The 128,467-nt window shown below is 28.4% G+C and overlaps 2 protein-coding genes across 2 annotated transcripts; one reads left to right on the forward strand and one right to left on the reverse strand.

The window, feature by feature from the left end:
- The first annotated feature begins 30,978 nt into the window (after positions 1–30,978).
- On the forward strand, positions 30,979–97,215 carry LOC119676390. Its single transcript, XM_038087627.1, has 17 exons — positions 30,979–31,050; positions 47,657–47,938; positions 52,420–52,718; positions 53,328–53,377; positions 54,009–54,115; positions 60,044–60,121; positions 62,398–62,454; positions 69,681–69,735; positions 72,462–72,619; positions 80,682–80,845; positions 88,334–88,415; positions 89,123–89,326; positions 93,229–93,421; positions 94,373–94,515; positions 94,946–95,193; positions 96,144–96,265; positions 96,387–97,215. The coding sequence occupies exons 1-17, from the start codon at positions 30,979–30,981 to the stop codon at positions 96,821–96,823; spliced, it is 2,751 nt and encodes a 916-aa protein (XP_037943555.1). The 3' UTR covers positions 96,824–97,215.
- Positions 97,216–120,910: 23,695 nt separating this feature from the next.
- Positions 120,911–121,967, reverse strand: LOC119683448. The gene is made up of 2 exons (XM_038097124.1): positions 121,184–121,967; positions 120,911–121,121 (listed from the first exon to the last, which is right to left on the reverse strand). Exons 1-2 carry the CDS (start codon positions 121,924–121,926, stop codon positions 120,977–120,979), a joined length of 888 nt encoding a protein of 295 aa, XP_037953052.1. The 5' UTR covers positions 121,927–121,967; the 3' UTR covers positions 120,911–120,976.
- Between the last annotated feature and the right edge of the window lie 6,500 nt (positions 121,968–128,467).

The following is a 128,467-nucleotide window of genomic DNA, read 5'->3' on the forward strand; positions in this document are numbered from 1 at the left end:
AATAGTTGAAAATATTTGCAAGGAATTGCCACATGAATGCAAAAATAGCACAAATTTCCTATACCAAATGATTATATTTTGCTTTGTGGCAGTAAAGAATTCCTTCTCCATTTCACCGAACAAAAAAAACATTGCTCCTTTTTATATGCTTCCCTCATATGCGACTACGCAATCAAAAGGAGTAGCAAAGAAGTGTTGCCATATTGCAGTAAAATATACCATTCATTTAGTACCTCTAAGAATTTTTCTAATATCTTCTTATTTGACTGTTTTTTTCTTCTCAATCATTTAGTGAAAAAAAAATGAGGACATTTTTATACGAATTTTCATTTATTTGCACAAATTTGCTGCTACTTCCTTTCTACGATATTCAAAATATTGATATTGTTTGCTATACCTATATATATATATATATGGATTTTTTATAATTTTTATATATTTATGCAGTCATGTACTTATGTATTGAAATCCACGTAGATTTTCAAATATTGGTTTTGTTAATATATTTTTATGTAGCGTATATATACATAGCCATATTGTCTATATTTCACTATTAAGGTTATGTGCAGTTGTGAGTAAATTGTGCCACAGATTACATAAGGAAATTGTCATAGAAAATTGAAAATTCACAATTTAAATACGTCAACAAATGCCATTGTGCAGGATATTTCAAGGATTTTACAGAAATATTCCAATTTGCTTATACTTGAACTTTTAAGAAATACGAAATGCTTAGGTATGTCATACGTAAGAAAAAAATAATTTTCACCTGATTTATTTTGAATTAAATCAGTTGATATATATTTTTTAAATAAAAATTTAATTTGTATTAAAACGATTATGTATTTTAATTATGGATTATTTTTAGTTGATTGGAATTTTTAGTATTTTGGAATGAATTACACAATTTGTATCCTAAACTAATTAAATATTTATTTTAATACGGATTTTATGTATCTTCGCCTTCACACTTCATTTAATATTAATATTAAAAATTAAATTTAAATTAAAATATTTTACAGTTGATCAAACAGTAACTTTACATGATATTCCAAAGCAAACACACACATAATTGCACAAAAAAAATTAAATATGTAAGCTGTAATATATTATATAGTACAGGGTGCTATATAAAGTAAGTGACATCTATTATAAATAAATACCAAAGATTTCGTTGACAAAATCGATTATTTTCTTATTTGATATATTAAGATTCTAACACAATTTGCTCTGTGCTCGAGTGAGTGTTTAAAATCTTGTCCAGGATGTTTTTGGGAAATCGATACAAGAATTTTGGTTAACTTCTTAATATCTTCTTCTTATTCTTTCTTCTTTAGTGTAGTAAATGTAGTTCTAATAAGATACAACAATAGCATGAAGAATCGATTTTGACTGTTCATCTTCAGATCGTAGATCGTGCTAATGTTCTTCGATCACTTGGACAGTTTCATTGAAAAACTTTCCGGTTCATCAATATATTAAGTTAATGTATTATATTACTAACTGACAGCCATTAGCATTAATTGACCTTAATTGTTGTGCTTTGTGTGTTTACATAGTTACATAGTTCTTCATTTAGGACATATCTGGAAAGAATATATCATAGATAAGTTAATTCCATTTGTTTGTGAACATCTTATTACTTTTCACACTTCGTTTTCATAGTTCTTCATTCAGGACATATTCTGAGAAGAATATATCACAGATAAGTCAATTGCATTTGTTGATGAATATCTTTTTACTTTTTCCACTCATATAATAACATTGACTCCACATTGGAAATAAATATTTATAGTTAAATTTTGACTCATTACTGAACTTTCACTAGCCCTATAAATGTATTGCATTTACCTTATAAATAGGTATAAATTATAAATAGCTGTTATGTCCTGATCCGTACCTTAACTTTTACTTATAATGATATTATTTCAATAACAAAATGCCTGCACTAACGTCATTTCTTCATATGAATGGTTTAGTGTGTTAGGTTTGAGGAAGCGTTAAAATCGCTAATCATGATAAGATTTTGTCTAATGTTAATTACTAATCCATAATGAGGCGTTTTTATTTGAATTATGTACTGTGAATTACTATTGAAATGAAATTTTAAGCATATATCATTTCTGTAATGTTTTTCTATAATAAATATAATTACACTTTAAATAATAATTTTAATCTCTTCCACTAAATAAATAATCACTCAAATAATTAATTAAAATTCATGCACCTGTTCATCAATGTTATTAATATATAGAAACTGAAATTGATATCGACTTTGGAGGTCACAATAATTTTATTGATATTGTGAATGGTTCTTTGTAAAGAAAGTTCTTCACAGAATTAAGATTTGTCATGTGAACGAGCACCTACGGCCATGTTATACAAACATTCGCCAGACGAATGTGTACGATTGTAAATTTCCTACCTTTACTACTATTTTAGTACGTTTTTTTCTAATTGAATTTAAAACATAATTATTTTTTTGTGGACATGCTTATATATTTACATTGAAAACAAGAACAATTTCAGTATTACTGTGAGCATAACTGTCTACATAACATGGTTTACTTGCATGTTGGTTATTTTAAAACAGTTATATGACTTACTTGAAAGAGAAAAGAGCGTCTTTATCTTTATTATAACAAAAATTTTCATTATAGCTTTGAAATATTAGCAGCATTTATATAGGAAATAGCTATATATATATAGCTATTTATATATATACGGACTGCAAACTAATTAAATAAAATTCGATTATTTCCAAAGACCACTGATGAAGAGTACTTGGCAATACTCGAAACAGCGTTGTATGGTCAGCCAAATTTCAATAAATTAAATAAAAAAATTTTTGTCTGTGCCTTTCTTTGCTATTCGAATCGGTCTAACTTTTAAATAGTTTCTTTCGTCATAAAAAGATACGCCATTATCGGCAAAAAAAATTTACCTTAAAAATATATTTTATTTTTAAAGTAAAATCATTTTTGTTTTTTTTAGGATTTATACTCTTATTTCGAACGTTTGTTTTAGTGTATTTCTATAAGTATTTCAGTAAATTCGCTTTTGCTTTCATTAGGAGGGTTCCTAATATAAAGTAAATTAAAAATTGAAAAACTGAACAAACAGTTCTTTAAATGAAATTTCACATTTCATCCCTCAAAACAACAAAAACACGTTATCGATAATAAATATACTCAAAATAATAGAAATAGAAAACTTAAATAATTTAAATCTATATCATCCCAACTTACATTTTTATACAATAAAACTTTTTGTCCTTGTCCACTACCCTTTGTCTCATAACGCATGCCACTTGCTCCTTGTTATATGTCAACATTAAAATTTGTAACACTGGACATGGCTGACATTTTTTTTTTGTGTTTTCATACCATTCATACACCCTTGTTGTGATGCCACATGTTGCTTAACAGTTGACACTTGACAGGCTCGTATTCTGTATTCTACACGTGTTGTTATGACAGACGCCATTTTGTTATAAATTTGTTAATTTTAAAATTTCATAAAACCCAATGTCACAATTTTTTATAATAAGTTTTGTGTTCTTAAACTAACAATATTTGCCTAACAATACATGTGTACTCTCACCACTTACTTCTAAGCTAAGTGATTCCTTCAACTTCTTGTTTGCATTTGTTACTACTCGTATACGACTCTGTTCTGGTTTGTTTTTAAATTAAGTTATTAGCATAAAATTTTTAATCTCCTAAGTACGACAGTGTCAACAACAAACAACGCAATTGTCAATTCTGTTTTAGTTTACGTCACTTCTTTGCTTTCTGATTTTAATAAAATTGTCGAGAATTCACTTCAATCAGTCCAAAAAGAAAACTTTGTGCTGAAGAGTTAAGGGTTGCTCTGGACTCATCTCAACGTTTTTAACACTTGCCTACGCGTCAACCATAGCCATTTGCCTTTTGACGGCGAGCGAAAGAACTTGGCTTTACAGTGTTGGTAAACATTGCAAGTACAAAGTAAGGGTAGCGTGGCATTTTGATGCGTAAGCCAGAAAGCAAATAATTTCTGCGGCTATATTACCCTCTTCTTCTGCAATGTCAGTGCTTGCTTATTCTAACTTCACCCTTTCGTACGTTTTTTAACGCATTTTTTATTTTTATTGTTGTGCATGTTTTTTGCTTTGCCATTGACTTTAATCAGTTTTTAAAATCTTGTAAATTAGCTTATCTTTATGGTTGCCACTTTATCGCTATTCCCACTTCTTCTACTACTATTTTATTTTTTTTGAAATCGAGTTTTTTCTTGATGAAAGGGTGCCGTTTTGTATAATTTCTTGTGCCGATTTAAATTAAGATAAGCAAATACTTCTACTGATTGGTACTTTTATTATAAGAGCAGCAAAATAATACAGGGCTTTTGTTTTCTAAAATTTGTCTGAGTTTGGGAAAAAGTTCATTCACCTGTATATACTTGTGTGTGTGTGTGTATATAAGCTGAAAGATATTTATTTATTATATAAATAAAATTTAATTGAAAGCCTTTAATTACTATTGCATATGAATATATAAACAAAATTGTAATCCTTTCTTGTTACACTTCCCCCGTAATTGTAGCACAAAAAAACTCATTATTACAATATATTTCAATTTTAATTATTTAATTGTAGTATAGTACTTATATTGATTTTCGTTTTCAATTAAATTTATTTTCTGTAATAAAATAGTAATTAATAATTAGAAAAACATTGATAATAACTTGTTATTAGTTATTTTAACCGCAATAATTAATCGGATTTATGTAAAAACAAATAAATCGTTTGAAATGTGTGTTGAAAAATTCAATTAAAATATTTCATATTATAATTCTAATAGAAGAACTATTATAGAAGTAAAAACAAAAGCCTAATTAAATTTATATGCACATAATTCTGATATTAATAAATGAATATAATTAAACTAATAAAATTTGTGAATCCTAAAGCTGTGAGAAAGCACATTTACTTTCAATAAACTGCAATATTTTACAATATAGTTAAAATTTAATTTAATTTATATATATTATTTAGTGAAATGTGTTTCATAAGTTTAATACTAGTATAATCTATATATATATAAAGTAAATGTGAATAAAGCACAAACATTTTACAAACCACAATTTGATTTTAAATTAACTTTAAATTAAATAAAAATACCAACTAAATTAAAAAAAATAAAGAAATGAAGAATGTGAATTAAATTTTAAATTGAGTTATAGGTGAATGCTTCTAATTAAATAAATATTTTTATCGATGAGATACAGAAAAAAAAAATAAAAAATAAGTGTTGTATAAATATTTAAATTTTTTAATGTATAAATAGAAATATCTCAAAAAAAAGAAATTCCTATATTCATATATCTGCTAAGACCACTGATGAAGAGTACTTAGCAATACTCGAAAAACCATTGAATGGTCAATAAATTAACTTAAATTTTTGTACTTGTCTTTTCAATTCTATTCATTCCCCTCTAACTTTTAAATAGTTTCTTTTCATCAGAAAACACGTCATTTTCGACAAAAAAAATTAGCATTAAGAAGTATCTCAAAGTAAAATAGTTTAACCCATTTCATATAGCAGAAAATAGTTTTTTTTTTTATTAAAAATCTAGTAAAATAACTACTTACAAGCTAAATTCGACTTTATTCACATTTTCAGGCTCTCTCAAGAGTGACAAACTCACTCTACTATTTTAAAACCTTTTTTCTGAACGAATTTTTCTTGTTCTTAAGACAGATTATAGTCATGCAGTCATATAGCAAATAATTACATCCATTTTACATCCTGACTATGTAGGTGTGTTATGCAGACAGTCAAATCACAATTGCCGATTGCATACTTTTACTACTAATTTCCCATGTTTTGATTTTAAAAATATAAAAAATTTATATATATCTTTTTCTTATAGATGCAAGTTTTACTATTTATTAGTCAGCTGTGTTATTATACTGTTTTAACTGATGATACGACATCCTCCAGAAAGCCTGTCACTGTGATTAAATTTTAGTCGAACACCAATCTCAAATTTATATATTATATTATAACAGCAATATTTAATAAGACTGTCTGCATAATACAGTCCTTTGGCAAATAGTTTTTATTGAAGTAAAATCCATTTCTCTGAATTATTTTTACTTTTGAGGTCTGGAAGCAGATAATATTTAGATCCAGGGAACACTGTCGTATAATAGCAACGTTTGATAATATTGTCTGCATAATATAGTCCTTTGGCAAATATTTTTTATTGAAATAAAATCCTTTTCCTCAAATTTTTTTTTTTTGTAAGCAGATAATGTATAAGATGCAGAGAATACTGCCGTAAAATCCTTTTCCCTAAAAAAAAATTTTTTTTTTGAGGTCTGTATGCAGATAATGTATTAGATCCAGAGAATACTGCCGTTACTTTATTTTGTTATTATTATAATCAACTTTTTGTATATATTTAGTCAAAAAAAAACTTTCTTTTTGAGTGCTTTTGCTATTTTTGAAATTCTTTTAGTAAGATTCCTCCAATAAAATGCATAAATAACCCCATATCGTATTCGCTATAGCTAGTTTTTTTTCCAAACGTTAACTTAACAACTATAATTCAAAAAATTTGTTGTAAATTATAAAAATAAATTTAAAAATTTAATAAAAAGAAATAAATAGAATTAAACAAATTAAATATAAGTAAAAAAAATTTAATATGAAGTATCTTTTGCCAACATAAAACAGATTGTTTTAAAAAATATTATTTTTATACTACATATTTAAGTTAAGTTTTTCTTTTAAAGTTCTTGACAATTGTTATTGTTTTTCTGGCTCTTACAAATTTTGGGCAATTTGGTTGTATTCATACTTAACTCAAATGAAACTAATTTTCTGCCAGCTTTAAGCATTTTGTTTTATTGTATATCTCAAAATAACAGACAAACAATTTATGTGAATCTCATTAAATAAAATTATTTCAATGCTAAAGTTTTCATGCTGAAAGCAAAAGCAGAACAATTTGAGGAAATAAATTCAAACTACCAGATAACGTGGAGATCAAACGAGAATTTAATTTGAAACAAAAGGAAGAAAGTTTCGAAATAAGAGAAACAGAAGTAAAAGCATTTTAACAAAGCAAATATTAAATTTAATAAGAACAGAAAATAAATTCAAAATATACTCGTTTATATTATATGTACCCCATTTCAGTAGTTATCCTTCTTAACAAGAGCTTCGGTACAATTCTACAAACAGAGAAATACGTAAAGAATCGCAATTGCGTCAGGACATTACTTACGAGCATTTTAACATTTTATCAATTTCTTTTGCTGTCATTGTTTAAAAAAAAAATAAAACAAAAACTTTCCAAAAATTTAAAAAAAGTACAAAAATCGGTAAATTTTTGTTTTCTTTTAAGTTTAAACAAAAAAAAATTCATTGCAAAAAATTATCAGAATTTATTCCTTGCAACTTTGTCCTTTGTACTTTTTGTTGCATAATTTTAGGGTAAAAGACGGCACCTATTTTGTCCTCTCATATCGTTTGCTTGCTTATTTAGAATTTATTCTAATGTAAAAAATTGTAAATAAAATTTATTATGTTGTATGCACACTGCGGTTATTATTATTTTTACGCTTTTTCCATTGCATTTTATGTACTGCAAATGCATTTGTGATTTACGCCTTGAAGAACTATAAACTTTGTGTAACTGTCAGAAACGTTTACTTTTCATAATTTACTTACAACTCATTATTTTCATTCTATTTATTTCGGTAAAAAGTATTCATTTTTTCATAGGATTGTAAACTTGACTTTAGTTGGTAATTTAGCAACAACTAGCGAGTAAGTCTGGATAGTCTAAATCTGTCAAATCATTTGTAAATATTTTTTGTGTGTTTCTAAATGTTGAGTAAAAAATATTTACAGAATTCTACACCATTAGCTTTCATTAGCATTTTCGCAATAAAAGAAACTTACACGTGAACCATTACCTAACAATGTACCTTCAAAAGTCGATGTACCTTTATGATCATGTCTAATGGCATGACTAAATCACACTCATTCAAAAATATAAAATATTGGTACATCACCGACAGTCAGCCCCAGAACGGATCTATGATTGACTTATTTTTTCATATATATTCATGCTATATTGCCCACATATGTGTTGATTACTGTGTTGTCTCCAAAAATAACTGTGACCTACTATTCTATATTATGCCATTTACCGCTAGTAAACTATTTCTATTTTATTATATTATATAAATTGTGGTACCGAAATGTGTTTTGAAAATATTTCCTTAACAGTCAACTGACCTCAATCTCTTGTGCCTGGCCTAAACTGACCAATTTTCGTTACTATTGCTATATGTCATATGTTATATATATTATCGAATAAAAAAATACTTGACTTTATTATTTTTTAATTTACTTTTCCAAACTTTCAGTTTTGGAATCTTATATTTATTTTATTTTATTTTAATTTAATTTATTTAAGGGAAAACCCTCTCTTGGTGCATCATCTTTAAGAACTTAATTAAAAACTAGCAAAAAAAAACAGATAAATAAGTATACACAATAAATAACAATTTGTTAAATAATAAAACGAAAAATTATAAAAATAACTATATTAAAAATAAAAATCTAGAATTAAGAATTTAGAAAAAATAATTAAATATTGCAAAAAAAATATTAACAAAAATATAAAAAAAACAAAATATAAAAAAATAAAAAAAAAATAATAATAAAAAAACTAATAATAATATTCTGACAAAAAAAAACAGTTACAATTTTTATTAAATTCTCAAGTAGTTATTTTGAAGTCATCATGGGACCTTATATACTACAGTTTTGGAGACTTAAAGTTATAAAATATATAAGCTTTTCCTATAACTTTAACAATGTTGTAGCAGTAGTAATATACTATTTCTCTCTGATTTATAGTGATAACAAAAACTACAATACTCTGTGTCAAGTATGTTATATTTATTCAAGTTTCTCAACATTTTAGTAAATCCGAATCCGATTACTCTATTTAAATGAGTACTGATGAGTTAATGAGTAAAAAGTTAATAAGCTTTTTTATTTGTTGTCAACACTTTTTTTATTAATTTTTAACCCAAAGAAAATTTTATTTTTCCTGCACATACTACACATACTGTCGCTAAGACCGTATGTAGCACTAAAAATCTTGGATTATTAAATAGTCAGACCGTTGATAAAAATCAATTCTTATCCGCAGAAACTTTGGTTTTCTGTCCACTTGACTATTGTTGTAGTTACTAAAACTATATATGGAACTAGAATCCTTGCATTTTCTAATAGTTGATATGTTGATATACAGATGTCTGATTGGTTGGTGATTCATCACCTTAACTCTATTATATCTGTAGAAAGTTTTAAATCACACTTAGAATAACTGAATATGGGGCTTTATAATATAATGGATCTGATGTCTTTGTATCTGCCTGTGTTTATCAAATTTCGCTATATTTTTAGGTTGCTGAGTGTTGGATTATTGTGATTGTCAATTATATTTAACAGTTTCAGTGCACGATCTTTAATATATTTTTCGACTGAATCGACTCTCAGATCTCTGTGGATATCCGCTCCTCTTGTGTACCATGGGGCGTTAACCTGTTTTTTTCTAATAGTCAAACCGTTTATAATACCAACTTTTGGTATAACTAAATCCACATATTTGTAGTGAAACGTTTACTTCCAAGTATAGCTGACAACAAACTTGTCGCTATTATAAATTAAAATTTCTTAAAAAATAATTTAGCATAATTTCTTGAAAATACTTTAATATAAAATGAAATATTTCAACTCTACGTTTTCTTGAGAGCATAAATAGCAATAAGAAAACAACTTTGTCGTCATAACTTTTAATAAATAAATTTATTGTCTTTGAAGTTCGTTGGCTGAAGTTTACCCGTAAATATGGCGGAAAATAATATATTTCATGAGCATAAGTTAAGTAAACGCAAACATAAATAAAAAGTATAATATTTACAGTTTTGCTCAACATGCTCATAAAAGATAGGGTACAAAAAGCTCACACTGCTGACTTTGTATGATATTTTTATATACGAGTACTTTCTGTACAGTTTCTCTTCTTCTTATGGCATACTTAAGAATAAAAATGCGAAATTACAAAAGTTTTGCATATTTTTATCGTTGACATTTTACTTAAATGGGTTTTATTGTTTAAAAAAACACAACAGGGTGGCAAGCTCTCTTAGTTCATAAACGCTACCTTCATAAACGCATAAGCAAAAAGACAAGCAGTTAAAAAGATTTAAATACACTTATAAAATATTTTCATTTTAAGTAAAGTCAAAGACCAAAAATGTTTGCCTCATTATGCGGTAACAAAGCACCCATCAAACATACATTAACAGGCCACAAAATGTGATCGAAAACTTGCCCATATTTGCCTCTGCACAATGTTGCCATTCATCCACAAGTATGCATGGATGCCAACATAATCAACCAAAATTTTGATACACTAAAAGCCATCCTCATACCATTAATATTATTTTACAAATACTCATAGATGGGCTGACAAACAGCCATACATATACGTTGTACCATCGAAAGCTGAACGTTACATTTAACAACAACACTAAATTCATTTGCGTTAATTTCGTCCTGCGGCTTAATGTCCTTTCAGGCACAATTTTTATGTGATGTACATGCATAAAATTTTGCTAGCATAAAATTTCATATGCCAAAAATGCTGTTCATGATCATGGAAATATGAAATTTACATATGTGCGGTTTTATAACTCTTTCTTTCTCTATAAAAGTATATTTACTATATATATATGTAGTTGGTTGGGTATGCAATAGTGTCGTATATATAATCTCATATATGAGTTTGTGCATATAAAAAGTTATTCATATGCTACACACGTACATATTCGCACATAATATGAAAACCTAAAAATGTTCTTGTTTAAAATTTCTGTGCACTCCTCTTATTGGGTACTCATATCTGACCATTACTTACTTCAGGCACTCTGTTGGCCATCCGATTCTCTTTGTTAAGTTATTGTTGTGATTTTTTGTTGCTGTTTCGTTACCGAAATCATTTGTCAAATGGCATTGCTTGTTAAACTTCAATAAGAAGACAAAATAATAATAGAAAAGTAGTAAAAAATATTACCACATTATGACGAACTCAGCTGACAAATGAAATGGCAACACTGCAACATACCGCAACACGTTGTTGCCAGTTGTGGCTCATGCAAAATGAAGGCACTTTGCTTTATATTTTATAGTGGCAACAACATATGCGCGACCATGACTGCTTGTTGTAGTTGTTGTCTTTGTAATGGTAGTGTTGGTAGTGTTGGGTAATGCCTTTACTGCTTGAACTTCGTTCACATCACATCAGGTGCACGACGTTACATTTACATTTTCTGTTAAAATATTTTTCTTTAATTTTATAGCACTTTCATACCGTGCGTGCACGGGTCTTATGCCCCTTGTGTACGCTGGCAAGGGTTAATGAATTTAAATTTCCTTTTTTATATTGTATAATGATGGTATATATAAAATGGAGTAAGTTGTTGCAGAAGCAGGATTGCTTGTAATGGCAGGTAATTTTTTACTAGAAAATATTGCATTAAAATTGGTTTCATTTAATTAATATGAGTTCTGTTCCTGAGATTTATGTGAACTTTAAAATAAAAAACACACATATGGTTTAAGTAAAAAATAACATATGTTTTTAAATTAAGTTTTTAAACCCTTTTAAATAAAACTATAATTTTTTTCACATCTTTTGTGTTATATAGAAAAGAACAATATTCAACCATATTTAAATAAATTTAGAGAGTTATGGATAATGATCCAAAACGAAAATTGTGTCTACATTAACTTTAGATCAACCAAAAATCATTTAAATAGTTTAAAAGAAACAAGATATATTTTCAAAGTATAAAATTTAACGGTTTATTGAGATCGATTGAGTTTTAGGCTTATGAAAAGAACTCCATCATTAAAATAAATCCTCAGTAACATCAGAATGAAGAAAAATAAGAGTTCATTTAGTACTTACTTATAGTAAGCCACAGCGTCGGACGACAAATAGACAATAAGTCTTTTCAGACCCTCTCAATAGTTCTTATGCTAAATCAAAAGTCGAGACTTAAAATGGAACCCGTAAGAACGCCTTTAGTCAACCTAAAGATTTTTATTTTTTTTAATTAAAAAAATTTTGTTATATATGAAAATTTTATCGAATCTACAGGGTGAAAATACAGGTGATCCTGCTTGAACAGACTATTTTATAACAGAATATTGCTTTTGTAAATGCTGACCTTTAAAAGATTTAATTAATAAAATAATTATGGTTATTAGTGTTATATAACAAATTATGTACTTTGCTTATGAGGTACTTATATTAGGATTTCTATTTTAAGAAAAATGTATATATGCAACATATGTCAATAAAAGTAAAACACAGAATGAAAGCTCTGACAGTTCGGTAAAAAAAGGTTCCTCGAAGATTTTGCATCTCTAGCCAACGATGTACACTGACACATAGGGAGTGAAGTAGGAGTTTTCTTCTCATTTTCTCCTCTCCCATGAAAAAGAATGTGACAGGAAGACTGAGGTCCTTTTCTTTATATCTCCTCAACTATTTTTATTAAATATAACTTCTTATTATTGTCATTGTTGTTATTTTAAATTTTTGAAAATAAATTTAAATTGATTTTTGAGGTCCGTTTTCATGTAAGAAACTTAATTCTTGATATAAATTATAATTAATTTAATTATTTTGCTAAACTATATCCTATACGTCTTGACCAATTTTTTTTTTGGTTTTTCATTTTAATACTTTGAATTGAATATCGGTTAAAAATAAAAAGGAAGTGAATATACCTAAAATAACAAATTTTTAAATTACTTTTTCATTTTCTCTATTGAAAAATCTTTACTTTTCAACAAAGTCATAATAAACTATGTTTCCGTTTTCATAAATTGCTTTTCACTGGCAATTTGTTATGGCGCACTCCACTGCACATACACGTGGATCCGTTAATAATACACTAAATGAAAATGTTCACCTTGGCATAAACTTGGCTATCTACAACGGGCTTCCTGAACCGACACATTGCAGCAATTAAAATAAATTATGAAGTGAAAATATACGAAAATTAAGAGATTGTTTTTGCACACGTGAACTATTTTTTCCTCAATTTTGCTTTCTTTTATAACAATATAGTAACTACCTTTGGTTGGCACTTAACAACGTGATGAACAGTGCACAACCGACGAGAATGGTTTAAAAAGGAGGATATCATAAAAGTTATAGGAGACAGTAACTATAAGTGAAATCAATTTGCGAGTTAACCTTAGAGCGCACATGTTACGACATGTATACTTGTGTCCTTAACAATAATTTAACACAAAAAAAAAACCTGCATATATGTACACTTATGTATAGGAGAACACTTAAGCGGAAGGAAACGTCTGATGACTACAGTCGGTGATCATCATTATAAAGAGCTGTAGAATATTTTCATTATCAACGATGTAGTCAGAAGTAACAACAGCAACAAGAGTAACAAGAGTTCATTTTAAAATGGATGGGTTTGAGTTGTTGGTTATAAATGTTTGCCGCTCTGTAGATACTGCAAAAACGTGTGTAACACACTTTGCTGCAGAGATTACATACATAATATACAAGTAAATCCTTTTTATGCCTTTAAATATTTTTTTCGCATATTTTTGGTTTAATAAAAAAAAAACTTTTTTTTTTCTAACTTCCTTTTGATATTCGTATTAGCATCAACAAATCAAGGATTCAGGTCATGTGCATGTGAACTCAATTAAGGAGCACATAACTTACAAACCGGATTACAATCATCAACAACAACAACAACAACAATAATAATAATAACAGCAAAGAAAGTAAACATTCTTTCCGTAACTATTACTTTTTCACTCATTCGTACTATTGACTCCACTGTTGTTGTTGTCGTTGTCCTTGTCATGCAATTTGTATGCAAAAATGTCCTGCTGCCTCGCATGCTGTACCGAAAAAAGTTTGTTTGTTGCTCAACTGCTGCCTGCAGCAGCCAAAAGCACAAACCTAGCATTTAAATGGACTTATAAGGAAAGGAGGGATCCACGTTTCTGCTTTTAGCCCTTTTACCCATTTTTGGGGTCCTTTACTCATAACGAATACCACAAATTTTGGAAAATATTTGACTTTGCATCTTTGCGTACATTTTGAAGTATTTAAAATGCCATACGTTATGTTGACCTTTAAGGGCAAAACAATTTACGGCCATAAATTCCTTTTACGGTACTCCTAAGCAAAATTACTACAGGATATGAAAATGTTTTTTTTTGCTTTGCTTTTGTTTTATGTAATTTGAATAATTAATTCAAAAGAGACAAAAGCAACATATTTTCAACACATAGAAACTGATGCAGCTCCCTCCTATTGTCCTTGCTGTTATCCCTTTCAAAGGAATCCTTAAAGAGTTTAACGCTTAAACTGTTTCTGATATTTGCTTTTTTGGCTCAAAGACAAACAAACTGAAATTAGTAGCTTATCGGTTGCTTTGTATTGACTTTATTGCACTTTTCGAAAAAGTATGTCATAAACATGACTTCCTGCCTCCACTGGCAAATTAATAATGTTGCTTAATTAGAAGTGCTGCGAGCAGGAATGCAGTTTTTCATTAAATACTGAAAGCAAAGCAGTTTGTGGATAAAGAAATTTTCAAAAGCAACTTTGCTGATTTTCTGCTTTATTGCAGTTTTAACTGAATGCCAGCTGCTGAAATAAGGTCAAAACGCTGTGTATATACGAGAGGACAAAGGATTTAACTCTGCTAAGTAAAGTTTTCTTAAACTTTAAAAATGTTTGACATGAATTTTGCATTTATAAATGAAATAATAAGATGAAAAAAGAGCATAATTAAGTTTTTGCAAAGAATTTCAACAGGAGCTGCAACTTGTTTGCTTCTAAAAATACAATACATATTATATATTATTATATAGTATTTTAAATTACCTCAACAAAACAACATATAGATTACTTGAACGCTATGAAAATCCAGCGTTTTTTAGCAAATAACATAAAACACCAGCACAACGTAGTGCGCATATTGAAGCCAGTCACTTTTATGTAGAATACTATTATGATAAATAGAGTCAATTCAAATGGGAATTGGATTTTAATTTTTATAAAATAAATTTTAAAATATTATATATACTTTAATATATTTTACACAAATGGCAGTCAATTTTAGGTAGCATGCTATTATGATAAATAGAGTCACTTCAAATGGGAAAGGAACATGGTTTTTATATATATTAAATAAGTCTTAATAAATTATATATACTTCAATACATTTTATATAAAAGGTACTCTAAATTGGTAAATCCTCTTCTTCTTTGCTTGCTGATATGCAAACATTTAAGTAAACGTGCCTCAAACACTTTTAGTCAATATTCGCAGGAGAAAGAAACAATAATACATTTTCTCTGTGAATGCCCGGCTTTAGCGTCTAGAAATATAGGTTCTTACGAAAATATTTCTGTGATAGTTTATCAGACTGCTCAACGGTGAAGATGAAAGACCTATTAAATTACCTAAACTCAGCGGGATGGATTTAGAGTCTACTCTTTTATACTAGGGTTCTTGCGAGGAATATGGTAACAAAACGGCGAAAATCGCTAATTGAGGTACAATCGGAGTTACCAAATGGCCTGCCACTGCAACCAACCAACCCACCATATCTCAAAATTATATTGACCGTACTACATATATTTAAAATAAATTTCATTGTAATATCTCTACTTATTCAGAAAATATCGAATTTTGTTAGTCTAACTTTATTTTTGTCACACTGTGCAACGCTTAATTCTATATTATAATACAAAAAAAAAATTAAGAAGAAAATAATTAAGTTATGAACAAATTATATCTTAATTTCGTGCTCAAATTCCCATAGTACAATGCATGAATAAGAAAATGTGATATTATTCCTGACGCTCATTTCTAAAACGCTTAATTCCCAAACCTTTTTTACGCATAATGTGTATATTAGTAGTCCTAAAATTATTTACAAAAACTAATAGGCTTACCAACACCACATTATCGAATCTCAGAATGGTTAGAAGGTCCTCGGGTAGGTATGCAGATCTGAAATCAATTATTGCTAAGTCTAGAGAGGGGTTATGAAGAAACCTCGCAGTTAATAGAGAGTAGAAGTGCTCAAGTGCACTGACTCAACATAATAACATAACTTATTATCTCTTCCGTGATATTTTTTTTTATAGTATGTTATGCCATCTCCTAACTTCAATGTATATATCAAATATATAAAACTAACATTTAGGTTTCAATTATTTTATAAGAAATATAATTCTATTTAAAATACAATCTACCAATGTTAACAAAAAACTTTTATATTCACTAATTTACTTTATTTGTTTACAGAAATCTAAAACGTTATTATGATAAAAGAATTTAATCTATAGATTTACTTAAAAAAATGAAGAAAAATATTACTTAAAGCCTAACTACATTTATCTAAAACCGCAAACGAAAGCTGCTTATATGCTAAATCATATTTTCATTTCATTTTCATTTGAAAATATATAAATCATCTTATTTTATGAGTTTTACTCGAATTCTATCATATTAATCCGCTTAAAGCTACCGCCGCCTCGGCCGCCACTGTGAAATCCACCACAAAAACGGAAACAAAGTTTAGGCACGAAAAAACGCTAACAAAATAAAACAACACTTAAGCTATGCGATAAGCATTTAAATAAATTAAACCCTTTTTTACAACTGGATTTGATGTGGTAACGCGACGTCAACAACGCCTCGGCCATTGTTTGGCATTTGTGCTCCGTTCTTCGACAAATCTTTTTATTTTAATATTTTTGTTTTCCAACACAAATAAAGGAACGCATAATAAAAATGAAAATCGCATAAAGATTTGTCGCCAAAGATAAAACATAAAATGAAAGTGTCGAACACACACACACACACACACAAACAAAAGCAAACAAATCAGATCGTATCGCCACACCAACACAACAACGCTTCCATGTCAAGCTTGACTGTGAAGAGTGATGTTTGTCATTCAACGATTTTGAAATGGCACAACAGTCAGCAAAGGATAAACAAAAAAGTGTACAACGGTTAAACACATACATGCACACTTCAATTTACACCACCACGATCCACATACACTTACCAATGGAGATTCAAATGCGTATTTGCTTTTCAGCGCGCCACAAAATATGCAATATATTTTTGCTGTTATGTTTCACAAAGCAAGGACATTACTGCCATTGCTTATGAATACTGTTTGTTGCTCTTATTGTGTGTTTATTGTTGCTGTTCATAGTTTAGTTTACTCATTCAATTTTTTTTTGTATAATTGTTTGCATATAAAACTTCCATGGCCTGTCGGATCTGTGGCTAATTTTAGTTTATGTAGAACCTAAACAATGAAATGACAATCGCGATAAGACTGATTGAAAACTATCACAAGTAAAACTCATCTTAGTAAACCAACTGATACGGAACTTTATGAGTTGACTAAATAAAAAATATGTAGCAAAATGTAAGATTTGCTGATTAATGTAATATAATGTATAATAATATGTTAATTTGTTTATACCACCAAATGGATGACTTGGACGATGTTTAAAAAGAGAATAAGAAGCACTTTCCTTGTTATAAACACAAACATCAATTACTTACCTAAGAAAATTTATTTAGATTTAACAATATTCTCAGTGATACAATTTTTTTCTATTCGAAATAGAATTTTTCGACATAAAATGCTTATGCAAGAAAAAAAATAAATTGTTTAATTATGAGGATGTAGTTTTAAAAAAGCTTCGGTCTATCACAACTCCAGATAAAAATCGTCAATATTTTTTGAGTTAGCTTTCAGCAGTTAGTGTTCAGCGGTTGTCAAACGATATACGAGTATATTGTAAAGTAATAAACTTTAAACTGTACATATATTGTCCTGACTGACAGATTCATTTGGCTTATGCCACTAAAACAGTGTTGCAAAACTAGAACTCTGAAATGGTTAACCGCATACATAATATAATATATTACAGAGTTGATATAGTTTTTTGCTCTTTTCATACTTGTCGAAACGTATATGCTGTAATATATTATACAGTGGGATATAAGTACTTACTCTCTAATAGTTATACTTGATGATGTTATGTAGATTTAAGAGTAAGTATAATTTTTTATACAATTTATATATTTTATATATTTATGTAATCTAAAAATATATATATATATACATACATATATGCTTATCTAAATCTGCTTAGCGAATCAGGTGTCAATTTTTTGGGTACCCAGACATACTGGCATACTCGGAAACGAATAAGCAGACAAACTAGCCAGGAAAGGAGCAACCAGTCCGATGATGGGGTCGGAACCTTGTTGTGGACTAGGATATAGTACGCTCCTTTCTCGCATAAAAGTAAAGGAGAACCAGAATAGTAAGGATTACTGTGATAATATATCAGAATACCAGGATAACAATAAGAGATACCAGGATTGTACGAACCTATCAAAAGAAAAACTAAGAATTAACACAAGCATCCTAACAGAGCACTGTAAACTAAAACACCACCTTACGGATACATACCTACGGATATATAATAAACTATAGATTTTGTGAAGAGAATGAGGAGTCGACCACACATATGCTGTTAGAATGACCTGCGCTAATGCACATACGAAATAGGCTCCGAGGAATGTATATTCTTACGGAAAAGGCTATAAATCTCTGTATAGTAGGTTCTACACTACTTTTTATTGAAGGAAAAGGGCTTAGAGACCTACTCTAAACCGAAAAGGAGGCATAATAGACCCGACGGTCGCAGTGTCACATCTCCTATTATTATTGTTAAGGGATGTGGCACTGCGACCATCAGGTCTATTGTGCCACATCCCCTAGCAATAGTGATAATATATATTTATATGCATTTACTTATATTATATATATATTATCATATATTTCATATATTTCTTGATATAATATTACCTATTTATTGTGCTTTCTAAACTATATTGGAAAGGCATTTTCCACATATAATATAGCATACAAACCACTTTCGTTAATTAAACTAATTAAATCAATTTAATTTTGTTTTTATTTATATCAAACATTTTACCTACTATCTAGGTAATAATCAATCAACCAGAAAGAAAGCTGTTGAATAATATAACAATTATTAAATAGAAATTCTCCTGCTATCACTACGAACACATGTCACTGAATTTGCATTTGATTTGAAACATCATTCAGTTGAGAACATGTAAATACAATTAGGACTTAAATTTAATTAATTTTATCAATTTTGTTTAAATTATTTGCATTTGCAACTAAACAACGAATTTCCATTTTCTACACAAGTGCAATCACAATCGTTTTCAAATTGATTAAAGCTTTCTAATTAGTAAACTGCATATTCTCATATTCATATTCATTTCGGACATAATTGCTAAAATATGCATTTTGCCTAATTGTTTAAATTGCTTAGTTAATTCAAAAATTCAACAATTGTTCGAAAATTTTGTAGTTATTAATTTGTGCAATAATTTAAGCAACTTTTGTGTAATGTTTGCCTCAGGGAAATACCGAAAATTCAAATTTAACAAATTCCAATTTGAAATTTATTTTTGATTAAACATTGAAATGCAATTAATAATTTTTTGGTGATTTTGTTGAAATTATAATTTCAAATATTCTACAAAAAAATATTTCAAAAGTTCATCATTAGATTTTAATAAAATATTTAAGAATTTAATTTAGAACATGAATATTTCATTTAAAATATTTTAGCGATTTTTCATTTCACAATTGTGCATACTTCGAATGACTTTGCAACATTTTTTCTAGGTCAGAGTCGCTCATAGACTCATTCCCGGTTTCCTTCGTACGTTGACACAAAATGTCAACTGAATACAATCTGACGCCAAACTGACTGTCACTTAAACACATTTCATCCAAACACGCCTCACACAGCCAGCCTAAATGTCTGGCAATTTATCTTGCAGTTATTTAACTTTGTATTTATATATTTATTTATATATTATTTTTTGTTTTCAAACATTTTATTTTTATTTTTGTTTTTGTTTTTGGAAAAAAATTTTGAAACATTGCAGTGGAACTATTTTGTTGCATTTTATATGCAATGCTGCAGACAATTTGAGCACTTGTAGCAGAAATCCAGCCGTACATGTCACACAATAATGTCTGCTCCTTGACAAGTGAGTTTACGCCCACTTCCCGGCGTAACACTGGCAATCACAACACCATTTTTTACAGTTTTATTTGACTTTAAAGTTTTAGTGACATAAGCACTACGATGCGGTGCCAGCTGTAGCCACAGCTTCGCATATCTTTTCATGAATTTCTGTATAAACAAATGATGTGCATTTAATTATTACAAAAATGTATTTATTACTAAGTTTAATTAATCTTTTCTAAAAAAAATAAATTATTCAGTTATCAATACTTAGCTATGCAAAAGTATTGCAGTGTCATTGACAACTAAGATAGCGTAGTGTTGTTAAGAAGTGCTTATGTGTAACATATTGCGGTTTCATTCGAGCACTAATATCTAGAAGATTCATATTTGAAAAAAATTTATAATTTTTATATTGGGTATATTAAATGTTATATACCATTTAATACAAGTATCTGATTTTTATAAATAAGATAATTTTTTTTCTGAAAGAACTTCTTACATAGCTTCTGTTTGAGTCTTATGCTATGTTTAAATCTAAACATATCATATGTATCTAATTTTTATATAAATTTTATGTGGTTTTTATATGAAAATTTTGTATGCTACATGTTTGCCTAGTAAAATGCAATAGTCCAGATAAAGTACAAGGTTGGGTTAGTTAAAACCTGTTGCTCCATAATGTAAACGTTATAAGCTGTTTGGGTGGCAAGCCGCTTTGAAATTTTAATAAAGCTAAAATTGCTTTTTAAGGAAAGATTTAGAAGGCTCACTTACCCTAGAAAGTAAGTCCATAGCTCTTTTCATGTAAATCGCACATACAATAAACAGTAACAAAGCAGTTGTAGAGTACTTTCATCATTCATCCTTCTCACAACTGTAGTAACCTTTAGAAATAAAATTCAGTATTTTATTAAATCTTACTAACAGTGATTCTTCAACGAAGACACAATAAGACTTATATAGTTTTAGGATATATCAGACAGATTGTTAGATTTTTCTTGTTTAAAATTGGAATCTTATTCAACACAGTATTAAAAAATTTGTGAAATTTTTTGAAAAAGATAATAAGACATTCAAAATCGCATTGATACGAGTACTACAACACTAACTATGCTTCTATCAGGCTATAGTTGTTTAGGATATATTCATTTATAATTGTATGTTCCTTTCAATTTTAATTATATTACTTGAGGATACTAAGACGAAATAGCAATATTCATACATTTTCCTTATAATTCCTCAACTAGTTTACTAGTAGGAATAGATTATAAGAAAAGTACTTCATAGACAGTATGGCTGATAGCTCATTGATAGACAAAAGAACTGTGTTAAATTACTTGAATATAACAGTATGAGTGCAGTCCTATCTAAAATGTTTTTTTGCAGAAAATATAATTAAATCTTAATATCTGTTCGTTAATCCATTTATGCTAATCAACTAATTGTCTTGCATTATGAATTGGCAGATAGGATCTGTTAACTATGATTTATATGATCTAGATGTAGACGTTATTTAAGAGGCTTATACCAACATTCTACCGACATCGAATACAGCAATCTAAAATATTTTCTTGCATCGACCAACTTTTATCATTTCAGAAAAGTGCCTTTAAAAAAGTTTATATTGACAGTCTGCCGAGATCGTGTTTGATGATCTAAATCACTCATTTAGCGAGCGATTTAAAATCGTGTTAACAACCGAATAAATCGATTTTATGAAAAATACTTTTATTATTTTTAAAAAGCCCAATTTATACTCAAATGTGCCTTACATAGGTACATTAGCTTACAGAATGGTTACTCGATATAACTGATATAACTTTCATACTGACGATGCCAGTCTGACATATGAAGTTTTATTCCTTGAAAAATTGAACATGGATATATACTAACAGGTCTCAGCTATCAAATATTTTATATCTAAGTTCGCTACGACAATATACTCTACTCTATTAAGTTCGTCTTACTAAGTAAGCCAACTTTTTCATCACTTTCTGTGTTTTTAAAGTACATAAATCAATCCACCTATTTAAAGTTTTAACTACTGTCTTACTGATATTATCTATTAAAATTTTTTTCTAAAAACAACAGACAGCTGCCTAATTTTATATATAGACATTCAGTACCGATTTGTTAAGATAAACTGTAAAAGTTCGTTGTACCTTACGAAAATAAAAAATGGAAATGAATTGTTGGAAAAAATTTAGTTGAACTTTTTGCTTTCCGTGACATAAAAGCGCGTTTGTACGCCTCTTAAAAGTTCGGAATGATTATGCTGCTCCACTCTGTATTTAAGGTAAAATTCCACAAAGTCTCAAAATTTTTTTATTTTCATATCCTTTTTGCGATTGTTGCAACTTTTTGGCTAACAATGTCAGTTTTGCTGTGTTCCATTGAACATTTTAAATTCTCAATGTTCGTAATTTCTCCTTTTTTTTATAATTTTTACTTTATAAAAATTTTTATCATTATTTCTCCTTTTTTTGCACTTCAATTTACAGAAAAAAAAAAACAACGAACTTTCCTTTTGGCCTATTGCCAGCTAAGTTGGTCTTTGGGTTTTTCATTGATTTCTGTTAGTCGTCGGTTATTGTTGTCAGTTCTGAAAATTAAATCTTGCTTTTAGGTCCAAAGGCAAAGTAAATCGCGACTGAAAAATCACACCATGGAAAAAAAGAGTTGTCCTCTCCTATGACAAAAGACTGTGTTAAGTTGATGAAAAAAGTTTTTATTGGCACCAAAATTGTTTGTTGATTTAGGTAAAAAAATTTATTATATAAATGATACTATTTCCTTGTTTTGAAAGTGAGTACTCAAGTTCCTTATTTTGACATATTTTCCTAGAGGACAAAATTTAATTAATTAAAAATCTCATTTTTTTCTTTTTGCATAAAGAAATAAATTACTTTTATAATGATGCTATAATAAATTACCAATAAATTAGTTAATTGCAGAAACTTTTCTTAATCCATAAAAAAATTAAAATTAATTGTGTAATTAATTGATTAATAAATGACTTCAATTAGGCAATAACCTTATTTGACTATCTACTTATATGAAAATAAAAAAGGATAAATCTTTAAATAAAATGAAAAAAGGTAGGATTAAAAATTTTAATGGGTAAATAATTATAATTAAAATTTAAAGTTATAAAATCACTAGTAATAATAATCATAAGTAATAATTTATTTCTTAGACAGGATTATAGTAACACAGTGATACTCAATTTTAACGAGCACCCAGTTCTATCTATGTCTTAACCCAGAGTATGTACACTCAGTAACTCCAGAATATTATTTATTTTTTATAACATAGCGGTACATTGTTGGAAAATTTTTCAAATTAAGAATATTGGATTTAAATTTCACGTGAAATATGATTTCTGCTAATGATGTGGTACTGCGGCTGTCTGCTTGTTTTTTGTTGAACTGACACTGGAACAGCTATAGTTTGGATGTCCAGTAAATAATATTTGGAATTTCATAATGTTTAATTTTTTTCCTTAATTTTCTGTTTTGAATTCTTGTCTTTTATTGTATTTATTAAATTGAAAACTATTGTATATATATATCCTGGTCTATCATTCAATTTCCTTTAATTTGATATATACTTATTACATGACTTATATTACTTATATTATTGTAAATTAACTTCTATTTATTTATTAAGTAAGCACATACATAGTTAGGTTGTACCGACGTTCCAATGGGATCCACTTAGGGCTATAAGCCCATTTTGTTACCGTCTAAGGCAAAACTCACAGGTTTTAAACCATCTTGATTCTTAAGTTATAACCCATTACTTTCTTCAAATCATATTTACAGTGCGTTAGTGAAAAATGATAGTATATGATAGTAACCTAATAAATACACGGTATAAATAATTGATAAGCTATTAAATATATATTACCCTTCATTAATTATTACAGTTTGATATTAAATAGGATCGGTATGTTACACACAATTTTTTATATAATCTGCTATTTTTACCCATTATTCCTCAAAGCCGCTTAGAATATTTACAATGTTTTTATAGGATCAAATAGATATGATATTTACGACCAGTTCATCAACAATTATTTTCTGAGTTAATTTTGGATCAGTCAAATCATCAGTCAAAGCTTTTTAGCGACCTGTGAGAAATTCATTCGTCATAAAAAAATATGATATTTCCGAAACCATTTCATGGCGTTCACATGCAATGTTACATGCTTTCCACATGCTCTTTGCCACTCACTCAATATTTCCACAGACTTCAGATTATGCTAGAATACATAATGTATACCAAACTGTATCTCTGGCTGTGATGACAGTGAAATGAACACCAACTCTCTATCACTCAATTTGCGTTTTCTTCTTTCAATTTTGACATTTGAAGTTCTACAACAAAACTTCAAATGAAATATTACCGGATAATGCCAAATCAGTGGCATTTTTTGATTTCTCAAAAAACTTTTCCACGCGACTAACTAAGCGAACTTTAGTCAGTCTATTCTTAACCATGTATTCCAGCAAAAAAACAAAATTAGCCTAAATAACACTTGATTGAATAACATAATGAATTGTTGAAAAATTATATATATAATCTTTATAAATAACATTTAACTTGTAAACTATTTAAAAACAATATAAAAAATCTTGAAATTAATTTTAATTATTATTCATTACTTATGAGCTGAAAGAACTTCCCAATATTTTTAACTATATACAAATTTTGAGAGTTCTAAAATTCAAAAATAGAATTTCTAAAACATACCCACATTTAAATGTCCTTTTCGAAAAAAAATCCAAATTAAAATTAACCTTCAATGTGGTAAGTTTTAAACCCACAAGAAGATCTACTAAAATATTTCCCCAGAACTCCTTTTCAGTTAGAATTTTATTATAATTCAATATTTACTTTTTTCCCCAAAATTATTGAATTGTTTGTATTTATTGAATTACAACGTAAGTCACATGTGAGCAATCATGAAAAGCTCATCATCACAGAGAGCACACATGGTACACACTTGTATAATGGAATGAACCGACAACTTCTGGGCCTGCATACATTTACCGTATTTTGTTTCACTTCCATCAAAAATCAACATGTTTACAAGGATAAAAATGTATAAGGCAAATTACCATTTCGGGCCAAAAATGTTGTCCTTGTTATGGAAAAAGTTCCTTTACTTCACTGAAAGTGCCAAAACATTTTTGTGGAAATTTACGAAATTACATTTTCACTTTATTTTCTTTTGGAACATATTTGGGTTCTCTCTACTTTTTACGGCCAGTTCCTCCATGTTGTTTTATTTCTATCACTTTTCGGAACTGCTTTGTATATTTGACATATCAAATTGAGGAATTCAGTAATGCATGTATGAATGTAAATTGGCCAAATGGTCAAATTTGTTTGTACAGACAAAAAATAACTCATAAAACAAAGCAAAAAAAAAAAAAATTAAATATAGAATGAAAGTAGAAAGTCGAAAAAAATTCTAATTTAGCAATGAGCAGAATAGATTTGTATCTCGAAATTTAATTTTGGTCAAAACTAGAAATACATGCAGAAAAATCACAAAACAACAACAACAAGAAGGAGAAAAAAATATTAATAGAAAATGAAAAGTAACTTTTTTGGGCATGGCTATGTGCAATCAGCCAAACTGCTGCCCCGTACACATTTCATCCATACCATCCATTCCAGCCAGTTCGTCCATTTCAGCCATTTATGCATGTATTTGCAATTATTTTAGCTTTTTACATGATAAAATTTTATGTTTTACTTGTCACATGTTGTTGACAGCTGTTTTGAAATACAAAACTTTTGCTGCTTTCCTTCTATTTGAGCACCACTCGAACTATTTTTGAACAGTTTTGCTGATTTGTTTTATGACTTGTGAGGGTTTAATATCTGCTGCCTTCCTGCTGATGACTTACGAGCTTTATTATCACGCATTTCTGCTTCAATTTCTTGCTGACTTTATCTTATTTATTTTTATGCTATTTTCACAGGAAAATGTCACAATTCATTGTACGCAGTACGAGCATTAAAATAACTCAAACAGACAGTGGAACTAAGTACAAATAAAGAGATATATAAAAACGAAAAACAAGAAACGTAGAGAACATTTATATTTGTCTTAATCAGATCAGATTTGGGCGCTTTTTATATATTTATTTTGTATTTAACAAAATATTTTTCGCTTGAATTTCCCAACATCACAGAGAAATTTTCTTCTACATCTTTCCACATTCATTTTGCTTGTGTTATTTCTTTGCACTACTGCCAGGGGGGCTTAAAAAAGCTTAAAACAATTTTCTTTGTTGGCTTAGTTTATCAGAATCAAGTCACACACGCCTACATTTACGCAATTGACTTCATTTGCTATACATATGCCAAATAATATAAAGCACCATTCCCTGCCCTGTCCATATTTGTCTTCGAAAGAGTCATGTCCGCATTGGTACTCCTTCCCTGTATCCCTGTATTTCAACAGAATTCCGACTAGTTCGCTTTCTTGTAAGGTCAGCAGCAGCAGCAGCCGCAGCAGCAGCCCTTGTTTGATTATAATAATTCACCCTCGAGTTAAGTCACAGGATTCGTGCTCCGTTGAAAGAATTCAAATACTTTGCGGGTGCAGATATAGATATGCGTATATGCGTTTCCGTACGTGTATTTGCGCTTATTATTCAGCTACAGAATTTTAGCCTTTTTTTCTACTTTTTCATTTAATTTGATAAATTTATTTTTCCAACGTTACCTACGTTACTGCATAGGTGAAGTGAATATAATTGCGTAAAAAGTGAAATGAACTTACATATGTGTTCCCATATATTACTAAAGGTGATCGCCCCAAGTAAGTAGTGCTTTCACTTACTAAAAAGTAAGTTATATATTTTGAAAAGTTGAATATATAAAATTTATTTTGCTTTACTTAAACGAGTACTCAAAAGCAACAGAAGCGTAAGTCAGTGCGAAACTTTAATCCACTAAAAACATGTCCTCATGTCCGGACGGAAATGCCCTCCTGAAACTACCGTGAAGTATTACGTCAAAAGGCGTCCAGAACAACAGCTCAAATCGTTACTTATGTCGTCCGAGTTCTCCGAATTCTTGAGAGAAAATCTCTCAGACGGTGCGTTTGCTAGCACAAAGTCATTCACTGATTTTAAGTTCAGTCACGATTCTGGTAGCAACGTTCGATATCATTCGTCATGTATCCGGCGAGCTTATGATAATTAAGATCACATTTTCCGTACATATCGGCTTGATAGTTTATTCATCGCTGAGTATATAAGGTCTTACTCTCATATTGAGTCTTGATATGAACTTGAGAAACTACATTAACATAGCATTTAAATAATTAACACAAAAGGATATAATAGTTTAATAATAGGCACAGTGTCTCGAATGAGTAATGTTCAAGCTAACCAAAAAACTACTATTTATTGAAATTTTAAGTAATAGTGTCAATAAGACTCTAAGTGGATCAATGTCGAGTGCTATCTTACAGCACTTTATAGCGTATGTAATTTTGTATTTGGCTTTGCATCTCCATCTCTATTTTCATATAAAATTCATGTAACACAAAAAGACGTTCCGCGGAGGACATTTGAATAATGTTATATATCATACCTAATGACAGGATTAAAAGAGTATATCGGAATCACAGATGTATTCAATTTTTGTATACTTTGCTAAACAGACTGCATTGTAGTTGATATTGAAAGTTAACCCACTTTTTTCTTTTCCAACTTCTAACCCTCTACCACCTTCTTATTCTTCTTCATTCAATTTTTTTTATTTTTGAAACCGATCGGTCACTTAGTACATAATATTAAAAAAATATAAAATAGAATTAACTTTCCAAGTAAAGTTCATTCTGCATTAAGAGCAACTGCATAAAAAGACTCAACTAATTGCTTCCTATACTATATAGCTATACCAATCCAATCTCTTACTCTAATCTATAACACTTTCTGACCCCAACATTTTCTTTTGGTACTCATATTGTTCAGAGTCGTACAACGCACGTCATTTCAAGCTGTCACATTTGTTTAGTGATACTGGGCAGGCAGTCCAGTGGTAATTTTTACGTTATTTTGCCCATTTTGTATTTATTTAATTTTGTGAAATTCATTTCCTTTTATTTGATTAAACAATAAATAAATTTATTTTTGTATTGTGCCGAATTCTATTGTAACCAAAGCTAAATATATTGATACCACTTTTTTCTGGTCTAATCTTTTGTTCTGGACACTTTTGATTTTTGCTCAAATAAATTGGACTATTGTTTGCAACAATTGAAACGTATGGAAATCTGAATTACGATTTGTTGATGCATTCATATATATGAAAAAATAAAAATTTATTAAAATCTATCGAAACGTATGGCTTTGTATTATTTTTGTAACTAAAACTTTTGTTTACTATTGTATTTATCTTTTGATTGTTCGGGTAAAAGATATTGACAAAAGTGCTTAGCATTAAGAAGTAATTGCCTTATTTACGGTATTTAATTAAATTTGTTTATTTAGTTTATTATAGAAGATATTTCTTTTTTAAATTATGTTTAGTAAATCAAATCATTCATGACGTCCATTAGTAACGAAATAACAGAGGGTTTTGTGGGAAGCAAACTATCACAAAAGATTTCGGAGAAGCAACTGACTGAATATAATATTATTGGAGGCCAGAAAGCACTGCGACCTAAAGCTATTGTTCAAGATTGACTGCATATCATAATCTGTATAGGTAAACAGATTAGTATAGGTAAAATATTATAGTTTTAAAAAAACCCAAAAGACTAAACACTGAAAATTGCTAGTATTAATTGACTTATATTGACTTATTCAAGAACAGATTATAAATGTTGACTAATCGTTGTAGACTTAATGCTCATCTGATGTATAGCATCAAATCCAATATGCAGACTCTCTCATAAAGAAACTGAGTTCCCAATGCATATACTAAGATATGCTACATACTGATATATAAAAACAAAACCAGTCATCGTTCAGTCCCTCATACTCACATTGCATTACCATATATTACATTACATTCATCTATAATGAATAAAATGTCTTTCCTTAATTGAAAAAAAATATACTTAGATACAAATTTAATTTTTAAAATCAATTAAAATAAAATAAAACAGTGAATATTTATAAAAAAAAGGCCCTTGAAACATGTGACACGAATCTATAATTATCGCTTGATCAGGATTACGTAGTCTGATAAGCACCCAAGCCTGCAAAGTGTAGATTGCTTTGATCGAATTGAATAAACTTGACTAAAGTCTTCCTTTTCTTATCTCTTGTTTAACATTATTAAACGAATAGTATTTTTTTTGTTTTATATTTGTCTGAATACTGCTTTGAAAATTCAGTAGTAGAAATGATATTACCCTATTATGGTATTATTACCCTATTGCAGGTATAACACCCTATTATCGGCGAATGTGACCCGAGATATTTGTATAGAAGTGCGCACAATAGATATATTATTATATAACATTGGTACAATATAAAATCTGTCTAGAAAATATACACTTAATTCTAATTAATTATATATATCAGTATTAATATAATTAAATTAAAAACGAGATAATTTTTATAATAATTTCAACACGATTAACTTCATATTTAGCTTCTTTCATAAATCCCGAACTTTTTTTTGGAATACATCACCTTCTCAAAATACATCAGTAATCTGAAAAATCGAATATAAAAATAGAATAAAAAGGGTTAGGCCAATTCCACAGTACAAAGGTAGTTTCAAAGCTTCTTCAAGTCCACAACTAAACTGTTAACTAGTCTTAGTCAAAATAGATCTAATTTCATACTAATTACTCGCTAATAATATCAACCCTACTTACTTTATTTGTAACTGCGTCAGTATTCTGCATCGAATATAAACTTTTCAAAAACATCTTAGCCAAACACAAAGGACTACTGATATTTAAACTGTTGATTCGAATTAACCCCCACACTATTTGATAGGTTTCAGTCTTAATTGATTTGAAGTCGTACTAATTACTTGATATAAGTCGTACTAATGATATAAGCCCTACTAACTTCAGTGCCATTTTCTCTATAATAGCATTAAAAACGTAATATTTCAGTTAAATTGCGAAACTAATATATACCGCTTAAATAAACATATTGCTGTGCAGTATTATTATTATTACTATTATTATTATTACTATTATTATTATTACTATTATTATTATTATTATTGTTATTATTATTATTAAATGCACTAAGGCAACTGTCAAAAGTTTTTAACGTGCTTGCAACAACTTAAACTTTCTACATTCATCATAAAAATAATAAAATATTATAAAGAAAATTTCAATTGACTGACAGAATAGCAGACTTGCATTGCAATAAGTTTGTGAAAAGTTTTTCTTCTTTAATTTTCTGACAATTTTGTAATCAATACAACTAATATATCCTGCGACTACCCACATTCTAACATCCAAACACAATTGTACGTATGCTCCCACATGAACTGGCGCCAGACTAACATATTCCGTGATGCCGCCAACTAACCAACCAACCGCAACGGCAAATAAATTTTACAACTCCTAAAACTAAATATGCGAGTTTTTAGTTGCAATGTTCGAGAATATTTATTTTTCCCTTGCAATAAACAGCAGGACTTGGCTTCAATATTGCAAATATTGCAAATGTTGCTTCGAATATTATGAGCTGGCAAATATGTAGTCAATATGAAAGCATATAACCAACCAATGCCAACAGCACTTCCATCAGCAATTGCTATCGCTCATATATTGTATATGGTATATGGTATATCAGAACTATCAGCAAATGCGCCAACGTCATATTTATGAGGGCGTCAAACCCATACATCACTTCATATCGCAATATATCTCTTCACTGCGTATATTGAACGAGTAAATCATTTGCCATATCTGCTAGCTATTGTTGCTACTACTGCTGCTGCTCCTGCTGCTGCTGCTGTGAGTTTCTGTTGCTGATGCTGTTGCTGTTGCTACTGATGGTGCTGGTGCTTATGCTTTTGCTCTTACTCGATTGTCGGTCGTAATTCTTATGATTTCATAGCCAACAGCAGCTTTTGGCGATGTTACAGCGGCAACATATTTTCTTTTGTTGCACGTCAACACTTCCGTTATTAACACCCATTTTCCTTATTACTTCAACTCTCCCCATGCCTTTCACTCAGTCATAAGTTGATGTGAAAGATAGTTTGGCATTTATAGTGCTGCTCGCATTGCCAATATGTGTCAGGCATCAAGCCAGTATCAAGCGAAAATAATATTATTATATTATCAATATAAAAATTTTTATGATGCGCCAGAAAAATTGTTGCCTTCAAGTTGATACTTGATAGAAACTTCATTTATTTCTGTTGCTACTCTCGTTGTTGTTGTTGTTGGTGGTGGTGGTGCTGTTGCTGTTGCTATTATTCCTGCTATATACCAATGTATCTGAAATTATGAATGCTGTGAATGTCAGCGTTTGTTACTCCTGCTGCTGCTGTTGATGTTGCTGTTGTTGCTGTTGCTGTTGCTGTTGCTGTTGCTGTTGCCGTTGGTGTTGTTGCTGTTGCTTTCAAACTAAATCAATGTGAAATAGTTGCCAATATAAATGAATGTGTAAACATGCGCTCGTCATCGCTTCAAGTTTATATTTACTATGTTAAGAACTTCAATAAATTATTTTATTGCGACATCTATAGCATTTTGTTGCTTTCTAAATTTGCCAGAGAACAGAGAATGCATAAAGATATTCGTAGAAATTTGCTTGCTCATATGTGAAATGAATATTTTTGCATTTACGAGTATGTGTGATGCTTTGCAAATTGCAAATGTTGGGATAAAATTTTTATCACATATGAATTTTTATTTTTTGCTAGTATTTCTATTATTGCGATTTCATGAACACTTAATTTATGCTCCTTCCAAAGTCATTTATTGCTAGTCTGAGTCTTAGTCACTATAATAGATATTAAAGCAATTATGGTTTAATGTTAAAATAATGCAAAATTAGTACTTACTCAAATGCAGCTTAGAGTTCCTATTTTTCTTCTTGAAAACAAAAACAAATATATGGTATTTACTACACATAAATCAAACCCTATATTTTATGATAGATTAGAGCAATTTAAATCAATTGATTTGAAGGATATTTCATTTTACGATGCTATTCCAAATAAATGTGACTAAGAAAATTAACTTTTTTAGTTGGAAATTTATAAAAACTAATGCTGGCCTGGCCCTAAAGTATGTTTCTTTAACTCTTTCTTTGTTAATATATATATGAGTATTACATATGTAGGGCGAGCCAAGATAGTTATTTATGTTAAGATCATCTTTTGGCATCGTTAAGGTAGATTCTCCTTTTAGGATACTAAATGATTATTATACATACTAAAACAACATATCCATTCTATAGAATAAAAGTAAAAGCGTTTTTATGTAGATACTAGTAATAATATAAATATTGATATATTTTATAATTATGTTATATATATAATATTTAATTTTTATTTAAAATTTATAAAAATATTTATGATTCTATGAAATAACCGGATTCAGATTCAGGTATCACAACCTCTTATCCAGTGAAATAAACAGACAAATTATTTGCAAAGAACAGCATAATGTTTTTTTGCTCTCTAGATTATCAATTTATTGAAAATCTAATTAACTAGCAAGGGAATGTTCTGCCCTGCGATAATCTCTTAAACAACCGATCTTTAAACTTCTGAAAGTGATTAAGGTTACATTAAGTTTTATAGCAAGGTATACTGCAACGTGACTAAACGATATTATAAACAAATATCTTTAAATATTCGCCCATAGTTATAGGAGTTTTGCTACAACATGTGAGACGAGTAGTACATCGAACTTAAGAAAAGATTATCGCTGACAAAAAGGAATGGAAAGCATGTCTCTAGACTCTAGGCTAATAACACCTATAGAGTAGGTAACAAAAATAGAAATCCCTCTTCGTATTCACTGTCACATCTGCCACAAACTGGCAGCAGTAAATCCATACATTTATAGTTTTTTATGCCTAAATTCCATTTTTTTGGAACCAGGAACCGGCTATCTTACATAAGCTGAAATATTTGCAATCTACACAATTTCGATGAGGAGTGCCTTAGCTTCCCATCAACCCAAACTACCAAAAGATCACACATTAACTTTCTTATATCGATAAGATATTTATCTCAAATTATCTCACAAAAACATTTGTGTCAACCCCAAATGACTACAGCAATTTAAACAGCTGATACGAGTCATCAAATAATGTGTTGACAAATTTTAGTCTAAATAGATTTAAACTTACACTAATTTCTGGAGATGCTCATGTTAATTATCAACTTTTAAGGCTAGAATCAAAGAATATCTATAAAATATGGGAATGTATTTTCACCTATAACATTTGCAAGACCTTGCGGGATCTTGAACCAGAAGATATTGTAGGTTTGCTAGTAGCCTTCAAATGTCTGAGTAGGAGTAGGAGATATCCAGGGACTGCTTAATATATCTGATAGTTTGTATGCTATCATTGTTTCTTATATAAAATTATTGGAATAATGCTAGGCGGTTATAACTATAAGTAAAAGAAAAAAAATTGTTATATAACAAAGCAATGCAACAGTCGGTGGTTTTTTTTGTTAACCACAGGATGACTTGGTTACAGTGATAGTTTAGTGGACACCCTTCCATTTCCCATTATAAACCACCACACCGCTTGCAAAAAGTCTAATAAAATAAAAACAAAATCCATCCTATTTAATTTACGTAGTTTAACTGATTTTTAGTTCTTACCGATAAACAGGAAAATGATTATGATTAACGGAAGTAGTTAAAATGTGATCCGCAGAGAAAATAAATGATTTTTTCTTTGTTTTTTCCGATTGACCGCAGTGAATTTTAGGAGAATACAAAGCATCATAATATAATAACAAACATCAACTGAGATGAAATTTCGCAGGGAAAAAAAAATACTCCAACCTTACTATAGCTCTTGTTTCGGTAAAGACATCAGTTAGTCTACATAAATAAATCTGTCAACTTTACAAAGATCAGAATCTCTACTATTGTAGAGATTTTTTTTGCTTTCAAAATCAGAACTTATTCTGATTTTCTAATAACTTCAAATTTGTCCTATTAAGGAAAACCGTATATCTATACTTAAATGGATAAATCAATTTCTTTGCTACACGAATACCTTGAATATAGTTTCAGTAACGATATTTTTGAGATTCAATCCAATCGTGAATTCACTTCTAAGTTATAGACCACATATTTGAATAAGAAAAACTGCGACTCCTAAATTTGCGATTTAGGCAAGTCCAAACCACTGGTTTGCTACTGGTCAATAGCCAAGTAATCTATGAGGCACTTCTCTTTACCTTGAGATTTGATTGTAGAATATAAAAGTTAATCTTAAACGAAATATAAATTTTTATATGTCTAATATATATATTACAAACGCATTAATATTCACCTATTACAGTAATAAAAGGTCATATTACTCTACATATTTTCCCCTTGGATATTCTCGTAGCATTTACTTACCAATAATTTAACCTTTAACACATTTAGCACATTCTCGTATTTGCCTCGTTATATTTTATAAATCAGGCAAATAATTTGCTAAATAAACTTTTATTTATTAAATCAAACAAACGTGCTCGCAGTAGTCTTGCCTTATATTTCAGGCTAAATTCTTATAGCCTTTGCGTTTATTTAGCCATTGTTTATGACAAGTTTAGCGTAAATTCGCTTAATTATGGCCTTCAGGCGTTTAATTAGCAAATGAGAATTATATTAGCGTGCAATTGAAATGAGCTTTGCACAATTGCGTACATTTCATAATTTAGCGGAATACCTGCCGCCAGAAATATTCAATATGAAAATAAAATAAAGCAAACAGAAAACTTTTACGTGCCATTTCCGAACGTAAATACCAATTAGTCAGAAAAAAAAATCACAAATACTATGAAATAAACAATAAAATAAAAGTAATGGTCAATCGAAATTTTAGAGATAAATATTTAATAATTAGAGATAATCCTACTGAAAATGAAAAATGTTATGGTTTAAGAAGATCAAAATAGAGACCATGCCGAACATTTTCTTCCTTTCAAAAGGGATTATGAACAATCCCACTCTAAATAGATTAGACGGTGAATGCAAAATATCAAAAGCCAGACAGTTGGTGCATGGAAATAATGAACCATCACACAAATCCATCAAAATTATTAACAAAACATCAAGAATATCAAAGATCCAGTACTAAAAAATCTTTCGATATTTATTTGGATCGATGTGGACAATTTTAATAAATGTTTTGTAGCTATACAGTGTGAAAAATCGATTAGTGCCGAAACCATCAAGTTTTTGGAAATACGGTATCCCAATGAAATCTGTAAAAAACTGCTTTCTGACTATTAAGATGAAATGAAATGCATTATAAATGGAGCTGAAAACTAGATCTATACATATGATCCGGGAAGCAAGTGAAAACCGTGTAAAATTTTAGACAAGACATTAAATATCGGGTCAAGTTCTTTCAAAAATCAAGGTCACATTAGCAGTATTCTTCGACTATTAAAATGTGGAGCATTATGAATCACACCTCGAGCCAAATAAAACTATGAACGAAGAAATATTTTTTGACCTGTTTGCAACATTTACATAAAACTATTCGTAAAAAGTGGCCTGTATTATGGGCACACAATTTATGTTCTTAGCACCAGGATAATGCACCATCTCAGATTATAAAAATGTTTTGTAGTAGTTTCACTAAAAATTAAAATTATAACATTTCGCAACCATCGTATTCGTCTGGTTGTGCATGATGTGAATTCTGTCTATTCTCTAAGCTCAAGAGACCACTAAAGGGACACCGTTTCAATACATATTGAAGAGATGAAAACCGAAATTATGGGTTTGGTAAGGGCCTCACTTCTTATCAAGCGTGGCTTTCTGCTGATCTTTGGCTCACAGCACCCGGTGTGAATACGTAGCTCCACGCTAAATGAAGTAAACTACAATCATTCTTCAATCATTCACAGTACCCGCGTAAGTTTGGGTTTAACCTCAGTCAACACGACGCAGCCCACCTTCGGTCAAGTGTCGCAAGTGCATCTCACTCACAAGCATTCATACTCCAAACAGTGTTGGCATAATGCTAGGATTGTAGTCGTCTCTTACGTCAGACATGCTTTACCTCTGGAATATCCTAACCTCTTGACTGCTGGAAAATATCGGGAGGGATATTTTGAAGGCGAAGAAATAGATTTAAAAACATGAATAAATATTTTAAATTTGATAGACAATTTCATTGAAAAGAATAAAATAACATTGGATTATTATTAACAATCTATTTTTATAACTACAACTGATTAAACCATAGAGCGACATAGCAATTCCAAATCATTTTGTGATTTATTTTGATTAATATATCCTGCTATATAATTGATCTCTGTAACTTTTTAGCCTTCCAGCATTTACATTGATTGCGCCCACACTTTGATTTCTACAACGCGTCACTTGTCATAGTTCATCAACTCAAAGAAATTCCCTCATGCCGCTACTTCCGTACCCCTTATCCGAACACAGCTTTGACTTGTGAAGGGTTAATTTCATAAATTGCAGATCAAAGCGCTGTGTGATTTGCCTTTTCAATTTTGTTTTATAAATCCCATGCATATTTTTTGCCGTGCAGTTGACAAACACTCGAACATGAGTTCCAAAATCACTGATTTGTTAATAATCCTTTTATAATCACAATGGAGCTCGTTAAGTTAATGAGTTTAAAATAATTTGCCGCTTGTGGGCAGTCGCTAGTGAAATTGATTACTTTGTTAATACAGATTAAATCATTAAAGACGTCATGCGAAATTATAAACAAAAATAAAATGAAAATTAATCAAAGCTTTTAACCCACTATTAACTATTACTTTAATAAAATAGTAAAAAAAAAAAAGAAAATTTGCTTTTTAAGTATAAAGAGTCGTGAATAACTCATTACTGTTTTTTGGAATAAAATTTATAATAAATAAAATTTCAAAGTGAAAATGAGATATGAATGGAATTGTGATGTCACACCTGTTAAAATGAAATTAAAAATTATGATAATTTTATAATTCAATAGAAAATAAGGAAAAAACCACAGAGATGCCTTGATATTTTAGTATCTACTCCTTTCCTTGCTCACACATTTAAAAGACAAATTAATTGCATACTACTTATCGACACATTGCGACAGCTACGCCTCTCTACTTCACTTGACAGACATGCAGTCAGGACTCGTTATGACGCATACAAACACAACACACCGGAAGCGGAAGCATAAAAAGAAGCAAAATTAGTTTTGCTTACTTCTACGTCGTGTGTAATTTTCAAAGGATACATTTTTGTGAATTTTCTAATTAAATACTCATGTTTTACAATATGGCGCCGTTGTGTGAATTCCTTTAATTTCTCATTTTAAGCATGCTAAGAGGCATATGATATAAGAAGGTTCTATCTGTTCTATTCTATGTTTCTATGTTTGTATATTCGTATATTCTTCTTATCCATTTATATTCATGCAAAAAGCACATATTTGTTGTTGTTGTTGTTAGAATATCCTTGTTCAAAATTTTCCTTTTAAAGCTTGTATGTTTGTGTGTGTGTATGTTTTGTTATAATCATTTTGCATATTTTCTATTTGAACAAAAAACTTAGAAAATTTTGTTAAAAATTTGTGAATATTCAACACATGTGCTGTTATTTCATTTCCTGTCGAAATCCTGTTGAAATTATTTTGAAACGAAGTATTCCTGCCCGCCTGCCTGTCTGCCTGCTTGCCTACTTGCCTACTGGCTTCTATGGTACAAACAACAACAAAAATAACAGCTGCTTTTGCACAAAAAGCACTCAAGTGTTAATTAATTGTGTACGGCAACCCTTTTGTCTCTCATTGAATTTTATGTATTTTTAGTTTTCTTACTTTTAAGTGAATTCTAAATTAATTTTCATCCACTTAAGTTGTTAACTGCTTTTAATGAATTTAATTAAAATTGCCAAATAAACATAATTTATGGATATACTAGAGCTTTTAATATATAAAACATAAGTACCTGCGCCTTTTGATTATTGATATACACGTTATTATTTTTTTTTTTGTTTTTGTCGATAGAAGAAGTTATAAAGGGAAAGCCTACAATATTAAGAAGACAATTAAAATACCAAATAAAAGGTATAAAAAGTAATAAAGTAAGTTTGTGGAGAAGAGGTGACATGAGAGGAAAATAAACAGGGGTCGCAAACTAAATTGTAAGGGTGTGAGCAATTTATAAAACAAATAAAAAAACATGAAAAAACCAAGAAGATATATATACCAAAGCTTAATACTATACCAAATCAATTCCTCAAACGATTCTACACATGAAAACTAGGTAGACGGAAGAGATTTCCACCTACCCCTAACTTTACCAGGGCATCAACAATATAATTATTGTAGAGTCTTGCAAGCAGTAGTTATGAACATCAATGTCACCATTAAATGACTTCGTCACATTGTCATATCTGGCAAAAATATTAATATTAATGTAATTACCAAGTGCTTATTATGTCCCTTGCTAATATTTTCACATCTAAGCTTATATCAGAATATAATAGATATTCAAATAATATATGAATGCATTCACTAAAACAGGTAACGTATCGTAGCGATCTTGCTAGCAACTGTAGCGTAGATGAACTAGTTGAAAGTAGCACACAAATTTCATGAACATCTATTTCAATAAATTTGGACATCCCCTTAGCAATGGCATATTCAAAGATTAGATAATTAAGCAAATTATTCCTAATCTAAGGAGACAATACAAGCTGTAAATATAAAAAAAAAAATTTTTTTCCATATAACACCCTTTGAAACAATTCTATCTATGACACCAAGCTTTAAGGTCAGTTATACTATCTATACTTCATAATATTTCTAAACGGCAACTCTAATTGGGCTCAAAGACTACACATGTTAAACCTATTGACAATCAAAAATGGTTGATATAAAATCAAATCAAATAAAATAGATTCATGTTTATGAAGAAAGTAGTTCCAGAAACCTTCTCGAATATTATATAGCAACTAATAGTATGATGAGAATAAAACTAACTAAACTGCCAACTACAACTTTCTTAGCAATATTTTTTTCCATGGCACACCATGAGAGTTCTTGGTACACTGAAAAATATACTGATCCCTTTGTTTCAATAAAATCTGAATAATTAGCTCAGTAATTATCATCACCATATCATTTGGAGAAATCTGTCATTTCTTAGTAACATTATTCACTTTCATTGTGATCTAACCTGATCCTCAGTAGAATTGATTAGGGTTGCTGATCACTGGGCTTCTTAGGCACTAGACTTCTTATAATCATCACTCATATAACTATTATAATATACTTAGCTGTTATTTTGAAAAAATCTTACCAATATATTAAAATTTCTGTATCTACATTATGTACTACTAATATTTGATCTGTTTTAATTATCAAGAATATGTTTACTGTTCCTTTAAGTATCATTTTAAAAACTCCAAAACTTAATTAAGCTATTAAAATCAAATACAAAACATTACTGATAAATCTTTCAATCAAAGCATTAAGCAGTTTATTTTCAGATATTTATTTAATTATCTCATAAAATATAAATTTTTTTATATATTTCATATTCGCTTATATATATTTTTATAAAATTAGTGCTTTAAGCATTTCCGTAATTTTAATATAATATCATTTTAAAAAGGTTGCTCTAAACATTTTCTGTATTCAATTTGTAAATATTAAGAGTTTTTAATTTATTTCTAAAAAAAAAACACTCATTACGCTTTTTCTTCTAATTAACAATATGAAATGCATTCAAAATTATAAATTTACGTACATAGCTCTTGAAAATTATGAATGTTAATTAACAAATAGAAGAAACGCAGACAGAAAATTAACAAATTCAATTGTATCCTTTACGCATCCTTTTTGTGTAATTATACAACATCAGCAGAAAAGCTGATTTCCACGTTGTTGTCTTTTTGAATGCTCAAAGTAAAAGGCTTACATGACTTGAATACTTCTTCTGCCATTTTTAATCGGATCAAAATAAGATGAAGTATATTTTTCATTTAAATTCCTTTTTTGTTTTTATATGAATTTATATATAAATATTTTAATTTACATCTCTTCAAATTCCAACTACTGCAAAATAAATACTTATGTGCTTAAGTGGTGCAGTACCTCAAACCAAGTCTGTAGGACTTGTCAAGAGTGTTCGGAGTGTTAGGAAGGTTACTGTCATCATGAATAGAAGATGCAATATGTATTATTGAAAATTTACTTAAATAATTGCTAAATTTGTTACCAAGGACGAACAGCTTAACAGATAATATATATCTTTTTCAAACTGAATAGATGTAAATGTAACAAATGGTGATAATTAAGAAATTATACTATATATACACTTGCAATTATCGAATCTCGTTAGCGCATTTTTATATGAATTTTGTATAGAAAATAGTTTTTATTGGAGCACATTTATCAAATTAAATGTGAAAGTGTGCAGGTACTGCTAGAAAAACCAATTTGTCACGCTATTATTATGAATGTAATAAAATTATAATATAATTTTCTTAAGAAGATTTAATCTATATATACTGAATCAGAAGTAAATTGACTCCTTTGTTGTATTTTGAATAAATCTTATTAAATAAATGCATGCCTGACATTAAATTATTTTTGCGAGGAATTTGTATTGGAAACCTAATCAATTATTCTTAGTTAAAAATACCGAACTGTTAAGATAGAAGCGTCAATGTTTCTTTAAGGTTTTAAAAAGTATACAGTTAAACACTGATTTGAGTCAGTGATTCGACAGTCTGAATCTTTAATTTGTTTGAAAATTCGATATATCTAGCCTCCGCTCAGTTTATTTAAACTTAAAAAAATTTAAGATGTCGCATCAAAATCGGTTCAGTTCAAGACTAGTTCCTAGTCCTCTATAATATCATATTTAATATATTTAAACTAATGTACGTAACTGCGTCTATTTGCCAGTTACTTAAATTATTAAACTATTCTCATTAATGGCACCCCGTAGCATAATCCAGAGGTTGTAGAGCTATGATACATTGGGGTGTGGGTTCGATTCCCACCAAGAGGCCTGGTGGTTGGTTGGTTGGTTTCTTGTTGACAATAAAGGCAGAGACAATGATAAAATAATGATGAGTAAATAAAATAATAGTAATGTTTCACATCTATTCTCATTAAGATTTTTAGTGTTGTTGTCAACCTTAAGTAAAGTTTTTAAAATATATATGATTGATAATTTTTTTTTGCGTAAAATATTGCTATAACATAGTTCCCTAACCTGAATTTTACCTATAAATCAAAAAGCATATAATTAATGTGCATTAAAGTTGAAATTATAATAACTTATCTTATAATGCAAAAATAAAATTGTTTGTACTTATAAATTTATGAATTATATGATATGAATAATTTATATATTAGTTCTAATATATAGAACTAACAAAAATAATATAAAATCTCTTCAAAATGTGCATTTTCCAATCTTATCCATTAAAAAAAAAATGTTGATATTCAATCTTCTAAATCTTATCTTTCCAATATTATGCATTTAAAAAAAATATATAATTCCCATTAACAATTTTACAGAACAGTACAAACGATAGCCCCGAAAAAAATAGGTCTCTACTATTCTTATCAATGAATTCTACAGCTTTAAGATCCTCATGCTATTATTATTTTCTGTTAAAAATAAAATTTAACAAATTATAAAACAAATTTGAGCGTTAATATAAAATAATACAAAAACAAAATATATTAAGCAGTTAAGAAAATTGACGTAAATTACGTTAAACGCATATTTCTACCAATTTCCGTTGCCACCATTTTATGTTTGCATGTCGCTATAATTTTTAGAAAAAAAAAAATTGCTTCAAGGCACATAAAAAATTTATGAATTCCTTACGCCATATCCTTGCCTTCAGTTCTGCTTTTCGTATAGGTGAGGTAGCAACAGTAACGCATGTATTACAATTTCTAGCATCCGATTTGATTGATGTGACAACACCCGCTTGCAAACCAAGGCTAAATAACGCATAACGGAAAGCGAAGTATTACTGGCACCCACTTATAAATATAATATAAACAGAAAAAAAACGAAATCTAAATCAACCTCTAGTGCCTCATATATAAAAATAAAAGAACCCGCGAGGTTTAAGCGTTAAAATTTACGCGAATAATACATTCGAGTCTGATTTTTATGTTTTCCAACACTGCGGCAAATTGTTACCAATTGCCTGCAAACATTTTCTTAGCACATGAAAAATTCATGGACATTTGCATATAAGGAGAGTGTTAGGAATGAATATATGAGAGTATGAGGTTCAATTTTTATGCATTTAAAACTACCATACATTGTTCAAATATTTAAATAAGATATATTTTTGTATTAAATTTTCAAATAGTGACATGTGACACTGCATTTTTAGTAGTAGTTCAAGTAAACTGAGTAAAAAAAATAAACCAGCAATGACATTTACAAGCTTCAATTTTCTTTAATCCCAGAAAAAATATCATCAAAATAAATATTTAGTAACTGAGTTTATATTATTGTGTACAGGAATATTATGTTAAACTTTTTACGAGTTAGTGCATCTGGGTTTCTGCAGAGTCCCACCCATCTCAGTGATTAATTTGAGTATTCCTCATAATCTTCATGATTATTCAATGATTAATCTAAGATCTGCGTACCGCCCCGTGCGATTAGTGATTTTTCTGAAATTAGATAGTACTAATTAGGGCATCCTTTAGGTTTTCGCATATAGCTTCAGAGCTCTGTCCCTTATGTATTTTTTGACCGGATCTATTCTAAGGTCTCTTAGCATGTCATTCGTGCGGATGTACCATGGCACTTTGAAAAGCCTTCAGAGAGCCTGAATATGAGCAACTTGTAGCTTTTGGATAGTAGAGTTAGCAGCTTTACTATACGCGACACACCCATAAAGTAGTACTTGTCTAATTATCTGGCAATAGACTTTTATAATCGAATAAAAAATTTCAATTTCAAGACTCCAATTTTCTTAAAAAAAAACAAAAAAAATTAGAAAAAAAATATATTGAAATATTGAGTCACATTCATACATTAAAAACATTGTACTGACGAAAAAAATTTTCGCACATAATCAATTATCTCAACATATGCAAACAAAATGCTCAGTCATTATCGATCTTAAGTTCCTCGATCCCATCATTCTATTGTTCATTTCTGCAGCATTAATCTATCTGTGTTAGGGCCTTCATCTTGCTCTTTTAGGTACCTAATGATGACATTTTCCTACATATGTATAAGCAATAATCTCAACGTACGCAAACATAATGCTCAGTTATTATCAGTCCATAGTTCCTCACTTTCACCGTTCTATGCTCATTTTCTACGGCATTAGTCTATCTCCCTTAGGATCATTATCTTGCTGATGATGCTTACTGTGGTGTTTTATTGATGATGACATTATCATGTATGCATAGAATATGACCAAGGGTCATTATCTTGCTGATGATGCTTACTGTGATGTTTTATTGATGATGACATTATCAAGTCTGCATAGAATATGACCAAGACTGTCTTTTATTGGACAAATTCTACTGACCAGATAAGTTAATGCAAATTAAGTCCAATCGAGCATTACGAATGCGTTATGGTATGCAACTCATTTTCTTTGTAAACTAACTTTAATGCAATTAGAAGCATTTATATTCAGAAATATTTTTTTTATTACTAATGTTTTAATATTAAAGTTACAGGATAGTTACTAAATACAAGATAGTGTACTAAAACGTTATTATAACGTTTGTCATTCTATACAACTTCTATAAAGTTCAAGTTGCAACTCAACTGAGATACTAAAATAAGCAACAGTCAAACTGCCAGTTTACACCTTTTAACAAAAAAATATTTAAAATATCAAATATTCCACTATTGTCCAGTGTCCAAAGCCCTAATAAAAGGGAACACATAACTTAAAAATATGCCAGCTAGTTGCACTAAGAAAACGGAGTAATAAGAAAATCATTTTATAGAAATTTTTGTGGAGATTATCTGCTTAAACATATTTAATATTAAAGTACTTTATTTAAACTTCTGGTTAAATATCATGTTAAAGACTCGGTATATTTGTTTTTTTTTCCAAAAATTCCAAATTAATTTCTTAGTTTTGTATAGAACGTATAAAATTCATGCTTACTTATAAAGTACTCTTCCTTTCATATAAACTTCATCTAATACACATCATAAAACCTATAATTAAACAAGAACTGCAAAATTTTTAAGTAATTCTTGTATAATTTTAATACTGAGATATGTTGTTTTATATGCCTTTTGGGATGTCAAATTTTTCAAAGATTTTATTACCGCTCAGCTAACACTGGTGCTACTGCTGCTGCTACTTCTAGCACTTTTATAACATATACGCTTTACTGTTGTGGCGCCCTTTACTACACAACAGCTCAACGCACCTACTTTTTGTTCCCCTTATATCCCTCATATAATGCACATTACGTATATGTTTTATTCTCTTATTTTATTATTTTGTTATTTTTTAACGTATTTTTGTTTTTGTTTGCTTGCAATCCAACTCTAACAAGAAAATTTACTACTATTTTATAACTGCTCAAAGCAGAGACTTAGGCCTTTTTCTGATGCTACGTTAACTGCTTTTAGCCTTACATTCTGTGGCAACAATCGCTCGTCTTATGCATGCAGGAGCTTAAAAATTTCCAAATAAACCTACAAAAATTTGCTTCTTACGAATTTTATCGCTCTACATGGGCTGCTTAAGATTGCGTATGGATGCGTAGTTCCTTGAGCATCCATACACACAGGCAGTTCCTTTATATTGTTGGCCTTAATTTAGGATTTGCTGTGCTTGAAAAATATATAAGAAATTATATGACTTTCGGGTACGCATTAAATGCATTAAAAATTTTATTGCTGCCACAAAGAGCAAAACAACGATTGAGTGGAATTATCTGAAGGTGTGGCAATAATTTTCATATACGGGTATTCTTTATTATTTATATAATTTTATTCGGGCAATATACTGCATAAACTGATTTTTTGAAAAAATTATAAAACATTGCAACATTCATGTACTTTTAGTTTTACAACAGTGTTGTAAAATATAACCATATATAGAAAGGTTACTTAAGCTATTAGTGCGTAAGCAACCCACTTTCAAATCAAATCATCTTTCAAATAACAGGGGTAGATTAATACTAATAAAATTTCTTAGAATTTACAACTTTAAGTTACAACTTTATTTATAATTTTATACTGAAAAAAAAAAATAGAGTAGCAGCTAACAGCACCAAATTATAAGTGGAAATACCCCACAGACAGAGGCTGTACTGATAACGTCGAATAAAATATACACGTCCATCCTATTTAAGTTAAACTGAACCAAACTGTCAGGCACATAAAATTGACTATGTCCAGGATGTTAGGATGACAGCTTTGTCAATTCAATGAGAAGAAACTCTAAAGATATTAAATTTTCACGCAGCCAAATGTAAAAATTAACACATAAGATGAAACACAGTTTGTTCCTCATCAGGACAGATGCAATCACCATGTCCTCATAACACACAATAAAGGACATTCACCGATACTATACAGATAGGTACTAAGTAGGCTCTCTTTAAGTTGAAGAGGTCTATTGGTGCCTTTTTTTCTCTAAATTGGACCAAGATACAAAATTTTTATTCAATAAAAGCTGAGCCGTAGAGAATAGCTGGTCCAGATTAGTTAGACAAATGCATAGTTAAATATTAAACAGTGTCTTATTTTAATTTAATTTGATTTTTTTAAGAAATTATACTCTGAATTAAACATTTCGAAATATGATTGTACTTTTGGGATACAACATTAAATATTTAAATTTAACATTTATATGTACGTCTTTGTTGTTGTTTATGTTCTAGTTATTGTAGTCGTTTTTGTAACCCATTTCTGTACATTATGCTTGTATATAGTATAACCTCCATGTTATATTCCAGCTGTACGTAACCGTCTTAAGGAAGTGACCATATCGTCATCTTAAGGAAATAACCATCTGGTGGTCTTAAATTCTTGATCATACTTTTCGTACATACCAGCAAAGACTATTATTGATAACTCTTTGATGCCAGTATATTAAAGAAACTTTAAAATAAAAAATTACTGTTTTTTCAAAGATTATTTTACATCTTATTTCTGGAATGATTTTCTATTATTGTTTATAAATATTTTTTTAAATTCACATGAATTTTGATTATACGTATATAGTATAGGTATGTAGGCCTATGTAAAAAAATATATATAAAAAATTAAAACAATCCATGTTGTTCATATAGCTCAAACTGAGGTAGAAGTCAAAAATATTTATAGGTCTATGTAAAAAAAATATATAAAAAATTAAAACAATCCATGTTGTTCATATAACTCAAACCGAGGAAGAAGTCAAGAATCTTCGACGATATGGAGAATATGAAACGATAACACTATGCTTCAATTTTTCTTGTTTTGGCCACATAAGCCTATAAACATGACAGACTATTTGTGTTAAATATGAAACATTAAATGAATTAATTTCTTTAAAGTTTAATAATATTTTTTTATAAGCCCTTAAATTATACATACTAATATAAATTTTAAAAAAATGCTTTATTTTAAGTATATATATATTATTTCTAATTAATTTCTACAAATTGTTATTGTATAAATAGTTGAATTTATAAAATTAAACAATAAATTTAAAAGGGTTGAAAAAAAAGACTCTAAACTCAACAATATCTTATTATATGGTTAATTTGTTGTAAAAAAGAAATTTAAAAAAAAAAAAAATTTTTTTTAACAATTTATCACACACTCAATTCGTCATCATATGCAAGTCAATAAATTCATGCAAAAAAAAAGAAAAAAAAAACTAAGAATCATATATGCAAAATTTATACGTACGAGTAGCGATAGTAGAAAATTAATTAATCCGCACACATAAACCATTTACGGCACCATTACTACCAAGTATCATTTGAACCATTAACGCTATCACATTCACTATATCACTTAATCACCAAACTCCATCACCAACAATTCTAACCAAATCTCACCAATCAACCAAACCTTACTTTCACAATCATGTCAACCCTTTCGTTTTTATTTAAATAACCGCCACCACCAACAACACCACCACCACCCTCACCCACATTTTTACCTTATAACAAATACTAAAAACCAAATAGAAACGTTAAAAAATCAAACTTGAACTTGCAACAAAATCGCTTTATTGTAATTTTTGTTTGCAGGATGGACAACGTGGTCATTTAGAGGGTCTAGCATCTGTCTATTGTGAATTGTTAATGGCTCCCTTTGGAGATATTTTAAGTGCTTTAGAAAATGCTAGACAAGCAGCATGGGCGGAACGTAGCCCAATGAATCCTGCCGGTGGCAGTGGGAGTAGCGGTAGTGGCAGTGGCGTTAGTGGTATTGGCACACAACGACTACACGGTCATCGAGGCCATTCCAGCCAAGGTGGCGGCTTACCAAATAGTCATAGTCAGCCAATTTATGTGCCAGGAAAATATTCGGTATGTATTTTATGCCAAAATGCCAAATAACAAAAATCAGTAAAACAAAAAAAAAACAACAAAAAAAAATAGCAAAACAAATTATCTAGCAAATATTCATATTCGCACACAATTAAAACCAAAAATTGAAAACAAAAAAAAAGTAATGGGAAAAAAAATTTGTATCTACACATTATCAAAAATATAATATTCAGTATTGGTGCTGGTGTTCATTTGACTGCAATATTTTATACACTTACACTGACTCACACAAGTACTCGTACAATGAACTCACATGAACAATAAATTTGGCATATGAATTGTAGAATTTTGTGGTGTTGGTTATTTGCATTCGGTATTCAAAATTTTAATTGCTAAACCTCAACTGAAAATAACAGCAAAAATAATTATTCTAAAAAACATATTTTGTTAAAAATTACAAATAAAATCGATATATATGTACAATTATATACATAAGAGTGTTTACACTTATCATATATGTAGTATGTTCATTTAAAGTTATTTTAATTGTTTTGTATATGGTATATTTTATTTACGTTTGTTTACTCGTATAGCTGATGTAGTGAGTTGTTAATAGATATTTTAATATACGTAGTTAATATATTTAATAAATAAATATACACTTATACAATATTAAAATTTAAATGGTTTACAGTTTAATTTCAATAATTAATAGACAGTAGCAAAATCTACTAACGTCCAACGCACAATTAAATAACAGTAGCCAACTACAGTAGCTGTCGACTCTCACTGCAGTCCTTTTATATTGCAATAACTGCAGTAATCAGAGACTGTTGCTTAAATATGCGTAGTATTTATCTGAAGATTGCTGAACTTCATTTTTGAGAATTCTAACTACAGTAGGTAACAATTATTAGAACTCGAAGGAATGTTTCTAGTTACTGTTGTCGACGACTGTTGCTTAATCATGCATTGTGTATAGATCATAATTTTAATATGATACAACATATTCTATATCATAAAACAATACATTATTGTATTGCCTTTTAAAAATATATTAATGAATTTAATGTAAAACTACAGTAATGAATATAGGAAAATAAAACATATTGTGTTGCAATTAGGGCACCAAACCGGAATTTTTTCCGTTATAGTTTTTGTTCCGGCAAAAATATCGGTTTTTTTCGGTTCGGTTCCAGTTCCATGCCCGGTTGCAATCCATCAGAACAATTTAAGAGTATAGATGTTAAAATTTTTTTTTTAATTTTTATCCTATCCGAGTTAGCATTATTTACGCAGTACCTGCAAATTTAATAGTCCTTGGTTATCTCTTCGTTTAAGCTGCAGCATCGCATATAGTCTTTAACAATATTTTTGCAGGTAATCAGAGTCATCAATTTAAACTCCATTTTAGATACTAAACTTATTTCACTGCCTAGTCCTTCACTCACATCATAGCCGTACAAGAGATACGTGATGTTTTTAGTCTTTACTTAAGAATTAAAGAAATTGTCCGTCAGCCAAATATATTTCGCAATAAATAACCTTAAATATCATATGTACCTAAAAAATATATTTCAAGTATGTTTATTAACATTCGATTGAAATATGTCCACAAAACTAATAATATAATATTTTGCGAACTGTTTTTGTTGCATGCTCACTCCTGATCCTCATTGCGAGATCTATGGTAAAAATTGTAATATAAACCTTTAGATGGGTTTTAATACTCCGGTACTTTAACTTATGCTGTCTGTCTCTCACCACATTCATTATTCTCATGAATTGATAGACCGATTACAGTTACCGGATAATATTTAAAAATGTTACTAAAGATTTTAGAGCTACTTGATTTTTTTTCTAGTGCATTTAGTGTTTATATTTTTCCATCCTGTTAACACTTAAGAAGTTAGCTTATTTTTGTTCGGTTCAAAGCGTGTAGGCTTTAACAAAGTTGCAGTTCACGTACTAACTGTAGTAATAAAGGGTCGCTGTGTCTTTACACCGATGCTTTAATGATCAAATATTTTAACAAGTGGAATGTGCGGAAGTTATCATAAAGAAGTGACAATAAAATCCATCAATCACCACATGCAATATCTTTGTCTGGGACTGCAGATGAAACGACCTTAATGTCTTGAAAATTATTTTTATACTGCATAGTTTATCTAAAAAAACCATATAATTTAACAAAGACTATACCAAACTTGTGTCTTACTAGCTACTTTGATGGTATTATCTTAATGGACAATATATGTCTTAATGTGAAACTGCTGGCAGTTATATTATCACACGATTTCTTAACCTAATCCGTATCTTAGTCTTAAATAAAATTGCAATTATTTTAAATTAGATTGACTATTTTTAACGTTAAATTGCATGATCAGACCATCCTTTATATATATATAAAGTAACTGAACAAACTTTCAATTTGTAGAGTTCGAATTAAATGTACCAGATCATAAGTCATTTATATATCTTAGCGTTCGAGCAGTTCTAGCCGGAAGTTATAAAGTTTTGCTTAGTAATGAATACTTTTTCAATAAAGTATGAACGACACTAAATTGAAAAAGTGTATTGACAAAGAAAAACAAACTCTAGCTCTAATTTACCTGAAACCAATTGATTTCATTATAATGGTAAATATACACACTAATATGTATATATGAATTAAAGTAGATAGATATCAGTGTCAGTCGGTCCTGTAAACATATATTAAAGTGTTAAACATATATTACTAAATATTTGTTTATTTATGCTTATTATGTTTTTATCTAAACATTTTTTTCTTTCAAAAAATATCTAAACTTCTTGTTAAATATGAAAGAAAATATTAAAAAATGACATTGTTAGCTTTTTTTGAGTAAAGTATCCCAACCATAATTAAATCTTTACTAAATGTGCAATTACTTTCCACTTCAGTGCACTTGAATCAATAACTTTTAAACATCATTTCAGCACACTTAACCTACACTAAAGAAGACTGAAGGAAAAACCAATTCAAACTTAATTTCGCTCAAAAAAAAATAAAAGAAAAGTGTTGAATTGCTGTGCAAAAATAATCCTCTTAAATATTTAACAACATGAAATTTTTATAATACATTTCGATTTTTGTATAGTTTTTATTCCATACTGGCACTGACTTATTGCTTCCACTCACTGACTGAATTCACTGAGACTCTGTACATCTTCAATGGAAATCGAACGGAATTTCCCCAAAGTGAAATATAGCGCATACAATATTCTCCCTTTCAATTGCTTAGTGTTGACATATCCTTTGGGATTATTTGCTTTATCCTTTGCTGTTTCTTTTTAATCTTTTCCATTACAAATTCTGTTTTTATGTGTGCACCGACAAAGGCCACAATTCTCTAAGTACCAGAAATTCTTGGCTTCTATACGATTTATGCTTAACCTTTTAAACAAAAATCAAACCGAATAAGTAAAAATTACGAGTCACTCAAAAGCTCCAGAAACGACACAACTCCAACCATTGACAGTGTTGCCAATTACCAAATTTTTCTCCATATCTTCGTGTTTTATTTGCACAGCAGCACAAAAGAAATGAAATATTTGTTTGGCAATAAAAAAGCAAATGAAAAGTAAAATCAAATTGCACAAATAATAAGAATAAAGTCGAATTCTTGTCTTTGTGTATTTTTTATGAAAATTTGAGATCTTTTATTCCCAGAACAATACTTTTATGATCTCTTCTTGTTATGTTTTATTTTTGGTTAATTTTTATATATGCATTAAGTAAGATAAACAAAGCTGTGGGTTTGGTAATACTTTTTATTGGCGCACAATTCGAAAATAAGTATGAAGTTAAACCAAGAAGTGCGAATCCTTATTAGATTGTAACAGCAGTTATCTTCATTTTACTTAGAAGGTAAGTGCGAACTTGAACTAGAAAATTCTTATTGATTTAACACCGCACTTTGATGGTTTATTTTAATTCCCAATGGTTATGATGTGATATAGCATTAATTTTAGAAAAATAGTACATACAAACCATTATTATGGGAATTGCAGATTGTAAACCAAATCAGTGTAGATAGATTTTTGTTTTGATAAAGTAGAGATCAAGTCATCCAAATCAACAGTAACGTCTCACATGACCGGAATACAAATACAGAATACAAACTACTGACAACAGCAGTCTAACCTGATGTTATAGCCCATCGCTTCATTTTGGGGAGCTTAGAAAAACCCTCCCCCTCGAAAAAATAGTCATTCATATTATATATAATAAGAATAATAAAGTCTTAAGGTCTTGTGCAAATATATTAAAAAGGTTTCAAAAACGTAACGTATTAATTAATATTTTTATATGAATCTATATAATGCAACCCTTGCATGTCTCCAATATATATATATACATGTATTTTTTTTAAGTAATGGTTAATTTTGCATGTCGGTGTGAATAAAATTTTATTATTCCGCACAAAATTATAATATATTTATATATAGCATATTGTTTTTTTTTATATATTTTGATACATTTTTTTTCACTTTTATAGCCATCAAGTTGTCTCTCCGATAAGGAAGAAGATGAAATTTATGGTTTTGGTTATGGTGTCTTTGCGCCGCGTGTTGCTCGTGGTGCTTTAACCCAACAACAACAACTAATACAGCAACATACCCTACAACAACAACAGCAACTGCAACAAAATCAACAACAGCCACAAACACAAATACCAACAGTGCCAGGTAGTCAACAACATCAACTACAACAATTACAACAGCAACATCAACAAAGTTTGATGGCACATCAAACACTCCCGCCAAATGCAGCACACTTAAATTTTGTACAACAAAAGTAAGTTATCTAAATATATAACAGAAGTCTTCTAATATTAATCTCTAATGATAAGCCAACTCTATTCTTGTGACTGTCTTTCAAAACCATTTAAAAAACCTCCAAAAATTCTGAGCAACATTTATCTTAATTCTTAATAGCATAATTATAAAGCCATACATATCAAACTACATGAACTATCCTACTAAACTATATTTATATGGAGTACAAAGTGAACCTCTTCACTTCACTCACTCAATCAGTGCTCAACTGAGCTCAGATAAGCACATTAAATTAATAAATGTCGTATGGCAAGCTAACAGCATCAAAAAAAAAAAATATAATTAAGGAAATGAAAGGAAGAAAAAAAAATAAATAAAACATAAAAAAAGAAAATAAATAACATATAATTTCATTAAAAATTTGAAATAAATACCTTCATAAAAAAAATTTTAGTTATTAATTTCCTGTTAAATTAAGAGAGACAAATCTCATCCACAAATAATAATAGTTTAGATTTTTAAAATTATTGTAATGTTGCCAAGAAAAATTTTTAAATTTAATTTATTTAATTATTATATACTCAATTAAAATAAACAATATGTTTTTTTCTGTTATTTTCATTTGCAGTTGCCTAAGTCCTAGATCTGCGTATTTTTACGAATTTCCACCTAATGCAGGTAAGATGATTACACTATTAATATATATAATATGTAAGATACATAAATTACTTTCAGAGATTAAAAATTAAAAAAATTTAGACTTTAAATTTTTTCATTTATAGCTTTTCAGTTTTTTTTTTTCTAATTAGTTTTTTATTTAATTTTTAGAATAATTTCTCTAAATGCAAATTTTTTGTACTAAAAAATAATAATAGAGTAATAATAAAAAAAATTGTAGTACTTAAATTATATATATCTTCATAAATATATACATATATAGGGAATTTCATATAAAGTGGATATTGCACTTCAATTTTGAGAAACTATAGCTCGGCACTTAGATCTTAAACAACAATATATCTATAATATAAATCCATATATATTATAGATTAGTAAATACATTATACATCGTATATATTGTACACATTATATGTCTGTAATATTTAAATATTTTTATAATGTATGAGATAAGAAATGTTTAAGGAAAAAATCATAATATATTGTATATATGATATGATATGATATATTATCATATTTATATTATCCACTTGATATAAAATATCACTTTAACATATTTTATAAAATAATTTTATTTAAACAATGTTTAATTATCTATTTTTTAATTCCGATATTTTTCTCAATATTTTAGAAGGTCGCGAGACCAAAAAGCGTACAACACTAGCAAGACTTCTCAAAGGATTAAAGACAGTAAATCGTAGAGATAGAAATAATCAACAAAATGCTGCTCAAGTAAGGGTAAGTTTTTTTACTAGCAATTAACTGATCTCCAAATAAATATTTATTTCCAATTTATATGTACAAGTATATAATTTATTAATAAATTAATCGAATATGTTGTATGTTAGGAACACATATCTGATAATATTACCCTAATTTTAGTTATTTACCTATTAGTACCTATTTATTTACGTATTTAGTTATTACCTAATACACTCAATTGTGTATTCAGTTCTTATATAAATGTGTTTCATGATTATTAATAACAATTTGGGGGCGAATGCTTTCTTAACCACATCCTGCTTTCTTGACCACATCCTGCTTTCTTAACCACATCCTGCTTTTTTAACCACATCCTGCTCTCTTAACCACATTCTGCTTTCTTAGCCACATCCTGCTTTCTCTTTCTCTAACCTTTACCAATTTTTCTCAATCTTGTATATCTGACTTTTTAAATTTTTAAATACATTATTGTCTTGTTAACTAGTTCCCGAAATACTTCTACGTAGTTTCATTTAAGTTATTATAAAAAATTTTTCGGTACCTTACGTACCGAAATGATCTAATAATAGATCACTTGATCACAACATTAGAACAAGACAAAACATTACCCCTGAAGATGTTGGAAAAAAATAACCACCAAATCATGGATGAAAAAAATCAACTCAATTGATTTCTATTTACATCTCTTATAATAAAAGAATAATTTAAAGAATATTTCTGTTTAATTAATTGCTGTGAGCATTCTCCGTGTGACTAGGTAATCTATCCGTTGCTAGTGTAATTAAACGTTATATTAAAATATCAAAGTATCAAACATAATTTGTACTTGCTTACTATACTTATTTACCACTGTCTTTAATTGTATTCAATACGAACTTTAAATAAAAATAACGTCTATATTAATATGGACATTATTTACATTTACAATTCTCAATCAGTATAATTGAAGAAAGTGTTAAAAAGTAGTAACAATGATTAAAATATTGATTTTAATATTAATTTTAATGTAATATATTTTTTATATATCCGGCTTTAACCTCAGTCTCAGCCTTAGCCACGGTTGCCACTTGAAAATTTTTTTCTGTACCAAAATTGGTTTAAAAAGGTACCATTTCTGTAAAAAAAGGTCCAAAATTTTTCTATTGTCTTTTTATAAGAAAATACAATTTATATAAAATGTACAAAAGTATAAAACAATACAATATCCACAATAAAGTTGGGTCGCCGAAAATGTACCATTTTTTGAACATGAGTACCAGAGTACCAAATGGAAAAAAAAGTACCAATTTTGGTACTAAAGTACCATAAGTGGCAACCGTGGCCTTAGCCTTAACATCTATCTCCAGTAGACTAAATAAAAAAATTATAATTTAAAGAATATTTCGTTTCAACAGAAATATATTTAAGTAGATACGCTGTACTAGGGACTAGAGTTAAATAGAATTTGAAACCTTTTTAATTTGGATTTCCTGGTTTAATTAATTTAAAAGAGTTAGCCACTTTTTAATACATTTTTATGTGACGTTTCTAATTGTGTTTACTGTGTCTATCAAAGCTTTATTGGTTAAACTATTTTGTGCCATCAATAATTTCAGTTTAGTGAATGGTTAGAAATCTCACTTAATCAAATCAGGTGAATACGAGATATAATGAATAAAAATATGCTCTTTTTGGTGTATTGAATATGCTTGCAATATGGTTTTGTGGGATGATTTATTATATTATTATCAAAGAACAGTTATTATCTTTTGTGGAAATCTCAGAAAATATTCTACAATCATTATCTGACCTTCTGAGATGAATTCACTGTACACGAGTCTCCTTAAATCGAAAAAAATATTTGTTAATTTTGGCCTCTTGAAAACTGAAAAAATGTACTATCTTTTGACTATTCTGGTGATTAGCATATACCTTTTTCAGTTTTCAATGGTTTACTTGCTTGAGGGATTACTTCGAGATATATTTAACATGTCTTTGCAATACTAATCTTTCCACTTTATTTGGTTTAATTTTGGATACGGCACGCTCACAGACCTTACGTTACTAATGGATCTAGTTACACCGTCCTTATCTTCAAGATTTTTACCATCATCATGGAATAAATTAAACCAATGAATTTCATTTGTTTCCATATGTATTTTTTGGCTTGTCGTGTACACCTTCAATCTATTTATAAATTAACTAATGGATGTCGGTATGTTAAGAATTTGTATGGACTTAATCTCATCAGATCTGAACTGAACTTACAACTTATAATGCTATTAGGTAGAATAATACAGATATTATATTTAAAATATAAATATATTTTGCAAATATAAATGGAATCAATATAGCCGAAGTTATAATCAGGAATATTGTCCAAAAGAATATTGTAACATTCAAAGAAAGTATCTGAAAGAATGCTTCGTTCTTATTTAGAATTTTTCTTTTTTCAATATTTCTTTCTTTCTTTTTATAATATATTTTTTATTTTTTTTTTTATTGCATCATGATCATCATCAGTTCCTGTATCTCATATTAGAGCATAGGGCCTCAATAAAGCACTTTCATCTGATTCTGTTTATCGTCGAAATCGTCAGCTTGTTTCACGTTTTTCCGAACTCCTCGATTTTCTTTTGCAATATTCTTCTGAATGTATTTTTAGGACGTCTTCTTTTACGGCTGCTATAGTTCCCATATATAATTTTTTTAATATATAAATAACATAACAAATTTTGTTATTTATCGTAATTTTTACTATTTTATGCTAAATTTATTGTATATATCGCGCTTAACTACAAATTGTTTAACATAAGTTTCCTAACTCCTTGACGAGGGAGAGTCATATTTTTTATGACCATATAAATATTTCATCCAAAATTCTGTAGTCTTTCTTTGGCTGCAATTTTTGGAATTTTTTTTTCGTTTTGCTCTTTTGAGACAATTTCGGTTGCTTTATTCTTACAGGAATTTCTCTTTTTTTATAACTTATTTTTATATTATTTTTATTTTGTTATTTAACGTCCTTTTCTTGCCGTGTTTAATCTTAACCCTAGGGACATGTAAATTTTTGTTACCACTCCTGCAGCAACAATACAAAAATAAAAGAAAAAACAAAAAAAAATAAAATAAAATAAAATCAACAGCATCCTTGCAATGTAAAGGTTAAACGCGTTGCTTTTATCTACTGCGCGTACACAAAGGATTTATTCAGGACACTGTTTGTCTTTGATTAGACCAACCATTGGGGTGATGACGTTGGTGTTAAATGCTTTCATGTAACAAGCGTTTTTGAACTTGCTTAGAAAAATTATAAGAAATCCAAAGAATGTACGGAGAGAGTTATGCAGGAGGAGTAAGGTCGCCTACTCCAAGACCAACACCAAGACCAAGGAAATTCAAGTAAATAAAACAGTACAAAAAGTATATAAGATGAGGTTGAAGCAAATTCCGTACTGGCAGATAAAAAAATGTGTGCTTAAACGCACGTAAATTACTTGTAAGATGCACGCCTATTTCCTAGATAAGAAATTATAAAAAAAAAATTTCTTAATTTGACTCGGGGTTTTTAGTATACAAATTTTCCAACTTTAGCTATGAACTTAAATACCCAACGCCAAAAAAAAACGAGAAGATTTTTTTTAAATGAAGCTATTTCAGCTTCCGCTTTAGTGGAAGAGTACGAGTACCTTGTGGCAGCTGAGTTGGGATATAAATTTTTAATAATTTTTTGATATATAATTAAAAGCAAAAGCTGCTGTGTTTCATCAACAGTAGCTCATAAAAAGTATAAAGAATGTTGTGATTTGATATTTATGATAAGAAAACAAAACCAACAATCACATTAGTTAAGCAGATATCCTTTTATTCTTTCGTTCTTTACATATTTTCGTACAAAAGAGGCACAAGGAAATAAAGAAATGTACTAGGTAAGGGGCTTATGTGAGAGGTTGGAATTGCTTACTTAAGAAAAAATTACAATGCACAAGGAAGAGCAGAAGTGAAGAAAAAAATTAGGTTTTCCTGAAATGGCAAAAGGATTCATTAATTCTGCCAGCCGTAAACCACAAATAGGATTAAACTTAAGTATAAGTCCGAAACGGTTGCGCTGCAGATAAACAACCACGGCGCTTACCTTTGTCTTATTTATTTTAATGAAATGTTATTAATTAAAAACTGAATGAAACCGAAAAAAGTTTACTTTAAAAGTGCGAAAAATGCTACTGAAATGTGTGAGAACTCGTAAATGTTTTCCACCGATTTTGTATTTTATATTTCAGTAGTGAACGATAAAGCACGTATTGCCATCTTTTGTTCCTCGAGGTTCACTTTAATTTATTCCTGATTTACGAGCTGTTGTCATTTTGTGACTTGTTATCTTAAAGGTAACATGGGTATTATGTTTCCTTATTGAAAATCATTGAAATAATTCAAAAAATTTTTATTTGAGGTTGAAGTAAGTTTTATGTTTTTCAAGGAATTTTTTTTTGGTACATTGTTTATGGCATACAAGATATAAGTATGGTATGTTTATCTTTGAATTAATGAGTTGTTATAGTAAAAAAAAATTTTAAATTATTTTGAAAGTTTTCCTTAAATTTAAAGTATACTCAGTGTTTTCTAATTCTTCCTTATTCTTCCTTATAAAAGTTGTTAAACATTAGAAAAATAAAATGAAAAACGATTATGAAAAAATCTTCAATAGAGTAATTACCGACACCGATATGCCTACTATATTGTCATCCTTATAGTTTGAAGGCTATAAGTTTAAAGTGACTTATAAATATATTTATAAACAGTATCTTATAAGTAGTAGATCTGTAACAGAATTTTATGTATCGATAATAGAATAAAAAAATTGTTTGATTTCGGTGCGATCCATTCAGCCAATTTTGATTTTATCGTGATTTCTAATGTGCTGATCTTGTGGAGTACTTTACTTTGACCGGAATAAAAAATAATCTAATGGAGCAAAATTTGGTCAATAGGAAGTATGAGGAATAATATTCCATTTATGTGCCTCTTATATATTTTTTAATTCTCTTACTTGTCTATTACTTTACTTACATATGATTGAACATTGTTCTGCAGCTATATCACTTTACTCTATTTCTTGATTGCAATCGGACATTTCTCGTTCAATGCATAGTTCAAATTTATCAATTGTTTGTTTCTGACATTTATCACTAACAGTTGCATTAGGTTCTAGTTGCTTATGGTACACCACTTCTTTCTGATCCAACCAAATATGCAACATAACTCTACTTCCATGAATGTTTCGGTTTGCTGTTCTTTGATGAACACTTAATTTTTTGCCTTCGGAGTTATCGTAGTTAGTCCATTTTCATCGCCAGTCACGATTTGTTGCAAAAATTTATCGTTTAGCTGATTTTCAACATAGTATTTTTTATTGAATTTTTAACAGAACTACCAGAACTGATCAATAGAAATGACAAAGTATTTTATGACAATAATCTGAGACTCATATATAAGTTGGTTAACTATGATAAAAGTAAAGTTTTTTTTATGTTCTTACCGATTTTTGGATAATTCGAATTTAAATCTGCAAACTATTTTTCCTAGATATCTGTGTCTCTGGCAATAGGGGATTAGAGTTCAAAACCTTTAAGATCGTTTTTCAGATGTTGAAAAGTAGATCTTCAAATTTCAATGGCATGAAAAGTCCTTTTGTTTTTCATCAATAAAGCATCAATAAATTAATAGAAATTTATTGCTAAATGATTTTTCCATATTTGAATATTACATATTAATATCAACTATTATATATTCGAAGTGTTATATGATCGATTTCTACAGATAATATTTTTTAAAATCTCACTTAATTTTAACGTATAAATGTATTTATATTAAATATTTATATATATATATATATATATTAATCTGATTAATGCTCAGATTTCTTATTTAAAATTACTCTAAAAATATTTTTTTTATTATTTTTAGGCGGCAAATGAACGACTGAGACATTTCCAAACAATGAATGGAGGACAACACCAAAGCTTTGAAGAGACAATCCATAGAGTAAGTTTAATAACTTAAAATGTAAAAAAATGAAGAAAAGGCATTGATGTTACTATTGGATCTAAAAATACGTGATTTATATCTAATTGTTACTATTATTATTAATATTTTTGCTACATACAGTAATTTTGATGCCTTTTCTTAAACTTTTAAAAATTATTAAATAAAATATCATAATTGAGATAAAAAATGTATTATTTGAAAACATGAAATTAAAATGTTATTCTTAGTAAGAATTTATTCAGTACTTTCTCAAGTACTCCTGTACTTCATACCATTAAAATATATAAAGTATTATTTGAAAAAATGAAATTATATATTATTAGTAAGAATTCCTTCAGTATTTTCTCATATATTCCTGTACTCCATACCATTTTTAATAAAAATCTTTCGTTAGCAAATTCAATACTTTTTCGCAACATTGCGTATGCAAATCCTTATAAAATTTAGCACACCACACTGGGCATGCAATCGCCAGAGACAAATAAATATTTATGCTTTCCTTTAAAGTTCAAGCCAACGGCTGGTGTTATTATAAAACATTGAGTGTATGCTCTGCACTGAATTGGTGTCCCCATCCACCTCCTATGGGATATGTTTTTCAAATATCGCCTACTCCGGATGTGCATAGGTAAATTTTTAAACAAAGTTTTTAATACAACAACAGAAGCGCGCTTAATGACAGTCCTAGCACAAGTGTTGCCACACTAAACAAAACAAATGCAACAAAAAAACAATAAAAGATTAAAAACAATATCGACAGCAGCTACGGCATTCACGTTGAATTTATAAAAAAAAATATTCTTAAAAAGTTCATTGCCGTCGACATTCATTATTAATGACAACGTCATCTTTTATTATACGGATATACTTGGAGAGGAAGATACAGGGGATGTGGTTCCAGCAACAAATTTAACGTTAATAGTCGAACTCTTGTGTATCAGTTCCTTGCGCCATTTATAGTAGGAAGGGAGTATATGCAGCAACAGTGTTGCCTTTAATAATATTATACTTGTACTGTACAGTACTTTATTTGTTATTGTAGTAGTAAGTGGTGTTGCATATATTATGCATATTTGTTAAACTAAAACAATTTTTTACCTTCTTTTCTTCATGGACTTGTACTTTTTTGGGCGCAAATAAGACGGAGACCCATTAAAGTTTTGCTAACAACGGTGCCACATTTGCAAAGCAGATTTTGGTATTGTGCACCTTAGTTTTTGCATAAATAAGTTGTGCCCAAAGTTATGCTCCTGCTGGTGCCAGCGCTTCTCCAGCTCCAAACTCCAGCTGTTTCACTGTTGGCGTTTTGATGGCATCTATGTTTTGTTGTAATTTTTTTAATGTGCTCAAGATATTCTGAAGCGTTTGCTGTTGTTTATCTTTAGGTAAAAAACTACAAAAACTTTTAGCGGCTGTCATTTTGTTGGTTCATTTTATTTGCTTAATATTTTATTTATTTTTCGTACTAATTTGCCTTGCAACACCTAGCACATAGCATAGAGTAAACAGTTGGGAAAAAAACTTATTGCCTAACATGTTCACAAAAATTATGCTGTGCTATGTGCCCGCCTGGTGCTACTTTGCTGCTAACTTTCAGTATTGCTGCTTCGTGGTATGCTATGACTAAAAACTGTTTAAAAAGTTTTGCTAAATTCAAACAGTTTTTCCCTAAAGTTTGTTTCATTATTTTTATTTTTTTTTTTTTTTTGTTTTTGTGTTTTTATTTATTTTTGTTTAAATTTTGTCAATTCATGCATGCAAGAACGGTACTTAGTCATTTTACATACATATTTTGCCACTTATTAGCTCTGTTGTTGCGGTTGTAAGAAGGATGTTGCAGCAACTTTGTTGCTAAGCAAAACTTTTTACCAAAATTATTAGTAAAATTTTCATACTCTGTGTTCATGTTTTCATCTTTCTTGTACAGAAAGAAGCCCTTAAATGTATGTGAGTACTTAAAAACCGTGTTCCACATGTTAAGATAAAGTTGCATTATCATTTTTGTGCAATATTCAAAATCTTGACAGATTCTTTTTACTTCATACACTACACTACACTTAAGTGTGTTCAAATATTAAGTTTAAGAATAAAAAATTTGCCTGGCAGAAATGGCAGTTAAATAAGAGAAATAACTTTAACAACAATTTTAATTTATTCTTTCATTTCATTGACGTTCAAACTGAAGCAAGTTATTTTTCATTTATGCACTAAAAACTTTTACTTAAACTTATTTGGGTAATTGTTATCATACAAAAATTTTATCTTTATTGCAGTTAAAAGTGCAAGAAGCTATGCGCAAGAAGGAAAAATTTCAACGTGAACATGAGGAGGTAAGTTTGAAGTTTGAAATATAAAAATAGTATTAAAATTTTACAATAAAAATAACTAATAAATATTCTAGTATAACACAGCATGTGAGTTTATTAATGAAATTTCACAACAAATTAGGAAAACTGAAAGTTTAAAGTATGTAAGTCAGTAAGTGGTTTTCGGTCAGTTTTGATTAATTAACATTAATACTGAGTTTCGAATTTGGTAAAAATTATTTACGAATATTTATACACAAGAAATATTACCAAAATGACTATCGCTTATAGCAATTTGCCAATACTTAAAACAGTTTTATGGTTAGCCAATAATTCAATTAATTAAAAGTAATAAAATTTTGTTGTTTCGCTACTATTTTTAAAAATATTTTATTAAAAATAATGTATTTTATACAATATTATACAAATGGAGAAAAATAAAACTAAAAAATATGGGTGATAAAATTTGCTATTATGAGTTTTTTCTATAAATAAGTCTATCCATCACTGAAAGACCTTTAAATATAAGCAACAAAACAAAGCTATATGAAAAAGTTAAACTCTTTCGTTTCTTCTATATTCTGCCAAATTTTTATAATTTAGTTTTGCATATCTATTCTACCCAGGGGCAACCCTATCAGTAACTCTAAATTATATTTATTGTTAATTTTTTCTTGCCGAGAGTAATATCTTTATGACGAAAAGAAACTTTTTAAAAGCTAGACGGGTTCGAATAGCAAAGAAAAAACAAGGACAAAAAATTTTATTTAATTTGCCAAGTACTCATCGTTAGTAGTCTTAGGAAATATTCGAATTTCTTAATTAGTTTATAGTCTGTATATAATTTCTTTGGACTGCAAGTGCCAGGCTTAGAACTTGTGCCCGTCGTATTTTTCTTTATGTACCCAAGCTTGCACAAACTTTCATTGCTCAAGTTCCAAGTTTTTTGTCACTTTTTATTTAATTAGTGACACTAACCAAAGCACTTGCCGTGCTTTATAAATAAGAACGAGCTTATATACTACAGCTTTATTTAGAAACACAGTTCAACGAATTGAAAATGAATTTCTAAAGTTCCCTATTTTTGTTTCAAAGATATATATTTAAGTTTATAATTTAATGTGAAAAGAAATATATTTTTCGTTATCAAGTTTAAGCAGATTATGGTGTAGTTCGTGTACATCCTTCAGTTAAAACATAGAAAGAAATATAGATTAAAACTATTATTTTTATTAACAATACTACGAGGGCGGTTTGATAAGTCAGTGACTTTTTGAATTTCCCGCGCAGTTACTCCAAATGCACCAGTGCTGCCGTCAACTGTAAGCTACGTCGTTCAGTTTGTGTTTGATAGCCGTTCAAACAGACAACCTCGTGAATTTTTACGAAAATGCAAAAAAGTGAATTTCGTGTGCTGATTAAGCATTCGTGGTCAAAATCCACGAATTGGGATACGCATTGCTACCCCATCCAGCATATTCTCCAGATTTAGCCCGCTGCGACTATTTTCTGCTTCCAAACCTGAAGAAATGGCTGGGCGGTAAGAGATTTGAGTCGAATGAAGAAGTCGTTACCGAAACAAACGCGTTTCGGTAGCTTTGCGAAAACCTATTATTTGGAGGGAATAAAAAAAATGCTGGACAAAATGTATCGAGCTAAAAGGTGATTATGTAGAAAAATAATAAAAAAATGTTTATTTGCTGAAAAAAATTTGTTTTATTCAAAAAGTCACTGACTTATCAAACCGCCCTCGTATTATTTAGAAAACTACTAAATTTGTACATATATTTATAAACCATATTACATATTTTACATAGCTTCCAAATTACTTTAGAACTTAGCTTCCAAATTATGTCATACAATTTTTTTCTGATTCTTCTTATAAATCATCCATGGCTGGCAGTTTCTTAGCTTTTAGTGGTTAAATTACATGTTCAATTTTAGTTCTCAATATTATTAGATTCATCGTCACTACTATAACATTAGTTGTGGTCGTTTTTGAAAGAATCAATATAATAATACTAACACATTTTCGCATAGCTCTCTAGATAAGTACTGTGTTGTCCTTAAACATCAGTAATTATTTCCAAATGTGATTTAAATATTTGTTTGAGTTATTTCACAGTTTTGAAATATATTTATAACTTTAATTACTAGAAATTTCTAGAAATTTACAGTAAATTTCTAAATTATCTGAATACTAACCACAGCAAATATTAAAATATTTCTGCTTTCACATGAAATACTCATTCACACATTAATGACATTCAGTGAATTTGGAAACTGGACGTATGATGAACATTAATTATTCATACACATTAACTATCCTTGCTGTGATATTTATCATATAAATGCCTGAAATATATTTGATGTAAGCAAAGTAAATTACTTAGAATGAAACATACTCAATGTTAAACACATTTCTACATATAAAAGCAATTTGCAAGTGTACGTAATGAAATCCTTTTAAATTTATATGAAGTCACATTATTTCACCTGAGTGCAAATAACATGACAAATTTTCACTTTCTACACACTCTACACACACAACAACACAAAGTACACACACAAATAAATTATTTTACTTGCTATGCATGCCATTAACTGCAACCACATACTAAACCACATACACAACACAGCAACAAATAACAACAACAACAATAACAGTAGCAACATTTACACTAACATACAATATTTATTCACAGAGCTGTGTTTATATTTTATAATAAATACTCGTATGTATTCACATTACACTTCAATGGCGTTAAAATATAATAAAGCATTTATTTTACTTACAATTACACAAAAAACACAAATAACACCACAAATACTCACACTTACACATACACTCAAATGCACTAAAGGATGGTTACTCTTAACAATGGTATGAAAATGTTGGCTAGCATTATTGTGTTTGTGTTTGTGTAATTGTGTTTTGTGTAATGACTGCCTATTGTCTGCAACATTATTTACAGCTAAAAATGCATGAAAATGTGTTTTATTTTTAACCAAAAAAGTGCTAAGCTAATAGTGTACACTGAACATACTTTAGCACACAAATACACACACACTCACACACTCAACTCAGTCATGGTTTGTTAGTTTGCTTGGTAAGCATTGTAATGGATGCTGCAACTTAAGTATAACAGAATATCCTTAGAAATAAAGTATTTACCAAGGACATTGCTGCTTATCTGTCTACGTATAAAATGTATGTATATATCACATTTTATGTATTGCTAGCACAAATTATAACTAAAGATTTTGTTTAATAAAAGAGAACTCATTTAGGGCACCATTATTGCATTGAAGTGTAGAGTTTATTTAATAGAAGCTGAAAGTCAGAAAGTCCTTGAATTTGTTTGAAGAGAAATATATGTTTTGAAATTTATAATAATATATTTAAAATATTTGAAATAAATTTATTTTTAAATCTAATCTAAAGAAATCTATTTCGAATATTACAGCATGTAATAGTGAAGAAATTTAATTATGATTAATTAAGGAAATTTAATTAAGGAAATTCTTTGGCTAAGCTTGTAGCTATTGTTGAATATTTAATTAAAAATATTTTTGTAATTAATTTTAAAACAAGCAATGGTTTTGTTTTATCCTTTTCAGTAATCTATTTTTCTATAAAAGAAGACTGTAAGTTAAATATCTTATAATTATAATAATCGAATTTGAAAATGAAAATTTATTTTAATAAATAAATAATTTTAAAATTAAAATAACATGTATTTCGTATTACTTTAAATAAATTTGTGTAAGTGCAATATGTAACGATATAGGGATACATCAAATAAAACATTATTGTAGAACTTTAAAAAATAATCAAAACATAATATCTGCTTGTACTATGTATTTTGCACTAATATGAAGTGTTTTGAATTCCACCACTAATGAAAAATTTAGCTCCACTAATTAGCTAAAAATAGTTAATTATGTTATTATATATTATGCTATATATGGCTAATTACAATAATCTCCCCTATAATGCGGTACCTTTTTAACGCCTTTTCATTATACGCGATTTCAATCCTCAGTATAACATTAACATTCCCCCATATAACGCGGGGATTTGTACCGTTCATAATTAGCTTCGCAAACCTTTGCACGTTTGTATACGGGATGTACGGGAATACCCCTAAAACGTGTTTCCCTATAATGCAAAACGAATCTACCGCGTTATAGAGGGGATATATTCATTAGTCAAATTTTACAACTGATCCAACACGACCAACACCCAAGCTATCAAAAGATATTTATCAAGAGATAACTAAAAATCATTTAAATGAGGTTTTGAAATTATTTAATAAAAACAGGTTTTGTACAGGCACTCGGTGTTCGGCTACCACATGAATTAACGTAGAGAAATTTGATTAGTCAAATTAAGTTATGTGAATCGCTGCTAAAACGCAAAGAAATCGCGATGAAAAATTGATTAAATATGACAATATGCAATGCAAGTAATTTGGTTAATAGCCGATGATCCTCCACAAACGACTTCAAAGCCTGAATTGACAACACACAACGTTTTGTCGAATGTTTACGAGATAGAAAAAAATTGGTTAATTCAAACTGCTCCAGCCCGGCCTAGTACAGCAGTAAATTCGATAATGTTTGGACCGCCGAAATGACACAATTAATGAAAGCTAACAGAACTAGCCAACAGAAAAACTGTCGAACCATACACATCTTTGATGACTCGGAACTAATTAAAGAAGCTTGATTTGAAATTTTAGCATTTCAACGCTCGTTCTTCTCTCTTCCTCTCTTTTTATCTCTTTCTTTCTCTCTCTCTATCTCTTTCTTTCTCTCTCTCTCTCTTTCTTTCTCTCCCTCACTCTTTCTCCTTCTCTCTCCTTCTCTCTTTCACCTGTTCTCTCTCTCATTCTCTCTTTCCCTCTCTCTCTCCATTTCTCATTTTCTCTTTCTGTCCCACTCTCTTTCTCACTCTCCAACTCTCTCTGGTTTAAAGAGCCATGTCAATCTTTTCGCTGATAAGCCAGTTAAGTTCTACAGCAATGAAATTATTAAGCTCCCCGAAAAATGGCAAAAAGCCATAAATAATAATGGACAACAATTTGTTAATTGAATCTTACCTTCAATTAAGAAAATTTTTGTTCACAAATGTATCAAAAAACCGCAAATCCTTACCATATTACCAATATTTGGTCCTTTTATTCAAGTCAATGTTACTCAAATCAATGTTAGCTATAATAGGCCCAATATTTTATCCTCTAACTAGTGACATTAAATCCCACCAAATATTTCAATTGCTTTCAGCACAGGGCTGGGCATGGAACATGTCCTGAACCTAACATTCTTTACTTTCGGATATGTTGAACCGTGAATATGTCAATTATTATTTTAAAATACTCCAAATGAATAAATCAGATATATGAAAGTTATTTTGAATTCTTGCTATGATTATTATATGATTATATGATAACTTTAATCAAGTCCCATAAAGCAACAGTTCCTATTGACGATATTGTTTACAGTACTATCACAATAACATTTACAACCAGTTTTCAAGTTTTTAAAGCAGTCAACAATACTGCAAATGAAAGCGCTTTATCCGGTATCCTTAAAGCATCCTTTGCGCAAATATAACAGAGCAAATGATTATAATTGTTATTTTTTCTTTATTTGTGTGTTTGCTATTCCTATTGTATCCATTTGTTATACGGAATAGACAATATATATTCACTTACAAACACATACCGTACACCCCTTTAGCAAAATAAATAAGCAAAACTGCAAATACATATGTCAGAGACACAGTTAAATTGTCATTGAGGCATTTTATGTGTACTTTCTGTTGGAACATTTTTCCTTAGTATATATTTGCCATAATATATCCTTGTACCTTGCAATGTTTAGCACACATATAAAATATTTATTTTTCTACAAATGAGTGCAATTTGCTGTTCCATTGTTTGGTCAGTAATTATGCAAAAGGTGATTGGACGAGAGACTGGTCATAAACCAGACGGAGCTGAAGGAAGAGTAACACTTCAAAGTTGAGAAAGTGACTGCATACCAAATGACACTCGAAATTTATATTAGCACAGCGCTCTGGGGTAGTAAAATAAATTTTATAGATAAAAAGTCAATCTTCTTTATTAATTATTTACTTTTTACTCCTGCTTAAGCCATATAATAGTAAAAATTGGCATAAATAAAACAATAGAATCACATAAATCCGCAAACTTACAAACTCAGTTTGAGAGTAAATTAGGATTTGAATGCATTTTTAATGCAGGCAAAAAGCTTTTAGCTAATTTTTTGTATACAAAATGCACAAATAAATGCACATAAATATCCTGCATCCTGATACGTAAATCTAAATATGTTCGGGCATGTGTGAGATTTTTGGTTGTGTATTCTGTTTTATTTTACAAATTAAAATTCAAGGCACATTCACTATTATGTTTCATGTTTTATTGTTGCTTATGTTATGCATTGGCACTAAGTGAAAAATAAAATTGTACGTTTCAGTTTACAAAATGGAATTTTGTAGTTTGTAGTTTATACTTTTAGCTTCAATGATGCAATATAAAGTGCAACAGTAATGCAACAAGAATAGCAGCAGCAACAACAAAAACAACAACAATAATGCTAACAACAACTATATACTCAGAAGACAACATCACAACAAACCAATTGCCTTAAGCAACAACACATCACAACTCAACTCCAAAGGCTACTGCCTGCCTGCTATGACCGAAAGGATATTTTCTAGTCAGTCATGTTGTTCCACACAAGCATTGTTGTTGTCCTTTTTGCTGTTGCTGTTGCTGCTGCTACTGCTTCTTCTAGTGCTGACTTCATCTAATAAGGCAGGCACTGACTTTAGCTACTTGCTGATAACAGTCACGTATGTTTCTGGAAATTCATTTCGAACTTCATATGCGAGTGTTGCTGGTACCTGTGTTTCTGGACAGGATACACACACTCTTATTTACTTGGTTTTCTGCAAGAACTGCAACAAATATAAATAAATTTAAGCTATTTCATATTAAAAATCAATTTTATTTCAATACTGATTGAAGGAGAAATAATTTCAAACTAATTCAATTTTATTTCTTCAAGCAAAAGCTGTAATAATATTTTTCAAAGTGAATTACGTGTAGCAAATATGTATTTTTGTATAGATACAATACATATGTTATATAGTATATATTAAGCAAGAGTTTTTTTGCATTTTTAAAAAATTTACAAATATTTTTCTTATATTTCAGATACTGCGTGATATACGGCAAGGACTTTTACAAATGAGTCGTGAAGGAAGAATAGGTAAGTTCTATACTTAAATTATTGGTTAGAATAATTTTCAGAACCACTTTAGTACAAAATACATATTAGACAAATAAGTTAGAAACTATTTAATGCACTAAAGATTGATATATGAGTTCAAGATATTTTTTTGACATACGACGCGCCTTAGGCAAACCTTCAAATATTTTTTATATACACTAATTTAGATAAGGCTTTCTATTCCTACCAGGAATATTTTTTTTATAATGGTAATTGACTCGAAATATCACCTTCGAAGTGTTCATATTACCATCAGAAACAGAAAAACGTCACACTGGGTTTTGTTAGGTGGATGTGACATTTGCTTGAACACATTCATTAAATTATTTCCTAAAAATTCTGCACAACATTGGATTTGTACAATCGCGGAGCACTCTACAGTATAACTGCAAAAACTTTAGATCTAAATACTTTGAACAAAATAACACGTTTTAATTTCGCATGTTAACACATTGTAATGTTAGACTGCATATTTCCCTCTCGTTTTTCAAATTATAAATGTCGTATATTTTTCCCAAAAAAACATTTCTTTAATTGAGCTTTTATCGACTACGAACTTTTGTTTTTTCAAGAAAGATATTCCACAAAAAGACATAAGGTATACATAGCTTAATTAATATTCCAAAATTAACTCCATGATTCATAGTGATATATACGAAATCTAGTTCAAAAATGGGTTAACAATATGAAATAAAACAGCTAAGCATATTAAAAAACGGAAAACTCATAATCATAAAGAAAATCTTGATATTAAAATTAAATACAAGACACTGAATTAAAGACACAACATATTATATATACTATAATATAAATAAAGTGAAGAAGAATTATAAATATAGTATATTATTTTATAATTACTAAAAGTAAAGAATACACATTCTGTGTAAATTGTATTATAGCCGTAGTTCCGAAGGAAAATTTGGTTTACAAAAATTGTACACCTATGAGTAGTCTTTGTTTGGAAGACTGTACTCTTTATTTATGTATAAAAAATTAAAGTTTTATTTAAGCATAAAAATACTTAAAAACTCTTCTCTACTTCGTTATTTGAAAAATATTTTTTAAAAGATATTTTATAATATAAAATTTCGGCTTGCTTAAAAAATATACTGAATGCAATGGAAACTAACGAAACAAAGAAATATTTTTATAAAATATTAAAAGTAATAATAAGTAAAATAAAAGTATTCAAGGAGGAAAAAAAAGCATAAATATTTCAAACTTTTTTTTACTAATTTAAAATAACTTTTTTTTCTCAAATTTCATGGCACAAAATTTTCTTTGCTTGAAGTTGTGTTGTGCCTTTTGTGAATTATTTGTACTCTTTTCGGTTGCATTGCAAATGCTACTACCGTAAAATGCAGCACTGCGCTGTCGTCTGCAACTACGTTAACTCTCATGCATAAGTGAGCAGAAAATGTTATGTCCGCCTTTTAAAAAGTACTCCCGTAGAATCACACATGCAAATCTACTCACACAGCACACACACAACTGAAATTATTTACTCATATTCGTATGCATGCTAATGTTTCACAAAAGTCGACTAGCAAAATTTTTTATTGTTAAATTTTGTATCCTTTACTGCTGTTGTTAGTGCTGCTGTGCAATTGCAGTTGCAAAAAAAAAGGATAAAAGTTTTCGTGCAACAGCGCGTAAAACAATATTGCAAATGTACAATTTTTGTTGCATATTTTTCGGCATTTTGACATTTAACTCAACCACTCCTCTCGACAAGCTTTTGTAATCATATGTTGATTGTCAGGAATTCATAAAAATTGCAGAGAATTTATCCTTTGTTAAAAGTTTAAATGTTGCATTTGTTTTGTTTTGTTTTGCCTTTCTTTCCTTTTTTGTTTTTTGTTTTTTGTTTTTTTGTACTGTAATTATTTCAGTTGAAAAATTTAGAAATTAAATCTACTATTTTGAATTAATTACCGTAAAATCTTTCTTAACCAATTATTAGAATAACAATTACATTAGCTAAATATAAAGAATATAAAAATTAATTATCGTAAGTGTTTGGAATATTAATTATAAGAATTTACACAACCATCCTTCCGTGTCAATGCCCATTTCTGGCTAGGAGAAGATCTAAAATCTTCAGACCTTTTTTCTTACTGGCCTGATCGAGCTGTATGCTTGTAAAGTAAGAAACTAAGGTAAATTTACAAAGCTGTTAGGTTGGTACGCCTTTACCTAATGAGAAAGTCGTTGCCTTTCGGCGTTGGTCGTACACTAACCTTCTAATCCATGTATGAAGCAACAATGGTACTACAGTGGTACTACAAACTGCCTTTATTTGAACTCATTCGATTTTCTAGGAAACAACAACGCCACTCCAACTTAACCAACTTTTCCCAACCTATTTATTGAGCTATGATATCCCTGAAAGATACTTCTTAATAATAATATTCAAGTGCTTGTAAATTTGTTTTAAATTTCTTAAGCTTACATTTTAGAACTACAACTTCATTTAGTCCTATATTGTTATTTTAGTGTTCCTACACATTAACCTCCAAATATTGTATAGTATTTAAATTTTTGTAAGTACTTTTATCTTTCCATCAATTTCTAATTTTAAACTTTTTTCTACCTTATTTATTTGTTCTAAAGGACTTTATAATTTTTATAAAAAACTATGAGATTGTATGTTAATATATGCTAATAGTTAAATAATTTTTTAAAATCAATTTCTGTATTTCTAGATGATACATATATGTATGATGATGCGGTGCGAGGTCCTCACTACGCTATTGGTGGCATACATCATCAAGGACATTGGTATGACGAACCACCATATGAAAGTGATCCAGATGACTTCTTAATGTCAGGTTTAAACTGTGGTCCAGCGGCTACAATACAGGTATATTAAGTTTATATGTGTTATTTTAATCACTTATGGATTAGTCGAATAAAGTTATTATATATATTATTATAGTTACGGATCGAATAAACAGACTATTATAGGCATATATATTTTTATATACATATATAAATATGATGAACTTAAAGTTCATATCTAAAAGGATTACATTTTTTAATATTTAGTCATTATTGCTTACAAATTATGATTTACTTATTTCTTTAAGACTACGATCGGCAGTAATAAATACCTACTAGCATGGCAAAGCTGTATTTTATTATATGAATAACTGTGTAATAGAATTCTAATATATGCTAGGATCGAAATAGTAAAACTGGGGCCAGTGTTGATAATCTACAAAGTACAATATTACTTTCAACCAGAAAAAAGGAGCTATAGAAAAGGAAAATGAAACACTTTTATAAACATTTCCAGTATTGGCAAAACTAACAAATTCCATATTGAAAGCCTACGAACTAATGAGCCGTCGGATATCCCAAAAGTAGATCTTCCAAATGTAATCGCTTTCATCAGCCTTTAAAGTCAGTTTTAAAACTTAGCATTTTATGCCTAACTGTGTGATAACTAAACCGCTGCTATTCTCTACTAGGCTAAAAAAAAGCCGAACTAGGAGCATAGAAGGAGCATAAGTGCATAGAAGAAGCAAAATTAGAAGATCATAGAAAAATAAAAGAAAAATAGAAGAATTAGAAAATACAAATAAATCTTAACATAGACGAATTTACCATAACAGCGACAAACGATTTTTGAGCTAATCGCGTTAACTGTAAGGTTACTAATATTTTATAGATTAGACTAGATGGACCTTTCAAATTTTAACAAAACTGCAGTTCATGTATTTACTAAAGTATAGTAGGGGCTATTGCACTATTTGCTATTGATTTGACGGTGCCGTATTTTAACAAGTAGATTGGGCAGAAGTTGAAAAGATAGAATCTATTAATTATTTTCTAAAATTTTGGTAAGAACTATTTACCAAGCTACTTTAATGTTTTTGAAATAGTTTATCCACTAGCTTAGCAGAGATAACAAAACTTGATTTATTTAATCTTCTTAGCCTTATCTCTTAACCACCATATGGTTCAACCAGGGTAATACACAGATTTAACGAGGATTAGTGGACCTCACCTTTCAGACTATCTGGAGGGAAACACAATGTGCAATAGATGTCTCCGATTGGTTGTATTGATCAGCATTTGTTGAATCTTCTTAGCTTTATCTCCTTTACACCACATGGTTCAACAAGGATAATATACGGAATTAACGGGGTTTAATGGACCTCATCTTTCAGACTATCTGAAGGGAATCACAATGTTTAATTTATGTTTCCGATTGGTTGTATTGGTCAGCATTTGTTCAATCTTTTTAGTTTGGTCTCTTGTGGTGTAAACATGGTTCAACAAGGATAATATACGGAGTTAACGTTGGTTGGTGGACCTCATCTTTCAGACTAGCTGGAGAGAATCACAATGTGCAGTAGATATCTCCGATTGGTTATATTGATTCAGCATGCACCCTTCTCAACTTAACCTAATCAACTATTAATTTATGACAAATTGCTTTTACCTTTACTACATAAAGATGAATAAGAAAAATTGATTTGGAAAAGTTGACATATTTGGAAAGAAGGTTTGCTTCATGTTTACTGATGCTGCTATGTCTTTCATGCCGGTAATTGTACTAAACGTCAATTATTTACTAGTTTCTAGCAACCTTCACACTAACAAATATTGAATCTCAGTAGCACATTTGTCAAATTAATTGCGAAAATGTGAGCATTAAGTCTTATTTTGATATCATCACAGAGTGATATCCAAGATTGCAAAACTGATTTTTTTCTTTGTTGCATAGAATAAATTTATATGATTTTTATGTTATCTGAGATATCTCTTTCATTACATTATAAATGTCTTCACTAATCTAAAATACACTTTATTCAAATGAGTCTGAAGTGTGTAAAAATCACAGCTCGTAGAGCTCTAAAATTCAAGTGCACGCTGAGACATACTTCAAAGCTTGTAAGAGTTTTCTTGAATTTAAAGATTTTGCACCAGAAGTAAGTGATTTATGCACTTGCAAGTGGCTTTCAATACAAAGAATATTCAGATTGAAAATAGTTTTGTAAGGAATAGTAAATAAAGTCAATTTTTTTAACATGCAGTAGTTTGACTTCTGAATTTCGATAGGTTTTTTTTTATCTCAAACGAGTCGAGCAATTGAAATCAATGAAGCAATCTCTCGCAATAGAGACTCAATGCACTAATAAAAATCTCGTATCTCCACACACCCACAAAATGTATATAGTATAGTGAGTACTTGAATTTATCAATGGCGGTCTACTTATATTATTTTACAGGAAGCTGAGATATTTTCAATTTTTAAACTATATTCTCTTATCCTTTTTATGGTGCGGATTCTTCTGTCTTCTAAGCACTTTGCAAATAGACAAAATCGCTTTTTGAATTTATGCGGCACATTCGTCTTTGTTATTTTCCATGATTATCGCTGCGACTGCGTTGACGCTTGTCAATTTTACTTGCTTTATATCTTCCGCAACTTAAGAATCTTCCAGTTATCTTACAATACAGATATATATACATATCTATATTGTATGTAGAGAGTCTTGTAGTATAACGTTTTTGTAGTTGCAGTTGTTTTTTTGCCGAACTAAGCTGTTTGGCTGCTGCTTAAGTTCCTTGGTGCTTGTGCGACTTAAGTTGCATTTTTCGTTTATTTACTGATGAAGTTGCTCCATGTTTTGGTTCCTTGCCTGTTGGAATGCGGCACGCAAGTTGCTCATTTCGTTGTCTTTGCTGATTTCACATAGCGAAAGTTTATACTTTTACTCACTGGGAGTTTTTATCCTTTTCAATTTTTATCAATTTTTCTTCTTCGTTTTTGCTTAGCAAACATTTTATTAAATTATTCGCTAAATTATTTTTTGTTGTGGATTGATTTTGAATTTGTTTTCCATTTCAGTTTTGAATTTGTTGCAATCATTTTTCAATCTACAAGTACATTTTTATAGATTTTTATTAAATGTTTATTGACAAGTGAAATTGCATAATTTTTTATGAATTTTTTATCGTTGGGTTTGCATAGAAGTTTGCCTTTTTTGCGACTAACTTTGGGAATAACTTCGATTTTACATAATTTTTGAAAAGTCTTCCTTATTTATCTTTTTGCTTCGCTTTTGGCTCTTAAGTACTTTGCAAACTTGTAGATATTTGTGGCTTTTGATTTGGGTTGATTTTGTGGGTTTTATCCATTGGTTTTCTACTTCCAACTGAAATTCAATAAAATGGGTTTTACTTTGATGTCAAATTTGCTAAAATTTGTGGCTTTTGTGTGCATGTACTCTCCTATTTTGCATGTTCATGAAGGAATTCCGGAATATTAGGTTGAAAAAATTCTAAATCCTTTGCTATTAGAATTGTGACAAATTTATAATTTATTGCATTTGTTTGGTTTTATATGTAAATATAGTTTAGAATATGCTCAATGCTAAGCTGTTGCAGTTTTTATTAATTTAAATAAACTTAAAATGAAATTATTATATTTGCAATGGGACCGCATAACCTTATTTATTCAATTATATTTGATTTGAAATCAATGTGATTTAAATTAAATTTAATTTCAGTTCACAAAATTTTCTTAGAAAGAGCAATATTTACTACAGTTATAACTAAGAATTTAATAAAGTAATTCATATTTGACAGGGCAAGTGTACAACCCTTGGTATCTGCAGTCTCAAATAATTATTTACAAGAATTATTTCCAAGACCACTGGTGGTGGGTATTTGGCAATACTCGAAAAAGCTAAATGGTCAAACAAAAATTCAATTAATTAAAATAATATATAAAAAATAAGGTTTTTTGTTGTTGGAATTCACTACTTCTCGATAAAAACCTCATTATGAAATATACAGTTTCTATTAAATGTAATAGTCACTTCCGTCTTTAAAATTACATTAAATTACAACTTATAGAGTAATTTTTAAATTTATAAAATTTAATAATTTAATTAAAATTTAAATATTTATTAATTTATTAATATAATAATAATTATAACTAGTTATTACAAACAATTGTTTATATTAAAAAAATAGTTTTATTCCACATAACTGACGTTAAAAATCAATTTAATATAACCTAATATAATATTATGATAATATGATATTAAAAATCTCACTGAACCAAATTCTTCTTCCAAAATTTGTCTGAGAAAAACAGCAAATACCCACTAAAGATAGAATTTATAGGCAATAATTGGAGTGATATGTGGTCACTCTCTTTTGAACAAGCATAAACTGTGGTTAAAACCATCAAAAACATCCGATTATAGACTATTTATGAAAGAAACATATAAATATCCCATATATCTTCAGAGAATTCCCATACTTTATACTCTATAGTAGAATTATATAGTATTCCAAAAATAATTGACCCATGAATCGGTGTGGTCAAATATCGACATAGAAAGGATTAAGACTTATATGGATAGAACTGATGTGAAAGAAATATTTCAGTGACATTAAAAAAGACAAGCTACTTCTAGTTCAGCAGTGAACGCACAATCATGAAGACTTAATAGTAGGGTTCGTATAAAGACTAGGACTAGAATCCAATAAAATCATATATCTTTATGCTTAATAGTGTTATATCTTCTTTCTTTCAACGACTACTTTTCTTCCTTATACAAATATACGAATTATATATTCGAACAATATATTGCCTATTAATTTCTGATTTTCTGATAACAAAAAAAGAGATTTATATTTCAACTATATTTCGCGTTGAGAACACCTCACCATTAAGAAAAGCATTTTTTATAGTAGCTATAGAGAGCTGTCTAGTAGACTACTCTCACTCTCTCCTCTCTCACACTTCTCTCTCTGATCTCTCTTAATGTTATACAGATATTGACTGACTAAATTCAAAAATTTATTATCCAAAAATTGTATGCCATTGAAAAGTATTATACCACGACTTAAACGACTTAAAATATTACTGGAAGGCAAACAAATTTCATTATAAACATTTTGCTTGAAAAATTAAATATTGATCATCTATGGATTAGAGAGTACAACGTAATATACTTATTTTAAAATTTATTCCACCTGAAATATTGTTGTCATATAAGTTAACATCAAGTCTAGGGTACAATACAATGGCCAAAAAATTTATACTTTTTTGGACATCTATATGATTTAATTTCTAATAAATATTGAATTTCCTTAAATTGAAGTAGTTTAAAAGTACAAATTTAAATTTTACAGTGTTGACATACTTTTAATGAAAATATTTTAATTAATTGTCATTTTCATAATAAATATAATAACTCATTTAATAATTAATATAAGATAACACAAATTTTTTATTCTCAGTAAATATTTGAACTTAATTTTAGTAAATATTTACTTACAATGATTACTTACAATCATTTGATAATTTTAAAATAACTACTTGTTTCAAGAGAATATTTATTTTAATTAATTGTCATAGTGGAATAAATCACTATGTAAATAATACATAATATAAAATACTAAAAAACACAACAATTCTTTCTTGTTTATTTAACTTAAGTAAATATTTACTTAAAATACTCAACTAATTGTGCACATGTTCGGAAAAAGCATTTAGTTTAATTAATTATCTGATTTATATTAAATTGGGTAATATAAACTTATGTAGGGAAGATAATTACCAGCCGTATTTTCCTTTTTTAGAAATTCAGAGTATAAAATTTGTAATTATACAGTTACGTCTGTTCTTCAACTCTCATGATTTGTTAATGATAATGGCCTGTTATGATTTTATATAATCTCTGTGAGATCCCTAACTAAAATGCGTTCGTTGAACAATTTTATCAATTATTATCATATAAATATTAAATAATTAAATCAACATCAAGATCTCATCAATAACATTGATAAGTGCCTTCTAAATTACAAAGTATTTTTTGCAAGAAAAGATGTAATTAACAGCACCAAAAAAAGGCCCAAAAAATGTGGAAAAAAACATTTAGATATATTTAGCTTAGATATATCTGGGAATATATCTGTATGTATTCAACGTTGAAATATTTAAATCTTGAAGTTAAGTAATGCCATGTAAATTTCATAATATTGTATGCAAAGAAATTACAGCTAACAGCACCAACCGCGTGCCTCAAAAATGGAAAAAAAAACGCTAAAAGATGCTTACATATTTATGTATAGAGAGAACCCATTTATAAACATATTCAACGTTAAAAATATTACATATTGTTAAATAATAACAGGAACAGAACTGAGTTTTCATTATTTTCTTCATTAGGGCTATTTGCTACTTAGTTATCCGATACAGAGCATGGTTTAAGAAAATTATTCACAATTCTACTGTCTAGTATTCATAATAACGGTTTTAAGATATTGTGTTATCTACCATTTTATTGAAAAAAAAAAAAACTGTCTTGTCATTTTTATATTTAATTTAATAACTATGTTTTGCTATACTGATTTAGAGTATTCTTATCTAATTATTCCACTTAAAATTTCGGGGACTCTTAATTTTTTATAATCGTTAACCTTTTCTATTAAGTCTTTACGAATTCATAATTTATTAAATTATGTGTTTATTTTTAATGTTTAAAAAATTGTATATGTACTTATATAACGATAACATTATACTAGCAAACTAACCTAGTTTTGTATATCTCCTGCTATTATGGTAGATATTCAAGTCTTCTACTTATATGCATTAAATAAAGAGTGAAAAGAAATTTATATAGAAATTTAAACGAGTGTTCTAAGCTTCCAATGATTCTGTTAAATATATATTCTCCACTATTTTTATTTATTTAAATATATTACTGTTAATATAATATATATAATGTTTTAAAAGATATGTATTTCTTTTAATTAAAAATATTTTACTGTGTTCAAGAGAGACCATTTATTATTTTTATACATATTATTTTATATTAATATTATGTTAAATTTTATTTTATACAAATTATTTTAAAATATATACATTTATTTAAAACAATGATGGATGTTATTTTTTTATTATAATTGGATATATTTTTCCAAATTTAAAAGATTAATCATATTTTGTAAAATATGGTTATGCACTATATATAGCGCAATAAATTGTCTTCTCAAATAAAGAATTGAAATAGTCGTAAATTTTATTCACATTGGTTGGAAACTGTGTTAAGCACGTATTTCAAAAATATAATTTTTTTTTGTCCTCTTCAAATAGTCACGCTCAACTTATTTGAGAATCTAAATGATCGATTTCACAACAATTACATACACTACTCTACTCCCTTTCATTTTATGAGAAAAAATATATTTTTTAATATTAAATTGCGACAATTCTATCATCACTTGTCAATTTTTTTCATTTTTTTTTTAAATTTAATTGATGTAAAAATTTTATTGTTCTGAACACAACCAACAGAGTATCATATCGAACTAAAAAATATTTAAAAAAAATATAATTAAATTAAAATAGAAATAAATTTTACTTCCGTGCCTTTCAATAGTCAGAAATATTCGAATAAATTGTAAATATTGCAAACAAAAAAAGAGTGAACTGACAAAGCAAATTTTAAGACAAAAAAAAGTGCTTTTATTTATTCAAAAGTGCTCTAGTTTCAGTAAAATTAAGCCATCAAACTCAGTGTACGAAGTTACAAACTTTTCAACTATTTTGATTAATTAAAATAATTCTTGAAATATTTCAAAACTGTTTGAAATATAAAATAAAATAGATGAAAGTTGAAAGTTCGTTTTATTAAAGCCAACATTTCAATTATTTTGTGCTTTTTGTTTACACTTGTATCTTTTGTGGAGCCTTAAAGTTGGAATAGAAACAATTTTTAAGCTTTAATTTTTGACTGTAAGAGATACATCGAGATTTGAATTTATGTTAACCACAGCTACAGAAAAACCAAAACAAACAGCAAACTTTTTCAAACTTTTTTAATTTTTCATAACTTTAAAATATTTCATTTTCTCCATTTACATTTACCATTTCCTTTTCTAATTTGCAGGGCGGCCGTGTACGTTTCACTTCAAATCGCGAAAGTACGGGCGTAATTTCATTAAGATCAGCTGGAGATATTTCACTACCACAACGTGGACCACCAAGACGCGGTCTTATCGTACCACAGCAGCCACCAAATCCACCGACAATAATACCATTAACGCATGCCAGGTAAGTTGTGCCCTCAGGAGATATAAAATTTTCCATCTTACCAGAAAAAAAAAGAAATATAAGTACTCACCCGTCTTACACTGCCAATGCCTCACTTATATATACCTATATATATATATTGTGTGATGTATTTTGTTACCTTTTATTTATTATGTTTATATGTATTTTTTGTATATTGTTGTTTTGTTGGTGACCTATTAATAATAAATACAAAACAACAACAACAACGAGAGAGAAAAAGAGCAGTAAACACAAAATTTTGCAAAAATAAAGTAAACACAAAACGTGTTAAATGAAACACCTTCATCTTTGCATTATCCTTTGGCAGGATATTATGCTAACCGCAATGCTACTAAATATATAAACTTCTACGGAACACACACACAAATGGCACAGATACAAATAGTCACCTATGCCCACTTTCGTAAGTTACTCCAGTATTGGATTTATTGCGAACGTATAAATATTTGCCGTAATTTGTTTAGCATGCCACTAAGGTTATGGCTTTTTGTTATAATAAGTAGGAAGTAAACAGGGTGTGGCGATGATTGCTCGGATAACTCGTAAAATAAATAAATATATATATAAATATATAAGTATGACTTTACACAGCAAAAGTATCCCTCTTTTATTCTTGCATACTTTTCTGCAGTTACTTAATTACTACATCAGTCACACGGTGCGTATGAGTGTTGATAATTTTGGTGGTGTTAGACTTTTTGGGTTAAGTAAATCTAATGTTTACTCTGCTAAGCGCTTGTAATTGCGTTAAGCTTTTAATCCGTGATACTTGGCAAAGTTTAATAATGAACAATTTATTCACTAAACATATTGAAATAAAATTGGCGTGGATGTGAAGAGATATTTATGTATATAGTGAAATCTTGGTTAAACTCTGCATCTCTCTCAGCGGTGCAATGTTTCTAGTTTTTATTATTCTTTAAGAGATTCTTCGTTTTTGATTGTTGCCAAGGTATACTCATATACTCATCTATACTCATAGTATTAAAATAACGGATACATGATAGCAATGTACGAAGACATGATAGGTATAAATAAAGAGCAAGATCAAAAATCTATACATCTGAGTAAATGAGATACAGCGTTCGCTCTGTGAGACAATATGAAAGATATCACGCATAGCACAGGGTAAATGTACTGCAATTTACTAACTGAAAATAATAAGAACAAAAAGTGTATTTATGTGTCTATTTATGATTAAAAGCTTTAAGCTATCCGATTAGTTAAATATAAAATTTGCATTTATGATCCTTTCATATATGGAAAAATTACATAAAAATCTTTCCATTTGATAGTATTCAGTTCAGAGAGGAACAAATGTTCTTAATTTATAATAATATTCATCTCAAGCATATTGTTCTTATCTAGATATTAGAGATAATATATATGTTATATTAATATCTATATATTTAAACACAAAATATATTAATATTAAAAGCCTAATGTATTGATCAATGGGACCTTATTAAAAGCCATTATATATAGCTCGGCTATTTGGTCCATTATAAAGTATGAAAAGAGAGGGTCTCACTTTATTCTTATATTGCGTCTGTTGCATCGTATTATTTTTCCATTTTTTTATCCTATTATTTTTCCCATTTTGTTTTTCTTGTTATTGTTTACATATAGTACAATAATTAAATAATAATATAAGCACTGTTAAATCAAATGTTTATATTTAATTTATATTATTAAATTGAAACTAATCTATATTAACTAAATTGAAAACTGGGTCAAATAAAATAATTTTATCAAATTTAGTTTAATTTCAATTGTTTTTTCGTGGTATGTATTTTTAAAATCCGAAACCGCGTTAGCAAAAGCAGTTAAGATTTTATTTAATATATACAATTATTTGCCATTAAATTTACCAACAATAAAAGCAATAAAATTTAATTTAATAGTATTAATATAGATTGTAATATTCTTTCTCACTAAAAATTTTATAATAATTTAATAGTTACATATATAAAATGTATCTGTTATAATCTAATATTTATGCATTTATAAATTTAATCGATTTAAATTTTATAAACAAATTGGTATTAATATTTAAACTAACAAAAAAATTTAAATAATATTTCCACAATTGAATCATAGTACTTCAGAGAAACCTATCAAATAGAAATATCAAGAAATAATTTTAGATAAATTAAATTCTTTTTAACAAATCGCTGTTATTTAAAAAAAATTTTTACCTAATAATTTTCTCACTGACCCATTTCAATTGTTTCTCATGACATGACCAAGTCAACGATGCTTCTGGATGTTGTTTTCACGAATTATATCAATATAATGATAAAGCTTATATATACCTCATGGTTTATTTGGATGCGATAATCGTCATCAAGTTATAGAGAACCAAAGATCTTACAAAGAACTGTTGTCTCGTAAACTCGAAACTTTTTTTGCTTTTGCACCATGCAAAAATTCATGTCATGAGTCGTAAGTTGTGTTTTTCAAGAGAGAGCTCTACAACCCAATTTTCCACTGAGCCCTTAGTAAGACCTATTGGCAGTGGTGATTCTTCTTCTAATTTCTACGCTGATATCGTTATTGTTTGTTACGCTCGTGCCTATGTAGTTGAAATACTTAACTGGTTCAAAAGCATAGTCGCCAGCCACCAGTTCTTTGTTAATATTAGCCGACATTTACTTTGTTTTGCTCTCATTTAGTGCTAAGCCCATTTTTTTCATTAAAGAAACTAACGAAAAAAACTTACTAAGGTAATACTTTGAAATTTCACTCCCAAGCAATCTATAATATCGACGTTTCCTGCTCTACCAATTAACTAAAGAAAATATTCTAAAAATCACTCTAAGGAAGAACTATCAAAATCAGTCTTCTCAACTTTACCTTAACTCATTTAAAACACCTTTTTGCAACATTAATATATTTTATAGTTTCACTACGTGACACACCTCAGAAAGCAATCAGCACTGAATTTTTGGTTAAACAATTCCCATTCATTAATTTCGACTTTTCTCTAGGTTAGAGCATACAAAGTTCACGGAGATCTGCTACAAATCAAGCTCGGAATAAATGTGTTTGCAAAATAAATACATTTTTATAAATAACAGTTTTATTTCAGGACACGACGCCTATGCCTACTGACCTTTGATGCCAACAATGCCAACAGCTTCACCTTACACATCTCCACCGTGTCTAGGCCGGGTGCCCTATTTTAAGATATTTATAAGCTTGTGTTGTTGCTGTTGTTGTTGTTGTTATTGTTGTTGCTGTTATTGTTGTTGCTGCGGTGGGAGCACACATAAAAAGCTATAAAACATTGTGCAAAGTTTTTTGATTACTTCAGCTGCAGTTGGAATTCTTAACTAAGTTTTGCCAAAGTTACAACCCTGCACGCACATTTACACATACACACACACACACACACACACATGCATATACAACAAAACACACAAATAAATGTAAACAAACTTTTATGTATGTGTGTGTATTTGTTCATCAATACGAATTCATGTAGAATGGATATACGCAGGAATATTGGCAATGAAACAGTGTATTTAGCCAGTGTTGCCATTGCACACACTCACTTTTTCCTACGTTTTAATGTCGGATTTTATTGTCTGTTGGTTTGTTAGTCTTTATGTCAGTTTGTTGTTATTGTTCCTGTTGTTGTTGTTGTTCTTGTTGTTGGAAACTGTGTATGTTTTACTGATTGGCTGCTTCTATTTCGATTGGTTTCCCTGCTTGAATTTACTCTATGCTTTTGTTTTTTTATTTTTTTCTTCTTTTTGCTTTTACTTTTGTATTTGCCTTTGTTTGACGTTGTGCGTACGTGTGGAAAAAGGATACGATATAAATTTGATTGAGTATGTGTGGTATTGACTGACAGGATAACACTATTTTTGCAAAAGTGTTATTATTGTTGTCGATTTCTCATTAGTTCATTTCGCATTTCGAATTTTACTTTTCGTATTTGTGTTCACCAAAAGTGTTTGTTCGTCTGTGTTGAATTTGGCAATGAATGTGTGCGTATGTGTGTGTTCGTATGTGTAGGTGCGTAACAATATGAAATTGATGACTTCTGTTTGCTTCAATGAATTTGTGATACCCATTACACAAAATTTCCATCATTCTATATTACTTAAGTAAAATTCTGTAAATATAATTGAGATAGCTCTAATATAGCTCTACTCTGTAATATCATACATAATTTGTTTTTCTACGAATTGAGGTAAGTGGTTTGTGAAGTGCAAATTAATCCTTTAAATTTAAAAAATTATTAAAATTAATTTTTTCTTGCCGATAGTGGCGTGTCTTTATGAAGAAAGAAACTATTTAAACGAATTGACAGGCACGAGTTCTAAGCCTAGTACTTGCAGTCCAAACAAATTATATACGGACTATAAACTAATTAAATAAAAATTCGATTATTTCCTAAGACCACTGATGAAGAGTTCTTGACAATACTCGAAACAGCGTTGTATGTTCAGCCAAAATTCAATAAATTAAATAAATTTTTGTCTTTGTCCTTTCTTTCTTTGCTATTCGAATCCATCTAACTTAAAAAATTATTATTCAATCTTTCAACATATTTTACAAATAAATGAAAATTTCAGTGACTTTTGATAAAACTTGTCTTTTAACTCAAGAAACTATAACCCATCTCCATTAAACTACACCCAAAAACCTACTTGAATTTAACTTCTTTATGCATCTTTGCGTTCAAATTCTTTGAGAACATGATAGGCACAGCGTTCATATTCTTCTTCAAGCTGTTCTCAGAAAATATCTTGGGTATAGTTATCTTTATCTTTCGTCAAGGTACGTTTATCGTAATACGGATTTTTATCAACCTTTCGTTGGTTGATGTGAAGGTTAGAACGTTTCTTAGCCATCGGCTTACCGTAAATCCGATTCCAATTTTCATTTCCTGAAGAGTGGTAATGTTAATTTTGTATTTCTTAATATTTATTCACTTTAAAGAGTGTAATTAAGTAAAACAGCTCCTTAAAATTGTTTGTTGGGTCCTTTAGTCTAATATTTTTTTCATATATTTTTCTTTTGATTTTTTTTCTATTTTTTAAAATTTTTTTGTTTTTTTTTATAAGTTTATTGGGTGCTTTTGTATGTTACCTTTTTGATATGTTTGCGGTACTGTAACTGTCAGTGTCAGTGGCACTGTCATTTCTGCTATACAATGATAAGAAAATGAAATGAAAATAAAAAAAAAAATTATTTGGTTTTGATTCTATTTTATTTGTGCTGCGTTTATATTCGTACCTTTTTAATCCTTTTTTATATCTACCATTTCGATTTTTTTTCTTTTTTTGAGTCAACACCTATAAATGCCGTCAGCATTGAAAACTGATATCGATAGTTTTTTCAGAAATTCTGACGCAAGACATTATTTGAATGATGTACACAAATGACAGCTATTAAAAAGTTAAATAGTTCATTACATTGCTGAAGCGTAAATATGAGGATTCCTATTATTTCAGTTATCGGATGTGCTTTCGGAGAGGTTCAGCAAATACTCATAGCAATAAGTTTTTTGATTACAATCAACAATCAATTTTGGTTTTAGGAGCGTTGTGAAGTTACATATTAAATAGTTTTGTTAGATAAAGATAAATGTGATAGAATATAATATTGTGTATTTTCTTCTTATTTAAGGATAAAATAGATTGAAATTTATGATGTAGCTTTGTAAAATTTTAATTCGATTTACGAAAATTTAACATGTCACTTAAAACTGATTAAAAGCACAAGTTAAGAATTTTTAAATTTAATTCCAAATTATGTTAATTTATTCTAGACAGATTAATAGCAAATTATCTTAAAAGTTCCAAGCTATTTAACTTAGTTATCTTTGAATAATTTACATGAAAAACTCTACAATGAGCGTTTTAATCTGGTACTGTTTGTTGTAGATTGAAAAAGTCTATCCAATGCAAGGAAAATTTGTCAAGTATCTATTTAGACTATAAAGGAGCATAATTTACAGATGTTAACATCAAGTATGCCTTAGTTAGATATATGCCAATTTTATAGTTTATTCTCGTGAGTATAGACATTGTTTTATTAACCTTTCTCCAGCTTAGGTCAGGTCTGTGACATCCTAAGCTCTAGTTTTCGTGAGTGCAGATATTACTTTGAAAACTTTACTGCTTTTTATATAAAAAAGCCTGTAGTTAAGGATTAGCTAAGTTGCCCTTTATCTCACAAGCATATCAACATTTGATAAATTTTTTTGCGTTATTGTAGAATGCCACAGTATATCAACCCTGTACTGTAATTATCGTGGAAAAAACTAATAATAGGCAACATAATTCTTTGGAATTTTCTTTGGAATAGGCAACATAATTAGCCATGTTACGCTATATTCGTGTAATCAATATTTCAAAATAGAGTTATTTTTAATATATTACTCAATAAATTAACATTTCATCTACTTTTGTGTACTAACTCGGATATGATTAATGCTACTGAAATACCTCTAAAGGCAGTTTGTGAGAATATAAATCTCTTTTCTATAAAATTTATTATTTTCAGAGAAAAAACTGATTCCTACTTAAAAAAAAGTATCAGTTTGCGATTAATTTATCTGGCTATACCGCTTACCATTTGGAATCCATCGATATACACTGCTGTTTTATCTTGCTTTGAAATCTGATTTACATTTTAAAGGGATCATTTTGATATAATATCATAAACGATAAGTTACCATGTAGTCAATAGTATTAGTTGGAAATAATCTTTATTAATTTATCATTTTGTCATTGTATAAAGAACAAATATAATACTTAAAGGCTTAAACTGCATGATTTCATAAATTTTGAATTCATCATTATCAAATGTAAAATTAAATTTTCCAAGAAATGGAAACTTAGAATTAAAATATGTTCCACGTAATAGGTCTAATAACGGAGTTATCTAATTCGCATAAACAAAATGTAGCATGTCATAAACACTCAAATTCAGACGTTTGGACTAAACACTTTAAAAGCTTGAAAATAGTAGAGCTATTGACTATTGATATATAATATCAATATATTATTTAATATAAATTATATTCAATTAAAGTCCTAAAATAATTGACAAGTATTTCAGTCTAAATTTAACTGAACTTAGATTCTTAATTCATTTATCACATCCAACACCGCTTTTGTTCATTTCTTGCGATGATTAGAAAGAGATTATTTTTTATATTAGAAAAGATTTGTTTATGCTCTATTATTTTTTTGATAATATCTTCCTTTGTTGTTAAAATATTCTGTTCACAAATAAAACTTAATTTTATTATACTTTAATGGACTACAGTTTATAACACTGATTTCGATAAGTGAAAATCAAGGAAAAATAACAATCTAGAATACACTTACTTTCATATCGTATGCTTTTCTTTCATCATATTCTCCTGTGTTCTTATCATATTTTGATGAAAAATGAAACTAATTTCAATATTTTTAATTTTATTTTGTGTTTCTCATCTTTCAGATCACATGACCGAGAAAGTGGCGACTACGCTGGTTCGATTTCTGATTTGCAAAGTGTTACCTCACGCCTCAGCACAGTTTCGGTAAGCATTTTAAGTAAATTCATGCAACTCATAAAATCCTTTAGGTGTCGCAGTCACATTTCAGCCATTTACTAAATCTCAAATGGATAAATCTGAAATGTCCTGCGGCAAGAATTGCACTTCATTTAAATTGCGAAATCAGTACGGAATAAAAACTTTAAGGATGTCATTTGTCACGCCAGCTAAATTGATTAAGTGCACTTCAAAAATATAAATAAAAAATAAATTATTTCATTGAAGAGAAAATAAATAAATAAAAATAATTCAAAGGAGATGGAGAAGCACAAAGTACTGTAAATAATAAAGATGAATAAAACTTTTTGCTATTTTAGCAACACAATTTGTGCCTTTTTTCCAAATATATTTTTCTTATTTTTCCATATAAAAAGCAAAAAAGTTAAAACAAACACAAAATGTGAAATGCTTTTAAAAAGTTAACATTTTGCTGTGATTTAATATTTTTACAGCCAATAAAAATAAAACTTTCAATTCCATTGATGCCGTCATTTTCCATTTTTTTACTTTTCTTTACGGTTTCTGTATTTTTTTCCAGTGTATTTATTGTCAACAGATTTAGAATTTCAACCAAAGTCAATCTGTCCAACTCAACTTTAGCCAATAAATTATTTATTTTATTTTATTTTATGTATTTTTTTTAAATTTAATTCCATTGTTACTAAACCATTTCTTTTTTTTTTGCTTCACAGATTGGCACAAATAATTGCACTGCACGTTACCGCACTTTAAGTGGCGGTCGTGGTGAATCACCATCCTTGTCACCGAGTCCATCATCTGATTATGAAGACATTGCAGCATCGCGTGGCTTGCCACCTAGTCTTGTGGCAAAGAGCAAAAAGAATGGCATCGCACACAAAGCGAACACCATCAGTCAGAAAGCCACAGTACATCACGTAAGTCAATAAACACATCTGCTACACTAGTTGATATATGTGAGAAGGACTATAAGTGTGTGTTGTGTGTGTGTGTATGGATTAGAGCATATCTAGCACGGAAACGGAAATGCACTATTAAACTTCTACCTAACAACAAAATTTCAATTTACAATTTCTGTTACGAATTCTAGTTGGGCAAAAAATGAAACAAAACGAATCTTATCGCGTTTGGAGACACAAATTTTGTGGCGTTGTGTAATTGTGTATGAATGTGTAATAGTGTAGGTGTAGATAATGAATGCCAACTATTGCTGCGGTACTGTTATGGTTATTTGGAATTTGGTTTTAGTTCGTCGCTCCACTTACGCTTCACTTGCAAGCTGCTCACATTCTTACCAGTGCGCAAGTTGTGCATTTGTCATCCGTTTTCGCACAAGTTTTGTTTAATTTGTTTAGTTTTTGTCGGAAACTTCCTCTACTATGTAAATAGAGCTTTGCTTTAATTGGAAAAACCTTCGGAAAATCCAATTTTAATTAAACTCAATCGACCACTTTCATTCCATTGCAAACTTTGTCGTGTAATGTTTTATTGGTTTACACTCATCGCATTGCATTTTACTTGCAGCAAAGGAATTATAAATTTGAAATTTTGTAATTGCAAAGCTCAATGAATGAGTTCCTTTTATACCCTTCAAATTATAACAAATTAATAGTATATGTACCAAATATACATCCCTTATGGAATAAAGTTTGTAGTGCGGAAAACTAAAACCGGTTGTTAAACAACATAACATGTCAGATCTATTAAAATTATCAAATTCATACGCTGCTACTTATCTGACTCTTGATCTATTCGACTATATTTTTAAGGGATCACCAATAGGAATGAATTTGTCGATATGTATGATAAGATAGATCAATAAATGATTTAGTTGAATAGGAATTCTATATGAATTCATAGATGTACACTAGATTACGAAAACTAGCATCAAACACTTCAACGGAAATTGTGAAGCTATTTGAAAATGGTCGTCTGTCATCCTTATACTCCAGCCTAGGGCCATGATCGGTCTGTTCAAAAATGTTAAATAATGTTGGAGCAACTCAAAAATGTTTGAACTACTCGAATATGCTCGAGCTACTTGAAGATGTTCGAGCTACTCAAAGGTATTCCAGCTACTTGAAAATGTTCGAGCTACTCGAAGATATTCCAGCTACTCGATGGTGTTCGAGCTACTCGAAGATGTTCGAACTAGTCGAAGATGTTCGAGCTAGTCGAAGATGTTTGAGCTAGTCGAAGATGTTCGAGCTACTCGACGATATTCGAACTACTCGAAGATGTTCGAGCTACTCAAAGATGTTCGAACTACTCGAAGATGTTCCAGCTACTTGAAGTTGTTCGAGCTACTCGAAGATGTTCGAACTACTCGAAGATGTTCCAGCTACTCGAAGTTGTTCGAGCTACTCGAAGATGTTCGAACTAGTCGAAGATGTTCCAGCTACTCGAAGATGTTCGAACCAGTCGAAGATGTTCCAGCTACTCGAAGGTGTTCGAGCTACTCGAAGATGTTCGAACTACTCGAAGATGTTCGAACTACTCGAAGATGTTCGATCTACTCGAAGATGTTCCAGCTACTCGAAGGTGTTCGAGCTACTCAAAGATATTCGAACTACTCGAAGATGTTCGAAATAAGCGAAGATGTCCGAGCTACTTAAAGATGTTCCAGCTACTCGAATATGTACGAGCTACTTGAATATTTACGAGCTACTCGATGATGTTCGAGCTACTCGAAGTTGTTCGACTTACATCCTTGATGTTCTAAAATGTTAGAACTATAATTTACTATAATGTTGTCTTAACAAATATTTTTTACATATTTCTATTATAAATAAAAATATTGTACTGACATACCTTAAAATTTAAAAGTCAATAATCTAACTAGAGGAACCAAAAGACTTTCCCTAACTTCAATTAAAATAGGTGTACACATTAGTTCATATAAAAAATAATATCCTTAGATAGATAATAATATAAAGTGATAAAATATGAATAGCGCACTTGCAACACTACTGTTATGACCTATAATCGAAAAAGCTCAAATTAATCTACTATCTTTGTTCGCCTTTCATTGACCAATACAATTATTATGCTTAAAGGACCGTAAGTAATCATTTCAATCGACTAGAAGCCCCTACTGATTACTATTATTGTAATTTCGTATAAAAGGAGAAATAAAAATGTTACTTATCTACTTTGTCATTCCTTGGCATTTGGGAGAATATGTATATTTACTCTAGGGTCCACCTTTCTCAAGTTTATGTCCGCTAGCAGCAATAAAGACATTAGTAACAAAAATAACTCTATCACGCATGATGTTGTCCATCTGTTTCCTTGCCACAATGCACACATAAACTTTAGTTCAATCTATCTTTGGACCTGCCTTTATAGAAGTCAATAGGTTTGATCCTGGTTGACTTTAATTTAAATTCCACAAGTTCCTCAATCCAATCTGACTCCTAAATAATCTTGTGTCCTTTACTTTACCAGTACCTATCATCATCCTAACTCATATATTTGTCTTCGCATATGAATAACTTTCGTTTTATCTGCTTTAAAGAACTTTTTGAATTACAACAACCATAATACTGTTTTATTAAAATCCGAAAGGGGATTCTTGGTTCAAAATTGGAAGAGCTTCTTTTACGGTCTTTATAAGTCTTGTCTATTGCGTGACGTTGTTTCAAAGCTGTCTACCAACAAAATCGACTGCCGATTTTTCGTTTATTATTACAGAGTACAAGATTTTAAAGCACTAAATATACTTTCCCTAAATAGTAGAAAACTTTTTTAATAAATAATTCAAATATTGTTTTTGAAAAGTATTGAAATTTCATTTTTTCGGAATTTTACTTACTTAAAATACTTGGAAGTTAACAAAAACTATTTGAACAGAACAAGAAGTCAGACACTCTGCTTGGTAGAAAAAGTAACTAACAAGTAATTTATTTCCGGAAAATTATATTAAATACTAAGAAGTCTCGACTGTTGCTAATATTCCATCCCAATAGCATTATTTTGCCATTTTCAAAGAAATATATTACATTACACTTTTACTAGAAAGACTCTGGGAAAAAAAGACGTCTACTCTACTCAGATCGTCGTGTGTAATATTTTAAAATTACATTTAAAATAAAAACAAACTTAAAAAACTATAATATTTTTCACTTCTTAACAAAAAGTGAAAAACATATATACGTATATACATACGCATACACGCATACATGTGTAAATAAAAACAATAAAAAACATTTTCACTACAAATGCACATGCTGCTTACTTTTCACATAAAAGAAAGTTAATAATTCACTTAATACTTTGTAAGTAGGAAGAAGAGCTTGTTTTGTGTGTGTACTGACTGCATGACTGTATGTGTAATGTTAGCTTGTGTGTGTGTGTGTGAGTCTGCACTATTAAACTTTTTAATGATTTAACTAACAGAAATTTTTATTTTTTTTTTTAAATTTTTTTTCTATGTGCTGAAACTATGCATCGTGCTTGCGTTCTTCAACTATAACGTTTTTGTCTTCAACTACAACTTCGTCATCTACAACGCCATCGTTGTCTGGCATATGCGCCCAAAAATATGCTTTGGAATTCACAAAATTCATAAAATATCTAACCAACTTCGGCTAAATTACAAAAACAAAAAAAAACCACTTGCTGCTGTTAACCTAATGCTGTTGATGTGATGTTGCTGCTGTTGCTGTTGCTATTGCCACTGTTGCTGTTAATGGTGGTGTTGTTGCTGTTACTATTTATGCTGCAACTTCTACTTCGACTCAACTCTTCTAACTTTACTAATTCTACATACATGTATACACATATATATATATATATATTCATACAATCTTTTATAAAGTCCAACGAAATGCGAAACTCACCGAAGGAAATTGGCGCATTTAATGAAAATGGCAGGAACTTTGTTGCCACAAAGGATACTTCAAGGGATTTTAGCAATTCCCAAGATAATACCGACCGTGGCAGTATGAGCGATCAGGCTTTTGCATGCTCTGCAAGTTCAGTGGAAAGTTTACCCAGTGCTTCCGGTTCAAGTAAGTTATTTATGTATATATAGTTTTATTTTTATACGCTTACAATCCTATGGAGCTCAGTGCTTTTACAACTCCACCATTTCTATGGGCAATCGCAACTCCCACTACAGATTTTCTCAACTGTTTATTTCTTTGAATTTGTGGCATTCTTATGGTTGAGAATTTGTTGGGTTGCTGCTGTTAGTTGGTTCGGTTCGGTTCGGTTCGTTTATGGCTTGCTCTTGATAGCATTGCACATATATTGGTCTATTAACGGTTTCAGCCATACTCTCAAGTTTAGCCAGCTGTTATTGCTTTTATCAACTTTTTGTTGTTGTTGTTTTTGCTTTCTTTAGTTTGTGTTGATGTTGTTCTTGTTATTTAAGTGGTTTTTCGGCAATGCCATAAAAACAAAAAATTTTGTTTTTTTTTTTTTAAATTTTGTTTTTTTGAAAAAACACTTCAAATTTTACAAACCTAATGAATTTTTAATGCGCTACTGAACTGAACCCAGTTAGTTCATTTTTTCCATCACTTGTACTTCGCCTTGAAACAGATTACATTGCAGTAACTAACAAAAAAAAAAAACAACAAAATTGCCAGAAAAAAAAAGTGAGAAACAAATTAAATAAACCAAAATAAGCTAAAATTAAAAAAAAGTTGTATTTTGGAAAAAGGATTTCATGCGAGTACACTAAGATTGCTTTGCAAAAATTTTAATGAACAAAACTTTTCAAATTTTGATAACAAAATATATTTTTTAACAAAAAGTAAATATTGTTATTAAGAAAAAAATAGCAAAATTAAAAAAAAAATACCTAGAAAAAGATTATATACTCTTAAAGTAGTAATCTCTCGCTTATTAAACACTTTCCTTTATAAAATAACTAACCAATCCATTTAATTATAAATATTTTAACAATTTTATATCCTTTTCACAATTTAATGCATACAATATGTTTTGATTTTTAGGTACTCAAGCTCTAGTACGTCCTGGCAGTCCACAAAGCTCCATATCGACAGAAGATCGTACTTCGTTAGTTCCAATTTGTAAAGCCAAAGCACTTGTCGACAGCATGCCAAATCCTTATGATAAGGACGCACTTAAGTTTAAGGTAAGTTAACTCCAATTCCTACTACCACTACTTTTCCTATCAATCCTTCTTCCACTACTACTCCTCCCACTGCTTATTTTATTTTCAAATATTTTCATATTAACACAAAAGCATAAGCAAGCAAAACTGTTAAAAAATTTGCTTTAAGTATTGCTTTTGAGATTATCGATGAAATTGTCAGCAGTCAAGTGCAAAATCAGTAACTCAACTTTTCTTCATCTATACTCGTATGCACAAATATTTTGAGATTTTTGTGATTTAAAGGAAAATTTCAACTGAAAAATATTAAATGAAAATATTTGCTTTTGAGCAGAAAGAGATTTTCATATTATTTTGATTTTAACTTATATTCCTTTTTTGCTTTGCCATACTATGTATATATACTATATGCTATGTGCTATATGCTATGCGCTTTATTTTAAATTTTTAGAAAGGTGACACTATCGATGTATTGTCGATGAATGCCTCTGGCATTTGGAAGGGTCGTTGTCACGGTCGAGTGGGTCATTTTAAGTTCATCAATGTGGAAGTACTGCCTGAGCAGCGTATGAAAAATTCAAATAGCAAAAATCTAACAACTGCTGGTCGACATGTTAACAGCAATGGTCCTAGCTCTGTCGAGGATTTACTATTCCGTATCGGTTTGAAAGAGTACACTTCAGTCTTTGTTTTAAATGGGTAAGCATGAATTGCTAAAGGAAATAATTTTTATTTTTTTTTTGTTTTTTTTTTTTTGTTATCAATAAAAATAAAAATTTGCAATTTTAATTGAATATACGAGAGGAGAAGAGAAATAGAAATGTAAATTTAATTTATGAAAGTCAAATAAACTGAAATCTCAAATTAAATTAAAATAAAGTATTAATTTATAGAAATGAAGTAACTAAAAAAATTCAATAAAATATTTAAAATACTAACAGAAATAGTTAAAAAATATTATAAAATAAAAAAAGAGAAATGGTATAAATAACATTTTATATTCTTCAACTTTATATAAAATAGTTATTTTCTGTGTAATTAAGTGAATAAAAAAATATATTTAAAATGCTAAAACTATATTAAAATTTTTTTTTTTTATTTTTTATTATACATGTATCAAATTTATTAAAATTAATCACTATGAAAAATTATATCTAAAATAAAAAATACTTTTTATATGTACACATAATAACATATTTGTCAAAGTTATTATATAAGAAATAGTATTTTAAATATCTTCAATTTTATTAGCACAGTTTTTTTTACATATAGTTATATATTTGTCCAAGCTCTAATATAAAAATAATATTTCATATATTTTTTTTACTTAATCCATCAAATTTAATTCAAAACAGTGTAAATTTGTGACAGTAAAATGTTTATAAAAAGTTAAATATTTAATAAAATTAAAACAAAACTATTTTCTCATATAAGAGAAGAAAATATAAAATATATTTTAAAATTCTTTATTTATTTTATTTTATTTTATTTTAATACTTTTTGAAATAATTTTTTCTCATATGTGATTTTATCACTTTTTTTATTTTCATATATTCTTCTATCATACTATACATATCTTTTTAAAAATTATTAAAAATACCTTAAGGAAAAATAAATTCCATTTATGCAAATTTATTACTTTATTGCAGTTACGAAGACTTGGAACTCTTCAAAGAACTTGAACCAGCCGATTTGGATTATTTGGGTATTATCAATCAGGATCATCGTGCAAAACTATTAACTGCAGTGCAACTATTGCACGACATAGAATGTAAGTTCACTAACCCTTTAATAGTATTTAACAACGAAATTAATTTTTTCTTACCAAAATTGCACAGTTCCTTTACTAACTAATCCACTTTCATCAACAGCTTCTAATTTCTCACACACAGGTTCTGATGGTGACATAGCTGGTTCCAGCTCAGAAAACGATGAAGCACGTTTAAACAACATCAACAAAAAACATGCCGCTTCACCATTTGGCCGGCGTCATTTTCCACGTGATTCAGGTTGTTATGAAGGCTCACCAGTTCCCACCTCGCAAACACCCACACAAGTCGTAAACTCCACTGATGATTCGAATAGCTTAGACGATGTGGTCACCAAGTGTTCAAGTGAAATTATGAAACGTGTCGAAAGCGCACGACGCCAAAAAGAAAATCCATTCAAAGTTGGATTACCAGCACGTGTAGGAAAGAAGGCATTAATAGGTAGCGGTCTTTTGGGTGATGATACCCTAACACGTGGAGGTGGTTTAAGTGAGAAATCCAGCGATTCCGGTGTTAGTAGTAGTTCACTATCATCAGGTCCACTAAAAAATAGCACTTAACATTTACCTACAATACTCGCCCATGAATTACTGTTGGGCGTGGGTCTATCTAGTAGTGGTAGTACATTATGCAGTGCTGGCGCTACTTCACCTACAACATCGACAGCTTCAGCTGGTTTTGTGGGTTGTGCCGGTATGAATAGTGCATTTCCAGCTCTGGCCATGCCAAATTCTTGCAATACACTTCCACATACACAGACCACTTCAACGGCAACAACAACGGGTATTGGTATGCCGAATAATTTGCAGTTGAGTCGAAATTTAGTTATGCTTAGAAATCATCTACGCAAAAATACGAACGCATCGAATTTCAGCGATGAAAAGGAGCAATAGCCCATTACAACAATAACGAATTTTATTATTAGTTTTATGTATTAAAGTAGTTTTATTTTTAATTTTATTTTAAGTAGAATTTTTATTTATACACATTTTTTAAGACTTTTTCTTACATTTTAAGTTAAAAATATGCTCACACTTTGTTAAAAGTTCTGTATTAATAATATAATTATATTTCATTATATATAATATAAAAAATTATATTAATTATCAATTTTTATTTATTTTAATTGCCTATATTTATAAACTTTGTTTTTTTTTTCTTTTAATATATACATATATTTAATAATGTTATTTTCAAAATATTCTCACACTTTGTTAAAAGCTCTACATTAATTATATAATTATTTTTCATTATATATACTTTAAAAAAATATATTATATAACAATTTTTATTTATTTTAATTGCCTATATTTATATACTTTATTTTTTTTACTTTTTATTTATGCATTTATTTAGTAATGTTATTTTCAAAATATTCTCACATTTTGTTAAAAATTCTACATTAATAATATAATTCTTTTTCTTTACATATAATATAAAAAATTATATTATTGATTAATTTTTATTTTTTTTAATTGCATATACTTATATACTTTATTTTTTTTTACTTTTTAAATTAATTTAAAATATTTCTGATTCTATTATTTTCTATCATTATTATTCCATGCTATTATTTATATTTTTTAAATATATATTAATTTAATTTTAATACAAATAAAATAATTTATTAGGTTTTTAATAAATATAAAAATAAAAATTAATTATTATGTAAAAATATTTAAATTGCTGTGATTCGTTGAAAAAAATGTTTAAGTTCAAATGTACAGTGTAAAAATGTTTAATATGAAAATTTATTTATAATAATAATTAAGTCCTTCCTCAGGTGATGGCATTTATGATTACATATGTTTTATATATTAATATATACTACCTATTTAAGATGTTAAGTAAATACCTTCATATATGGTTTTGTCGAAAAAAAAATATATAATTACTCTTGTTTTAAATTTTATATTCACAATAAAATAATTTAAGCAATTAATAAATGACGTGATATTTCAATTCGTCCAACTGTTTCATCGATCAATTTAAATTTATAAGATTTTATTATATATTTTTAGTATCGCTAAAATGTAAATCTTAACTCATACAATTAAGTTTTTCCCCATTTTTATGGTTTAAATTTTTTTATGGTTTTATTTTCCCACACAAAAGAGGAATTTTATTTTGTGGTTGTTTTATTTATTGATCTTTTACATTATTAACATACCAGTTCTTGATAATTAATATCTAGTATTTTATATACTTTAGAAATCCACACTTATATAGGAAATACTACTCAAACTGCAGGTCATTAAAAACCTATTTTTTCAAATAATTATTGAACATATTCTGACATGTAATTCTCATGTAAACGCTTTAGTGTGAACTCGTCCAACCTGTAGCCTGTCAAGGTATATGCAATGGAATACATGAATTTAATTAGATTTCGTTGGGTTTGAAAGAAGGGAAGGTTGTAGTTCTAGAAAGATACGAATTAGCCTAGATCATAGTGAACTAACTTGTCCTCTTAAATGGTTCTCCAATCCTCCAAATAAGATATTGAACTGCAGCTGAAGCAGCATTCCCAACAGGAATTATGCCAACATTTTGGCTGTTTCGATATCCTGATATATATAGTTTAAATTAATTCGGGTAATTAAAATTGCCTTAAGTTTTTCGACAAATAAATGAATCAAAGGGAGATCAAATCATCGAAAACAAAAAACAATTGAAAAGTACATATACACAAATTTTCAAATGTATTAAATCCAGAAGATTTATACCGAGAAGAATGGGCCATTATAAATTTATTTTAAATTAGCATAATTTTTAGCTTTATCTAAAGTTTTCTTTTTATGGCAGCAATGTCTACATACAACTATAATAATTTTGTTATCTTTGTTGGAACAGCTGAACAGTAGTTGATAAGAATAAGTGGCTTCTAAACGTAATGTGATCACTATTGAAATATATAGTTCTGTTATCCTTATATATTACCGCTATTCAGGCTCCATTGGATTATAACAACAGCAGATATGCCATTATTCACTCTATATAGTATTAAGAAATAATGTCATTTGTATTCATATTTTAGATATTTTGTTAGGCATTAATGCTGTACATATTTGTAAATCATTTTTCTCCTAAAAAATCTAAATGGAATATATCATAGTATGTATAAACAGAATATTTAAGTTCCACGGTAAATACAATGAGATTTGTCATAACAATGCCGCCAGTATTTAAAGCTCAGACTTTGATCTGTTTGAACTCTTTGAAACTGTTTCTAAATCCCTGAAAAACTTATCTGCCATTTCTTTAATGTGAGGTCCTTTCTCAACAGTTTTTGTGCGTCGTCTCCTATGTATTTCTTTTTCTTTATATCTACAATAGCTGTTCATTCAATTTCCTTGTTGCGCTTAGCAGAATTGATTTCCTACATTTCTGGTTTTAAAAACTTTCCAGATGTAGGTTTCTTAAATCGCAAATTCTTCAGTTTTTGCATTGCATTCAGGCCATATAACCGGCGTTCACTCAGTTTCCATATTTCTGACAGCGAAATCTATTTCAATTTTAATGATATTGAAAACTTCCCTAACTTTGCTTCTTATGAGGCGTCATCTTATTTTATTTACTTACTAAGACATTTTCAATCCTTCCTTGATGTATTGTATTCCTTGATGTTATTACCGTAGAGATTATTTGCTTGAGTAATTTTCTCCATATCTGTTAGAAATCGAGATATTTTATTTTATATATTTCATAACAACAAATATACTGATCTATTACTTATTAAATTATTTTTTATTTTATTGCAATTTATATTTTAAATATTTTATGTTTATTATTTTAATTATTAATATTTATTCAATATATTAAATAAATTTTAACCGAACTACAGAACATTCTGTTTTTATGGAAATAAAATTTTTTATTTGTATTAAAAGTTTAAAGTCCTGTCCGAATTTATAAATATTATTATTTAAATTATTTTTTTTGTCAATTTATTTATTCCAGTGACAATATCCTCTCAAAAAATAAAATAATAACAGAACATATGGGAAGTAATAACTTCCACAGAAATATACATAAATAACTAAATCTTAATTAATAATAAATAACTGATTCCTATTTAAATTATTAAGCAATAGACCAATTTTAATAAACTATTATTAATACAAAACTGCCGTTAATTTTTTTCAAAAAAAAAAAAAAATATGTATAAATTTTAAATGATTTATTTATAATTTTTATTATATAAAATATTTCTGTAATTTAATATTAAAAAAAAATCAGTGTAAGTCCGTCAAATGTACAACAAAATAAATGGGTAAAATTCGATAAGCAATAAATAATCTTTAATGATAAATTTAATATAAATTATGAATAATGATTAATGAAAGCATAAAGATTTAAAAATTATGTATGTAAATAAATTTATGAAGAAGTTGTTAATAATGTTATTAGCAAATTTATTGACTTATATGTATATAGAATATATTATATATACTTAAATGCATGTTTCATGGTTGAATAATAAAAAACGAAATCAAATTGAAAAGCAAATGTGGTAGAAAATTAAATGTAAATTGGTTTGAACAGAGTAGAAAATTGAAAGCAATTCATTTTAGTTAGTGGTTGAATATGAAAAGTTATAAACAAAATATATAATATATATCTATTAATAAAAAATTTTAAGAATCAAACATTTATAAATAAATTCATTGTTTATATGCGTAATTAGGGAAATCATTTTTTAAATTAGCACATTCTTTAAATTAGAAAATATGGTGTGTATTATATATTATATCTCAAACAGAATAAACGCTTTTAAGAAATATGAAAAAATATTGAAAAAGATTTTTAAAATATTCCAAATTAAATATTAACAAAAAGAACATTTTAAGAAATTTAAATTGAAAAAAAAAAATAAAAACAAAAATGAAATTAGCACAAAAACTACAAACAAACATTGTTAGTGTAAAATATTATAAAACATTAAATATATATACATATATATATATATATATTAGACTCCAATAACATGAGTGTGAAAATTGAAAAGCATTTTTAATTAAAACAATATTAATTATTAAAAAGATTTATATGTGTTTAATGCTTAAAAACGAAAACAAAATGCATAAATTTGCTAAGTAAAAATTTAAAATTAAATTTTAAATCTCACAATCACTCGATATTAAAGCAAAACAAAATTAAAATTGAAAAAGATATGGTATATAAAAGTAATAACAAAACGAATCTTTATAAAATTTACTTTGTAAAAACTATTCTTAATCAAAAATAAAATAAGATATATAAGGCATTCTCTTAAAATATTGAACATTCAATAAGCTTAGAACTGCATTTATTTTAAAGCCATTTGTAATTATTGTAATATAAATAAATTATAAAAATTATTTATGAATTTTAATAGTAAAGTTTATTATTATTATTATTATTATTATTACTATAATATATGATCTAATTTTTAATTTTAAAACTATATATTTAATTAGCAAAAATGAAAACAATTTATTGTAAGCAAATAAGCAAATGTGCAAGAGTAGGAAGGCATGATACAACGCAATAAAAACAAGAACACCATTTCAAATGAAAGAAAAATAATATAAATTATTATAGCATATATGAAAATTTTAAAAATCTGTGTAAACAAACAAACCAACAAATATAATAATTATTATGACTATATGAATATATATAATAATATTAAATTAATTTTAAAATTTAAATGGAAGACATAAATGCAAAACAATTTTCAAATAAAATTGAACATATCGATAAAAATAAAAAAAATATATGCATTATTATTTCTTAGAAAAGATGTTAGATTATGTAAACCAGAACTATCCAGTTGTCCAGATTATGGGCCACTTGCCACATGCGGCCTGTGGCTAAAATATGTGTGGCCCGCAACATGTTTTTAATCTCCCACATCCTTTGATATATTTACGTAAAATTACATTTTATTTTATGGTATCAGAGAAAAGAAAATTCAAATAAATAAATTAATAAAATTAAACTTAACATTATCACCGTTTCTGGAGCTCTCCAGACTATACAATGGCTTGTAGTGGCCGGCGATCATATCTGGACAGTCCTGATGTAAACTATTATTTATACCACCTTAATATAAAAGTTGCAGGAATTTATTTATTTTATTGTTTAAAAGTTTAGTCTTTATATGGTAATTTATATTATCCTCTTCAAAGTACTTTCTATTAACTAAAGACTGCTTATGCCAGCGCTGGATTCATTTTTTATAATCGAATTTTTGTGTAGCAATCAGAGCCATAAGCGGTGTTTTATCTCTTATTAAATTATTATCTCCTCTGAGTGGTGTCTCAACTTATTCAAACATAAAGAAATCGCAAAAAGGCAAATAGGGCAAATACAGTGACAGAATAACAATGTCTGCAGAAGAGTTATTATTATGTACAACCCATATTTTTGTTTAGTGAATCAGTTCAAGTAAATACTTAATAACGATAAAATAATAATCATTGTTTGCTCTACAAAAATTTATGATATCCAACACTGTTGTAATCCATGAAAATCTTGGGGATGATTTTCTTTTCCGACTTTGTACCATAGTTTTTTTCGTTCTTTATTTATCAAATTAACACCCTTCATTCGCCTAAAGACTGGATTACATATCATACTCTTAATATCACGTCTACTTTTCAATAATTATGCGTTTGATGAATATTGAATCAGATTAAACCGTTGGAATTATACATGTCGTAGTCTCTTTTTTGTATACAGCTAAGATCTTTATTCACCAGCTTTGTAGCGACAACTCTCAGCCTCAAATCTTTAACCAAAATACTTTAAATAGATTCATAATCAATTTTTAAGTCCTTTACCAGTTCTCTGATGGTCAATTAGCGGTTTTCGGTTAATATTTCTTTAATTATATCAATGCTTTTAACGGTCTTCAATGTTGATCAGTTTTACAAGTAACATACAAACGTTCAACGTCTCTATGCTCTTCGGATCAGTAAATCCGGTTTTTAAACAACATTTAAGGCGAACTCATTATTGCAGAGTTAAATCCATTTTTAGAACAGTAAAAAATCAAAAATACATTCGAATAACAGATGTATTATTCCTATCGTCACTTTTACAAAAGTCAAGCTATAGCGCTAATTTTTAGACCGAAAGTTAATGCCAAATGTGGCAACCTCTATGGAAAAGCGTTATCTGTAAAGAATTCCTTTCTTTCTTCAGCGGATGACAACAGGAACAATAATTATTCCCGATTAAGATAATTGTAGACTTGAAAATTTTTTGTGTGAAAAATGAAAACTTGGAAATAGTTGTAGAGACCAAGTTTTTTGTAAATTATAAGTTGACATTTTAGATAAAATGGGTCGACCAGGTGATGTGATACTTAAAAACAAATAAATAAAAATTATTTAGATGGAGTGTGCTTATGAACTTTTTTATCACATTTTTGTATAGTCTAAACTGAATCTTTTGTGAAACTACTAGAATAACAACTAGATAAACTGCTATAGCTTAAACATGCCGTCTACATTTAGTGATCAAATATAAAAAAAATTGATGATTGATGCATTATGATACGAACGAAGACCAAGACTTCGAAGATATGTTTGATACTCTTAAAGTAGGTACAATTTTAAATTACACTGCGAGAAATTATTCTTCTATATTAACGAAGAATAGTGAGTAAAGTTTAACTCAAATATTATTATCATGATATTGGCATATCATTTTTCTTATGTGTTGTATAGGGGAGATGTCTACGGATCCTCCAGAGTGAAGAGTAGAAAATGCCTTTAATATGTTTATATATATATATTACAATATATATATTACAATATATAGCATAAAAGTTTCATGTAGTCAAAAGTAATCTGCTGTATTGAGAGCTAAAATCTGAATCAATTTCTCTTCTTTATAACAAAAATACTATATGGATTCATATATATTTTTTAAATCGGTCTTAATTCAGATTTTTTCATTAATTTACTTCCGCAAAATTTGACCACAAGTAAATTACAATCAAAGAGACCACAGAATACAATTGTCATTTAAGTTCTTCTTATTCCATAGAGGTTATTTATGAGACTCAAGCAAATTAGGCGTAAAATATGCATTAATATAAAATATTAAATTTTAAAAACATTTTATGATAACTGCAAAAAGAAAAATATACAATATGAATATAAGCATAATAAAAAAATTGTTATAAAATAAGCGGAATAAAAACCAGAACTTCTAAAAATTATTGCCATAATAATGAGAATAAACTGCACGTAAAAATGAAATGTATCTTTGATGAAGTGGAGCGTTTGCTGGCATGGAAAAATCTCACGTGCGACATGCCAGGGATGAAGTTGAGAATGCTATGATAACGCTTGGATGAATAGAGCATTAAGTCGCTCTAAGCTGAATTAAAAAAAGGGACAATAACTTTTAACTTTATTTGCAGAAATAAATAAGATTTTTTTATTGCAAAAGATTTGCCTTTTTTAAAAGCTAATAAATTAAATTTTAATACCTGAAAGCAGTCAAGAGATAAAATTACAGATTGTACTTGTAATTGCATGTAATTTGTAGATTTTATTAGGTAGTCAAAACACACAAATCCAACCTAAAGCTTTTATTAACAAAATTTAATTATACAAGCTAATTCAAGTAGTGTATTTACATCACTATTTGTATAATAAGTCGAAATCTTTTATTTATTTCCGGTATAATATTCGAATAGACTCGATTTTAAAATAGAGATAGATAAGTGAGTAGTTTTTAAGCAATCAAAAAAAATGTATAATAAACTTATTTAAGATTCTACATAAGAGAGCATCCTTCCTAACTTTCCAAACGAACTTTAAATTAGAATTAACCATTTTTTAATATCGGCTAGGTTAAAATTTTATACGGTTAAGATTAATTTTAACGCCCTGTTTTTAATACATAATTTAAGCGTTCTATAGAATATTAGATTTTAGTTTCACATGTAATAAGCACCTTCATAAAAGCTGATAGCATAAAAGTAAATGTCCCACAATCAATGACAGGATCCACGGTCATGTTAAACGATTTTCATATAGTTCCTGATAATATAATATACAAAGCAACTATGGACTATTGCAGGAAAATTTGAAGACTTAAAAGTTTCCAAAAACAGACCTGTTGCCTTACAAGTAAACTTGAGTGTACTGATTATATTGCTGGACTACTCTCTAGGGGGTATTTCTACTTTAGAATTACCACTGGGATTAATTAATATCGAGCACACTATGAGTAAAATACAGCCTCAAATGTTTAACGGAATATTATATCTGTATGATAATGAACCTGAGATACTGCCCTAAGAGCAGTGTCATTACCCATTACATTACCCACTCATCAAAACTATAAATTTAGTTCATTTACGTGGTGTACGTTTTTAGTTTAAAATTCTATATCTCCCAATTAACAGTTTTTGTATTCAGAAATAACTTATCTTAGAAATTAAAATACTATATGAAAAGAATGTATTTATAATATTAACGAGAAAGACTTGTAATATGAACTTGCAGAAGAGTTAAGGTATCGTATATCATAAATTCTAGTAGGTAACATAAAAAAACTGATTTGCTTAGGGAAATGAGTACAAAAGTAATTATAATAAATAAGATGTGATCATTAAAAAAATTTTAAGTTTTCAGTATATTAATCATAAGTAGATTATTAATTAAATATAACATAATTTAAATACTGATATTTAAAGCTGATTAATTGACCATTCTTGTTATGATATCACCTCCAATTGAAATACCGATCCCTAAGTATTTGGAAAACATATATAGAAATATGAAACATATTATTAGAAATAATCATAATAGAAGAAAACAATAGAGAAAAAGAATTGAAATAGTGGAAGAAAATACAAAAGAGAGCTGAAAAAACAGAGTTGGAAAAAAATTGAATGTAATTGAATACAAAACAACGTCTCTAACTACTTCAACTAATCAGTATGATTCAAAAATATCACTATAATAAAAATATTATTAAATTGAAAATTGGAACTACTTATTATAGTGCTTTTTCCCAAGCGTAGTGATATTTAAAAAAACAACAACAAAGAATAATTTAAAAATAATGTGTAGTTTTTTTATTCATTATTAAGTAATTTTAGTTTAAGTACCAATTGACTATTCTAACAATGCGGTGAAAGCTTTCATCTTTTACTTTACTTCATTTTACTCTTACTACCACAGCACATTCGGTTCAAAATATCATAATTCAGTTGCAATCATTAATGACGACATCTGATCTAACATACAACAGGGTATAATGACCGTTCTTAAAGTCAAATTTGGTTTACCTTGTAAACCTTGTACAGCGACAACGATATATTGATACAATGATATATCCCATTGTTAGTTAATAGTTTTGTTCAAATTTTTAATTCATGCTACCGGTTTCAGAAAATTGACATTATTTATCCTAGTAGAGATCAAAGAACTTTTCATTTGCTAAGCAACATCCTAAATTTCATGGTGTGTTTTGTAAGAGACCTGACAACATTTTACACCATCACCTAACCTAGCCAAGAACGACTCACAAACTTTCCTCAGGAATGTACTCCAATAGCAGTGACCAACATTTTACTGAAAGAAAAAATATTTATCCTGGAAAATTGGAAAATATATGGAACAATTGGCGTTTACGGCTATAACAAATTGGCCAGCAAATTATTGGTAAGTGCTCAAAAAAGTTTCATGGAAACACTATAGATATTTATAACAAACACAAATACATAGTTTTTGATAATAAAAACTTCAATAATAATAAAATTGAAAGACTCAGCTTGAAGACGCATGGAAGAATGTGGACGTTATATTATATACCCTATGTAAGCCTTTCAAGCACACAGAGTAATTTGCAAAATTTCTACCTATTAATTAAGTGTCCGGATTTTAAAGAATTCAGAAGCACTCACTTCGAGAGGTCAACACTTAAAATTTAAGAAATATAATCCTTTTTATTGGGAACGGTTTTGAACAGCAACAAATTACGTACTTAAAAAATCTGAAATCGGTTCTACAACGGGCTTCATTGTTGTGTCACTGTTTTTCTAAATAAGATATACTAATAAGTCTATCTAGTATAAAATATAATGATGAAAGGCAAAATCTGTCTTATACTATCAAAATTTATTAGATAGGCTTTAAAATATGAAAAAAAAAAAACTTAACCTAAATAAAAATTTGAAATAAATTGGCGAAATTATGTTGACGTTGTATAAATTATAAATTTTTTTATAATGAAAGATGTATTATATATATACATATATATTATAAACCGTACTCCATCAGGATTATAGACTTGTTACATAGAATCTCCAACTATTTCTATCTCTGCGAATATAACGTTATTCATTTAAAGATTTGCTACTTTCATTTGTTGTCGTTCTTCTCCAGATGTTACATGGTCTTCCTCTGTGTCTATTGCCTTAGAGGTTTAAAATTGCGTGGCATATTTTGTCGTACGGCTTTCGCAGAGTGTGGCAAAGCCAATTATATTTTCAACGCTTGAGATATTTGTTGATAAATCCTTGTTTTGTTCGTTAAAGTAGTTCCATATTTGATATTCTGTTGGTAAAGCTTTGAAATTTTCTTTGTATTTCACTGCTGACCAACTAAATTTCTGATTCATAAAATAGGACGAATTTTACACTGGCATTGTAGACAAGGATTTTCGTTAGAGTAGAGATTTCATTTTAATACCATACACTACGAAAGATTACTGAACCCTATTCTGGCTTTTGATATTCTGCTATTCACATCTGTTACTGCACCTCCATGTGTATAAACGTAGCTACCCAAATAGACGAACTCCCCGACGTACTCGATGGATCTACCCTCAATTATGATGTGAGTTATTGATGTACTCTTAACGATGCATGTTTTGGTTTTAGCAACATTAACACGTAATCTAACTTTAGCCCTGATTTTTACTAGATCGTTGATCTTTGCTTATAGATATCCATTATATAAGAAATAAGAAATATAATAAAGTCGACAACATTTAATTTATGACTTAGATTTAATCATAAGAAAAAAATAATTTTAGTTTTATTTCTGATTAACCATTAGAAAAAGGTTCTATGGAAGTAAAAAATATAAAAAAAACCATATTACTTTTATAAACTAAAATAAATTTTTCTATATTATTTATTCGTTGATATTACAAAGACGGTGATATCATTCGGTAAGAATGACTGGATAGAGTCGGTCCTTTCAATGTCATTATAAACTGTTTTGACTATTCTCTAAAGGCTAAATATGAAAACGCAAGCCATATATAACATTATATATTATATTATTATATACAAATGTTATGTAAATACAGTGATAAACTGATAAACATAGAATAATAAAAATATTATATGCTCATAAAGATTTTATTAAATTTATTTTATATTTTACTTAATGTACCCATTAATATAATAGATGTGTCTTACTGATGATATGTGTAAAATTGTTAAATATAATAATATATGTGGAAGTAATGAAAACACTGAAAAAAATATATTACTTAATTTTTTCTTTTACTGTATTTTATGTTATAGTATGATGCTATCATGAACTCCCAGAACAATAGAATAAAACCCTGTATTTCTGCACATACTATATAGCATACAAGTACTAATGCACATACTTTTATGTTACGGAACCAGAATGCTCATACATTTATAAAATGGTTTAATAGTCTATCTAAATTTTGCATTGTTCTCAAATTTCTTTAAGTAGTTCGTAAATTATTAAATTACTTTTATTTGTTTTACTTTTTCTCATTTTATTCCCCACAAAAGCCACAAATTTGGTTGAGCTTCTTAAAAATAGTTTCAATCTGATTAGTTATCAAGTGCATTTAAGCAGATATGTGTGGATTTTGTAACTAGAACTACGAATATATGACATGAATCGGTGATCGGTGATGATTATTACATATAAAATAAAAAAAATAATGTTTTTAATAAATATTATGAAACAAATACTGTAACGCGGAAATATTATCTAATGGACAAACGATCGGTTTGTTCAATGCACATCAAAGAAATTTTATTGTTAATCATCTAAAACTATAAAATTAAACTATAAAATTAAACTATAAAATCAAACTATAAAATAATCAATGAAATATTATTCATTTAATAACTTGAACTTGAATTTTTGAACTCAAATATCAATGTTTATAAGTTAATTTTTTTCTTTATTGATAAAATTGCAAAAACATGACTTGCGATTAAGTTACTTTTAATTTTAATTAATTTTAAGTACAATTCAAACAGATGTAGATTAATTAATTATGTATTACATATAATAAAGTGTGCCCGTCTTGTTAAAATGTGATGATATCAAAAATATAACTTCTTCGAAAAAAAAACGTATGTTAAACTCCTTACGCTTAACACCATTAGATATAGACGTAAAATATTTATATTATAAAACAACTAATTTTTTAAAAATAATATATGAAGTTTCAAAAATTTATAAATATATTATATAGATTTTATATAACTCTAAATGTATATCTAACATTTTCTTGGATTTCTGCAGAGCTATCTTCAGTCCTGCTTTCTTAAAGAACTTACCAGTATGCATGCAAACCGAAATACTAAATACTAAATAAATATACCTATATACTACTCGTATACTAGTATATATATAAATATATTGCAATACATTATTATTCTATATATATTTATAAATATATTATATATTATAATATGTATATTATATATCTTAGTATATACATATTAAATATTATATATATTTTGTGCAAGGTTTCTAATAAAGTACTAAATGTTTTTTTATTACAATTTCTTTACATCTTTCATTCGAGTTATTAAGTTATACATTGAATATTTTTTCCCAATTAAATTCATATAAATCACGAATTAAGCCTCTTCTGCCCAGTTCTGTCTTCCAGAAAAAATAGGTGCTTCTTTTGATAGTTTGTAAAACTGTTTTTCAGTTAGAGTGAAAGATCTAACAAAGTATCTTAATTCGTCAATGGATCTAGTTTTCGACTCTTATCTGTCTTAAGGTTTCTTGGGAATAATGTGCTTTATTCTTGGGAATAAAGCACGACATTTTTTTTAAAAAATAAACCTTTTTATATGAGTGGTTAAGTGGGAGGATGTATTGCGCTGTATAGAATATCACGAAACTCCCTACGTCCTAGTGATAGAATAAAAAGACCCCGTCTCCAAAAATTGTTCTATTCATTATAGTTTTTGAAATGTTCAAGAAAATCCAAAAGGAGGTTATGTTTGAACCCAATTTTAAGTGCGTTTCGGTGAGCCCATAACGACTTTTAGAAAATTCGCATCTTAAATATAAAGATAAGACTTATCTATATAAAATAAAGATCGCATATTTAAAGATTAGTTAATTAGTTGATTAGTTAATTTTAATTCTGCCACATTGTGTAATAGTTGTCAGAACTGTATATGTACTAAGTTAAGTGTAATTTTCAAAAAAAATTTGGTTTTACAACAAAAGAAAAATTGATATTATGGAAAATAAAAGATACAGTATTGTATATAAATGAAAGATACAGTATTGTATATATTTATTAAATATGTCGTCCTCTTTCAGTCAAGCTATTCCTTTCGTAATAGCGCTCACTTCCGCCTGAAAAAACACTGTAATAATGACAAAGCTTATAATAAGTAGATTTCTTCAGTCTTCCAAGAAGCACCTCCACTATCTCTACTATCTACACCAATATTTATTTTAGAGTCGTTAGTAAATATGTTTAGAACCTTCTTTAATTGGGGACCTCCAGACAGCTATGTTTATCTTGATGGAAACTCGACACAAATTTCCTATCATTTGTAACGGAAGAAAGTTTTATTCGTTTACGTTTTGCTAGAGCTTACATGGGGAACAAACAATTTTTGAAGTGGTACATTCCTCAAAAAAAAAGGGGAATCCCCTTAACATTGCTACTAAATAAGTGAAAGTGATGTTAATAGTTTTAGCATTATTACTGTCCTATTTATTTATGTTAAATATTATTGCAAAATTAAAAATTTTAATAATAAAAATATATCGATAAACCTTCTATTATGAATGAGATTGTTTCTTCAAATTAACATTTGATTATAACTTTAAACTGAGTTATTAGCAAAAACTATGTTAATAAAATATTTCAATTTTCCTAAAACATTTCAAAACCCATTAAAGCTATAACTCTAGTAACAAACTATATGTGGGTAGTAAAATAATTTCAAATCCAGTAATATCTTGCAAATACTTGAAAAAATTTAATTCAAAATTATTAAAGAATTCTACACAAAATTATTCATAACTTTCTTATCTTAATCCCATATATGGTGTGGTATATAGAATGCAGTTTATTTCTTTATTCTATGGAGTAATTGCAGTAGGTACTTAAAAGTTCTGCTCAATATAAAAATTATATTTGTCTCTGCTAGACAGATAAAAATTAGCTTTAATAAAAATAAGTGATAATAAATTTATTAACTATGATATGGATATGTGTAAAATGTAAACAATTCAATGTGGAATTTCATAACTAAAATAACTGCTCGTCAGATGATGCTTATCATTACTGTCAATCCTAAAACAAACAAAAAGTATCTTATAAGTTAATTCATTGCTGCGAATAAAGGCGATTACGCGCTGGCATAAGTGTGCGCCGTTGAATTTTTGCTTTTATTTCTGACTGCAAATAAACTCTTATCAAATCTGTAGAACACAGTTTATTTGTGTAATTAACCTAAGAAAAAATAAAACCAAACACTGAATTGTTATAAACATTACAAATATATGTAGTGTTTATAACATATATACTAACACATGTTATTTGTGTAAATTTATATCTATAGTTCATAAAAGAATCTTATTCTATTACACATAACACCCAGCAGGAAATTTGTATGCTTACATGTAGATATTTCAGCGAATTCTTCTTTTTTACATGAGGTGGAATCAAAATACTACTTCTTAAACGTTAGCCCTCTTGAACCATCTTTATGAGAATGAAAAGAAAAATGTCTGGCAAAGCAACTAGAACCCTCTTCAAGAGAATGAAATGAGAAATAATTCAAGCTACCAAAAGTAATAGTGTGCTACCAATGAGTTACATTTTGAATATAAAACCTACTTAATAGTGTATTCACACGAGAGTTTTGTTTGTAATTTAAGCTGTCAAAAATTTTCATTTTACATTGAATTCAATAACAATTAACAGTTAATAAACATTATAAACATGACACTTAAAATTACAAACAAAACTTACCTGTTAGTCCAATATAAGTCAGACAACGAAACCTAGATTAGTTTAGATAGAAAATTAAGACTCCATAGAATAGATAGCTAGAATCCATTATTAGTCAGAAAATGAAACCTACATTAGTTTAGGTAGAAAATTAAAACTAGAACCGATTAAAGGCTGGAATAATAATAGAAATGAAGTGTATACTTTTTAATTAATGTTTTTTAATAATTTAATAATTTTGTTTTTGAAACGAGCTAATTGATCAATTGTTAAATAATATACCCTTTTAAAAAAATAATTCTTTTGACTTTATTTTTTATTTAATTGATCATAACAACTCCTTATCAGAGGTTCTAAGTGTTTTAGCCCGACTTAGCTAAAGTCTTTTTATTTCTTAGAATTCTATTAGTAGCAAGAACTTATGTTACAGTTTTTTTTATTTTTTTGTAAGTGCAACTGAACAGAAAGCAATCAGTCCTTCCATTAAAGATCAGAATGTCACTACTCGAGGATTTTTTAATACCAAATGTACCGAACATTTACTAAGGACGTGAGTAGTGGTATTTTTAGACATACCCTTTATATTGAAAGAGTAATGCAAACCACACTGACACATGAGTTAACCAGACAATCTGAAGCTGATCTGTTCTATTGAGAAGGGACGCGTATCAGTTGTTAGAATAAACCAGTTATTTAAACAGGCGATTATAAAAATATGTGTAAGGCAAGAAGTCGAACAAGTGTTTGATTTAAAGTGCCAATATTTATAAATTTTTATATAATAATATATATTAAAGTTTTACTTCCAAAACTTTTTAATTTAAAGAAGACCAACAGTAATTACTTACAACAACAACCATTTTATTTTTAACTTAGTGCAATTTTTCACTAACAATACAGCGGTTTCGAGAATAGATAATGACCCTTTATTAGTGATCATTAGAAGTAATTATTTTTGGTTTATTAGTCCAGAACTTGTTGGACTGCAAGTAACACGCTAGGAGCTTTGAATCTTTGGAATTTTTAAAAGGACTATTTTTAACTGAACTTATCAAAAGCTTCATTATTCAAACTTAAAGTTTTTTGTTTCTTTCTCTATATTCCCAGAAAATATTTTTGTTAACATAAATCTTTATATCAAGAAATGTAAGTCAACCTTTTTCAGAATTTCGAAATAAGACAGAAAATAAACTATTTATTATTATTTTTTTATTCTTCTTTTTGTTTCTGTTTTTTCCTTAAGATTTGATTAACATGTTCAAATATTTAGATACATAACATAAACAAACTCATGATCTGGCTAAGCACAAGTATTTGACATTATATATCGCTCCTTAGGAAGCAACAAAATCCCTTCAGCTTCATCGATCTTGTGCTCTTTTTTTATTTCCTACCAGGAGCCTCCGCAACGATATGCTGCTATTACTGATCGTATCTAAGTTATATATAGGCGTTGAATCAGGTTGAAAACGTTATTTTCCGCTTGATACAAATTGCACCCTTACTCGAAATACTTAGTCTAATAATTGTAATCTAATATGTAAAATGTAGTCTAATAAATTTTAAAAAAATATTTCCAAATATTTCTAATAATTGATAGTTTCACTATATCTGAAAAAATGTAGTGTCAGTCAAAAATAAATGTAGAAATATTTAACTGTTAAATACTAATCATTTATCTTAATATATATAAAAACTAAGCATTAAATATCAATAGCGTGTAAAAAGTTTATTATTAGCATTTTAAATGAATTTTAAATGAATTTAAATAAATGAGATAAACATTTACAAGCGACTCACTAACAACAAATTAAATGCAGTTCATTTAAAAATAAATGAAGAAAATACCGATTAAAAAAATAAAAGTTCAATTTAATTTTTATTAATAGCTTATATACACTTTTTCTAATAATTGCTATTATCAAATTATATGTAAATGTTAATTGTTTTCTCTGGCAATCGTATTTTAAGTATCTGCAACGAAACATTGTAAACAATGGGTCATTAATAAAAACAACCGACTAATGTAACAAAAAGTATTATTAAAAAAAAGAACAATTGTTAAATTTATTCATAAATTTACATATGCTCTATCGTCTGTATAATCATAAATTACAAATAAAATTTATTATCATGATGTGAATGACCACAATATAGTATTTATTTATTTTTATTTAATTGTTCTCGTATTATACGTACATATATGTATATATTCAATGCAAGTGGAATTATTAATCAAATGTACAGTACGAGTATCATATGCCACAGTTCAAAATTAACTGAATAGAACTGATTTCCATCAAGTAAATAATACCAATTTATTTATTGCAAAAGGCTTAAATATAGCTCGCTTTCCTGTAAATAATTTATTTTCATATAACACTGTATTGCATAAATGTTAGGTTAACAATATATTTCAATTAAAAAGTTTATGATTTAGTTATAATTTTTTAAACGCATCAACTAAAACTTTAAATTTAAACAATATAAATAAATATATATTTTGTTTAAATAAAAATATAAACGCAGAATACTATATAATCCTTAATACTTTCACTAATAAATATATATAATTTATGTAAATACATTTACATTTCTTTACAAAATTTAGACTTTTACCCTAAACAGCATTGATTTAACCAAAAATATCAAAATTAAATTTTAATAATGGCAAGAAAAGCATAGTAAATTAAAGGACTTATTTATTTTTTATAATTTTATATTATAACTATATAATTTTTTTGCCTTAGCAGCCAGGTCAAGGGCCACTTGGCCAATATATTCCAAATGTAGAACCTCTGATTTAATACACAAAAGCAAATCAGAGGTATCTAGCTTAATATCTGTCATTACAGAGCACTGGACCTTAGGATGGCATGGAGCAGGACTTGGCCTACCACAGGGTAGGCCAAGTCCTGTAATGTGTGCTACCAGCTCTCGAAGAAAGAACACCAGACCGTCTGATGTGTCAATGTCAGGTTTGGTCAGAACTAGGCTTAAGTTTCTGGGGGCCCGCTTCTTCAACATACACGGCGATATCTCTAGCATTAGCATTGCAAAGATTCTTGCCTTTATAAATGCCTGTAGTTGGTTCTAGCTTGACCTTCTCTCTACTGCCCACTATTACAAAGTTTTATGGATTCAAAACGGTTTTTTTAGCTAATTGAGCAGGACTCGTTCCTCCCTCCACCACAAATAACTAACTAATTATAAATTTTTTATCATACCTAAATGTTCATATACTGTATCGAAAATTTGCATAAGTCCTTTCATAAGTTCGGACTTCAACGGAGCTTCAATAGAGCCACATTGAGGGTCTGAATAAACCGGTTTTTTTGGAAGATAGGATACTATTTGTATATTCCATGTAATACCATACAAAATTCAATATTTTAAGAACTACGTTCACTTGATTGTTTTTTTATTTTCATAAAAGAATACACTTTTAAGTGGTTAGATTCTGGTACTCACATAATCCCATATATTTCAGATTTTTTAATTACATTATGGAGAGTAAATTATAATGTACGATTATTTTTAATTGTAAATCGCACATAACGTCAGATTTCAAGTGAATATAATCAAACGTCAGAGTTCACTCAAAAACTGGATTCACACGAGAGTTTGGTTTGTAATTTTTGCTGTCAATTGTTGTTGCTTTCAATGTAAAATGAAAATTTTTGACAGGCAAAATTACAAAACAAAACTCTCGTGTGAATCCAGTAAAACGTAACTTAATTGGATTTATTATCCTACACACTGTGCAACTGTTTATCTGTCCAAGATTATTTGTCAAACAATAGTATATGTTAACGTAAATAATTGTGAGAATCTGAAATAAATGGCAGCAGCTATGACGTTTAAAAAATAGTGCTGATTTGATCACCCTTCATAATGACATCATTAGGAAAATACGAATAAATTCTAAAAAAGTAGAATAAGCGAAGTTCAACTTCAGATTTTTTTGAGATGAGAAATAATAGTTAGTTATGATAAAAGACTAATAAAGAATCGAGTAACAGAAATAGAAATAACAATAACCGTCGAACTGATAACCGACCGGATCACATTGCGAATATTAATCTCCTTGCTGAGGTTTACTCAAATAACGGATTCCGGTTTATGCTCTTATTAAAAACGCTAATATTAGGATTACATTATCGCAAAGAGGTCTTTTTCTTATAATATATGTAACGATTATCTTGGAACTCCCTGATTTAATTAACTCTTTCCTTGATCTTCTTCATCTCTTGACTTCAACACTGACATTTTACATCATTTCTATACTAATTATAATTTATTCGAAATAAACTTATTTCCCAACTGTTCATATACTTATTTTAGATTTAAATACAAATAATAATAAAACTATAATTCAACTTTTAAATCTAATGCATATATTTGAAAATGCATTCAGAGAAATATGCTCTAACTACATACCACTAAAATTAACCTGATCATTTTGTTAGAGATATTTTAGCTCATGTGGTAAAGACGATATAAAAGCTAACATGTGGTGTGATTGAACCAACATAATGGACAACTAAGAATATGAGATTAAATTAAAATCTGGCTAAATCAACCAAATTATTTTTCTGAAAGTGTTAAATATATTTTGATTCACTCTTAATAGACAAATATTCGCAACAAGTTGTCTTTACAAATTAAATAAATTAATATTCCCTGAAATAACTTACTAACAATTTATATTGATTATTAATTTTATGCTTTCAGTTAATTAAGTTATTATAATTAATCCAATTAAATAAGTCAATTCAAATGACTTTTTAATGATCCATTCCGCTGAATCACTTAAAACCCAAGCCTATTCTACTAGTTCCCTTGTTATACAATTTGGGTTTATTTCATATATTAACAATTATTGGAAGTAATAAAAAGTTAATTTTCCTAAGGGTTTTTCTAAAACATTTTTTATGAGTTTTTAAAGTTCTTTCACATTTTTAAAAAAAATTGTTTAAAATAAATCTTTAATTTTACTACTGGGTTTTTGAGTTCAGCGTATAAATTTTTTCTTCACTAATATAATTTATAAATACCCTATTTTTATATATTGTTTCTTAATTAACACAGTAAACTACTTAATTTAATTTTGAAATATTTATATTATTTTAATTCTTTAAGATTCTTACTACTTCAGTAGAGGTTAGAGTAAGTTTTTGATTTCATCAAAATAAATTAATAATTTAATATACGTGTTAATTACTATCAATTATCACTTATTAGCTAAAATTAAAAAATTTTAACTCAAATATTGCCCTAGGTCAGTCTTACTTATTTTTTTAAGTTCATATTATAGTAGGTAGGTTCTTTTATTTAAATTCTTAGGTTTTTAAATTGTATTTTAAAATAATAATAATATATTTTAATTAATTTTAATTATAAGTCATGAAATAATAAGTTTATTGCTGTGATTTTTTCACATTAATTAATCGATGATACAGTAGTATACGACAAAATTGTGATTTTTTAAATAACTTCCATGAAAATAATCATTTCACATAAGAATTAAAATTGCATAAATAAATATATATATTATAGATGTTATTACTACAGGTACTTTCTATTAAAACAATTGCCATTTTTTCCTCTACAATATCCACAATTCTAATGAGTTCTGATTGGTTTATGAGTAATAGTTGTTTAACAAGAATAGGTATAATCTTTAACTCATTCAAAAAGTTTCAATAAATTTTGATTTTTAAATATAAATTCTATTAATATTACTTACAATTCAACAACTGTTACTCATAAGGCATTAAGGGCCTTATTAAATAAAGAATATATCACTGCGTGGGTCTTCCCCATCTACTCACCATAATTTTAAGTTGCTTAACTATTGAATAAAAACGAAATTAGGGAATTCAGATGGACAATTTAAATGAGTCCATCTTAATTATTAAATTAAAATTATTTAAACATTGACTATTTACTACGGACAATTGTAATATCCTATATATAACAGATAATTAATAAAAACAATATTTTTACTTTAAACAAAGACTATTAAATTTTGGTAAAAACTATATATATTTACATTTCCAAATTAGAAATTACTTATTCTAGTCAAAATTGTGTATAAAAAAAGTTATATTATAAATTGGATCAATTACTGTTGTATTCTATTTAGTTTTAAATTGTCTCAGAATTCACTTTCTACATGAAGCAAAGCTTAAGAGTACATATATATTAGATAAGACCTATATATTTTCATTCGTATATTTCCATTTTTAATGCTAATTGCATCCAATATTCATAGATTCCAAAAGTATTTGGAATCAGGTAATGTATCAGGTATCAGATAATGAGCTACTGAAAAGCACGCAAAACCTTTTTCTATATGCGAAGTTTAAAACATAAAAGAAGATTAATTAATATATTACTTATTGAACTTGTATTACTCATATCCAATCTAATCAATATTAAAAAATCCACATTAAATAAAAACATATTTTCAATAAACTAACACATAGTCCCCGCAACTCTGTTGTGAATATATATCAGATGTTCAAATAAATTATAGTTTCCACAATTAATTAAATAATATTCCTAACTTTAGAAGCCAAAGTATCTCTCTAAATCTTAATGCATATATAAGTAATGCTATAGGTTTTATAAAGAACTGACTATACATTTGAGAAAAACAACAACAAAGATAAGGCGAAGAACAAAATAAATTATCACCCTAATGTATTTTTAAAGAATTAATAAATCCGGGAGAAATAAAAGTGCTGAAAAACATTGAATTAATAAAATAAGAAAGATATAATGTACCTAGAAAAGAAGAAATGTAATATTATTCTTCAAGTCAATAACGAGTATGATACAGCAACAATAATAAAATCACTAGGGAAACCACAGAACATACACTCGAAATGGAAAAATACATTTAGAATATATAGAATATATGAAAGATAATATTACTTATAATAATATTACGTATAATAATGAAATAATAAAAACCAATGTGAACAAAACCATACAGAAAGTCAAAGTGGAAAATTATATCTGTAATTTTGTAAGATGAGGTGAAAAAATATCTGGAATCAAAGATAAGCTTTCTGCTTATTATATCAATTATGTCAAGAGAAACATATGTAGACCTCAGCACCTTAGGAACCAAAACCTGTACTAATAAGCAATAATTCAATTTTATCAAACATCAGTAACCGCAGTTCTAACGTATACCATCAAAACGTGGACTCAGAAATACACAAACATGAAAATATGAATCTCTTGGAAAGAAAATGACTTATAAGAATGTATGGTCCAATAAATCGAAATAAAATTTGAAGATGTTGATATGATGACATTTATGTAGGACAGTAGATATTGGAATTACAATACACATACATAGAAAGGCTATGCTTCGCCAACTATATAATTATCACAGCAAATCATTACCACCTCCAAGTATATTGTACTCACAACTTAGCAATGAAAGACAACCTTAAGATGGTGAGTTAGTCGACTTAAATGCGGTTGACATAATTGTGAGAAACTGGAAAACAATTGCTATTATTTTATATAGATAAAAATGGATTAGTGAGAGTAAGTTGTAATGGAATCGTATACCCAAATCTGGATTATACAGCTAAAGATCATGGCATTGATGTTATAAACTGTTCTTAGTAAAATGTTATTAAGTATAATCACGTCATAGTTGATATACTTTTTTCTCAATTTTTTATAAATAGTAATCGATTAAAAGATTATGATTATGTCAAAAGAATTAGAAGACTCGTTTACTAGTAACAAAGTTTGCATACAAATGACACATAAATAAAAATAGTTTACGAAAATTTTAGACAAATGAGGTTTTAGAATAAAATTATCTAAACTTTTTTTTAAAAAAATAACCTTGTACCACTATAATTTTCTATCTCATTATAGTTTGAATACATTAAGCAATAATTTATAGAATAAATTACTACACTAAATTACTACTAAATACTACTAAATTAAATAATGATATATGACTAATACTATTTCGCTGATCTAATTTCAGAATATTATTCTTAATAGTTTTATGTATTCAAATACAACATAATTTTATTACATTTGAAATATATTTTAGATACAAACTTGTAGGAATGTATCAATCATATCGTCTGCCGAAATGCTTTTGGAATATTGATGGGTTTTTTGGGTAGACTTTACCTTAACACTCCATATATTAGTTATTAAATACTATTCAATAGATAATAGTTAAATTAATTAATTAGTAGTTGGAAATAATTAAAATTCCAACTCTTCTAATACACAAAAAATTAAATGGAATCATTTCCGGCACTAATCTCATTTTATTTGGCAATATCCTTGAACGTATCTGACAATATTGCAATGCATATGAAACTAATAATATTTTTTTTTATTTCACATTTTATTACTTTCTAACTTATATATAATATATCTACATTGGTTATTATTATTGTGCTTCTAATTAGTTATAATTTGTCAAATTATCCACCTGATGACTTCAATACAGCTGGACTTAATAATGGACTAATATCGCAGCATTTTGTACAAGGTGATTCATTCGGATTACAACAATCTTTGCAAAGAGCTGGATTTGGTGTTGTTGCGCCTTTTGTGTCATCCCTGAAGCTGAAATTTATTACATTACAATATATAAGTAGATGTCTTTTGTAGATGTCTTTGAAACTAACCTAGGATCAGATACTAGCAATGGTACAAATTCAGTATCTACTGAAGTCTTCGCTGGTTGATTCAAAGAATTTGTTTGTTGTCTAAAAACTTCTCTTGGTTGTGGTTCATTGGGCCGAAGGGGTACGAATTGATTTACACTTCCATTAGAACCCGTTCTGGTATCAGAATTTGTTAATGGTACAAAATCATCACCAGCAGCTGAATTAGTTCTTGGATGCGGCAAAAAATTTGTTTGCATTCTGAACAATTCCGGTGGCAATGACTGATTGGGTGACAACGGTACGAACTCATCCCTACCTTGTGGCTGTTGATTATTTAGGGTTTGTTGTTGAAATTGTGGTGGAAATGAATTGAATTGTTGCTGTCTTGCTGGTACAATTGATGTATAATACTTTATTGGTTGTAACTGTTGTTGTTGATTGAAATTATTTTGTCGTTGTAATGCATCTCTAGCTGGTGCTACAGGAAAAAGTGGTATTGCATTCCTTACTTCCGGCTCCAATGCTTGAAATTGAAAATTTTGTTGTAATTTCGGTGGTGGATTAATAAAATGGACTTGGTGATTGGGAAAATTATTGTTAGCACTGCTAATTTGCTGGAAATTTTGTTTTTTCGGATTGATTGGTAATTGAACGAATTTTATATTTACACCTTCATCAACGTTAGAAAGTTGTTGTCCATTTAATCCTAGATGTTGCACTAAAAATTGTGCATCGTTGTTACCTTTCGTAAAATGTTGCATATCAACGTATATCAGAAAATTGCAAATTAAAAAAAATATTGTTACATATTGATTCGTAGTTGAAAACATTTTTAAATTATTAGTTTTCAAACACGCAAATATTCAATTGAAATAAACGCAATTAATTTAATCACACAAAACAATTTCACTTTAAATGCAATTAGATACAATAAAATGTATATTAATTTTATTTATATTTTCCTCCGTTCGATTATTAACCGCTTTGACTTAGACGAGCCGACAAACTGAGCCAACTAACTGGATACAAGGTAGTCAGAAGTAGTAACTAACGATTCTCTTTCAATTTGGCATTTATACTTGTAACCTGTATATATTGTTTACTTTTTTAAAAAAAGATTTCTATCTAATTAAAATTCAATAATTCTTACCTGAAACGCTATTGTGAGCATCATCTAAAGTATAAATAATGTTAGAAGACGTTGACAAAGGCTTATTTGCCCGAGCTATTAAGTGGGAAAAACTCATAAAACAAAACTTGATCTACCAATTTTTTTATACATATACATATAATACAATGACGAAGTTATTTTTCTTTTATGTTAAAATTAATAATATCTTTATTGGAATAAATCTATTTGCAAATGAATTTTTTTCACAAATCTTTAAAGTAGCTGCATAATTAATGAAACCACTTAGGCAAGACTTTTGAGCTAAGAGTGACGTTTCAACTCAAATACAACAGATGTTGATTTATAAAATAAACAAAACTTTCATTTAGAATTATAGCAATATTTCATAAAAATTGAATGGAACTAATTGAAATTTGTTTGTTTATTTGTTTATTATAATTGACTGAATTTAATCTCGTTTTCAGATTATTAAATTTTAAGTTATTCGATCAATTTTGTGTTTATTAATATAAAACTTTATAAGCTAATTTAATTCTTTATATATTGTAAACACCATTTAAAAGAATAGCTTACATACTATATACTATATAAGCTATATATGGTGTATATGTTTTGGATCTGTACATAAAAGTTTTTTCCAATAAAATTGTAAAGAGATGTTCTAGCGAAATGTATTAATTATATTTAATTTATTTAATATATTTAATTTACGGTAGTCACTACTTTACTTACAAGAAACTTTTGTATTCAATGGAGACTTTTTGAAATATAGTGAGCTACAACAACAAAAATTCTTTTTTATATTATTTTTTTAACAAAATATAATTACAATGGAAATAATTAGAACAATATATTAAATTTCCAGTCTCCCTTGTATGAATCATAGAGTAGCATTAGCATGACTTTCTCCGTATTACGTTCCTAGATTAACTTAAATACACAAGAACGACTAATATATAATCATATAATAAATAATACTATAAAAGAATAGTGTTAAAATTTAACTATTAATAATAAAAATATAACTAATTAATTTAATTATTCTACAACTAATTTATGATTTCGTTTTAATATAACACAGCAAGTGAATTTGTAAATGAACTTTTACAATAAATTAACAAAAATCTAGGTTCAAAAATACAAGTCTAGTAAGCCTTTGGGTCAGTTGGCTAATGAACGCTGATTTAAATCTTAAAATTTGGTAGAGTACGACTTCAACCTTTAATAATTGCAGTCTTAAAAAATTATTAACTACTACTACTGTCCACTTTCCCCAGTGGAGCACAGGGCCCCAAGAATTCTTTGAAATCTGACTCTATTTAGTGCTTCTCTATAGATGTCGATCCATATATTTCGTGCTTCAACTTCTTGTAAATGGTGTATATAGTGTCAATATCAAAATAAAATACAAAAAAGAAAGACAATCCTCCAAGAAATTACGAAAGCAGAACAATTGTTCTTGCACATCGTGAAGAAAGCGTTTTCGTCCCTTAAAATTCATGCAATATTTTCCAAACGAAACGTACTTTATTTCAATTTCTTTTTACTTTTAATCTATCCATCATTTAATTAAATTTGATGGATTATTTGGAATTTTTTTTTTTTGTATAAATATCTTTTGAACGTCAAATAAAAATCGGCCTTCCTTAGGATTCTTTAGATCGATGGTAAGACGATCTTTATTGGAATATTAACAAAAATACCAATTAATCGTCTTATTGCTATTACTGAGACCTTCATCTCAATCGTTTGTACTTGACTACGGTGTATTAATTTTAAAAGATTTGAATTTAATCAAATTGTTTCTATTGTTTCTTTTGACAATAAATATCGACCGATAAAAAAATTATTAAAATAGTTTTATAATAGGAATGAGTGCAAATTTAAGATTGCTTATAAAATCAAAAAAAAAAAAAAGGCGCCAATAAGCATTTGCCTTATAATCAAACATAGAATTTTTCTATTCAGAAATCATCCTATTTAGAAATAACGTAGTCATGACTGTTATCAAAAATTTTAAACAATTACCGAGATACGGAGTGTTAAATAAATCCCAACAAAAAAACTTTAGACAAAAAATGTTTAATATCTTCAATAGAAAAAGTTTAGTTTATATATTAATCTTAAGTCCATTACAGACTACAACGCACACTTAAATTTAGTAATTTTAAGTTTAATAAAGTGGTCTCATCAAATTCTCTTCATGAGTAAAGCACATTCGCTTAAGGGGTATGCCCCTCTGTGACATTTGGAGCAGTGAAAGAACTATAAAAAGACTATTGCATCCACAAAAAGTAGCTTTATGGATTTTATCACTAAGATCATACGATTTGTCACTACTGAATACTATTTTGCGCAGTTACGCAAAGGATCATGTTTATCATGAAGAGAGCTCTCAAACTATCGATACTATGAAAATATATACCCACCAAGTTATGTCCAAATTATTAACAGCTGGGTGTCGACAAATCACCTCAAAAGAAACAAGCACTGTTATAGAGCACAGCATTTAAATGATGTTGTTTTTCAGACCTTATGACAATACTCAAACAATATGTTGAAATGAAAATTTGTTCCATATCTCAATCACAAGTCTATTTTATTTACATTTGCTTTTGGAAATATAAAATGGATAACCCTGTATTATATTGAAAAGAAATGCCTCACAGTCAATCATATTCAACTAACTTTGAAATATATCTATAGATTGATATTGTGTAAATTACGAAACGATTGAGAACTTTTCTTATCATATATTCAATTTACTTGATTGAAAGACTTTTCAGTTTAACCTATTTTGTACTGGGTATAATTTTTAGTCAACTATAACACGCATTATCGTAAGGAATTAAGAGCACATGTACTTTCTTCAAATTATTAGCTTCTTTTTATTTTGATTGTTCTAAGATATTTATTTACACAAAGTGATTAAAGGTGCAATAAAATTATAAAAAGTAAGCTGCCTTATCACTGGCAATTTTACCACTTCTGGCTGTTGACTGGTGTTAATTTTAATTTAATTATAATTCTTCATTTCATTCAGATTTGCTTTGTTATTCGGAGTGAAAAGCTACGTTAACGAGTTAATGAAGTATTCTAATTAGACACAAATTAAGAAATATATATGCATATTTATATAAAACATTAAAATTTTATTTTAGTTACAAAAATTATAAACATTAATTAAAAATAATTAATAATTATTAATTAATATCACTAATTAAAAATAATTAATAATTAATTATAATTAAATTTTTAAATAATTAATAAAATATAATATATAATAATTAATATAATTTAAAATATTTCAATTTGTTAAATAGTGTTATTATTAATTAATTTCAAACTCAATATTACAAGATGTAAATAAAAAATTACATAAAATATATATTAATTATAACCAAAGTGAGTGTAAATAAAATTACACATTACAAATATGCTCGATAAGAGTACTTCAAATTTAATAATCAGTTCAAGTGTTGTGATTAAAAAGTGTAAATATTTTTTATTATTTAATCGAAAAAACAAATAAATTAAGAGTTCAAATTAAAATTAATAACAAGAAAAAAAATTGCAATCCAAATAATATTTAAAAGTTTGAAGGTAATTATTTATAAACTATTATTACGCGTATTCATCGCTTCTTATCAGTTTCGTATGAAATTACTTTTATCAAATTCTACATTTGTAGTTTTTGTTCTGCAATGACCGATTAACATAATTTTGTTAACATTTTATCACAAAAAAAAAAATGTAAACAAAATGTTGTATCTATGTTATAAAAAACATGCAAGTCAACGATGAAATTCTTTTTATGGACTTTTCGATAGAACATGCCTCAAATCAAACTATAACACATTAAACAATTTTGAATCTCATTGTAAATTTTAATAATGTGTAGTATAGTATAGTATAGTAGGTATATTTAAATTAACCTTGATCATAGTTTCACATTAATTATTAATAATAAATTAAAAATCAGAAATTACTAATAAAATTAAAACTAAATATTTAATATATACTTTGCTCAAGTAAAAGTTTTTATATCTTAAGAAAAATAATCATAATTATTTTTTGCTTGATTGTTCTAATTTTAAACAGAACTTACTAAATACATAAACTGTATTGCTATTATAGTAGCCCAACCTAATAAATTCGAAGTCCTTGCGGAAAGAAAAAGTTTGGATTGGATATAGGAAAGAAGCTGCGACAGATTAATTATAGACAATCTATGAGTTCATTGTTTTTTGCAACAATCATTCACACCTTCTCACACCGGCACCTTTTCTCCTTTTAGATTTACTACTTTACGTATTGCATATAATACCAATAATGTATTAGCATACCTGAAAGACCTGATCAATAGATATTCCAATAAACTTAAACAGTTTAATGTCTTTGAGAAGTTTATGAAACTTTTATTAAAACATTCTACATTTTATAATAGTTCTATAATATATACATACATGTAAAAGACAAGCTCCAGTTAATATACACGACCGTACTCTTTAACTGCCGACTGCTGACTCCTGACTTCACTACTACTGCCATTACTGCTTGACTATAAAACTGCTTGACCGACTTTTACTTGACTGCTGAACTTAACCACTGCTACTGCTTGACTATATTATATAACTGCTTAACATGCTTACATACATATATCCTTCTCAACGAATTTCCCAAGAATTAAAGACTCGTCCACTGCCAAAAGTGAAATTTCCCATAATAAATTCGACACTTAATATAAATGTCTGATTTTGAGCTATTCGAATAGTCGTTAGATGGACCATAAATGATGGTAGAATTTTTTCGGAGTATACTATTTAAGAAACCTAATACATCAGTCAGGAACTTCTCATATTAATTTCACATAAATAGCTGATATTCACATCTAGAAGTATATAATTTATTGCTGTTTTTTAATTATTTTCCTTAAGATCTTATCTTGACTCTCGTATGAAGTTTTTTTTATTACTAAGTTATTTGGTTTTTGGCAGTTAATAACAAGAATTATATCAAGTATTGCACTTATTATGAAATTGATAAAAATACACGCTCTTTACAAACTTAAGTGGCTCATTAAATAATTGTAAAATTATATCTGACTACTTAAGAGTTATTATGTAGTTAAAGTCTGCCTCTTATATAAAATCAGATAAGTAAACTACTTCAAGCATATTTAAAGTATATACAATATTTCACAGAATTTCATATCAAGCATAAAATAATAAATCACTTAACAACTAAGCAAACAATTAAAATATTAGTGAATATAATAAAAGTTAATAACATTAATAAAAAAACATTCCATTCATAAAAATTTTCTTTACGAAACCTGAAATGAACAGACGAAAAATAATTTGTTTAAATATTTTAAATAACATCTATTATATTCTACATATAATAAAAGAGATATATGCAAAAATATAGCATTAGTTTGATTTTTTTGTAATAACTTGGAGACAAGAAATATCCTAAATGGGTATGATTTTATGCATATTTTTACTATATGTTTTGTTGAGTTAGTCTCTCTAATAATTATTTAATGACCAGAACTTCAAAGCAAATTTTCCCACCAATAATGCTTCCTTAGTTCCTCTTTGAGATAGGAGACCAAGTAATAAAAATATCATAGGTGAAGTACTAAGCTACAATGATTAATACAGCTTACAGCAATGAAATTAACAGCTTTAACATCTTACTATAACTTATAAATATCATTATAATATTGATTGTGATCCTTTAAATTTTGTTTACTTTCCATTCTTCTCAACATTTCGTCCTTTGTCGCTTAAATATCACATATTAATTTTTAAATATGTAACGGAATAATTTAATTAATTTTTGTTTATATTAAACACATTCTTTTTTAGATCTCCAGAGTTCCTACAAATTTATCTAAAATTTTCTCATTATCAATTAAGTAAATACATAGTTTAATATTAAAACCAAATATGAAAGATACTCAACAAAATCAAGGGGTACATCATAACGGTGTTTATGAGATGACCAAAGAAGAACCATCAGAAACAGATGATCCGTTTCAGGATTTAATGGAAAAAGCTGGCAATCATGGTCGTTTTCAGTTAATTTATAATATAATCTTTGTGATGGGTCTAGCAGGTGCTGGTGCTATGACTTATATGAATATAATTTTAGCGTTAAATATA

This window comes from Teleopsis dalmanni, chromosome 2 (genome assembly GCF_002237135.1).
Source record: "Teleopsis dalmanni isolate 2A chromosome 2, ASM223713v2, whole genome shotgun sequence".
Taxonomy (NCBI): domain Eukaryota; kingdom Metazoa; phylum Arthropoda; class Insecta; order Diptera; family Diopsidae; genus Teleopsis; species Teleopsis dalmanni.

What these genes read in the sequence shown, in the direction of transcription:
- LOC119683448 (XM_038097124.1), bottom strand. Translation starts at nt 121,926, where the DNA reads ATGCAACATTTTACGAAAGGTAACAACGATGCACAATTTTTAGTGCAA. An exon ending in TTGCTAGTATCTGATCCTAG is followed by an intron (nt 121,122 to 121,183) that starts GTTAGTTTCAAA and finishes AATAAATTTCAG; the next exon opens with CTTCAGGGATGACACAAAAG.
- LOC119676390 (XM_038087627.1), top strand. Translation starts at nt 30,979, where the DNA reads ATGAAAGCATATAACCAACCAATGCCAACAGCACTTCCATCAGCAATT. An exon ending in ATGTGCCAGGAAAATATTCG is followed by an intron (nt 47,939 to 52,419) that starts GTATGTATTTTA and finishes TCACTTTTATAG; the next exon opens with CCATCAAGTTGTCTCTCCGA. An exon ending in AGGACGCACTTAAGTTTAAG is followed by an intron (nt 94,516 to 94,945) that starts GTAAGTTAACTC and finishes TTAAATTTTTAG; the next exon opens with AAAGGTGACACTATCGATGT.